A 144,179-nucleotide genomic window follows, 5' to 3' on the forward strand; every position below is an offset into this window, starting at 1 on the left:
ATGACACTGACACTCGGGGTACAGGATAATGACGCTGACACTCGGGGGTACAGGATAATGATGCTGATACTCTGGGTACATAATAATGACACTAATGGTACAGGGTGACACATATGCTTCGGGTTCAATTTATTGTCACTGATACTTGGGGTACAGGATAATTACAGATGGTACAGGATGACACTGATACTTGGGGTACGCGTTAATGACATTGGGGGCACTGACATTAAACACCCCGCTCCTCGCCTGGTGCATCTCGCGTGTCAGTGACTATCACTCCTCCACAATCCATAGATCAGCATTCCCGCTTACTCATGTTTGTACTTTGTATTACCGTCGTATTACGTAGACCGAGCAGATTAGGGTGTTTGTCTTGGGGGTGGTGGAACGGAAAATTAAAGCCTCTCTCCAGGGGACTCAGAAAGGTTCTGCCAAGAAACAATGAGGTGTTGAAAAAGAACAGGAAAATATCCCATTAATTGAGCGATTTGATGGCTGTGTACTCCGTATCGACAGCTTCACATCACTTCCTGAATTCCTCGCCCGAGTTTCCTTCTGTGACTCAGTGATTCTCTTTTCCTTCTTGTCATTTTTTTCTTTTATTTATTGAATCGCCAGAATAAATAGAGGAAGCTTGTCTGTGGCATCCATTCTATATTTATGGGTAACATTTCTCAGCACAGCCAATGATGGAGGCAACAGAAACTGGACCCCCAAATTCTATATCTGGGGGGCAGATAACTTCCTACTCCAGCATCAGTGTGATCCATGGACATTGTCCAAACGAGCAGTTATTGGGGCTGGTACTGGCATGTAGAATGGGCACAGAGGGGCTAAGGTCTCCATATGGCACCGTGCTCCCTAACCTAGCAGACATTGATCCCGGGAAGTTTGAATGTATCCTCTACATTAGTAGTCTGCAACCTATTGGCCTTCTGCTGCTGTAAAACTACAAATCAAAGCTGGTCTCATGTGATAGTGCCATCTGTGCTGTGTATAACTGCGGACCCAACTAATCTCTCATGGATGGAAGACCTGGGTAATCATGTCCGGTTATAGGAATATACCGTACTCACATTCTTTATTCCGGACTGCCCTCCTCCTTGCTGCTAGTTTGATCTTGATGATTGACATGTTAATATGAAGACATGGCTGGCACAAACTGAGCACTCTCAAACGTTTCTCCTTGTGGTAACTGATAATCCAGGCCTGGCATGTCAGTGTAAGGAGATTTATATGTCATGCATGCTCATCTGGGAAATTAATGCATGGCATATAAGTCTCCTCACTCTGACATATCAGGCCTGGATTATCAGTTACCACAAGGAGAAACGTTACCCCTTAGATTTCAGTCTTAATTCTCTCACCTAGCCAAACCAGATCTCATACTTTGTAGTGATGAGAGGCAATACCCCTAAAAAATGTGTCTGCAAACAGATTCTGGTTTGGCTTTTATCCTGTCATATGGCAAGGCTTGATAAAGGGTTCATATTGACTTTCAGGCAGACCCGCCTACCCTCGTCTTACCGGGCAGACCCGCCTACCCTCGTCTTACCGGGCAGACCCGCCTACCCTCGTCTTACCGGGCAGACTCGGCGACCCTCGTGGTGAATCAAATCTAAAGGACTGACTAACCTATTCCACAGGTTTAAAGAGCCCAAAAAATAGAAGACAAGGCATGGTGATGAGGATTTTACTGGTTATCTATAAAAGATAAATATAATTACAAAGATGTAACAGATAATATATATATATATACACATCATGTACAATGCAGGAAAATCCTTCATATCACGGCTCAGTAATACTGCACATTAAGCGCCCTTTGTGGGGCATGGGGTTGGCGGGCAGATGGAGGTCAGCTACTTTATTTTCTGTCCGTAATAGGTTTGAGGCCTCCTTCACACCAGTTTTCTTGGCTTGCTAATCCACATAAAAAAAAAAATTGTCTGCTTTTATGGTGTTTTATTACGTTTATAAAAACGAAGCCAATTAAAAATATTTTTTGGCACATGGACTTTTTCTACATGTGTTTTTTCATATTAATGTCAGAATTACAAAAGAAGAAAAACAGCCTGAGACCTTCTTTATGCCCGCAAAAAATATACTGTAAGCTTTTTCTCTAGCTTCTTTTTTGTTTCACAAATATTTTCACGTGTTGCTTTTTGATGTATTTTATGCAAAAATACCAGAAGAAAAATGTTATATCCAAAAATAGATATTTTTTTTTTTTTTTTTTTTATCTAAAAGGTTAGTTCACAGTAGATATATTATACAAAAGGTAGGTAAAAAGCCACATATAATCCCAGCTCAACTATCACCATTATGTTATACGTGAAATCATTGCTTTACGCCATGCCCCAAACTCCAGTCACATCCAGAGCTAAATTCACAATTGTGCAACATAGCCCTAGTCTAAATTTCCGCACTGCGCTCCGATGCTTTACATTATTTTAGTTATAACATGTCTGAATCAGCAGGGGACAATGGTAAGATTTGAGTAAACCTACAATATTGTGAATGCTGCTCTGGAGTATGAAAGGTGATAGACTTTTGTAACAATACTGAGGTTTAATGCAGAATTAACTGATGCTTGAAAGTGGACTCTGGTAGATAAAATCCCACCATGACCAATCACATATTTTCAGCTACCTGGTAGGTTGAGATTACATTTTGTGGTCATAGTTAGAGATTCTTCCGAACTACCATCTACGACCACGGTAACGGTGTCAGTTACCAATGAAATATTTTCCTGTCCTGAAATACTTTGGCTGCCTTTACCCAGGATGCTCTTAAGTTGGACCCAGAAAAATGGCTGTCGGTTTTCCTCCAAGGGCCATTCAAGATAAGTTTTAGTGCTAAGCATTTTTCTCAGCCTGCAGAACCTTTTTGGTAGGTCCTCCATACTGACGTTTTCTTTGACTACGAGTATGACATCTTCAAAGGCATGGCCAATGGCCCTCTGGTGAGCAAAGTAGAGTTCGTAGTTGCACCATTCACTATTGACGAAGTTATGAGACAAGACAAAGATGATCTTGCGGCTGTTCTCAATGTTTTCGATGATGTTGTCAATGATCCATCTCCCAGGAAGAAAGTCTCGTTCGTGAATGCAAACTCTGTATGGAGGGTTGGAGTTCTCTAGACGAGGCAGTAATACTCCTCTTACCCAATCTGCATCCGAGTAGCTATATGATATGAAGGCATGATAGGCGTATTCTCTCGTCTCCTCATCTTTCTTGGACCGGTATTTGGACTGAATTACTTGCCACGTCGCTTTCAAATACCAGGGGACATCAAACCTATAGCAAAGCAACATGCAGATGATGACAATGAAAGCCGTCACCGAGACAGAGGCGGCCACTACCAAACGGACATCACACTCTAGTTTCCCTGGACTGAAGAATTCAATCCTGGTATCTACAAGGTTTAGAGGATGATAGCAGTAGTAGTTTTCTGGCCAGTCAAGGAGAGTCAAAGACCCCTCATTCAGAGTCTCTGTGATGAAAGCATGAAGAACACATGTACAATGATAAGGATTGTTCCCAGCAGTTAAAGTTCTCAATTGGTTCAAGTTTTCAAAAGATCCTTGATCGATGACTCCAAAAGAGTTCCCTTCAAGTGACAGGACCTGGAGATTAGGGCTTTGCCAGCCTGTTGGTATAAACTTGATTTTATTATTTCGTAGAATAAGCTCTGTTAGGTTGATAGCTTGGAGAAAATAATTCATATCCAGACGATCCAGTTGGGAATTTGACATGTCGAGATATTCTAGAGTTATAGGTAGGCATTGAAACACATCCACTGTGAGTAGATTGTTTATTAGGATTAGGGTTTTGATGTTGTTTTGCCATACACAAGACTCATTGAGGCTCCCAATGAAATTATTCGCCATATCCACCTTGGTGAGCTGTGGCCAGTTGGCAGTCAACCGCGAAATGGTCTTCAGACTGTGTATTTGATTATTACTAATGTTGAATGTGTGAATTTTCGGTAGTATATTTAGTGCACACAATGAGTTGAACAGGTAGCTGGCGAATAACCGGTTTCCTGATATATTTAGAATCTTGACATTAGCCATTTCACCCCAAGCGTCACAGGGAACAAAGTTGAAGTTGACATTGATGATGCTCAGGTGATTGACTTGGCTGAACCAAGTGAAGGTCCAGTCAAATCTCAGGATGTCAGGGTTAGTGACATCCTGTATGATCAAATTCTGCAGAGTTAAGTTATTAATCGCCACATCCGACTTATTGGCGTTCAAGGAACGTGCAAAGTCTATAGAGAGCAGTAGAAGGTTTTCGATGTTAGAAATCTGAACGTTCTGCAGGACCTGGCGGAGAAGATTCTCGTTAAATTTTCCTCTATAGAAGACCAGATCTCTTACACCAATGGCAGGCAAGAAGGAAAATATATCCAAGGCACCTTCATAATAAGAAAACTCGAATAAGTTTCGAAACCGAAGAGTGGTCAACTTTTTTTGTGCCAAGTCCATTAAAATATAGGGTAGCAAAGAGGAATTACCATCCAGGGCAATGTCCAGCCACAAGACTTCAGTGTTCAGTTCCAAGAAAGCCCCCGGCTCGTAATTTTCCAAACTTGATTTGGTTTTCAAAGAAAACTTCTGGAGACTGATATTCTGGAGGACTCGGAAGTCATCTCTTAGAATGCTAGAAACCAAAGGACCACCAATAGATAATTCTTGTAAATTCACCAATGTGGTAAACTCTTCACTCAGTGTTGAGAACCTGTAGAAGTTATTGGACACATCAAGGATCTGCAGTCCGTTCAGAGACTCCAAGGATGAGGCTGGGATCTCCATGAGGGAGTTATTGAACAGACTCAGGTTCCTTAGAAGGAAGTTGACTTCGAATGACCCATTTTCTATTCTGGAAATATTATTGAAGCTAAGGTTTAACGTATGCAAGTATGGGTAACGCGACAAGCTGCCCGGGACCAGGTGAGTGAGTATATTATAGGAAAAGTCCAGATATTCCAGTTCCTCCGACAAGTCCTGAGGGATATAGTCCAGCTTTTCTCCTTTGCAGTTGACATGTTTCCCACTCAGAGAGATTTCACATATCGACTCACACAGCTCAATGGCTCCAAAGAGGAAGAGAAGCACCAGCAATTGACCATTTTGGAGAAACATAACTAAATCCTCCACATCTTCTCTCTCTAAAAGAAAAATGACAAATATTAGTATTGATTTATTAATGACAAAGTTCCACCTCAGTCAGCTGTATATCTAATCCTAGCATGTGTAATACTGTATACCAAGCCCTGTTTCTAATTCTATTTATGCATTTTACTGTCTTCTAAGTTGGGTATCTAGTCATATCCATGTGTGATACTGTATGATGAGCTACTGCACCTAATCCTATAATGCGTGATTCTGTATGTTAAGTTGCTGCACCTAATACTAACGTGTTACCGTTTTCTGAGCCATAAATCTAATCCTATCGTGTGATTCTGGTTGCTGAGCTACTGTACCAATTTTGTCCTTTGTGACACCACCTATTACCTGTGTGATACCACCTACTGGGTATATAAATGTGTTTTTATTGAAGAAAATGGCATTTAATACTATCTGACCTCCTAAGGGTCAAACATGTGGTTCCTTCTTGCCCTTGACATATGCCTTCAAGGGAAAATCGGGAGACCTCCATACAACCGTCCAATCTGGTGCAGGACCGTGCGAAAGTTGTCAGTACTTTGACAGCTCAGTCGTCCAGTCTGGTGCAAGGGCGTGCCGAGCTGTCAGTGTGTTGATTGACAGCTCACCTGTCCAATCTGAGACTGGGAGGCAATGGCTGTCTCCAGGTGTTCTTTATCCCAGGTGATTGCCAGGATACTAACCTGGGCTCTTTCTCCCAGACGTATATTCAGCTATTGAGTGGTTTGTCTGTCTGTGTCTTGCTTCCTGTTTGTTGATCTTTCGTTGCCTGACCTTGAACCTCGTTCTGACCATCCGTCTGTTTATCCCCTTCTGCTCTAATCTGTTTATCCTCTTCTGCTCTAATCTGTTTATGACGTACCTTCATGGCTTTTGATCTTGGACTCCTGACTAAGGCTAGTTTCACACTAGCATATGGTCGACATGCAGAGGGCTGCGGGCTTCCTCCGTGAAGCTCCTCCCCCTGCCGCGCCTCTTCCGTTCAGCCCCGCCTATGTAGGCATGCGTACCCTATCTTTAGCATTAGGTACGCAGGCCATGCCAATGAATGCTGATTCCGCTGCATGCGTCTTTTTGACGGAGCGGCGACCTGCGCCAAATGCAACGTGTTGCATTTTGGTGCGGTCGCCGCACCGTCAAAAAGACGCATGCGGCGGCATCCGCATTCATCGGCACGGCCTGCGTACCTAATGCTAAAGATAGGGTACGCAGGCCGCATGCCGACAGAGGTGGAGCTGAAAGGAGGAAGCGTGGCAGTGGCGGAGCTTCACGGAGGAAGCCTGCAGCCGTCCGCAGCTCCTCCATACGCTAGTTTGAAACTAGCCTAACACGTCTAACAGTTTGTTCGTGAGAGGTCACTCAGGGTCACAGCATTTATGCAATTATTTGTTTATGTTCAAGCTCGCCAACTATCCTGGAAATGGGGAGACTTTGGTGGACAGGTCTCAACCTTCTGGAAACCTCTCAGATGAGTTGCGTTTGGACTCTCTCCAATAGTGGTATGCAGATTTCTCCAGTATGACTATATGTTATGTAATTAGCACCCTCTCCCAACCTGCAGCCATAACAATGGCCACCTCCAGTTAGCACCTCTTTGTCACATACTAATGCAGCTTCCCTTTCCACTCTTCTACTCTCTGCAAATACTTTCATGCCTCCTTGAGTTTTTTGGCCCAGAGTCTTGGATTGCAGACAACAGACATCTCCACTCCTCTCAGCAGAGATGGGGGTGGGGTATGCCGCTAATCCACCTGTAATCACTGATTGTTTTCCAGGATGTCAGACTCTTGCCATGGAAAAAAATCTAAATGTTCAGTGGTGGATATAGGGAGGGATCAGCGGATGTGTACAAAGATTTGCCTCCTCTCTATAGTCTGTAATGAACCTTTCTGCTGAGGGGTGGCTGCTGCAGAGAGGAATCCAAAATGTGTGGTGGTCCTCAGGACAGCAATGTCACTATATGATGCATGCTGCACTTGAAGCTTGACAGTCTGACACGTCCACCTCTTCCAGAAATGTCAGAAAATGGGGAGATCTCCTGTAGAAAACACTGGCTGCCCTGCAGTCATTAGGGGCCTGCTGACTACTTCAGTCACGGGTGATCTTTTGATTGCACCTTGATGAGCATCGGCCACAAGGCTAATCTGCGGTCGTTGACGGGAACTCTGTGAACCACCTCTTACCTGATGGCATTCTTGGCTCTGAGTTTACCATTGTGGCATGACGTACATGTGACAATCACACCAAGAAAAATTACAGACGCTCGCAAGTTTATCAGACAACAGCCACAAATTAGTGATCTGGGAACTGGACTGAAGATCTTCTTAACCAATTCTAGTCCCGGCGATTCTGCTGGGCCATACTTGTCTTGGGCTGTAATGGGAGGCCCTCCGGCCAGAACTACGTATGTGGGCTCCTTGCCAGCTGCTAGTTGAGGACAAGTCTAGAGCTCCCTGATATCCCTAAAAGGCCTTTTTTGAAAGATAATTGGCAATATTGGCTGATGGAAACATGCTGTTGATCACCCAACACTTAAGCAAAACGCTCATGCAAAATGTGATCAGATAGTTTATCTCATAATGAAAATCGGCATTGTCTGCAGCATGAGATGTGCTGCCGATAACACGATGCTGTGTGACCATTGCTCTTCCTATACATTTTATTGGCCATGTAAATAAGCAGCTAAATGGACACTTAGTCCTAGAGATCAGTCAGTCAGACATGCTCTACACACTCATCGCAGCATTTACCTCAAAGAATTCATTATTGTGGGCTCCGCAGACGTCAGGGGAGGACATGGAATCGCGTTGTAAAGTTCGGAGCCTTTATCTTCATCCGGAACTTGGATGGTTACTGAGAAGGATGGAAAATATCAGTCAGATTCCAGGTTATCAGCCGTTTTAGAACCTCTAGACGTGGTCTTAACAAGTGTGACCCTTAGCAACCCATCAAATTACCACCATCATGAGATGTCAGTTTTGCCACCAGTTGGTGACATGATCAGTCATGTTGAGGTCTCGGTAATATTGAATGGAAGTGAGAAAAATCTGAAGTTCTCAGCACCCGATACATGAAACCCAAGACTTTTGTACTATGAGGCCATGACGCAGCTGCGTTTCCAGGGAGAATTAATTTAGAGGAATTCTACATAATGACTAGAAAGCAGCAAGTGACACGGCCCCTGGAGACTGTGAGCCAAAACTTGAAATGCCTGTTTGTCAGGCAGAAATGAGGTAGAAGTTGTCACCTCCTCCATAACACTAACCGTGAAGTGACCACACACAGGCACTATGCATACAGGATCCCTCGCCTGCCGAGGGTCCTGAATACTGAAATCTCCATGGTGACGTAGAGTATAGCCCACCATTATGAAGGAACAGTTACAACCATGTTCTCACTCTGAGAAGGTGCCAAGTTTACAGTCGGCCACATCTGGGATCACTTGGATGCTTTCCCAGCATAATGTGGAAATGGGTGTCACATCGAATGACACTTTGCGCTGGCGCGTCCCACTAAACACAAGACAATCGTTCACACAAAGCGAAGCGGCAGAAATAAGTCTTCACGCCCAGCAATTACCTCCATGCGCGCATTACTAGGACGGCGGATGGCGATAAGCTCTGGGGTGGAATTTAATTAATATCAATGTGTCAAGGGGACAGGTTCTACGGGAGCAAAAGGAAGAACCGCAAACAGAGAGCGGAGGGGAGCCGCCATTGTTACGCATTGCCTGGCAGTCCTAACTATTGGGAGATAAGGGGCGCAGGCGACAACACAGTCACATTATAATCGCAGGTCAGATCCAGCAAATGTGATGGGAAAATGACTAATGCGCCATCATTTATATCCAATTCACATGACTGGCGGGCTAAGGTGATGGACGGTGGAAGGGAAAAGTGCTAACAATGCTGGAATATGGGAGCTCTGATCCTGGCAGGCACTGCAGAATTCAGTCCTCAGGAGCTGTCGCTCAAGAAGGACTAAGAAAGACACAAAACAGCTATATGACGTAGTATTACGAGACAGCTAACAACTTCCATGACCAAGAGTCAGAAACACCATCTACAGGAACCCGAGGCATAAAAGAAAGTGATGAGGACAGATCGCACTAGTTATACTGATATCATGTGCGGGAGTTTAGAATCACATCATGCCCAGTTTATTCTAAGCCGATCATCGCTACAACTCCCAGCATGTGTAGAGCTGTGAAGACAACTTACAGAACAGAGAAGTGTAGACAATTCGGAGCACTCACCCCCACAGCGGAGGACCCTCAGCAAGGACTGGAGGCCTCTCCTCAGCACACATCCTCCCTGCTCTCCAGCCCTGGTGATCGACGGAGGCCCCTGAGCAGGAGGTGTGTCACTACTCCCATCATCCCAGCCCAGAAGAGTAACTCTTTCCTAGCCGTGCTCGTGTATCCTGTGTGATACTGTCTGCTGAGCCGTGTATCTAATCCTATCCTGTGTGATACTGTCTGCTGAGCCATGTGTCTAATCCTATCCTGTGTGATACTGTCTGCTGAGCTGTGTATCTAATCCTATCCTGTGTGATACTGACTGCTGAGCTGTGTATCTAATCCTATCCTGTGTGATACTGTCTGCTGAACCATGTATGTAATCCTATCCTGTGTGATACTGACTGCTGAGCCATGTATCTAATCCTCTCCTGTGTAATACTGTCTGCTGAGCTGTGTATCTAATCCTATCCTGTGTGATACTGACTGCTGAGCTGTGTATCTAATCCTCTCATGTGTGATACTGTCTGCTGAGCTGTGTATCTAATCCTATCCTGTGTGATACTGTCTGCTGAGCTGTGTATCTAATCCTATCCTGTGTGATACTGTCTGCTGAGCTGTGTATCTAATCCTATCCTGTGTGATACTGTCTGCTGAGCCATGTATCTAATCCTATCCTGTGTGATACTGACTGCTGAGCAGTGTATCTAATCCTCTCCTGTGTGATGCTGTCTGCTGAGCCATGTATCTAATCCTCTCATGTGTGATACTGTCTGCTGAGCTGTGTATCTAATCCTATCCTGTGTGATACTGTCTGCTGAGCTGTGTATCTAATCCTCTCCTGTGTGATGCTGTCTGCTGAGCCATGTATCTAATCCTATCCTGTGTGATACTGACTGCTGAGCTGTGTATCTAATCCTCTCATGTGTGATACTGTCTGCTGAGCCATGTATCTAATCCTCTCCTGTGTGATACTGACTGCTGAGCTGTGTATCTAATCCTCTCATGTGTGATACTGTCTGCTGAGCCATGTATCTAATCCTCTCCTGTGTGATACTGACTGCTGAGCTGTGTATCTAATCCTCTCATGTGTGATACTGTCTGCTGAGCCATGTATCTAATCCTATCCTGTGTGATACTGACTGCTGAGCTGTGTATCTAATCCTCTCATGTGTGATACTGTCTGCTGAGCCATGTATCTAATCCTCTCCTGTGTGATACTGACTGCTGAGCTGTGTATCTAATCCTCTCATGTGTGATACTGTCTGCTGAGCTGTGTATCTAATCCTATCCTGTGTGATACTGTCTGCTGAGCCGTGTATCTAATCCTGTGTTGTGTGATACTGTCTGCTGAGCTGTGTACATGGCCAGCGTTAGGGGCAGGCAGACCAGGCATCTGCCTAGGGCCCCCGCTCCTTCAGGGGCCCCCAGCCAGTGGCGTATCGCTAATAGCGGCACATCAAGCGGTCGCTATGGGGCTCGTGAGTGAGAGGGGCCGCCCCCCCCCCATTCAACATCATAGACACCAATACAGTTAAAAGAATGCGGTGATGGAGAAGAGAGAGTCAGATGACGCTCCCCCTCCCATGATTCCCCCTCTGCTTCTGACTCAGCGGGCGCGTGATGACGTCACTTCATCGTGCGCCACGCTGTGCCAGCAGGGGAGCTGCAGAAGTCAGAGCAGCGGGGCAACGGAGAGAGGTAAGTATTGTGTGTGTCTGTATTAATGTGTGTTTGTGTGTGTAATAATGCTGGACTGTGTGTCTGTGGGTCGCCCTCACACCCAGGGCTGTGGGGTACTCGGTACCGGGCCCGATGGTCCTCAATGGGAGATGTCACGGCAGCTGGGACCCGGCCCGTGGCCCTGGGCGCCCATTGTAAATTGAGTTGTTTCAGTGTGCGTATGGTGATGAAAGTTTATAAGTGATTCATGACGCCACCTGTGGTGTTCGGCGATGAAGATGTAAGCCAACGCTGCAGACAGATCCTCTGGGACACATGGTGTGGGTGCAGCAGTGATGTTATAGCCCTCCACAGGCAGGGCTGTAGTCCCAGGGCAGAGTAGGTGAAGTGACACGTACTGTAGATGGTGTAGTGTCAGGCGCGAGGGATGTAGCAGTGCTGGACGGGCTGGCGCAGGAATGAGTGGAGGACACCAGGGCATTTAGTTCCAAAGCTTTACTCACAGTCTGCTGTACAAACAGGTGCCTGCTTCCGTGCCGTGTCCTCCAGGTCAGGGGCTCAGTCAACCTCCAGGCCAGATGGAATACTCCTTTCCAACAGTCCGCCAACATGTGCCTTTTCGGAATGTCTCCTTTTATAGTGCCTTTGAGAGAAGTACTCCTAGTACTGAGTTATACTGGAGTTCCTCCTGTCCGATGTTCTTATGAACTCTACTTGTACGGCAGACAGCTGTAGCCTGCTTCAGGGACTCCTTGCTACTAAGTCCCGGCTCACTATCCAGTTGCTGTTGTGCCCCTAAGTCTTGTGTGGGAATAAAGTGGTGACAACTTCTATTCCTCCGGTGTCTGCTGCAGGACCATTAGTATCCATACAACCTCAGGGACCGGGCCCCGGCCTTGCGCTTAGAACTTCTAGGAAGGGTTCTCCTCTAACCCACGTCCTCTGTTCCCTTTTACTCCTCACGTTCCATACTAATCCTTTCTTTCTATGGAGAATCAGGCTTTCAGGCTACGTTGCTCTCTCTCCCTTTCCCGTGCCAGCAGACCCAGGTCACTGGGATCTGCTGCAGCACTTCCATCCATCTATCCCTCTCTACGGGGATCTTCTTCTCTCCAGCTCTCTAACCAACTGCCTCACTCAACTCACTGTTGTCCTAAACTCTTCCCGCTCTTTGTAATGTCATCTAACTCCACCCACCTCCCAGCACGTTTCCTGTTCCAAGCAGGGAGCCACCAATGGGTGCTTTGCTATACTCCAAGCAGGGAGCCGCCGAAGGTGCTTTGCTACACTACTTTGTGGTGTGGTGTGGGGTGCAGGTGTTGGAGCGTGGTTGGGAGTCTCCACCTTACCTGGATGGTGGGATACCACACCTCAGGAGGAGGTGCAGTACCTCTGTGGCGACTGAGCCTCAGGGGCGCCACATCTGCATTAGGCCACGGCCGCACTGTCAGTATTTCACATCAGTAGTTGTAAGCCAAAACCCGCAGTGGGTGAAACATGCAGAATTGGTGACTTGTTTCTATTATACCTTGTCCTCTGATTGTTCCTTACCCGGTTTTGGCTTACAAATGCTGAGAAAAAATACCAAATACTGATAGTGTGGCCGTAGCCTTATACTGTGTGTGTGTCTGCATTAAACCCTGAGGAGGCTGCGTTATACTATGTGCATGTGGGGCTGCAGTATACTGTGAGTGTCTGCATTATAATTTGTGTGTGTGTCTACATTATACCATGAGGGGGCTGAATTATACTGTGTGTGTGGGGGGGGGCTGCATTTTACTCTGAGGGGGCTGCAGTATACTCTGAGGGGGCTGCATTATAATTTGTGTGTGTGTCTACATTATACCATGAGGGGGCTGCATTATACTGTGTGTGTGTGTGGGTGGCTGCATTTTACTCTGAGGGGGCTGCATTATAATTTGTGTGTGTGTCTACATTATACCATGAGAGGGCTGCATTATACTGTGTGTGTGTGTGTGGGGCTGCAGTATACTCTGAGGGGGCTGCATTATACTGTGAGTGTCTGCATTATACCCTAAGGGGGCTGCATTATAATTTGTGTGTGTGTCTACATTATACCATGAGGGGGCTGCATTATACTGTGTGTGTGTGGGGGGCTGCAGTATACTCTGTAAAGGCCCATGGGGAGTGTATTATACTCACAACCTACCAATACATGGAGGGGGCAGTTGCCTGGTATATTAACCCCTTTCTGCCATTAGACATACTATCCCGTCCATATGCCCTGGGACTTAATTCCCAAGGACGGGATAGTACGTCTAATGCGATCAGCGGCGCCCACGTGGTGAGCGCCGCTGATCGCGGCCGGGTGTCAGCTGATTATCACAGCTGACACCCGGCACAATGTGTCAGGGGCGGTCACGGACCGCCCCCGACACGTTAACCCCTTGTACACCGCGATCAAACACGATCGCAGTGTACCGGGAGTTAAAGGGAAGCTTCGGTAGGGAGGGGGCTCCCTCCGTGCTTCCCTGAGCCCCCCACGGCAGCGCAATGTGCAGCGCTGCTGCGGGGGACTCTTTCCCTACAGGCCCCCGGATCCAAGATGGCGACGGGGGCCTGTAGGGAGCTGACTTCCTCACTGCCTGCAAAGCGCAGGCATGAGGAAGTCTGCAGAACTGCCTGTGACAGATTGCTGATCTGTCACAGTGATCTGTGATGTGACAGATCAGCGATCTGTCACAGGACAGTGATGTCCCACCTGGGACTATGTAGTAAAGTAAAAAAAAAAAAGCTAAATAAATTAGTAAAAAAAAAAAAAAAAAAAAAATATAATATATTCCCCAATAAATTCCTTTTTTGACAATAAAAAAAAAAAAAACAAAAATAAAAGTACACATATTTGGTATCGCCGCGTCCGTAGCGACCCGCCCTATAAAACTGTCCCATTAGTTAACCCCTTTAGCGAACCCCTTAAAAAATAAAAAACGAAGCAAAAAATAATGATTTATTATCATACCACCGAACAAAAAGTGCAATAATGCGCGATCAAAAAGACGCATATAAATATCCATGGTACCACTGAAAACGTCATCTTGTCCCGCAAAAAACGAGCCGCCATACAGCATCATCCGCAAAAAAATAAAAAAGTTATAGCTCGCAGAATAAAGCGATGCAAAAATAATTATATTTTATATAAAATTGTTTTCATTGCAAAAAAAAATGACAAAACATAAAAAAACGACCTAAATGAGGTATCGCTGTAACCGTACTGACGCGAAGAATAAAAGCGCTTTATCAATTTTACCGCACGCGGAACGGTGTAAACGCACCCCCCCAAAAGAAATTCATGAAACGCTGGTTTTTGTTCATTCTGCGTCCCAAAAATCGGAATAAAAAGCGATCAAATAATGTCACGTGCCCAAAAATAGTACCGATAAAAACGTCAACTCGTCCCGCAAAGAATAAGACCTCACATGACTCGGTGGGTCAAAATACGGAAAAATTATAGCTCTCAATATGTGGTGATGCAAAAACTATTTTTACAATAAAAAGCGTCTTTTAGCGTGCGACAGCTGCCAAACATAAAAACCCACCATAAATAGTAAATCAAACCTCCCGTTATCAGCCCCTTAGTTAGGGAAAAATAATAAAATTTAAAAAAAAGTATTTATTTCCATTTTCCCATTAGGGTTAGGGTTAGGGTTAGGGCTAGGGCTCAGATTAGGGTTACGGGTGTGTTGGGGTTAGGGTTGGAGTTATAATTGGGGGGTTTCCACTGTTTGGGCACATCAGGTGCTCTCCAAATGCAACATGGTGTCTGATCTCAATTCCAGCCAATTCTGCGTTGAAAAAGTCAAATGGTGCTCATTCCCTTCCAAGCTCTGCCATGCGCCCAAACAGTGTTTTACAAAAATTGGGGGCAAAAATATCATTTATGTGGAAAAAAATGATTTTTTTATTTTCACGCCCAGGCGTTATAAACTTCTGTGAAGCATTTGGGGGTTCAAAGTGCTCACCACACATCTAGATAAGTTCCGTGGGGGGTCTAGTTTCCAAAATAGGGTCACTTGTGGGGAGTTTCAATAGTTTAGGTACATCAGGGGCTCTCCAAACGCACATGACACCCGCAGACCAATCCATCAAAGTCTGCATTCCAAAACGTCACTACTTCCCTTCCGAGCCCCGACGTGTGCCCATACAGTAGTTTTCTCCCACATACGAGGTATCAGCGTACTCAGGACAAATTGGACAACAACTTTTGGGGTCCAATTTCTCCTTGTACCCTTGGGAAAATGAAAAAAATTGGTGACTAAAAGATCATGTTTGTGGAAAAAATACAATTTTTGTATTTTCACACACGGGCGTTATAAACTTCTGTGAAGCACTGGGGGGTTCAAAGTGCTCACCACACATCTAGATAAGTTCCTTGGGGGGTCTAGTTTCCAAAATGGTGTAATTTATGGGGGATTCTACTGTTTTGGTACATCAGGGGCTTTCCAAACGCGACATGGTGTCTGATCTCAATTCCAGCCAAAAACGTCAAATAGCGCTGCTTCCCTTCCGAGCTCTGCCATGCGCTCAAATAGTGGTTTACCCCCACATGTGGGGTATCACGCACTCAGGACAAATTGCACAATAACTTTTAGGGACCTATTACCCTTGGAAAAATAAAAATTGGGGGTGAAAAGATCATTTTTGTGGAAAAAATATGATTTTTTATTTGTACCGCTGTACGTTATAAACTTCTGTGAAGCCCTTGTGGGTTCAAAGTTCTCACCACATATCTAGATAAGTTCCTTGGGGGGGGGTCTAGTTTCCAAAATGGGGTCACTTGGGGGGGGTTTCCACTGTTTAGGTACATCAGGGGCTCTCCAAACACGACATGGCGTCCGATCTGAATTCCAGCCAATTTTGCATTGAAAAAGTCAAATGGCGCTCTTTCCCTGCTGAGGTCTGCCATGCGCCGAAACAGTCATTCCCCCCCACATATCAGGTATCGGCGTACTCAGGACAAATTGCACAATAACTTTTGCAGTCCAATTTCTCCTGTTACCCTTGGTAAATTAAAAAAAATTGAACCTTAAGTATTTTTTTAGTGAAAAAAAGTTAAATGTTCATTTTTTTTTTTTTAAATATTCAAAAAATTCCTGTGACGCACCTAAAGGGTTAATAAACTTCTTGAATGTGGTTTTGAGCACCTTAAGGGGTGCAGTTTTTAGAATGGTGTCACTTTTGGGTATTTTCTATCATATAGACCCCTCAAAGTGGCTTCAAATGTGATGTGGTCCGTAAAAATAAAATGGTGTTGCAAAAATGAGAAATCACTGGTCAACTTTTAACCCTTATAACTTCCTAACAAAAAAAAATTTTGGTTTCAAAATTGTGCTGATGTAAAGTAAACATGTGGGAAATGTTACTTATTCAGTTTTTTGTGTGCTATATCTCTGTGATTTAAGGGCATAAAAATTCAAAGTTGGAAAATTACAAAATTTTCAAAATTTTTGCCAAATTTCCGTTTTTTTCACAAATAAACGCAAGTTATTTGAATGAAATTTTACCACTAACATGAAGTACAATATGTCACGAGAAAACAATGTCAGAATCACCGGGATCCATGGAAGCGTTTCAGAGTTATTACCTCATAAAGGGACAGTGGTCAGAATTGTAAAAATTGGCCTGGTCATTAACGTGCAAACCACCCTTGGGGCTTAAGGGGTTAATGCACAATAAAAAAAAAACTTGTATGCGGCGTTGTTCACACTGTGGCCATGCACAGCATCCAAGTCAGCCTAGTAGTGACACCCTTCTATTAGCACAGGCTGGCTGCCCAGCGCCATTAAAATGCATGCCATGGGGACAGACACCGCAATTTACAAGACAAAATGGGCCCAACTGCACCCTGAATAAAAAGTGCAAAAAACACATTAAAAAATGTGGAGTATTAGCTGATATTTTGGCCAAAATACGTGAGCCCGTAACCTGCGCCAAAGATCTCCACGTTTACGGGTACCTAACACTAATACAGCACAAAAATAGAAAACAGCAAAAGAGCAAAAAGGTTTACCTGTCCAGGCCTCCAGACAAATGCACTATCAGGATGCAGTGGACCCATATAATTAAGATGGCAACACAGGTGCAAGAATACCGATGAAACAACCGCTCGCAGCCTACCAATATATGGAGGGGGCGGTTGCCTGGTATGTTAATGCACAGCAAAACACTTGTATGCGGCGCTGTTCACACTATGGCCATGCACAGCATCCAGGCCAGCCTAGTAGTGACACCCTTCTATTAGCACAGGCGGGCTGGCCCAGCGCTATCAAAATGCATGCCGTGGGGACAGACACCGCAGTTTACAAGACCAAATGGGCCCAACTGCACCCTGAATAAAAAGTGCAAAAAACATTAAATTCCATGTAAATACAACCAAAATGTTTCTGTGTGCTGGTGCAAAATGTTAGCATTTGGAGCCCCACTTTAAACTTTTGCCCAGGGCCCCACTATGTCTAAAACTGGCCCTGTCGGTGCATCTAATTCCATCCTGTGTGATACTGTGCTGACAATGAACAGAAACTTTCTTGATTATATGCCCAGGCTGTAGTTCGCTGCTGTGCATTACCTGTAGCTCACAGAAGGGGGCACAGGATAGACAAATGTAGATGGTGGTCTGGCTCTCATCCTCATTGTGACACACAAAAGTAACATTGTGGTTAGGGCAGCATGGTGACTCATTGATAGCACTGCAGTATTCATTGAGCAGCACAGTGACTAAGTGGTTATCACTGTAGTATTCATAGAGGAGCACGGTGGCTCAGTGGTTAGCAACGCAGTAATCATAGAGCAGCATGGAGGCTCAGTGGGTAGCATCATAGTATTCATAGAGCTGCATGGAGGCTCAGTGGGTAGCATTGTAGTATTCATATAACAACACCCAGTGGTTAGCACTGCCTTATTCATTGAGCAGCACTGGCTCAGTGGTTAGCACTGTAATCATAGAGCAGCGCTGGCTCAGTGGTTAGCACTGTAGTCATAGAGCAGCACGGAGGCTCAGTGGTTATCACTGTAGTATTCATAGAGGAGCACAGTGGCTCAGTGGTTAGCACTGCAGTATTCATAGAGCAGCACAGTGGCTCAGTGATTATCGCTGCAGTAGTCACACAACAGCACGTTGGCTCAAAGGTTAACACTGCAGTGTGTTTATTCTCAGCTCCAGCCCGATAAGTGATCTTGTACAGATACTTCGCTATAAGGGCCACCCATCACTGCTCCAAGGCCCCCAATTTTGCATTTTCTAAGTGGGCTAGGGGATTATTATCAGTGCCCAGCAGGACTTCGGGCCCTTGACAAGAATTCGGCGAACTTCTCAATCATCGCCGAAACCAACGCCAGCATTTCCAACTTGAAGGAGCTGTAATTGTCTGGGTCCTGTTCCGAGTCATGCAGAGACCAGCTCGCATAGGCAATCACTCATTCCTTCCCTTCCTGCATTTGCGATAGCACGGCCCCCCAGGCCATGTAGACTTCCATCGGTGTGAAGGATGAAGAGCTGTGAGAAATCTGCATAGGCGAGTATTGGGGCCTCAGTCAAAGTCAAAGCCATCTTTAAAGGGAATCTGTCACCCTTTTTTTCGGCTTGCACCTGCCGGCATAGACATCGGGGGCTTATCTACAGCAGTCTGTAATGCTGTAGATAAGCCTCCGATGTAACCTGAAAGAGAAGAAAAACATGTTATATTATACTCACCGGGGTGGGCGGTCCAGTCTGGTGGGCGTTGCGGTCCGGTCCGACGCCTCCCTTCTTCATGCGATGACATCCTCTTCTCCCGTACTGCAATGGCTGCGGCGCAGGTGTCAGGAGAGGTCCGGCGCCTGCGCACTGCAGAATTCTACTCTGCCCTCAACAGGGCAGAGCAGTGCGCTTGCGTCGCAGCCATTACAGGACGGGAGAAGAGGACGTCATCGCATGAAGAAGGGAGGCAACGGACCGGACCGCAACGCCCACCGGACCGCCCACCCCAGTGAGTATAATATAACGTGTTTTTCTTCTCTTTCAGGTTACATCGGAGGCTTATCTACAGCATTACGGACTGCTGTAGATAAGCCCCCGATGTCTATGCCGGCAGGTGCAAGCCGAAAAAAAGGGTGACAGATTCCCTTTAAGGCTCTGAAGGCTTCTTCCTGGCTACTTCCCCATTTGATAGTCTGATTCATTGAACTAGACGGCACTCCCTTCCGCCAGCAGAAGGTGAAATTCTTCACAAACATTCGGTAGTACCCAGTAAGCCTCAGAAAACATCTTTGACTGTCTTCAGGGTGGGGCAATCCTGTAAGTACTGCCGCTATCTTCTCACGTGCAGGTCTCACTCCTTCAGCAGATACAATGTGCGCCAGGTACTCAGTTTGTTTGCGGAAAAGGTGACACTTTTGGGGCTTCACTTTCAGGCCATGTTTCTGCAGTCGACTCAACACTTGCTTCATCCACCTGAGATGTTCTTCAAAGGTGGATGCATAGACAATTATATTGTCCAGATAGATGAGTGGTGCTTCGAAATTCAGATCCCCCAGGCACAGTGGCGGATCTTAATAGGGGCGGATGGGGCGGTCGCCCCGGGCCCAAGGTTTTTTGGGGGCCCAGGGGCAGGGGCGGGCTGGGCCGGGTGTCAGAGAGGCAAATTCCCCCCGGGCCGCTCCCCCAGCACCTGTACAGTGCCGGCCGTGCCCTGTGCTGTGACGCCGCCGGCAGCAGACAGCCGCCCGCGTCACATTCTATGAGGCCGGGGCCGGGAGCTGTGCACGGCCGTCACCTTGACGGCTGCTCAGCTCCGGCTCCCTCCGGCTGTACTTCCGGGTCAGATGTCAGGCGTGCGCGATGACGTCATCGTGCACGCGCCGACATGTCCCGGAGGATGCTGAAAGCAGAGGCGCTGCTGGGGAGCGAGCCGGCTGTGAGGTAAGTATGGGGAACTTTTTTTATTTTTTTTTTATTTATAAAATGAATTAAATGGGGGAGGGGGTGAGTGGGGGCTGTACACAATGAAGGGGGGGGTGACTGGGGCCTGTATATGATGACGGGGGGTGACTGGGGGCTGTATATGATGAAGGGGGGTGAGTGGGGCTACACAGGATGAAGGGGGTTGAGTGGGGTTGTACAGGATGAAGGGGGGTGACTGGGGTTGTACAGGATGAAGGGGGGATGAGTGGGGGCTTCACAGGATGAAGGGGGATGAGTGGGGGCTTCACATGATGAAGGGGGGTGAGTGGGGCTACACAGGATGAAGGGGGTTGAGTGGGGTTGTACAGGATGAAGGGGGGTGACTGGGGTTGTACAGGATGAAGGGGGTGACTGGGGTTGTACAGGATGAAGGGGGGATGAGTGGGGGCTTCACAGGATGAAGGGGGGATGAGTGGGGGCTTCACATGATGAAGGGGGTGAGTGGGGCTACACAGGATGAAGGGGGTTGAGTGGGGTTGTACAGGATGAAGGGGGGTGACTGGGGTTATACAGGATGAAGGGGGTGACTGGGGTTGTACAGGATGAAGGGGGGATGAGTGGGGGCTTCACAGGATGAAGGGGGGATGAGTGGGGGGCTTCACATGATGAAGGGCGGTGAGTGGGGCTGCACATGATGAAGGGGGGTGAGTGGGGCTGCATATGATGAAGGGGGGGTGAGTGGGGCTGAACATGATGAAGTGGGGGATAAGGGGGACTGCACATGATGAATTAAGGGGTAAGTGGGACTGCACATGATGAATTAAGGGGTAAGTGGGACTGCACATGATGAATTGGGGGTAAGGGGGACTGCACATGATAAATTGGGGTAAGGGGGACTGCATATGATGAATTGGGGGTAAGGGGGACTGCACATGATGTGGGGGTAAAATTAACTGCACATGATGATGGGGAGTGGGGCTGCACATGAAGTTGGGGGGGAAGGGGACTGCACATGATGAAATGGAAGGGGGGATAAGGGGCTGCAAATGATGAAGCGGCACTGCAGATGAAGTGAGTGGGTGATAGGGGACTGCAATGGATGAAGTAAGGGGACTTCAAATTAAAGTGGGGACATTAAAGTGGATCCCCTGTGGCCAGGATCACGTTGGGCGATTTTGTGCGTATTGGCCGTAGGCCTACAGCTTATGTGCAACGTCTTTTTAGGCCATGTCCACACGTGGTGGAATGGTGGCGGGTTTTCCGTATGGACCCGCAGCAAACCAAGTGCTGCGGTCCGTACGGCTGTCAATTCCCGCACGGGGACCGCAGCGCTCAGGTGGGAAGGGGGGTACAGGGGCCCAGGTTTTATAAACAGCCCCGGGCCCATAGTCCACTTAATCCGCCACTGCCCAGGCATCTTTCCATCAATCGCTGAAACGTCCCGTTAGTCAGGCCGAAGGGCATCCGAATAAATTCAAACAATCCCATAGTCAGTATGAACGCTCTCTTTGGCCGATCGTGTTCAGTCATGGGCACGTGCCAATACCCGCTGGCCAGATCCAGGGACGAAAAATGCTTTGCCTTTCCTAAATCAGACAGTGACTCCTCGATTTTGGGCAATGGATAGGAGTCCCGCACCGTACAAGCATTCAGTCGTCTATAATCGGCACAAAAGCACAGGGTTCTGTCCTTTTTCCGGACTAAAACATAGGGAGCCGCCCACGGGCTTTGACTCTCCTGTATTACTCCATTCTGCAGCAATTAGGCCAGCATTTCTTTTATTTCCATGTACATTTGAGGAGGTATCTGGCAATATCTCTCCCGGACAGGGGCAGCACTTTCTGTCGGAATTTCGTGGTTTACAGCCGTGGTGCACTCAAAGTCATCTTCATGGCGAGCGAAGACCTCCTGGTAGTGCTCCAGTACAGCTTCCATCTGTTGCACCTGATCCCGGGAGAGCCCCATCAGTTCGGCCTGCATCTGATCCAAAATTCAATGACCCTCCTTCGTGTCTCCAGGCGAATGATCCAGTGTCATTGTGACGGCTAGGGTCCAAGGGTCCCCCTGCATGGCTGCCAACTGTACGGCCTCTGGTTGCACCAGCTCTTCCGGCATTCCCAGTACATGAGCCACTTCACTCCTAGGAGAGAGGGTGAAGTCCTTTTCCTCCAGGTTGCAGCACCGCACCACCACGTTACCATCATGGACGGTGGCTAATGTCCGAGCAATGAGGAGTCCTGAGAGTATCAGATCCAATAAGGTTGGCTCTATCTGTACCCTAACCCCTTCGAGAGGTGTAAGGTATAAGCTCATACTGGCAACGTGAGAACAATCTCATGAGGTGGTAGAATGAGTTTAGCAGCTGCAGGGACTATTACTTTTCCCAGAACGTTCCCTTTGCTTGACATTTCGTGGACCTGGGCAATCCATATCAATTGTTGAAACACCTTCCTCTGGGGGGGGTTTGTGGGCTCCATCAGTCCAGAAAAGCATCTTGCAGCTCGCTGATCTCGAGAGCTCTGAGTTCTTTCAGCACATTCATCCCTAGAGTCACCGCAGGACCGTTGCCAGTATCTCTGGCGACCAACAAGATTCCTTTCCGGCTCACATCTTTACTGCACACCTTAATCTGCATCCAGGCCACCCCTGCGACTGGGATGGGCAACTGATTGGCGGCCGTCAGCTTGTTTACTGGGCCCCATTCCAGCCGCGTCATCTCAGGGACATGACGTCTAAAATACGTTTCTGGCATGGTAGTCACCTGCAATCCGGTATCGACTAGGCAGCAAACGGCTCGCCCATTCATCTCAGCCCATACGAGGGGACTCATAGAAATTAAACTTTTGCGACTGCCTACTCTCCTCCTTAATCTCTCAGGCTCCAGGTGGCGTCCCCCAGCCACAGAGCCCACTAGTTTAACAGCTGCCGAGTCAGGGGCCGGTCCCATCTTGCACACCCTCGGGCATGGTGTCCGGCTACCCTGCACTTGAAACAAGTCGGATTCCTCTCTGAGTGGGGTTGACCCATTTCCTGGCGATATTCAACCAGCAAGCCGGGCTTGGGGTCACTCCTGTCTCTAGGCCCATTTGGAGCTGCAGTGGGCGCTCTTCTGAGGCTGGACCATTCTTCTCGCATGTCCCGTATTTCCTTCCGGATATCTAGGGCCCACTCTAATTCAGCCACGGGCGAAGCGGGTACCTCACTGGTCCGGACCATCCCTGCCAAGGCTGCTGTCCCGTGCTCCTGCTCTCTTATGCTCGCTTCGGCCCCAACTTCTAAGAAAGTCATACACGGCCTAGCACGCAAGCGCTCCTGCCAAGCTTGTTTAATGTTTAAGTGACATGTCTCTGAGGAACGCCACAAACTGGTCCCTCAATATCACGTCAGGGGGCTCCACTCCTATTACCTTCACATCATCCCGTCCGGCGATTTGCGCGTGTACCTCCTGTAGCACATTAATGTATTGCATCACTGACTCCCCCTCCCTTTGGACATGGCTGAACAAGCGCATCTGCAATTCTCCAACATTGGTGGGATCTCCATGGATCTCTTCCAGGATCTGTAACACTTTAGTCAGAGTGTCCCATTCATGAGGGGGCGAAACATTACAGAACATCTAGCCTCACTGTCCAGGGTCATTAGAGCAATCTCTGCCTGCATAACAGGGGTCACAGGATGCATCCTTAACATGCCTTTAACCTGCCCAGTCCAGTCCCACAGCATGATATTACTCCCCGTAAATTTAGGGAGATTGCTGAGCATGGCCCCCAGCGGCAAGTTGGGCTTTGGGGCACCCATGACAGGTTGGTCTGCTGCCTCTGCGCTCGTAGACTGCATCCTGCCGACTACGCCAAATGTAAGCAGGTGAGGGTGTGGCGCCCCTGAGGGTTCAGTCGCCACAGAGGTACTGCACCTCCTTCTGAGGTGTGATACCCCACCATTCAGGTAAGGTGGAGACACCTGACCATACTCCAACACCTGCATCCCACACAACATAGTAATGTAGCAAAGCACCTTTGGTGGCTCCCTGCTTGGAACACAAAGAGTGCTGGGAAGTGGGTGGAGCTTAGTCACACAAGAGAGGGGAGATTATTAGCACTAGGTCAGTCTGACTAGGTCAGTCTGTGAGAGAAGATCCCCTGAGAGGGATGGATTGAAGGAAGTGCTGCAGCAGACCTCAGTGACCTGGGTCTGCTGGCACAGGAAAGAGATATTGAGAAAGCCTAATTCTCCATAAGAAAGATTGATTTGTACGGAACATGAGGAGAAGAAGAGAATTAAGGACTAGGGTTAGAGCAGAGCCCTTCCTCAAGTTCTAAGCGCATGGCTGGGGTCTGGTCCCCGAGGTTGTATGGATACTAATGGTCCTGCGACAGACACCGGAGGAATAGAAGTTGTCACCACTTTATTCCCACACAAGACTTGGGGGCACAACAGCAACGTGAGAGAGCCGGGACTTAGTAGCAAAGAGTCTCTGAAGCAGGCTACAGCTGTCTGCCGTACAAGTAGAGTTCTAAGAACATCTGAAAGGAGGAACTCCAGTGTAATTTAGTATTGTGAGTACTTCAAAAAGGCGCTAGAAGGGAGACGTTCAAAAAAGGCACATGTTGGCGGAGTGTTGGAACGGAGTACTTCATCTTGCCTGGAGGTTGGCTGAGCCCCTGACCTGGAGGACACGGCACGGATGCAGGCACCTGTATGCACAGCAGACTGTGAGTAAAGCTTTGGAACTACATGCCCTGGTGTCCTCCGCTTATTCCTGCGCCAACCCACTCAGCACTGCTACATCTCTGTGCTGAACACTGCACCATTACGCTCTCCTCACTAGCTCTCCATCTACACTGCCCTGGGACTACAGCCCTGCCTGTGGAGGGCTACACCATCATTGCTGCACCACACCATCTGTCCCAGAGGATGTCTGCAGCGTCGGCTTAACATCTTCATTGCCGAACACCACAGGTGGCGTCACGAATCATTATGAACTTTAATCATCATCCACACGTGCACACTATTCCCCTTTTACAATGGACGCCCAGGGCCACGGACCGGGTCACAGCCACTGTGACATCTCCCATTGAAATCAACGGGCCCGGCTCCGAGTACCCCGCTGCCCTGGGAAGGCTACCCACGGGGATGAAGTAACGCAGGGATTGCAGAACAATGCTGTATAACAATGTTATTCAATTCTTCAACAAAGAGGATTACAATGGTCTCCTCGCAGGGAGTTAGTACACATTAAACAATAAACAATGGAAGAAAAAAGGGTTAACGCGACAGTTTGTTACTTAAACGGCACTTATCATAGTCTTCTCTGGTTCTCATCCATATATTGTCCGATGGCAGCTGGAGTACCGACAACGGTCAGTGTGGTGTCCTCACATGAAATCCAACAAATCACGGTCCACCTTCTGGCAGCAACTGGCGGTCACCGGTTTTGCCCTAGTCCATAAATCTGTGCAAAAGAAGTGGGGAGTGCTGCAGGAGTCTCTGTCCAACACGTGTGCTGCTGGGCGTCTATCAGCAATAGGGAACGCACCTCAAGGTCCTGCACCTGGTACCCGCTCCTCCGCGCGAGCACTGCACTCTGCTTAGCCGGGCGCGCGGCGCTCTGCACACTCACTGACTTACTGGAGCGTTCGCGTAAGCTCTGCCAGGGTATGACTCCGCGCTGTCTCTCACGCTGTGGAGCGTGCCGCACACCCGCTTCCACTCTCGCTGGCGGTGGGAAAACTCTGTCTCTTTCCCGCGCTTCCTGCTCACTGCCCAGGCCTAGCCACGCCCCCTCGCTCCGGGTCATGGGACCTGTCCGGTTACCCATTCTTCCCCCTCTGCAACACAGGACACAGCCTCGACAGTTACGGACCCGGCCTGATGCAGGCACCCGAGGCCCGGTCTTCCTCCTTACATACTGATAGGGAATCTAGATTATGAGCCCCAATGGAGACAGCAATGCTGATTATGTATGTGGAATTAATGGCGCTATATAAGTGAGTAAAATAAATAAAATGAGCCCCACACCCACTACAGAGTGTGGACACAGGGTATGTCTGTGACCCCAGCATCAGATACCACGCATTATTCTATTACAAGCCGGTAACTGGCTTATAGGTCTCACTTTGGTTTCTCGCCCACCTATATTCTCTTGGAGCTTTATAGTGCACAGGGTGGGATGGCGCCTCCATTTTTGTGGCCGCCATTTTGCATGTCCGACAGACTAGATACAAATGTAAAGGGTTGATAGGATCAAGCTCTAATTCACTCACATGTGTAGTTAGGAGTTTCTGCATTTTTCCTTGGTGCTTTTCAGATGTGAATCCTGTATACATTCTCCATACAGTATGGATAATCTGGAGCTCAGGAATGTGCGGAGGAGACGCTGCCGTAGCTGAGGTCCCCGATCCTGTAATTCCCCAGTTACAGATGTTGACTTTTTTTCCTGGACCCACACATAGATTTACTGCTGCATGTTTCTGACAATCGGAGGGTTATCAGACTCCTGAATGGCGATGTGCAGCTCTGCAGCATACAACGAGTGACCCTTCTGAAGGTGAAAGCGCAATATAATCCCTAGTGTCCACTTAGTGATCTTACATTTTTAAGTATGCGGCATGGTGGCTCAGTGGTTAGCAATGCAGCACTGGAGTCCTGAGTTCAAATCCCACCAAGGACAACACCTGCAAGGAGTTTGTACTGTATGTTCTCCCATGTTTGCGTGGGTTTCCTCCGGGTACTCCGGTTTCCTCCCACATTCCAAAGACATACTGATAGGGAATTTAGATTGTGAGCCCCACCGGGGACAGTGATGATAATGTCTGTAAAGCGCTGTGGAATTAATCGCGCTATATAAATGAGTAAAATAAATAAATATTCCTGGGTGTCTAGATGGTAAGGAGGAACAGTAGGGCTATATTTTCTTACAGTATTATTATTGTAAATTCAAAAATTGCAATTGTTGGGTTCTGTCCTGTGGCATTTTGTCCCACCACTTTTAGTTACACACCTACCTGTATTTTGCTGTTGGTCTTTCCCTTCCTTTTTGGAGTTTTTTTTGCCCTTTATTTTTATTTCTAATTTTTATTTGTGATTTTATCATTTTGAGTTGGATTCGCTCCCTATCTAATGGTGATAAACCGCATTAGATCCTGTTGAATTATTGATTTTGACGTGTCTAACGCTTATTATTGGACATATAGAAATGATAGTATTATTATTGCAGTATTATTCCCACCTCTATATGGCGGTATCACTATTACGCCAGGATTACACTTGCGAGAAACTCGCACGAGTTTCGCACCTCAATATCCGGCACTGCCGTCTGCACTCGGAGCGCTCAACTGCATAGAAATACATGCAGCCGCACATTCCGGTCCGAGTGCCGGCGGCAGTGCCGGATATTGAGGTGCGAAACTCGTGCAAGTTTCTCACAAGTGTGATCCCTGCCTTATTCTTACTATTTGGCAGATTGTGTGGATGTAAGTATCTGTTGTCTGATACAGGAGAAGAACTTCATACAGTGTTTTGGGAAATCAGCGCCAACCATTATATCAGCATATATAATTAATAATAGCTAAAAAGCACTTAAAAGGATGCAGAGAGTGCTGGGAGGGGGGAATATTTCATGACTCATTCTAGGAAGTCATGTCCGTGTCCGAAACTGACTGAATCTGGAGCAGAGCAGATAGAAAATGCGGGGACGATCGTATATCGCTGTAATATGTCACCTGCATGACTGCGAAGAATCCTGGAGGGACAAAAAGTATCTCTACAATCTGATGTAACAAAACCATGGACAATAAGAATGTAATAATACAATGTAAAATACCCTCATTTAGATAGTTATATTTACTTTACACAAATGATCTTGGCGTAACGATATATAATATATGACTTAATGCAGCATGGAATTAGGTAATGAAAAGGTGTAACAATCTAAGTCACAATCTGATATAATCTGATGTAGCAGAAGAATAAAATAAAACATGCAACCGTATTAAATCAAGATATAAAACATCTTTATTACAGTAACAGCCCTACTTTGATCAAGAGCTGTCAGAGGAACAAGAGATGTGATTGCTAACATTAGATGAATAATGGAAAAGGACAAAGAATAAAACAAGAGATCTACAATTAGGTCCATATCTATTTGGACAGAGACAACATTTTTCTAATTTTGGTTCTAGACATTACCACAATGAATTTTAAACAAAACAATTCAGATGCAGTTGAAGTTCAGACTTTCAGCTTTCGTTTGAGGGTATCCACATTAAAATTGGATGAAGGGTTTAGGAGTTTCAGCTTCTTAACATGTGCCACCCTGTTTTTAAAGGGACCAAAAGTAATTGGACAGATTAAATAATTGTAAATAAAATGTTCATTTCTAGTACTTGGTTGAAAACCCTTTGTTGGCAATGACTGCCTGAAGTCTTGAACTCATGGACATCACCAGACGCTGTGTTTCCTCCTTTTTGATGCTCTGCCAGGCCTTCACTGCGGTGGTTTTCAGTTGCTGTTTGTTTGTGCGCCTTTCTGTCTGAAGTTTAGGCGTTAACAAGTGAAATGCATGCTCAATTGGGTTGAGATCAGGTGACTGACTTGGCCATTCAAGAATATTCTACTTCTTTGCTTTAATAAACTTCTGGGTTGCTTTGGCTTTATGTTTTGGGTCATTGTCCATCTCTAGTATGAAACGACGACCAATCAGTTTGGCTGCATTTGGCTGGATCTGAGCACACAGTATGGCTCTGAATACCTCAGAATTCATTCAGCTGCTTCTGTCCTGTGTCACATCATCAATAAACACTAGTGACCCAGTGCCACTGGCAGCCATGCATGCCCAAGCCATCACACTGCCTCCACCGTGTTTTACAGATGAAGTGGTATGCTTTGGATCATGAGCTGGACCACGTCTTCACCATACTTACCTCTTTCCATCATTCTGGTAGAGGTTGATCTTGGTTTCATCTGTCCAAAGAATGTTCTTACAGAACTGTGCTGGCTTTTTTTGATGTTTTTTAGCAAAGTCCAGTCTAGCCTTTTGATTCTTGATGCTTATGAGTGGCTTGCACCATGCAGTGAACCCGCTGTATTTACTTTCATGCAGTGTTCTCTTTATGGTAGATTTGGATATTGATACGCCTATCTCTTGGAGAGTGTTGTTCACTTGGTTGGCTGTTGTGAAGGGGTTTCTCTTCACCATGGAGATTATTCTGCGATCATCCACCACTGTTGTCTTCCGTCGGTGCCCAGGGTCTTTCTGCATTGTTGAGTTCACCAGTGCTTTCTTTCTTTCTCAGGATGTACCAAACTGTAGATTTTGTCACTCCTAATGTTGTAGCAATTTCTCAGATGGGTTTTTTCTGTTTTTGCAGCTTAAGGATGGCTTCTTTCACCTGCATGGAGAGCTCCTTTGACTGCATGTTTCCTTCACAGCAAAACCTTCCAAATGCAAGCACCACACCTCAAATCAACTCCAGGCCTTTTATCTGCTTAATTGAGAATGACGTAACGAAGGGATTGCCCACACCTGTCCATGAAATAGCCTTGGAGTCAATTGTCCAATTACTTTTGGTCCCTTTAAAAACAGGGTGACACATGTTAAGGTGCTGCAACTCCTAAACCCTTCATCCAATTTTAATGTGGATACCCTCAAATGAAAGCTGAAAGTCTGAACTTCAGCTGCATCTGAATTGTTTGGTTTAAAATTCATTGTGGTAATGTCTAGAACCAAAATTAGAAAAATGTTGTCTCTCTCCAAATATATATGGTCCTAACTGTATCTTTTATTCATCGATTACAGCGAAGCCTTCGACTTTGTTGCTCACCAGACACTTTGGTATACCATGAGTTGTCTGGGTGTGAAGGACCATCTGATTAGTCTCATTAGGAACGTGTCCATCGACCAAAAGGAACAGTCCGAATCATAGGCATAGCCAGGGGTTCATCTCTGTGGGGATAAAACATCGGAGTGGGCCCCTAACTGATAACCCTGATTACAACTATGGAGGCACACTGATATTATCCCCATATAGTGACATATAATGATAAATACCAGTCCTACAGAACATATAGAGATTACTGCACAGTTATAGATGGTGACTTACAGCTGACGATCTTTCTGGTGGAGTCATTCATTTTGCCTATCTTTTCCATCTGGCCCAGACCGACATGACGACTTCTCCAGCTTCTCCAAACAATAATGCTTCTCAAGTGGCCACTTAACATTTAATAATGTCCACTGAGTTCCCCAATGTACAGCTCCTCTATATACAGTATGGTGGGCCCAGAAGTCTTTTATACAGAGTATGATGTCTCCACAGCTTCACTCAGGAGCATACATAGAAATCATGGATCCCATAGCAAAAGTTCCAATTGCCCCAAGACCCCCACCATAAAAAAAAAAAATAGAAATAAAATTGTCATGGTCACAGAAGAGCATATCTCATAACTTCCAGCCTTTACATAGTGATTTACCTCCTGCTGAAGTCATAGATTCCTCTTTCATTGCCTCCATTTAGCATGATGCGAACAAAAATGCCCTTCAAACACAGTATGATACTCCTAAGGTGAAGTCTTCCACATTATCCTCTACAGTACATGCAAGTATAATGACCCTACTGTACCTAACCTCAAGTCACAAGGCAAAGTATGGTGCCCCAAACACAGTATGATCCCCCAAGTGTGACCCCCACAAAGTCCTCCATGCAGTGTAATGGGCCTAAATACAGTAGAATAGCCTCACACTGTATAATGCCCACTCTAGCCCTCCAAATAGTATAATGGCCCCCACACAGTGTGATGGACCACACTCAAACCTTCATACTGTATAATTGCATACATTATAATATTTGGAGGGCTATGTGGTTGGCCATTATCATGGCTCCACATAACCCTCCACATAGTATAATGTGCCCCCAAAATCCCCACTGCTCCCTCAAAACACAGTATAATGACCCCCATAGAAGCTCTGACACTATATAATGGCCCCCACAGAAGCACCCACACTGTATAATAACCCCCATAGTAGTTGGCAGACTAGCTCTGAAACTGTATAATGACCCCCGCATTAGCTCCTTAACTGTATAATGACCCCCACAGTAGGCCACAAACTGTATAATGGCTTCCACGCTGTATAATAGCCACCACATTAGCCTCCAAACTGAATAATGCATTAAAGAGAACCTGTCATCGAGGTTATACATATTAAACTTATGTCAATTCCGCAGCGGCGGTGGTTGCACAGATTGATCTCTCTATGGCCTTCAATAAAATGGTGCTGGAAATGGCACATACACAGACTGATCTTCTGGCAGTTTTCTGGAAAATGGCACCAGTGGCAACAGAGGGACCATGGCAGAGCCAAAACCCTACCCACAGACCCGCTCCAATGCACGGAGACCAAAACTTCTAATGATGATTTTATAAAAACCAGGCTACGGATTTCATGACTGAAAGTATGTTAAATCAGTATACCAGCTCCATGATGACAATGCCTTTAGCATAATATGTATAACCCTGGTGACATGTTCTCTTTAACCCCCAAACTGTTTAATGGCCCCTGAATTAGCTTCTACGCTGTATAATGACCCCACTTTAACTCCTAAATTTTACACATTAGCGCCCAAACTGTATAATAAGCCCTACTTTAGCTCATATACTGTATAATGGGTGCCACATTAGCCCCCAAACTAAATAATAAGCCCCAACACTTTATAAGGACCCCCACAGTACTCCCTATAATGTATGAGAGCCCTCCACTGATTCAGGGTCTCCCATTGTTCATTCATGATCCCCCACAAGTTTTAATTAAAATTAAAAAACATCATATACTTACCTAATCCAGGATCCTGAGGACTCCACCGAAGAGGCTGCGGGCGAGCCAACACACTGACATAGCGCTGATGCATGCACAAGACGCCAGAGTCCCGGCACTGTGTGATGGCATCACTGAACCAGAACTTTGAAGTTCTGTGCGAGGGTTGGCGCTGGTCTGTAGACAGAAGGTTTAAAGTGACCTGTGGTCTACAGAACAGAGAGCGGTATAACGAGAACGTGTCTACTTGCTCTACCGCGGGGCTTAACTGTTTCGGCATTCTACGCATGCCTATACAAACGCACCCTCTGCCCCCCACCCCGGTAGCTACCATGGCATGGTTCAAAGTAGAGCGAGCCATCAGACAAGGCTGCATCCTGTCACCAATTCTCTTCAATTTATATCTTCTGTCTTGTCTCTTTATCGTCCAGGTTTCACATCCATGTGTCATTACAGAAAAGACCAAACTATGCACGAGCCATGTCTTCATAAGAATCAACACTTGAGAATGCGCAGGAGAAGGATGTTATCAATACCATGGATGGTAATAAGATCAAACAAATCAAGCCAGACATGTCCCTAGAAGCAAAGATTACCAAGCTACGACTTGCCTACTTTCGTAACTTCAGACGAAGAGTGCAACCCCTTGAGAAGGACATCATAGTTGGAGAATACAAGGAACAAGGCGAAAAAGATTAGCAACCCGATGGCTTGATTCTATGAAGATAATGGCGAAGAAAACCCTGAAGGACCTATCTAGGCTTGCAGAAGATCGATCATCCTACAGATCCTCCATGCCACAGGTGTGTCAGGTGTGAAAGACACTCAATCTGCATCCGGCTGTAGAATGTCTTTGCGTTTAGCTCATGCACCTTGATTTTTGCATCTCGATTATGAAGCGATATCCTTCTCCCGCTAGGACCAAATAGTTACTGCCACCTTCTGCTGCTAATCACACACCTGTGCTGATGGTTTTAATACATTCAATGGCTGCAGCATGGTTAGTTCATACTTGCCTCAGTCTTGTTGGAAGTTTTAGCAGTCGGTTAGTGTCTTTCCCTGAGGACCCTTGGAGGATTGCTGGCGTGACATCTCGATTGTCTATTCAAGTTAAGGTTAGGTTCATACTGCATTAGAGCAGTCCCTTCAATGCATATGTTAAAAGGACTGCGCCACCTCTACTCCTTATTTTTTATTGCGTTATGCGATCGCGCTAGCACAGATGCTCCATCTGCGTTAGCAGTGACGGACCTTCGAACGCTGCAGACCGCGTCCTAGGGTCCGTCACAGAATGAAGGCACATCGCTAGCGCATGTCGATTATGACATGCGTTAGTGATGCGCTACGTTATGGCAATCAATGGGTGTGTTAACTTATCCGTTACATAGCGTTAATGCCGCTATGTAACGGATGCGTTAAACGCAGTGCCATACCACAGTATGAACCAAAGCTTCGTGTTTTCCCCCATCCGTCTTTCCTCTGTTTTTAGTTTTAGTGGGGACTGACTAGTACTCACCCCATCCCCTTCCAATGTAGGACCTATCACTAGGGTCAGGCAGGGATTAGATTCCTGCTTGGAGATAGGTGCAGAACCTATATAGGGACGTTTAGGGCAGACAGGGTGATTTTAGATCTGCCTAGGGGTCTCCACTCCTCACTTCCCTAGTATTTGGGCTCCCCCTTCCCTCTTCCCGTTGTTGTGCTCTTACTTATATTTCACCTAGCCTGTCACTTCAAACATCAATATTATTCTTTGCAAGAAGATTCTTTAATAATTGTAAATTACAATTATTAAAGAATCTTCTTGCAAAGAATAATATTGAGTGTGGCTGTTTTAACTCTTATCTACTGCATTGGTTCAGCCTGCACCACGTTCTGACTGACGGCTGTGTGCACATCCTTCACCTATATTGAAACTTCATCCATCATGTTGCGAAGGCCTGAGATCGAGCAAAAAAAAAACATTAAATAATAGTAAATAATAAATATAGTAACAATATAATACAATACAACAGCATTACATAAAAAACTAGGGCAACACAAATTAACGTACAGACTATTTTGGATGACTTAATGTGAATACTTCATAGACGCTGCATGTGATCCATTTTATGAATCAAACTTTGCTAATGTTGGATGCGAATTCTCCGGCAGTTTTCCTGATCTTGACAATGCAAAACCTGTGTCCTTACAAATACGAGCTGTGAGATAATGAATATTGTAATTTACTACAATGAAAAAGACGTCACTGCCCCTGGAAACTGCCGCCTGAATAACAGCTTGCATATGAGGAAACTGGGCTATACCTACGTGCTATTGAGCCGCTTTATCTAAGCCTCTCGTGCGGTGCAGTCTGCTCATAGAAGAGCAGTGACATTTACTGGAGATATTTACATATCACCACGTACAAAACATCCCTCCAAGGCCGGCGCAGTGCGGAGAAACCAGTATGTCCACATCAACTTCATTCCTCATATCACATGCACCGACCACTGCAGAATGTAACCTTCAGAACAACCTTCATAGGGGTTTATCGCACGTTTCTGTCCTTATTTATGTTACCCATATGAATAAGTTGGGTATTGTACATCAGTGTCAGACTGGAGAACATTGGGCCCACCAGAGGATTTGATTCTGAGGGCCCACCTTTCTCCCCCATTCACGGTTTGCACTACGTACTCTCCTGAAGAAGAAGCGAGGGCCCACCAGAGGATTCTCCGATTCTCTGGTGGGCCAGTCCAACTCTACTTCAATAAACTCAATAACCACCACCAAAATTACCACTGGTAAATGAATACCCAAGTAAAGAAGAAGTACGTTTATGCTCAAATAGAATGTAATATTTTATTAATGTCAATATATCAAATATATTAAAATATATGTAACAATAAAAGTGCTAGGTATATAAAAGAGAGACCCTATTCCATAGTATACAATAAGATGTAAAAGTACAATTTTATGATCGCAAGAATGTAACCGGGAAAAAGGCAGAATAAATGAATATGCATGTGCTGTGCTGGCTGCTATATATGCGTGCCTTAATGGGTTAATCTAGAGCTGCCTGTTGCTTTACCAAAGCCAAGAATACATAAAAATAATCAATACAGAGCAGCAAAAAGTTGCTATGAAAATGTGCAAATATCAATGACCATTAAATGTCCCAGGGAAAGAGCAGGGTGGAGAAACATGTTATAATGGCGGCTGTACAGTGGGGGAAATAAGTATTTGATCCCTTGTTGATTTTGTAAGTTTGCCCACTGACAAAGACATGAACAGTCTATAATTTTAAGGGTAGGTTAATTTTAACATTGAGAGAGAGAATATCAAAAATAAAATCCAGAAAATCACATTGTATAAATTATATACATGTATTTGCATTTTGCAGTGAGAAATAAGTATTTGATCCCTCTGGCAAACAAGACTTATTACTTGGTGGCAAAACCCTTGTTGGCAAGCACAGCAGCCAGGTGTTTTTTTGTAGTTGATGATGAAGTTTGCGCACGTTAGGAGGAATTTTGGTCCACTCCTCTTTGAGGATCATCTCTAAATCATTAAGATTTTGAGACTGTTGCTTGGCAACTCGGAGCTTCAAATAATGATTTCTTTCACTGTACATGCATACTTCTATTGGTTTGTTTGAAAACCACCTGTTACTTTTTACTAGATGCCAGCTGACCGCATGATAGCATGCAGCACCGCTGCTACTGAAACGTGCACATGGCAGTATTTGGATAGTGGAGCATGTTCGATTTCTATTTACGTTCTAGGGCCAGAGGGACACCATAGTATCCAGTGATTCATATAAACAGGTCGAATATGCTCCATTATCCAAATAATGACATATGCACATTTTGTAGAATCATAGAATCGTAGAGTTGGAAGGGACCTCCTGGGCCATCTGGTCCAACCCCCTGCTCAAAGCAGGATTCGCTAAATCATCCCAGTCAGATGTCTGTCCAGCCTCTGTTTGAAGACTTCCATTGAAGGAGAACTCACCACTTCTCGTGGCAGCTTGTTCCACTCATTGATCTCTCTGTCAAAAAGTTTTTTCTAATATCTAATCTGTGTCTCCTCCCATTCAGTTTCATCCCATTGCTTCTAGTCTTTCCTTGTGCAAATGAGAATATAGATGATCCTTCTACAATGTGACAGCAATTGAGATATTTGTAGACAGCTATTAAGTCTCCTCTCAGTCTTCTCTTTTGCAAACTAAACAATCCCAAATCCTGCAACCATTCCTCATAGGACAGGGTTTGCAGACCAGTCACCATTCTGGTCGCTCTTCTCTGAACTTGCTCCAGTTTGTTGATGTCTTTTTTAAAATGTGGTGCCCAAAACTGGACACAATATTCCAGATGAGGTCTGACCAAAGAGGAGTAGAGGGCAATAATGACTTCATGTGATCTAGACTGTATGCTTCTGTTAATACATCCTAGAATTGCATTTGCCTTTTTTGCTGCTGCATCATACTGCTGACTCATGTTGAGTTTATGATCTATTAGTAAAGGTAAGTCTTTTTCATGTGTGCTGTTGCTTAGCCCTATTCCTCCCATTCTGTATATGCTTTGTACATAGGGGCATTATCATAGTAGTTATATTCTTGTACATAGGGGACAGTATTATAGTTATATTCTTGTACATAGGGGCAGTATTACAGTAGTTGTACTCTTGTACATGGGGCAGTATTATAGTAGTTATATTCTTGTACATAGGAGGCAGTATTACAGTAGTTATATTCTTGTACATAGGGGCAGTATTATAGTAGTTATATTCTTGTACATAGTGGCAGTATTATAGTAGTTATATTCTTGTACATAGGAGGCAGTATTACAGTAGTTATATTCTTGTACATAGGAGGCAGTATTACAGTAGTTATATTCTTGTACATAGGGGCACTATTATAGTAGTTACATTCTTGTACATAGGAGGCAGTATTACAGTAGTTATATTCTTGTACATAGGGGGCAGTATTACTGTAGTTATATTCTTGTACATAGGGGCACTATTATAGTAGTTATATTCTTGCACATAGGGGCAGTATTATAGTAGATATATTCTTGTACATAGGGAGGCAGTATTATAGTAGTTATATTCTTGTACATAGGGGCAATATTATAGAAGTTATATTCTTGTACATAGGGGCAGTATTACAGTAGTTGTATTCTTGTACACAGGGACAGCATTATAGTAGATATATTCTTGTACATAGGAGGCAGTATTATGGTAGTTATATTATTGTACATACATAGGGGCAGTATTACAGTAGTTGTATTCTTGTACATGGGGCAGCAATATAGTCGATATATTCTTGTACATAGGGGGCAGTATTATAGTAGTTATATTCTTGTACATGGTGCAGTATTATAGTAGTGATATTCTTGTACATAGGGGGCAGTATTATAGTAGTTATATTCTTGTAGATAGGGGCAGTATTATAGTAGCTATATTCCTGTACATAGGGGGCAGAATTATAGTAGTTATATTCTTGTACATAGGGGCAGTATTATAGTAGTTATATTCTTTTACATAGGGAGCAGTATTATAGTAGTTATATTCTTGTACTTAGGGGCAGTATTATTGTAGTTATATTCTTGTACATAGTAGAATGTATTATAGTAGTTATATTCTTGTACATAGGAGCAGTATTATAGTAGTTATATTCTTGTACATAGGAGCAGTATTATAGTAGTTATATTCTTGTACATAGGGGGCAGTATTATAGTTATTATATTCTTGCACATAGGGAGCAGTATTATTGTTATTATATTCTTGAACATGGGGCAGTATTATAGTAGTTATATTCTTGCACATGGGGTAGTATTATAGTAGTTATATTCTTGTGCATAGGGGTAGTATTATAGTAGGTATATTCTTGCACATAGGGGCAGTATTATAGTAGTTATATTCTTGTACATGGGGCAGTATTCTAGCAATTATATTCTTGTACATAGGGGCAGTATTATTGTTTGTTCTTCTACAGAAAATCAGCATTGTAGTGGGAGAATTTAAATTAATATTTTGAAGATTTTGTGATTACACAGAGCTGATTTACTTCCTTTGTGTATACTAGGACAACATCTGTGAGGAGTTTGTATGTTTCCCCCATGTTTGCGTGGGTTTCCTCCGAGTTCTCCGATTTCCTTCTACATTCCAAAGACATACTGATAGGGAATCTAGATTATGAGCCCTATTGGAGACAATGAAAATAATGTCTGTGAAGTGCTGTAGTTAATGGCGCTATATAAGTGAGTAAAGTAAATAAATGTGAAGTACACAGAGGAGTCTGCAGTATGATGAATTTTTTTGAGTTTGTAAATGGTGATTGGAGGAAATACAGGGATAAGTAACCATTATTCCCATATGTCCAATAATTGTTATTATTTAGTTTTCTTCACTACAATTCTTGTTTTCCTTTCTCATGCATCCCATCACTTACTATGCTCTTTTATTGATGCTTTTCTGTCTTGGGGTGCAATTGTGACTCCATACAGTTGTGGCCAAAAGTATTGACACCCCTGCAATTCTGTCAGATAATACTCAGTTTCTTCCTGAAATTGATTGCAAACACAAATTCTTTGGTATTATTATCTTCATCTAATTTGTCTTAAATGAAAAAACACAAAAGAGAATGAAGCAAAAAGCAAAACATTGATCATTTCACACAAAGCTCCAAAAATGGGCCAGACAAAAGTATTGGCACCCTCAGCCTAATACTTGGTTGCACAACCTTTAGCCAAAATAACTGCGACCAACCGCTTCCGGTAACCATCAATGAGTTTCTTACAATGCTCTGCTGGAATTTTAGACCATTCTTCTTTGGCAAACTGCTCCAGGTCCCTGATATTAGAAGGGTGCCTTCTCCAAACTGTCATTTTTAGATCTCTCCACAGGTGTTCTATGGGATTCAGGTCTGGACTCATTGCTGGCCACCTTAGAAGTCTCCAGTGCTTTCTCTCAAACCATTTTCTAGTGCTTTTTGAAGTGTGTTTTGGGTCATTGTCCTGCTGGAAGACCCATGATCTCTGAGGGAGACCCAGTTTTCTCACACTGGGCCCTACATTATGCTGCAAAATTTGTTGGTAGTCTTCGGACTTCATAATGCCATGCACACGGTCAAGAAGTCCAGTGCCAGAGGCAGCAAAGCAACCCCAAAACATCAGGGAACCTCCACCATGTTTGACTGTAGGGACCGTGTTCTTTTCTTTGAATGCCTCTTTTTTTCTCCTGTAAACTCTATGTTGATGCCTTTGCCCAAAAAGCTCTACTTTTGTCTCATCTGACCAGAGAACTTTCTTCCAAAACGTTTTAGGCTTTTTCAGGTAAGTTTTGGCAAACTCCAGCCTGGCTTTTTTATGTCTTGGGGTAAGAAGTGGGGTCTTCCTGGGTCTCCTACCATACAGTCCCTTTTCATTCAGACGCCGTCAGATAGTATGGGTTGACACTGTTGTACCCTCGGACTGCAGGGCAGCTTGAACTTGTTTGGATGTTAGTTGAGGTTCTTTATCCAACATCCGCACAATCTTGCGTTGAAATCTCTTGTCAATTTTTCTTTTCTGTCCACATCTAGGGAGGTTAGCCACAGTGCCATGGGCTTTAAACTTCTTGATGACACAGCACACGGTAGACACAGGAACATTCAGGTCTTTGGAGATGGACTTGTAGCCTTGAGATTGCTCATGCTTCATCACAATTTGGTTTCTCAAGTCCTCAGACAGTTCTTTGGACTTCTTTCTTTTCTCCATGCTCAATGTGGTACACACAAGGACACAGGACAGAGGTTGAGTCAACTTTAATCCATGTCAACTGGCTGCAAGTGTGATTTAGTTATTGCCACACCTGTTAGGTGCCACAGGTAAGTTACAGGTGCTGTTAATTACACAAATTAGAGAAGCATCACATGATTTTTCGAACAGTGCCAATACTTTTGTCCACCCTCTTTTTTATGTTTGGTGTGGAATTATATCCAATTTGGCTTTAGGACAATTCTTTTTGTGCTTTTTCATTTAAGACAAATTAAATGAAGATAATAATACCAAAGAATTTGTGTTTGCAATCATTTTCAGGAAGAAACTGAGTATTATCTGACAGAATTGCAGGGGTGTCAATACTTTTGGCCACAACTGTAACTCCGTAAAATCTAATTTTTTAATATCTATCACTTCACACCTCCCCGTTCAAGTTCTTTTTCTCTGTTTCGATAGGGCCTCTCCTCGGCTTCCCTGGGCCATGTTTTATTTAGAATACAACCCCATCCCTTTGGCATCCTTACACTTTCGGCCAGTCCAGACTTCTCCCATGACAGTGCCCAGCTTCCCCTCTGACTTATGGAAGTGCTTGATCAGGGGACCGCTGTGAATTCTACCGCGGTTCACCTAGCACGATTCCGGAAGTCTCCATTGTAGTATCCTAAGAATGGGGAGATATATCATGGCTGCTTACGTTTGCCTCCCAGCCTTTAGCACACCTCAGGAACGTTCCCTATTATATACCTTGGGCAGGTTACTGCTCTTTTTGCTGCTCATTGCATAGTATTTATTACTGGCTTTATGCTTTATATACCCACTGGCTTTTTATACATATTCGCTGTCTTTTCCCCTCCTTTTTTGGAAGCCCTTGCCCTGTGTTTTTATATTGATTATTTTTATATTGAATAACTAATAAAATGATATGATTTTATATCAATTCTTGTTGGAATCTCTTCCTATCTAACAGTTATCAGCCGTATAAGATCATGCTGCATTGGGGATAAGTAACCTGTCATATGAAGTTGTCTTTTCTCTCATAGACCATTAGGTGTCAGTGTTGTATAAGCGGCATCTGTAGAGCCCCAGAGCCCAACATTGCATCTAGTCTTCAAACTCTATACCTGTTTGTTTCATCACCTTGATCATTTTCTTCTATTGTTAGGTTTTTTTTTATTACTAAGGCCTCTTTCACACTTCAGTTTTTTGCATCAGTCAAGATCCGCCAAAAGGACGGATGGCGGATCCGTTACAGTACTGATGACAACGAATGGCACCTGTCCGTTTTTTTGACGGATCCGACAAATGAAGAATTTTAAAGGAATCGCATCCTGGAAAAGGAGAGAGAGAGAGAGAGAGAAAGAGAGAGAGAGAGCGAGAGAGAGATCTTGATTTTGAAATCTTTAAGGATGGTGACAGACAGGAACTTTTGGCGGATCCGCAAAAAAAACGGATGCAACGGACGGCAATCCGTCACAATCCGCCAATAATGGAAGTCAATGGGGAAAAAAACGGATCCGCAAAGGAAAATTGCGGATCCGTTTTTTTCAAAACCTGGCGGATTGTGACTGATTGTAAAAAACTGAAGTGTGAAAGAGGCCTTAATTGTTCTTTTTTCAATTAGAAATGGAATTAGAATTTATAAACAATTGAAAAATATTGAATGTAAAATAATAGAGTTATTACCACAATCATAATATTTTACAAAAAGCACAGTAAATGGATACTTATTGTTAATATGCAGACTAACCCTATCATAATGTTTCTTTCTTGTGCTTTCTTACCTTTTTTCAATTTTTATCAGCCCGTCTGTGCATCCAGCTTCACAATTTCCCAGCGTATCCAATTTAAACTGCTAACTATGACCTACAAAGCCATCCATAGCCTTTCTCCTCCGTATATTTCCCAACTAATCTCCCTCACGTAATCTCCGGTCCTCCCAAGACCTCCTTCTCTCCTCCACACTTATTCGCTCCTCACCCAACCGCCTCCAAGACTTCTCTCGAATATCCCCCCCATCCTCTGGAATTCTGTGCACCAACAAGTCCGACTACCAGCCACACTTGGATCCTTCAGACGGAACCTGAAAACCCATCTCTACAGGAAAGCCTACAGCCTGCAATGATCCCCACTGCCTCCTCACCACTACTGGAGCTACCGCCTCACCATCACTGGAGCTGCTGCAACCCCCCAACCTACTGTCTCCTTCCCCACCATCCTGTAGCATGTAAGCCCGCAGGGGCAGGGTCCTCTCCCCTCTGTATCAGTCTGTCATTGTAAGTTTACTGTAAGTGATACATGTAATTTGTATGTAAGCCCTTCTCATGTACAGCACCATGGAATCAATGGTGCTATATAAATAACTAAATAATAATAATTATAATAATTCTTATCTGCTGAAACTTCATGTCTGTGCAGCACTTGCTTCTCCTCAGTGCTGCAGGTCCCCCTCCGCCTGTTGTTCCTGGGTCCCTCCATTCTGAGTTAATATGAAGCTCCACTGCACTCTTTGCTAATTTACAGTATCCTTCTTGACCAATTTTATCTTATGCCATCTACATCAGTATAGCTACCCGTGTGGTTTTACATATTAGCTGGTCTATAGCAGAGATCAACACTCCTTCAATTCTCCACAACAGAGGATTTTCTTCTGCATATGCATGAACAGAGTGGCATTTGGAGCTTCACATCACTGATCTCTTAGCAAAAGGCCACAGCTCAACTCCTCTCAACAGCTTCAAACACAGTTCCAAACCAAAGGGCAGAACACTTTTTTGCCCTCTTTACACAGCCCCATTCTGAAATACATATCTCCTCTTAGTCACTGTATATACAGCCCCATCTTGCAATATATCACTACTTTCGGTTTGTGTGTGGTACTAATAAAGCTCTTTTTGTACAACACTTTTGTAGTCATTATTGTATTTATTTTTCTATTTGGGATGCTTGTTACCTGTAGTTCACCTTTCTTTGTTTTCTCCTAATCACCTATATTTGAAATATGACTATATGTCTCTGAAATGTAAAGTGCTGCGGAATATGTCGGCGCTATAGAAATAAAATTTATTATTATTATATGTCCTTTAGTTGCCAACGTTGACTGCTGGGATGTTCATACTCTCCTGGCTTACTTACCAGGTTGGTCTCCAGTTGACCGCTTAGTTTCTATTTTCATTAATAAGTGTTATATTTATGAACCTAACTGTTTGCATCCATATTGTCAGTATCCATTCAGCTGAAATGTGGAGTTTTTTTTTAATTCATACACTGGCAATTTTGCCCATATTCATTGATATAGTATTTAACTTTAATATATCTACTCATACATATATTTATATAATTATACTTTTTATATTTTCCAGCTAGCTGATGATGGTTACTATATATATATTTTTTACAAATGATTTGTCCCAGGCTATCAGGCTGTATGTCCATTGGGCCGTACATTCGTGTTGCACTTTATTCATTTCTTCATAGATCCTCATTGTTGCAGTCGTCCATTGTATCTCATACACACCTTTTTTGTTTACTAGTTTGGATCTCTTTTTATTCCATGACTTTTATTATATTTTATTTACTGTATCTTCTATTTGGCATTTTATTTCCTCACCTTCAGGAGAAAGCAGCAAGTCAGACACCTATGAATACGTTGAATATCCCATTATCAATTCTTCAGCTGCAGCTGAGGAACAGAAGCCATACTACTCTAACCAGAAAGACGTCAATGATCTGATCAGAGCCCTCACCAAGACCAACGCTGAGCTTCTGACATTAAGGCTAAGTGCACACGTAACGGAACTCTCGCAGAAATTACCGCGAGAATTCCGGAATTCCAGTCCGCGGGAAAATCGCATTTTAAATTCCCGCGATTTTCCCGCGGAAAAACTAGCATTTTGCACGCGTAATTAGCTTGCAGAATGCTAGCGTTTTCCAAGCGATCTGTAGCATCGCTTGGAGAACTGATTGACAGGTTGGTCACACTCGTCAAACACAGTGTTTGACAGTGTGACCAAGTTTTTACTACTGAGGCCGCCTATGCAGCATCAGTAGTAAAAGATAGAATGTAAAAAAAATAAAAAATAGTGTTATTCTTACCTTCCGACGTCCTGCGCAGCCGTTCCCAGTAATCCTTTGCGAAAATGCCCGCGATGACGTCAGTTCTCGCGGGATCGTGACGTCTCGCGGTAATTCGCGATGACGTCGCGCGAATGACCGCGAGACTTCGCGATCCCGCGAGAACGGACGTCATCGCGGGCATTCTCGCAAAGGATTACTGGGAACGAGAGCATGAAGAGAGGCGGGAAGGCTGCGTGGGACGCCGGAGGGTGAGAATAACAATATTTTTTATTTTTAAATTCTATTTTTTACAGGGATATGGTACCCAAAGCCCGGAGGACAGTCTCCTCTCCTCCGGACCGTGGGTACCATCCGCAAATGTTCTGCTTACTTTCCGCATGGTGTGCACAGCCACATGCGGGAAATAAGCGGAACAATGCATTCCTATGGGTGCGGGATCGCCGCGATTCCGCAAATTAATGAGCATGCTGCGGTTTTTACTGCGAAGCGATTCCGCCGCGGTAAAAACCGCAGCATTAGCACAGCATTGCGGAATCCCATAGGAATGCATGGGATGCTTATTTTTCGCGTTTTCGTGGCAAAATCGCGCGGTTAAAACCGCCGCGGAAACGCGAAAAAAACGCTACGTGTGAACTCAGCCAGGCTCAAGCATTGGAACTTATTAGATGAAAGTCTCCAAGTCACAGATCAGAGGAACCATCACCAAGATTTTTCCAGCTTCTTCATTCATCATGGTGGGCTGCGCTTCTGCAACAATGTGGCCGGTGTGAGGCTATAGGAATCACTGTATCTCACAGGAGAAGCTCCTTCCTGGCCACAACAGCTGCAATACTTTCTGTGCAGACTCTGGCTCAAGCAGCTGGGTCCTAGTGTCCTCATCACATCAATATTGACACTTCCTGGTCCTGCCTCACTGTGCCTGCAAACTTCATAGGTAAGTAGGGATGGAATTGATTAGATTCATTTAGTTTGGGCATGTCATGGTCACTGTGGGTTGAATGTGAGGGGATGGGGGTATTGTGGGGGCTAGGGCACTGGGGGGTGAATGTGAGGATGGGGGTATTATGGGGTAGAGGAGACAGGGCACTGAGGGTGAATGTGAGAGGATGGGGTATTATAGGGTAGAGGAGACAGGGCACTGAGGGTGAATGCGAGAGGATGGGGGTATTATGGGGTAGAGGAGACAGGGCACTGAGAGTGAATGTGAGGATGGGGGTATTATGGGGTAGAGGAGACAGGGCACTGAGGGTGAATGTGAGGATGGGGGTATTATGGGGTAGAGGAGACAGGGCACTGAGGGTGAATGTGAGAGGATGGGGGTATTATAGGGTAGAGGAGACAGGGCACTGAGGGTGAATGCGAGAGGATGGGGGTATTATGGGGTAGAGGAGACAGGGCACTGAGGGTGAATGTGAGGATGGGGGTATTATGGGGTAGAGGAGACAGGGCACTGAGGGTGAATGTGAGAGGATGGGGGTATTATGGGGTAGAGGAGACAGGGCACTGAGGGTGAATGCGAGAGGATGGGGGTGTTGTGGGGACAGGGCACTGGGGGGTTAATGTGAGAGGATGGGGGTATTACGGGGGAGAAGAGAAAGGGTCCTGGGAGTGAGTAAGAGGATGAGGGTATTATGGGGAGAGGAGACAGGGCAATGGGGTGAGTGAGAGGATGGGGTTGTTATAGGGGCTGAAGAGGGGGACAGGGCACTGGGGGGTTAATGTGAAAGAATGGGGTATTGTGGGGGCTAGGGCACTAGGGGTGAATGTAAGAGGATGGGGCTATTATGAGGGAGAGGAGACAGGGCTCTGGGGGTGAATGTGAGAGGATGGGGGTATTGTGGGGGACAGAGCACTGAGGGGTTAATGTGATAGGATGGGGGTATTATGGGGGCGAGGAGACAGGGTACTGGGGGTGAATGTGGGGATGGGGGTATTATGGGGGCTAAAGAGGGGGGCAGGGCAATGGGGGTGAATGTAAGAGGATGGGGCTATTATGGGGGAGAGGAGACAGGGCTCTGGGGGTGAATGTGAAAGGATGGGGGTATTGTGGGGGCTAGGGCACTGGGGGTTAATGTGAGAGGATGGGGTATTGTGGGGGCTAGGGCACTGGGGGTGAATGTAAGAGGATGGGGCTTTTATGGGGGAGAAGAGACAGGGCTCTGGGGGTGAATGTGAAAGGATGGGGGTATTGTCAGGGCTAGGGCACTGGGGGGGTTAATGTGAGAGGATGGGGTATTGTGGGGGTTAGGGCACTGGGGGGTTAATGTAAGAGGATGGGGGTATTGTGAGGACTAGGGCACTGGGGGGTTAATGTAAGAGGATGGTATTAAGGGGAGAGGAGAAAGTGTACTGGGGTGAGTGAGAGGAAGGGGGTATTATGGGGAGAAGAGACAGGGCAATGGGGGTGAGTGAGAGGATGGGGTTATTATAGGGGCTGAAGAGGGGGTCAGGACACTGGGGGGGTAATGTGAAAGAATGGGGTATTGTAGGGGCTAGGGCACTGGGGGTGAATGTAAGAGGATGGGGCTATTATGGGGGAGAGGAGACAGGCCTCTGGGGGTGAATGTGGAAGGATGGGGGTATTGTGGGGGCTAGGGCACGGGGGTTAATCTGAGAGGATGGGGTATTGTGGGGGCTAGGGCACTGGGGGGGTTAATGTGAGAGGATGGGGGAATTGTGGGGGCTAGGGCACTGGGGTGAATGTAAGAGGATGGGGCTATTATGGAGGAGAGGAGATAGGGCTCTGGAGGTGAATGTGAAAGGATGGGGGTATTGTGGGGGCTAGGGCACTGGGGGTTTAATGTAAGAGGATGGGGGTATTGGGGCTAGGGCACTGGGGGGTTAATGTAAGAGGATGGGGTATTGTGGGGGCTAGGGCACTGGGAGTTTAATGCAAGAGGATGGGGGTATTGGGGCTAGGGCACTGGGGGGTTAATGTAAGAGGATGGGGGTATTATGGGGAGAGGAGAAAGGGTACTGGGGGTGAGTGAGAGGATGGGGGTATTATGGGGAGAGGAGACAGGGCAATGGGGGTGAGTGAGAGGATGGGGTTATTATAGGGGCTGAAGAGGGGGCAGGGCACTGGGGGGGTTAATGTAAAAGAATGGGGTATTGTGGGGGCTAGGGCACTGGGGGGAATGTGAGAGGATGGCGGTATTATGGGGAGAGGAGACAGGGTGCTGGAGGGTGAATGTGAGAGGATGGGAGTATTGTGGATGTTTGGGGTGGTGGAGAGGGGATAGGGCACTGGGGGGTTAATGTGAGAGGATGGGTTATTGTGGGGGCTAGGGCACTGGGGGGTTAATGTGAGAGTATTGTGGGGGCTAGGGCACTGGAGGGTGATTGTGAGAGGATGGGAGTATTGTGGGTGTTGTGGTGGTGGAGAGATGATAGGGCACTGGGGGGTGAATGTGAGGGGGTGGGAGTTTTGTGGGGGGACAGGGCACTAGGGGGCTGATTATTATACTGTTTTGATATGAAATTTTATGAACTCCCATCACATGTAACAGTTGCTGTCTTGTCTTGGGGGGCTTGAGATGGGGAGGTAGGGGGCTTTTTATACTTGCGAGCTGGGTCCTTTATAAGTATTAGTATGACAAGCATAACCATACAAGTTACCGTATATACTCGTGTATAAGCCGACTGAAGTATATGCCGACCCCCCCCTAATTTTGCCACAAAAAACTGGGAAAACTTTTTGACTCGAGTATAAGCCGAGGGTGGGAAATGCAACATGCTCCATATTAATATATGCCCCCTATAATGCTGCACAAAGGTTAATGGTGGCCCATAACATGCTCCATATTAATATATGCCCTATAATAATGCTGCACAAAGGTTATTGGTGGCCCTTAACATGCTCCATATCTACTATATAACCGTCTAATTCTGTCTGTTTGTAACGGAAATCCCGCGTCGCTGATTGGTCGCAACCAATCAGCGACAGGCGCAGTCCGGCCGTGAATTGGTGCGGAATTCGAACGACGCATGCCACCGCTACCGTTGGGAGATCTGCGGCGCTAGCCACTGATCTCCCGACGGTTGCCGCGGGTCATCTCCTGCTGCACGGAGGTCAGCGGCGACGCAGCCGGGAGATGACCGGCGCAGCGCTCAATGTGCGGATTGTACCCAGGGTCCGGAGGAGAGGAGACTCTCCTCCAGGCCTTGGGTACCATAAACCTGTAAAAAATAGAATTAAAATAAAAATAGTAATATACTCACCTTCCGACAGCCCACGGCTCTTTCCATCCTCTCACCACGTGCCCGGCATCTTCCGGTCCCAGTAATGCTTTGCGCGAAAGACCACTGATGACGTCGCGCTCTCGCGAGAGTGACGTTATCTCCGGTCCTTCTCGCTAAGCATTACTGGGACCGGAAGATGCCAGGAGTGTGGAGAGGAGATCAGGGGCCATCAGAAGGTGAGAATAACCTTTTTCTTAAATTTTTTTTATTATTTTTTACATTCTGTCTTTTACTATTGATGCTGCATAGCCAGCATCAATAGTAAAAAGTTGATCACAATTGTCAAACACTATATTTGACGAGTGTGACCAACCTGTCAATCACATTCCAAGCGATGCTTCAAATCACTTGGAATGTGCTTGAATTCCGCACGCGAAAATCGCTTGAAAAACGCATATTTTCCATGGGAAAACACATGTGAATTCGCATGCGTTTTTCCCGCAGCGGGAGTTGCGGAAATGCTGAGGAAATTTCCGCAGCATTTCTGCAACATGGGTACGTAGCCTCAGTGTGATACGCAGCAGTGACCAGGCCCCCGCTGTGAGATCGCCGATCGTGGTGGATCGTCCTGGACCATCTTTTGAACGTCGGTCTCCCGCTGGCCATATTCTAGAATACTTGATGCGTTAGAATCGGGCCACCATCTAGTTAATAATATATATGCCCCATATAATAATGCTGCTACTGCTGCAATTAAAAAAAAAGAAAAAAAATGACATACTCACCGCTGGTTCTCTGCAGTGACAGCTCAAGCAGAGGGCGCGCACTAACCACGTCATCGCCCCCTCTGACCTGAACGTCACAGCCAGAGGACCCGGGAGACTGAGAGCAGCGATGGAACGGGGACAGGTGAATATGGCATAGCTGGCTCCCCCTCCCCCCCCTCAGTCCTACTCAACTCCCAGCGTCTGCATGTCAGGCTCTGCTACATCTCAGTCCCAGCGTCTGCATCTCCCTTCCTGTCTTCTTCCTGTGCTGATCACATGGTACCGCTCATTAAAGTAATTAATATGCAGCTCCACCTCTATCGGAGTGGAGACACATCCATATTCATTGCTTTAATGAGCGGTACCATGTGATCAGCACGGGAAGAAGACAGGAAGGGAGATACAGGCCCCCCCCCCCCCCCCCCCCCCGACTGAGATGTAGCAGAGCCGGATATGCAGACGCCAGGAGGATGAGTATCATGTCTCCTGCTCCACCTCCCTTGCCAGCTATCAGGTGTATAACTCGTGTATAAGCCGAGAGGGTCTTTTTCAGCCCAAAAAAGGGGCTGTAAAACTCGGCTTATACACGAGTATATACGGTAATAGAATTAATACATTAATAATGGGTTAATATGTAAGTATTAGTATAACCAGGATAAGTATAAGGCCAGTGTCACACTTGCGAGTGTGATGCGAGAAACTCGCGCATCAACACCCGGCACTGCTGCCTGCACTCAGACCGGCGTGTGTGGCTGCATAGAAATACATGCAACCGTACACTTCGTTTCCGAGTGCTGGCGGCAGTGCCAAGTGTTGAGGTGCGAGACTCGTGCGAGTTTCTCGCAAGTGTGACACCGGCCTTAGCATAAGGGTGCAGGCAGACAGCCATATAACTCATGCGACGATCGCACCGCAATCCTCGGACTGGCCGGTACCACTCCTGATATGAGTGTGACAGTGTGATGGATTACTATGCATACTGTATGTACGTGAGCTGCGGACCCATCATACTGTATATAAGAGAGCTGTGTGCCTACCATACTGTGTATAGTGGAGTTGTGGGATCATCATATTGTGTATAGGGGAGCTGTGGGATTATCATACTGTGTATAGGGGAGCTGTGGGCTCATCATATTGTGTATAGGGGAGCTGTGGGATAATCATATTGTGTATAGGGGAGTTGTGGGATCATCATATTGTGTATAGGGGAGCTGTGGGATCATCATACTGTGTATAGGGGAGCTGTGGGATTATCATACTGTGTATAGTGGAGCTGTGGGATTATCATACTGTGTATAGGGGAGCTCTGGGATCATCATACTGTGTATAGGGGAGATGTGGGATCATCATTCTGTGTATAGGGGAGCTGTGGGATCATCAAACTGTGTATAGGGGATCTGTGGGAACATCATACTGTGTATAGGGAAGCTGTGGGATTATCATCCTGTGTATAGAGGAGCTGTGGGATCATTATACTGTGTATAGGGGAGCTGTTGGATCATCATACCGTGTATAGCGGAGCTGGGGGACATCATACTGTGTATAGGGGAGCTGTGGGATCATCATACTGTGTATAGGGGAGCTGTTGGATCATCATACCGTGTATAGGGGAGCTGGGGGACATCATACTGTGTATAGGGGAGCTGTGGGATCATCATACTGTGTATAGGGGAGCTGTGGGATCATCATACCGTGTATAGGGGAGCTGGGGGACATCATACTGTGTATAGGGGAGCTGTGGGATCATCATACGGTGTATAGGGGAGCTGGGGGACATCATGCTGTGTATAGGGGAGCTGTTGGATCATCATACCGTGTATATTGGAGCTGGGGGACATCATACTGTGTATAGGGGAGCTCTGGGATCATCATACTGTGTATAGGGGAGGTGTGGGATCATCATACTCTGTATAGGGGAGCTGTGGGATCATCATACTGTGTATAGTGGAGCTGTGGGATCATCATACGGTGTATAGGGGAGCTGTGGGATCATCATACTGTGTATAGGGGAGCTGTTGGATCATCATACCGTGTATAGGGGAGCTGGGGGACATCATACTGTGTATAGGGGAGCTGTGGGATCATCATACGGTGTATAGGGGAGCTGGGGGACATCATACTGTGTATAGGGGAGCTGTTGGATCATCATACCGTGTATAGGGCAGCTGGGGGACATCATACTGTGTATAGGGGAGCTGTGGGATCATCATACTGTGTATAGGGGAGCTGTGGGATCATCATACTGTGTATAGGGGAGCTGTGGGATAATCATATTGTGTATAGGGGAGTTGTGGGATCATCATATTGTGTATAGGGGAGCTGTGGGATTATCATACTGTATATTGGGAGCTGTGGGATAATCATATTGTGTATAGGGGAGTTGTGGGATCATCATATTGTGTATAGGGGAGCTGTGGGATCATCATACTGTGTATAGGGGAGCTGTAGGATTATCATACTGTGTATAGTGGAGCTGTGGGATTATCATACTGTGTATAGGGGAGCTCTGGGATCATCATACTGTGTATAGGGGAGATGTGGGATCATCATTCTGTGTATAGGGGAGCTGTGGGATCATCAAACTGTGTATAGGGGATCTGTGGGAACATCATACTGTGTATAGGGAAGCTGTGGGATTATCATACTGTGTATAGAGGAGCTGTGGGATCATTATACTGTGTATAGGGGAGCTGTTGGATCATCATACCGTGTATAGCGGAGCTGGGGGACATCATACTGTGTATAGGGGAGCTGTGGGATCATCATACTGTGTATAGGGGAGCTGTTGGATCATCATACCGTGTATAGGGGAGCTGGGGGACATCATACTGTGTATAGGGGAGCTGTGGGATCATCATACTGTGTATAGGGGAGCTGTGGGATCATCATACCGTGTATAGGGGAGCTGGGGGACATCATACTGTGTATAGGGGAGCTGTGGGATCATCATACGGTGTATAGGGGAGCTGGGGGACATCATGCTGTGTATAGGGGAGCTGTTGGATCATCATACCGTGTATAGTGGAGCTGGGGGACATCATACTGTGTATAGGGGAGCTGTGGGATCATCATACTGTGTATAGGGGAGGTGTGGGATCATCATACTGTGTATAGGGGAGCTGTGGGATCATCATACTGTGTATAGTGGAGCTGTGGGATCATCATACGGTGTATAGGGGAGCTGTGGGATCATCATACTGTGTATAGGGGAGCTGTTGGATCATCATACCGTGTATAGGGGAGCTGGGGGACATCATACTGTGTATAGGGGAGCTGTGGGATCATCATACGGTGTATAGGGGAGCTGGGGGACATCATACTGTGTATAGGGGAGCTGTTGGATCATCATACCGTGTATAGGGCAGCTGGGGGACATCATACTGTGTATAGGGGAGCTGTTGGATCATCATACTGTGTATAGGGGAGCTGTGGGATCATCATACCGTGTATAGGGGAGCTGGGGGACATCATACTGTATATAGGGGAGCTGTGGGATCATCATACGGTGTATAGGGGAGCTGGGGGACATCATACTGTGTATAGGGGAGCTGTTGGATCATCATACCGTGTATAGTGGAGCTGGGGGACATCATACTGTGTATAGGGGAGCTGTGGGATCATCATACTGTGTATAGGGGAGGTGTGGGATCATCATACTGTGTATAGGGGAGCTGTGAGATCATCATACTGTGTATAGTGGAGCTGTGGGATCATCATACGGTGTATAGGGGAGCTGTGGGATCATCATACTGTGTATAGGGGAGCTGTTGGATCATCATACTGTGTATAGGGGAGCTGGGGGACATCATACTGTGTATAGGGGAGCTGTGGGATCATCATACGGTGTATAGGGGAGCTGGGGGACATCATACTGTGTATAGGGGAGCTGTTGGATCATCATACCGTGTATAGGGGAGCTGGGGGACATCATACTGTGTATAGGGGAGCTGTTGGATCATCATACCGTGTATAGGGGAGCTGGGGGACATCATACTGTGTATAGGGGAGCTGTGGGATCATCATACTGTGTATAGGGGAGCTGTGGGATCATCATACTGTGTATAGGGGAGGTGTGGGATCATCATACTGTGTATAGGGGAGCTGTGGGATCATCATACGGTGTATAGGGGAGCTGGGGGACATCATACTGTGTATAGGGGAGCTGTTGGATCATCATACCGTGTATAGGGGAGCTGGGGACATCATACTGTGTATAGGGGAGCTGTTGGATCATCATACCGTGTATAGGGGAGCTGGGGGACATCATACTGTGTATAGGGGAGCTGTGGGATCATCATACTGTGTATAGGGGAGCTGTGGGATCATCATACTGTGTATAGGGGAGGTGTGGGATCATCATACTGTGTATAGGGGAGCTGTGGGATCATCATACGGTGTATAGTGCAGCTGTGGGATCATCATACGGTGTATAGGGGAGCTGTGGGATCATCATACAGTGTATAGGGGAGCTGTTGGATTATCATACGTTGTATAGGGGAGCTATGGGATCATCATACTGTGTATAGGGGAGCTATGGGCCAAGCATACTGTATATAGGGGAGTTGTACATGGCGAACGTAAGGGACATAATTAAATGTTAAGTGGGCACTTAAACATTATTGTTATAGGAGCTCTCAGTATTGTGACCATCAAAGTTGCACATGGAGTATTATTACTTTCTAGGGACATTTGGAGGCACATGCAAAGGAAATTAATATTTTCTTGGAGGCAATTTTACCATCTAGAGAGCAGAAAGGAGGCATTATTATGATGTATGGGGCACAGTGGTGGCATTACTGTGTGGGGCAGTAAGAGGAGCTCTGCTTCTGTACCACACAGCAGGTGCAATAACAGGGACACATACGGCAGCAGCAGCTCATTATTGGGGTATCGGCAGGATGAGGAGTTTGTGCAGGTTGTGAATACATTTGCACATGGTAACACAAGAAGCAATGGGATGAAACTGAAAGGGAGAAGATGCACGTTAGATATTAGAAAAAAGCTTTTTGACAGTGAGTGTGATCAATGAGTGGAACAGGCTGCCACTAGAGGTGGTGAGTTCTCCGTCAATGGAATTGTTCACACAGAGGCTGGACAGACATCTGTCTGAGATGGTTTAGTGAATCCTGCTTTGCTGCATTGAGCAGGAGGTTGGACACGATGACCCTGGAGGTCCCTTCCAGCTCGAATACTCTAGGATTTCATGATTCTACGTGTGAACGGTGCTGGAAAAGTGAGAAGACAGAAGTGTCTTTGTTGTAATCTCTGCAGATGAGTCCTGGTTGGAGAAGTCTACATGTCGGTCTGGGCCAGATGGAAAAGACGGAAAAAGTGAATGACTCCACCAGAAATAACGTCATCTGTAAGTCACCATCTATAACTGTGCAGTAATCTCTACATGTCCTGCAGGACTGGTACCTACCACTATATGTCACCATAAGGCGGTAATATCAGTGCTGGTCTTTGTATAGACTTTTATTTTCAATAACAGTGCGGTCATCTCCTGAGGTTCCCCTATACCACCATAGTTGTAATCATGATTATGTCCTATTGTTAGGGGCTCACTCAGATGTTTCGCCCCCCCTGAGCTGACCCCTAGCTACGTCTCTGCGTAACCCCAAGGAGTTGCGCCTGTCCATAGATCGCTCTTGCAGGAGCATCAAAGCCGTGCTGCTTCTCAACGGGAACACATACCCATCGATTTCTGCCGCTCAATGCACCTGAAAGATGAATACACCAGGGTGAAGATGGTGCTAGGTGAACTTGAAGTATGATGAGTACGGCCGGGGAGTTATCCGAGATTTCAAAATGCTGTCATTCTTGATGGGCCTCCAGGGCAGTTCGACAAAGTATCCTTGTTTTCTTGGCCTTTGGGACAGCGGAGACACTCAGGTGCATTATCTCAGGCACTGACCACCATGGAGATGATATGCCAATATAGGGAGATACTGGGAGGCTCGGTGGCTCAGTGGATAGCACTGTACGATATATAGTGCAGAACGGTGGCTCAGTAGTTAGCATTGTATGATATATAGTGCAGCACGGTGGCTCAGTGGTTAGCAATGTAGTATATATAGAGCAACATGGTGGCTCAGTGGATAGCACTGTACGATATATAGTGCAGCACGGTGGCTCAGTAGTTAGCATTGTATGATATATAGAGCAGCACAGTGGCTCAGTGGTTAGCAATGTAGTATATATAGAGCAGCACAGTGGCTCAGTGGTTAGCAATGTACGATATATAGTGCAGCACGGTGGCTCAGTAGTTAGCATTGTATGATATATAGTGCAGCACGGTGGCTCAGTGGTTAGCAATGTAGTATATATAGAGCAACATGGTGGCTCAGTGGATAGCACTGTACAATATATAGTGCAGCACGGTGGCTCAGTAGTTAGCATTGTATGATATATAGAGCAGCACAGTGGCTCAGTGGTTAGCAATGTATGATATATAGAGCAGCACAGTGGCTCAGTGGTTAGCAATGTAGTATATATAGAGCAACATGGTGGCTCAGTGGTTAGCACTGTACAATATATAGTGCAGCACGGTGGCTCAGTAGTTAGCATTGTATGATATATAGAGCAGCACAGTGGCTCAGTGGTTAGTAATGTATGATATATAGAGCAGCACAGTGGCTCAGTGGTTAGCAATGTATGATATATAGAGCAGCACAGTGGCTCAGTGGTTAGCAATGTAGTATATATAGAGCAACATGGTGGCTCAGTGGTTAGCACTGTACAATATATAGTGCAGCACGGTGGCTCAGTAGTTAGCACTGTACTATAGAGAGCAGCACGGTGGCTCAGTGGTTAGCAATGTATGATATATAGAGCAGCACAGTGGCTCAGTGGTTAGCAATGTAGTATATATAGAGCAACATGGTGGCTCAGTGGTTAGCACTGTACAATATATAGTGCAGCACGGTGGCTCAGTAGTTAGCATTGTATGATATATAGAGCAGCACAGTGGCTCAGTGGTTAGCAATGTAGTATATATAGAGCAGCACAGTGGCTCAGTGGTTAGCAATGTACGATATATAGTGCAGCACGGTGGCTCAGTAGTTAGCATTGTATGATATATAGTGCAGCACGGTGGCTCAGTGGTTAGCAATGTAGTATATATAGAGCAGCATGGTGGCTCGGTGGTTAGCACTGTACTATGTAAAGAGCAGCACGGTAGTGCACTGCAGTGCTGGGTTCAAATCCCACCAAGGACATCTGCAAGGAGTTTGTATGTTCTCCCCGTGTTTGCGTGGGTTTCCTCCTACACTCCAAAGACATACTGATAGGGAATGTAGATTGTGCAGTGATGATAATGTCTGTAAAGCGCTGGGGAATTAATGGTGCTATATAAGTGAGTAAAATAAATAAATATTTCCCGTACAGCTTTCTGTCCTGTGATTGCACAAGTTCTGTCTCTGGGGGGTGCATTTTGTGGGGGCACTGATTGATGACATTAGTCCAAGCTCTCACACATGCGGACCCCCTGCAGGTCTCGCTGCTTTGGTCTTGTAAACATCACACCCCATGAGGTCGCCTGTGATTGGTGGCTGCTGCTGTCAGTCTCCCTGGCATTGCCCGCCCTCCTCTTATAAATCTGTAGTCTCTCGGTTCAGCTCCTCACACTTCTTTCTTCTTGTCTACTGCTTGAACCCGGATTACAAATGGTGGTACAGCAGCTCACCAGGATGACCGATTCCGGCCACCAGCAACACAAGGCGGAAGTCAACATCCTGGTCCTGGGAGCCGAAAACGTAGGAAAATCCGGTATGTGCATTCCATAAGAATTACTGTGCGGTCACTAGATGGCCAGCTCTTCTGCCAAGTCCTGTCTTACCTCCATCTTCTTATCTGCAGCTCTCACCGTTCGTTTCCTGACACGGAGGTTTATTGGAGAATACGTGGGAACAGGTGAGCGGAGATTATAATACAGGTGATAATGAGGATGATAATGTGCAATCTTATACTCACCCTCCATTATATATTACAGAGTCCATCTACACCCACAACGTCAGCCTGGACGGCAGAGACACCTCCTTCAGCATCTGGGACTCTGTCTGCCCCGAGGTAAGCACCTATTACACACCATACTGTAATAACGTTTCTTGGTCGGCAGATTATTACACTACTGACATCTCTGCAGAACATCACTCCTCCGCCTCCTGACAGATACACAGTGATATATCCTGCAGATTATTACACCACTGACCTCTCTGCAGAACATCACTCCTCCACCTCCTGACAGATACATAGTGATATATCCTGCAGATTATTACACTACTGACATCTCTGCAGAACATCGCTCCTCCACCTCCTGACAGATACATAGTGATATATCCTGCAGATTATTATACCAGACCTCTCTGCAGAACATCGCTCCTCCACCTCCTGACAGATACATAGTGATATACCCTGCAGATTATTACACCACTGACCTCTCTGCAGAACATCGCTCCTCCACCTCCTGACAGATACATAGTGATATATCCTGCAGATTATTATACCGCTGACCTCTCTGCAGAGCATCACTCCTCCACCTCCTGACACATACATAGTGATATATCCTGCAGATTATTATACCGCTGACCTCTCTGCAGAACATCGCTTTTCCACCTCCTGACACATACATAGTGATATATCCTGCAGATTATTACACCACTGACCTCTGCAGAACATCGCTCCTCCACCTCCTGACACATACATAGTGATATATCCTGCAGATTATTACACCACTGACCTCTCTGCAGAACATCGCTCCTCCACCTCCTGACAGATACATAGTGATATATCCTGCAGATTATTACACCACTGACCTCTCTGCAGAGCATCGCTCCTCCACCTCCTGACAGATAGTGATATATCCTGCAGATTATTACACCACTGACCTCTATGCAGAACATCGCTCCTGCACCTCCTGACAGATACATAGTGATATATCCTGCAGATTATCCGTTAGGAGGTGGAGGAGCCATGTTCTGGAGAGAGGTCAGTGGTGTAATAATCTGCAGGATATATCACTATTTATTACACCAGACCTCTCTACAGAACATCGCTCCTCCACCTCCTGACAGATACATAGTGATATACCCTGCAGATTATTACACCACTGACCTCTCTGCAGAACATCGCTCCTCCACCTCCTGACAGATACATAGTGATATATCCTGCAGATTATTATACCGCTGACCTCTCTGCAGAGCATCACTCCTCCACCTCCTGACACATACATAGTGATATATCCTGCAGATTATTATACCGCTGACCTCTCTGCAGAACATCGCTTTTCCACCTCCTGACACATACATAGTGATATATCCTGCAGATTATTACACCACTGACCTCTGCAGAACATCGCTCCTCCACCTCCTGACACATACATAGTGATATATCCTGCAGATTATTACACCACTGACCTCTCTGCAGAACATCGCTCCTCCACCTCCTGACAGATACATAGTGATATATCCTGCAGATTATTACACCACTGACCTCTCTGCAGAGCATCGCTCCTCCACCTCCTGACAGATAGTGATATATCCTGCAGATTATTACACCACTGACCTCTATGCAGAACATCGCTCCTGCACCTCCTGACAGATACATAGTGATATATCCTGCAGATTATCCGTTAGGAGGTGGAGGAGCCATGTTCTGGAGAGAGGTCAGTGGTGTAATAATCTGCAGGATATATCACTATTTATTACACCAGACCTCTCTACAGAACATCGCTCCTCCACCTCCTGACAGATACATAGTGATATAATCTGCAGATCATTACACCTCTGCAGAACATCGCTCTCACTGTGTTAGCATTGTATTGGCCATGACCCAGCTTTCCCGGTAGCAGATATCTGATCTCCTCCCCTCTCCCCGCAGAAGCCGAGCTTACAGAGCTGTGTCAGCGAGGAGCAGCTGCGCTGGGCGGATGGTTTCATCCTCGTCTACAGCATCTGTGACCGTGACAGCTTCAGTGTGGTGCGGCAGCAGCTCCAGCGAATCCGCCAGCTGAAGAAGCGGCACAGCTCCACGCCCGTCATCATTGTGGGCAACAAGCGGGACCTCCAGCACCGGCGTCAGATCTCCAGCGAGGAGGGTCGCCTTCTTGCCATTACTTCGGACTGTGACTTTTTTGAGATCTCGGCAGCGGAGACCTACCATGGCTCATTAGTGGTTTTCCACCAGCTGCTGGAGAGGGTGAGGGTGAGCCGCAGCTTGAGCAAGAAGAACGTGGGCATCAAGGGCATAGTGAGGAGCATGTCTGCTGTCTTCGGGAGAAGAAGGACCGAGTGAAGCAGGAAGACCCAACCTCATCTCTGCAGGACCATGGCGGACATAACCCTTTGGAGACAGACTATAACACCTTCTTCTCCACCATGACCGAATGTCAATGACTGATCCTTGGTAGCATCACTGTCCTCAAAGTAATCGCCTCCATGCCCAGGATGCCACTTTGGACTTTTGCAGTCAGACTTGGAGGAATGCTGACTATTATGCAAACTTTTGGAAGACTTTTCGCTGGCACATGGCACCACCACATACTGGAGCGTGCTGAGCTATGAGGGGTCAACTGTCCGACAATGCACTGGTGCTGGACTGCCAAGACCTAGCTCCTTAGGTGTGTTATTTGTACTATGTGGCAGAGTAGGGGCACACTATGGTGGAGTTCCACTAGGTTTTCTATAGCCTTTCTAGAACTGCAATTAATAATTTCAAAAGGTGTGGGGAGATATATACCATCTGATCTACAGGCTGCAGTACTGAACCTCCCCGAAATCAATTGCACAATGGACAATGAAACCTTTGCGTTTTGTAGCTGCTGGCTCAGACTGCAACTATAGGTGTGTATATGGATATAAATATGTTTATTATATATAAAAATAACCTATGGGGTTAGAAACGACGTTTACATGAAGATATTTATATTTTTACACTATCTCTGAAAATTGTAATTTTTTTTTCATTTTCTGAAAATAAAATATTGTTAAAATTGTTATATTTATAAAACATAAAATCAATGAAAGGTGAGTGCATAGTGCTTATGCTGCTCTGCTGTTAGCTCTCAGGCTGTGCACTTCACATAACTGTGTGGCAGGGTCCCCACCATGTTGCTTTTAAGTTGTGCTAACAACTCTCTATATATATGTTTGCGTGTGTGTGTGTGTAACGTGTATATACTGCATTGTAGTTATAAGTGAAGCATAAAGAACATAAGCAATCATCTGAACACAATATAGAACCAATCATCTAACATCAGTCCCAAGGGGTGAGGGCCACATTGTCAGGATCTCTAAAGGTCCAAAACAACCAATCAAAATTCACCTTCATTTTTTAAACTGCAGGTGAAAATGGATTGTAGACCACGGATGGTTACATAGGTTGAAAAAGACCTAGTTCCACTAAGTTCAACCTTTCTCCACCAATTGTACATGGGCAACACTGTGACATGCCCAGTGGACAATGAGAGTGAAGTTTGAAAGAGGGGGGCACAGAGGAGTCTGGAGAAGGAAGAGAGGTCTGGAGGAGGGTAGGGACAGAGACGTTTGGAAGAAGAGGCCACAAAGGAGTCTGGAATAGTGGGATACAGAGGAGAAGGACACAATAAAGTCTGGACAAGTGAGGACAGAATGGTCTGGAGGAGTGGGTGAATGAGAAGTTTGCCAAAAGTACCAATACCTGGTGTATAAACAACAGTATCACTGTGCTTGATTGGCCAGAAAACTCGTCTGAACTTAACCCAATATTCTCTATGGTGTATTGTCAAGAGGAAGATGAGAGACACCAGATCCTACAATGCAGACGAGCTGAAGGCAGCTATCAAAGCAACCTGGGCTTCCATAACACCTCAGCAGTGCCACAGGCTGATCGCCTCCATGCCACGCCGCATTGATGCAGTAATTGATGCAAAAGGAGCTCCAACAAAGTATTGAGTGCATTTACTGAACATACATTTCAGTAGACATATATTTCAGATTTTAAAATCATTTTTCAAGCTGGTGTGATAAAGTGTTCTAATTTACTGAGATAATGACTTTTGGGTTTTCATTGGCTGTAAGCCATAATCAACGTTAACAGAAATAAACACGTGAAATAGATCACTCTGTAATGACGCTATATAATATGAGTTTCACTTTTTGTATTGAAGAACTGAAATAAATTTACTTTTTGATGATATTCTAATTTTGTGAGAAGCACCTGTATATCAGGAAGTGGTCAGGAGAATGGCTGACAGCAGACAATTATCTACTAAAATTGTGATATTTAAAGTAGTAATTTTTAATCCAAAAATGATAGTGCATGTCAAAATCGTAGGAGTCGGCTGATCATTTGCCACTGTGCACAGTCCCACCTGACCTGGCCAACTAAAGTGTCATGTATATGTTCAGCTTATATCGTTGCTATTCTCTACCCCCAGTGTCGGGTCCCATTCTCTCCTGCTATCTCATTCCTCCCACACGTCCCCCCACAAAATGTCCCTATCAAATTATTAGTGTTAGGACAGGGTCAATGAACACAAAGATTTGACTTGTTAGTACTCTTTCTTAGGGGTCTTTCACACATCTTGATATTTCCAGAACTGGAAAAATCAGTACCAGAGATGTCCGTACATATACGTGTATTCAATACGTGTGGCAACCATGTGCCACATCAGTATCACACGGTACCGTTCGCACTCTTTCCCGGTGCTGGGTGCTGAAGACAGCTCTCATGATTCTCTGCTGTTTGCGCTGCAATCAGCACCAGCAGGGGAGAATGTTGAGCGTTGTATTCAAATGAAAACAGCAAGAGCAGGTGGCAGCTGATGGGAGTATTCATCAGCTGCCGCCTGCACTATAAATAATTTTGTTAAAAAAAAATGACGTGGGTTCCCCTGTATTATTGATAACCAGTCAAGCAGAACGCTCAGCTATTAGCTTCAGCAAGGCTGGTTATCAAAAATAGAAGAGTCCCCACCCCATATTTTTTATTATTTAAATAAATAATTTAAAAAAAGGCATGGGTTCCCCACATTTTTGACAACCAGCCAAGCTGAAGCAGACAGGCTGGTAAGGGGCCATGATATTAGCAGCACGCTGCCACCCCAGAAAAGGCACATATCTTAGATGTGCCAATTCTGGTGCTTTGTCCACCTCTTAACACTTGACAAGTGGTGGTGGCAAGTGGGGTTCATATTTCTGGGGTTGATGTCACCTTTGTATTGTCCGGTGACATAAAGCCCACAGCTTAGAAATGGAGAGATGTCTATAAGAACCTATCCATTACTAATCCTATAGTTATCTGGTAAATAAAGACACAGGCAGAATAAAGTCCTTTAATATATAAAGCTCAAGTGTGTGTATGTATGTATGTGTGTATGTCCTGGATAGGCATCCGCACCGTTGCAGCTACAGCCACAAAATTTGGCACAGTCACACGTCTGGACCCCGAGAGTGTCCTAGGCTATGTTGTGAGGTGAAATTTTAACTCCGTGCGTTCCAATTCACCAAACAATTTTGCCCCTATCTACATAATGGGGAAAAAGTGTGTGTGTGTCAAGCCCCGCCCCTCATTATGATGTCATAATGGTTGCCATGGCGACACTGATGTCATCATAGGTTGCAAGCCCCCGCCGCCCACTATGATGTCTATGGGATGGAGGATGTGTGATGGGTATAGGGGCACTGGACTATGGGATGGAGGATATGTATGACGGGTATATGGGCACGGGACTATGGGATGGAGGATGTGTGATGGGTATATGGGCACGGGAGGACTATGGGATGGCGGATATGTATGATGGGTATATGGGCACTGGACTATGGGATGGAGGATATGTATGATGGGTATATGGGCACGGGACTATGGGATGGAGGATATGTATGATGTGTATATGGGCATGGGACTATGAGATGAAGGATTGTGATGGGTATATGGGCACTCGACTATGGGATGGCGAATATGTATGATGGGTATATGGGCACGGGACTATGGGATGGAGAATATGTATGATGGGTATATGGGCACGGGACTATGGGATGGAGGATGTGTGATGGGTATATGGGCACTCGACTATGGGATGGAGGATATGTATGATGGGTATATGGGCACGGGCCTATGGGATGGAGGATGTGTGATGGGTATATAGGCACGGGCCTATGGGATGGAGGATATGTATGATGGGTATATGGGCACGGGCCTATGGGAAGGTGGATATGTATGATGGGTATATGGGCACTGGACTATGGGATGGAGGATAATTATAATTTGTTATAACTAACTACAGTTAGTTACTATGCCCGGGCAGCGCCGGGCTCTTCAGCTAGTTTACAATATAACTAAAGAATCAGTAATGGATAGGTGTCTTATTAACGCCTCTCCATTACTAATCCATGTGCTTGATGTCACCTGACAATACAAAGGTGACATCAACGCCACAAATATGAATTACACCCCAGAGTACTGAAGGAGATAGCAGAAGAAATTTTTGAACCCCTCTCCATAATCTTTGAAAATTCTTGGAGAACAGGAGAAGTGCCAGAAGACTGGAGAAGAGCAAATGTTGTTCCTATCTTCAAAAAGGGGAAGAAGGTGGACCCAGGCAACTATAGGCCGGTGAGTCTGACTTCTATACCAGGAAAGATCTTTGAACAAATTATTAAACAACATGTATGTCAATACCTGGATAAGAATGAAGTGATTAAACAGAGTCAGCATGGGTTTGTAACTAATAAGTCATGTCAGACTAATTTAATTTCCTTCTATGATGGTATTACTGATTGGGTGGATCAAGGAAATGCTGTAGATATAGTATATCTTGACTTCAGCAAAGCATTTGACAAAGTCTCTCATACAATCCTTATTGAAAAAATGACTAAGTATGGAATGGACAAGGCAACTGTTAGGTGGATTCATAACTGGCTTAGTGATCGGACCCAAAGAGTGGTCGTAAATGGCTGCACATCCAGTTGGAAGAATGTCTCAAGTGGGGTACCACAGGGCTCTGTCCTGGGCCCTGTATTGTTCAACATCTTTATCAACGATTTAGATGAAGGAATTGAGGGTAAACTGATTAAATTTGCTGATGACACAAAGCTAGGAGGGATAGCTAATACTAGAGAAGAGAGAGAGAGGATTCAAAAAGATTTAAATAAACTGGAGAAGTGGGCAGCAACTAACAGAATGGTTTTTAACAGGGAGAAATGCAAAGTACTACATCTGGGCAATAAAAATGAAAAAAGCATATATAGAATGGGAGGAATAGGGCTAAGTGACAGCACATGTGAAAAAGACTTGGGTATACTAATAGATCACAGACTGAATATGAGTCAACAGTGTGATGCAGCAGCAAAAAAGGCAAATGCAATTCTAGGATGTATTAACAGAAGCATACAGTCTAGATCACGTGAAGTAATTATTTCCCTCTACTCCTCTTTGGTCAGACCTCATCTGGAATATTGTGTCCAATTTTGGGCACCACATTTTAAAAAAGACATCAACAAACTGGAGCAAGTTCAGAAAAGAGCGACCAGAATGGTGACCGGTCTGCAAACCCTGTCTTATGAGGAAAGGTTGCAGGATTTGGGAATGTTTAGTTTGCAAAAGAGAAGACTGAGAGGAGACTTAATAGCTGTCTACAAATATCTAAAGGGCTGTCACATTGTAGAAGGATCAACTTTATTCTCATTTGCACAAGGAAAGACTAGAAGCAATGGGATGAAGCTGAATGGGAGGAGACACAGATTAGATATTAGAAAAAACTTTTTGACAGTTAGAGTGATCAATGAGTGGAACAGGCTGCCACGAGAAGTGGTGAGTTCTCCTTCAATGGAAGTCTTCAAACAGAGGCTGGACAGACATCTAACTGGGATGATTTAGCGAATCCTGCTTTGAGCAGGGGGTTGGACCAGATGGCCCAGGAGGTCCCTTCCAACTCTACGATTCTATGATTCTATGATTCTATGAACCCCACTTGCCAGAAGAGCCGGGCAATGTGCCAGAATTGGAACATCTAATAGATGCGCCTGTTCAGGGGCGGCTGCTATTTTTAGGCTGTTGGGGCCAATATCCATGGATCCTTACCAGCATGAGAATACCAGCCCCCTGCTGTCTGCTTTAGTTTGACTGGTTGTCAAAAATGAAGGGGACTTCACGCCGTTTTTTTTAAATTATTTCAATAATTAAATAATACGGCGTTGTGACCCCTCTGTTCTTGATAACCAGCCTTGTTAAAGCTGACAGCTGAGGGTTGCAGCCTGCAGCTGTTAGTTTTGCCTGGCTGGTTATCAAAAATACAGGGGAACCACACGTCATTCACTTTTTTATTATTTATTTATGAATACTCCTATCAGCTGCTGCCTGCTCTCGCTGTTAACAGTTGAATACAACTCTCAACATTGCCCCCTGCTAGCGTTGATCGCAGCGCAAGCAGAGGACAATGACGTGAGCTGTCTTCAGCACCCAGCACCGAGGAACAAAGCGCAAACAGTACCACTGCTTTCCAGGGGCCGGTACGTGTCACACGGATGTCATTTGTGTGTCATCAGTGTGCATGTGTACGGGACATTTTGCGGCCCGTACTGCTGCTAAAAAATGGATACGTCAGTTTGTTTTGCCCATGGATACACAGTCCATGGAAACACACTGATGAGTGCACAGACCCATTCACTTAAATGGGTCTACATGTGTAAGTTTCTCTGGTACATGTGAAAACTGTCACCACACGTACCGAACACATTGACGTCTGAAAGAGGCCTTAGTTAGAGAGGTACGGAAAAGCTGGATATGGACATATGTTGCATAGATCAGGACTATACATTGTTAGTTAAAGGGGAGCTCAACTTTTTAGTATCTTCTGACATATTTCTAACACGGATCTAAAATAGAGGGTCTAATGCAGATGTGGATAGAGGCTAATACCGGTAGTCACCAGCACTTCCAGACACAATACACCTAGCACTCCTGGATCTTGGAGGGCTACAAGGGGCTGTCCAGACTGTGGCATCTCCGGCCTTGCGCTCCAGCCCTCGCCCCTCTTATATCAGAGAAGCCAGGATTGTCATTGCTGAAGACTCGAAAGCCAGACGCACAAATTGGGGAGTGCATTGAGTGTCTCCTGTTTGGAGCTTGTACCAAGGAGGACTCCACCTTCTGCTTTGGATCGTCCTTGGAGATATTCTGCACTACCAGTGACTCCGTGATGGCATCGTAGGATTTCTTTAGCTGCAAGAGAACATGGTGGTTATTGGACATTCATAAGACAGGTGACCAGTAATATGGCTTACACTAAGGTTCTACAGCTTTCGCTTCATATCACAAGAAGCTACTTCCTATTAACTCTTATGGGGCTAATCATCCAGTCTCCTTATAACACCTTCTTCTGTGAGAACATTAATAGTACACATCAGCTGGTACCATAGCTCATATTTACTAACTATCCCAGAATATGAACGCAACTACTGGAAAAAAAAGGAAGACCTCCTGAAGAAGTTAGTGAAACTCTTAGGCCCTGATGAAGCCTCTCAAAACCTCCTGGAAAGCAAAACTGAGGACAGTGTATGGTGCAGGGATAAAAGGAAAACATTGCCGGAATCAGGAGAAGAGTGGTATTTACATCAGGAAAGAAAACAAATTACACATTTATGGCAAGTGCCATGTCCCCTTTAAGAAGCCAGCATGAGTTGAAAAAAAACAAAAAAACAGAGGAAATCTTTCCGTTTTCCGAGCAGGAGTTGAGGTGCAATATCTGCAGCAAGGAGCGGTAATGGAAGATCTCGGAGAAAATGGCCATCCCCTCTTCAGGGTCTCTTAAGGCAAGATACATTTGGTATGAAGTGTGCTCCGCAGCATCCTGGGAGAACATTAAGGTGACATTAGAACGCTCTTGACCTGTCTCAGATATCACTCACTGCCCTGACAGGACACTGCCGGCAGCAGCGACAATTATCTGCCAGTTCTTGGAAAAGACAAAGAAATTTACAGTACTGGACATGGCACACTGTGAAATGTGGAGTGAAGGCGACCTGAAAATAAGGCTCTCCACCGTCAACCACTCCGCAAAACATCTTCTTCCTGTTACCAGCCATGATGGCACATGGGCTGTCATGTGGCCATAACGAGATAAAATAATACAAAACACAGACAGGTCTGACAGAAAGGATGAAAACTTCCATACATAACAAATTAAGTACCACTCTGAGGCGCCATAGCATGAAAACATGAAAACTGCTCTAGATAATCAGAAAAATGGAGGCACAGCGCAGAGGGCAACTTTACCTGTTTGTAATGGTAGCACCAGAGCACAAAACGTTACCCTGTATACAGCGGGCCGGTAGAGGAGACATGTATAGACGTGGCGTTATGTGATCTGCCTCGTCGGACAGACTGTGGGGAGACACTACAGGCCGCTCACTCTGCGCCACACATTATCCTGTAAGTGGGTCAGGACGAGGAGCTCAACAATGGAAGGAGGCAGAAATCCAGCAGCACATGGCTGACACGCATGCAGTGCCATACAGCGCCGGCAGTCCACGTTTATGCCCCACAGTCAACTGAGGGAGTAATTATACACAGCACTGGGCCCTTCGTGAGAAGGAGAAAACTGAGGAGAATAAGCAGACATTACTGGGAAAGCCGGGTGACAATAAACAAGGGCAACACACAGCCATTCAGGAGTCTGGAAGAGAAGAGAAAAAAAGATGTAATGGCCGCCATAATAACGACATAGAATGCAGCCTATCCATGACTATAGATTAGCAGTGAAATCAATGAGAATATCGCCTATCCGTCACTAGAGACCAGTGGTGACATAACTGAGAATGCCGCCTATCCATCACTAGAGATCAGCGGTGACATCACTGAGAATGCCACCTATCCATCACTAGAGATCAGAGGTGACATCACTGAGAATGCCACCTATCCATCACTAGAGATCAGCGGTGACATCACTGAGAATGCCGCCTATCCATCACTAGAGATCAGCGGTGACATCGCTGAGAATGCCACCTATCCATCACTAGAGATCAGAGGTGACATCACTGAGAATGCCACCTATCCATCACTAGAGATCAGCGGTGACATCACTGAGAATGCCGCCTATCCATCACTAGAGATCAGCAGTGACATCACTGAGAATGCCGCCTATCCATCACTAGAGATCAGTGGTGACATCACTGAGAATGCCACCTATCCATCACTAGAGATCAGCGGTGACATCACTGAGAATGCCACCTATCCATCACTAGAGATCAGCGGTGACATCACTGAGAATGCCGCCTATCTATCACTAGAGATCAGTGGTGACATCACTGAGAATGCCTCCTATCCATCACTAGAGATCAGCAGTGACATCACTGAGAATGCCACCTATCCATCACTAGAGATCAGAGGTGACATCACTGAGAATGCCACCTATCCATCACTAGAGATCAGAGGTGGCATCACTGAGAATGCCGCCTATCCATCACTAGAGATCAGTGGTGACATCACTGAGAATGCCACCTATCCATCACTAGAGATCAGCGGTGACATCACTGAGAATGCCACCTATCCATCACTAGAGATCAGCAGTGACATCACTGAGAATGCCGCCTATCCATCACTAGAGATCAGTGGTGACATAACTGAGAATGCCTCCTATCCATCACTAGAGATCAGCAGTGACATCACTGAGAATACCTCCTATCCATCACTAGAGATCAGAGGTGACATCACTGACAATGCCTCCTATCCATCACTAGAGATCAGCGATGACATCACTGAGAATGCCGCCTATCCATCACTAGAGATCAGCGGTGACATCACTGAGAATGCCACCTATCCATCACTAGAGATCAGCGATGACATCACTGAGAATTCCACTTATCCATCACTAGAGATCAGCAGTGACATCACTGAGAATGCCGCCTATCCATCACTAGAGATCAGCGGTGACATCACTGAGAATGCCTCCTATCCATCACTAGAGATCAGCGGTGACATCACTGAGAATGCCCCCTATCCATCACTAGAGATCAGCAGTGACATCACTGAGAATGCCTCCTATCCATCACTAGAGATCAGGGGTGACATCACTGAGAAAGCCTCCTATCCATCACTAGAGATCAGCGGTGACATCACTGAAAAAGCCGCCTATCCATCACTAGAGATCAGCAGTGACATCACTGAGAATGCCACCTATCCATCACTAGAGATCAGAGGTGACATCACTGAGAATGCCGCCTATCCATCAACAGAGATCAGCAGTGACATCACTGAGAATGCCTCCTATCCATCACTAGAGATCAACGGTGACATCACTGAGAATGCCTCCTATCCATCACTAGAGATCAGCGGTGACATCACTGAGAATGCCACCTATCCATCACTAGAGATCAGGGGTGACATCACTGAGAATGCCTCCTATCCATCACTAGAGATCAGCGGTGACATCACTGAAAATGCCGCCTATCCATCACTAGAGATGAGCAGTGACATCACTGAGATTGCCACCTATCCATCACTAGAGATGAGAGGTGACATCACTGAGAATGCCGCCTATTCATCAATAGAGATCAGCAGTGACATCACTGAGAATGCCTCCTATCCACCACTAGAGATCAGCGGTGACATCACTGAGAATGCCTCCTATCCATCACTAGAGATCAGCAGCGACATCACTGAGAATACCTCCTATCCATCACTAGAGATCAGCAGTGACATCACTGAGAATACCTCCTATCCATCACTAGAGATCAGCAGTGAAATCACTGAGAATATCGCCTATCCATCACTAGAGACCAGTGGTGGCATCACTGAGAATGCCTCCTATCCATCACTAGAGATCAGTGGTGACATCATTGAGAATGCCCCCTATCCATCACTAGAGATCAGGGGTGACATCACTGAGAATGCCCCCTATCCATCACTAGAGATCGGTGGTGACATCACTGAGAATGCCTCCAATCCATCACTAGAGATCAGGGGTGACATCATTGAGAATGCCTTCTATCCATCACTAGAGATCAGGGGTGACATCACTGAGAATGCCACCTATCCATCACTAGAGATCAGCGGTGACATCATTGAGAATGCCTCCTATCCATCACTAGAGATCAGGGGTGACATCACTGAGAATGCCTCCTATCCATCACTAGAGATCAGGGGTGACATCACCGAGAATACCGCCTATCCATCACTAGAGATCAGGGGTGACATCACTGAGAATGCCTCCTATCCATCACTAGAGATCAGGGGTGACATCACTGAGAATACTGCCTATCCATCACTAGAGATCGGTGGAGACATCACTGAGAATGCCACCTATCCATCACTAGAGATCAGGGGTGACATCACTGAGAATGCCTCCTATCCATCACTAGAGATCAGGGGTGACATCATTGAGAATGCCTCCTATCCATCATTAGAGATCGGTGGAGACATCACTGAGAATGCCACCTATCCATCACTAGAGATCAGGGGTGACATCACTGAGAATGCCTCCTATCCATCACTAGAGATCAGCAGTGACATCATTGAGAATGCCTCCTATCCATCAGTAGAGATCGGTGGAGACATCACTGAGAATGCCACCTATCAATCACTAGAGATCAGCGGTGACATCATTGAGAATGCCTCCTATCCATCACTAGAGATCAGGGGTGACATCACTGAGAATGCCTCCTATCCATCACTAGAGATCAGGGGTGACATCACTGAGATTGCCTCCTATCCATCACTAGAGATCGGTGGAGACATCACTGAGAATGCCCCCTATCCATCACTAGAGATCAGGGGTGACATCACTGAGAATGCCTCCTATGCATCACTAGAGATCAGCGGTGACATCACTGAGAATGCCTCCTATCCATCACTAGAGATCAGGGGTGACATCACTGAGAATGCCCCCTATCCATCACTAGAGATCGGTGGTGACATCACTGAGAATGCCTCCAATCCATCACTAGAGATCAGGGGTGACATCATTGAGAATGCCTTCTATTCATCACTAGAGATCAAGGGTGACATCACTGAGAATGCCACCTATCCATCACTAGCGATCAGCGGTGACATCATTGAGAATGCCTCCTATCCATCACTAGAGATCAGGGGTGACATCACTGAGAATACCGCCTATCCATCACTAGAGATCGGTGGAGACATCACTGAGAATGCCACCTATCCATCACTAGAGATCAGGGGTGACATCACTGAGAATGCCTCCTATCCATCACTAGAGATCAGGGGTGACATCACTGAGAATGCCTCCTATCCATCACTAGAGATCAGGGGTGACATCACTGAGAATGCCTCCTATCCATCACTAGAGATCAGGGGTGACATCACTGAGAATACCGCCTATCCATCACTAGAGATCGGTGGAGACATCACTGAGAATGCCGCCTATCCATCACTAGAGATCAGCAGTGACATCACTGATAATGCCTCCTATCCATCACTAGAGATCAGCGGTGACATCACTGAGAATGCCTCCTATCCATCACTAGAGATAAGGGGTGACATCACTGAGAATGCCTCCTATCCATCACTAGAGATCAGGGGTGACATCACTGAGAATGCCTCCTATCCATCACTAGAGATCGGTGGAGGCATCACTGAGAATGCCACCTATCCATCACTAGAGATCAGGGGTGACTTCATTGAGAATGCCTCCGATCCATCACTAGAGATCAGGGGTGACATCACTGAGAATACCGCCTATCCATCACTAGAGATCGGTGGAGACATCACTGAGAATGCCGCCTATCCATCACTAGAGATCAGCAGTGACATCACTGATAATGCCTCCTATCCATCACTAGAGATCAGCAGTGACATCACTGAGAATGCATCCAATCCATCACTAGAGATCAGGGGTGACATCATTGAGAATGCCTTCTATTCATCACTAGAGATCAAGGGTGACATCACTGAGAATGCATCCAATCCATCACTAGAGATCAGGGGTGACATCATTGAGAATGCCTTCTATTCATCACTAGAGATCAAGGGTGACATCACTGAGAATGCCACCTATCCATCACTAGAGATCGGTGGAGACATCACTGAGAATGCCACCTATCCATCACTAGAGATAAGGGGTGACATCACTGAGAATGCCTCCTATCCATCACTAGAGATCAGGGGTGACATCACTGAGAATGCCTCCTATCCATCACTAGAGATCGGTGGAGGCATCACTGAGAATGCCACCTATCCATCACTAGAGATCAGGGGTGACATCACTGAGAATGCCTCCTATCCATCACTAGAGATTAGCGGTGACTTCATTGAGAATGCCTCCGATCCATCACTAGAGATCAGGGGTGATATCACTGAGAATGCCTCTTATCCATCACTAGAGATCAGCGGTGACTTCACTGAGAATGCCTCCGATCCATCACTAGAGACCAGTGGTGACATCACTGAGAATGCCACCTATTCATCACTAGAGATCAGCAGTGACATCACTGAGAATGCCTCCTATCCATCACTAGAGATCAGCAGTGACATCACTGAGAATGCCTCCTATTCATCACTAAAGGTCGGTGGTGACATCACTGAGAATGCCTCCTATCCATCACTAGAGATCAGCGGTGACATCATTGAGAATGACTCCTATCCATCACTAGAGATCATAGGTGAAATCACTGAGAATGCCTCCTATCCATCAATAGAGATCAGAGGTGACATCATTGAGAATGCCGCCTATCCATCACTAGAGATCAGCAGTGACATCACTGAGAATGCCACCTATCCACTAGAGATCAGCGGTGACAACACTGAGAATGCCTCCTATCCATCACTAGAGATCGGCTGTGACAATACGGAGAATGCCGCCTATTCATCACTAGAGATCGGTGGTGACATCACTTAGAATGCCTCCTATCCATCACTAGAGATCAGCAGTGACATCACTGAGAATGCAACCTATCCATCACTAGATATCAGAGGTGACATCACTGAGAATGCCACCTATCCATCACTAGAGATCAGCGGTGACATCACTGAGAATGCCTCCTATCCATCACTAGAGATCAGCGGTGACATCATTGAGAATGACTCCTATCCATCACTAGAGATCGGTGGAGGCATCACTGAGAATGCCACCTATCCATCACTAGAGATCAGGGGTGACATCATTGAGAATGCCTTCTATTCATCACTAGAGATCAAGGGTGACATCACTGAGAATGCCACCTATCCATCACTAGAGATCGGTGGAGACATCACTGAGAATGCCACCTATCCATCACTAGAGATAAGGGGTGACATCACTGAGAATGCCTCCTATCCATCACTAGAGATCAGGGGTGACATCACTGAGAATGCCTCCATCACTAGAGATCGGTGGAGGCATCACTGAGAATGCCACCTATCCATCACTAGAGATCAGGGGTGACATCACTGAGAATGCCTCCTATCCATCACTAGAGATTAGCGGTGACTTCATTGAGAATGCCTCCGATCCATCACTAGAGATCAGGGGTGACATCACTGAGAATGCCTCCTATCCATCACTAGAGATCGGTGGAGGCATCACTGAGAATGCCACCTATCCATCACTAGAGATCAGGGGTGACTTCATTGAGAATGCCTCCGATCCATCACTAGAGATCAGGGGTGACATCACTGAGAATGCCTCCTATCCATCACTAGAGATCACCGGTGACATCACTGAGAATGCATCCAATCCATCACTAGAGATCAGGGGTGACATCATTGAGAATGCCTTCTATTCATCACTAGAGATCAAGGGTGACATCACTGAGAATGCATCCAATCCATCACTAGAGACCAGTGGTGACATCACTGAGAATGCCACCTATCCATCACTAGAGATCAGCAGTGACATCACTGAGAATGCATCCAATCCATCACTAGAGATCAGGGGTGACATCATTGAGAATGCCTTCTATTCATCACTAGAGATCAAGGGTGACATCACTGAGAATGCATCCAATCCATCACTAGAGATCAGGGGTGACATCATTGAGAATGCCTTCTATTCATCACTAGAGATCAAGGGTGACATCACTGAGAATGCCACCTATCCATCACTAGAGATCGGTGGAGACATCACTGAGAATGCCACCTATCCATCACTAGAGATAAGGGGTGACATCACTGAGAATGCCTCCTATCCATCACTAGAGATCAGGGGTGACATCACTGAGAATGCCTCCTATCCATCACTAGAGATCGGTGGAGGCATCACTGAGAATGCCACCTATCCATCACTAGAGATCAGGGGTGACATTACTGAGAATGCCTCCTATCCATCACTAGAGATTAGCGGTGACTTCATTGAGAATGCCTCCGATCCATCACTAGAGATCAGGGGTGATATCACTGAGAATGCCTCTTATCCATCACTAGAGATCAGCGGTGACTTCACTGAGAATGCCTCCGATCCATCACTAGAGACCAGTGGTGACATCACTGAGAATGCCACCTATCCATCACTAGAGATCAGCAGTGACATCACTGAGAATGCCTCCTATCCATCACTAGAGATCAGCAGTGACATCACTGAGAATGCCTCCTATTCATCACTAAAGGTCGGTGGTGACATCACAGAGAATGCCTCCTATCCATCACTAGAGATCAGCGGTGACATCATTGAGAATGACTCCTATCCATCACTAGAGATCATAGGTGAAATCACTGAGAATGCCTCCTATCCATCACTAGAGATCAGAGGTGACATCATTGAGAATGCCGCCTATCCATCACTAGAGATCAGCAGTGACATCACTGAGAATGCCACCTATCCACTAGAGATCAGCGGTGACAACACTGAGAATGCCTCCTATCCATCACTAGAGATCGGCTGTGACAATACGGAGAATGCCGCCTATTCATCACTAGAGATCGGTGGTGACATCACTTAGAATGCCTCCTATCCATCACTAGAGATCAGCAGTGACATCACTGAGAATGCAACCTATCCATCACTAGATATCAGAGGTGACATCACTGAGAATGCCACCTATCCATCACTAGAGATCAGCGGTGACATCACTGAGAATGCCTCCTATCCATCACTAGAGATCAGCGGTGACATCATTGAGAATGACTCCTATCCATCACTAGAGATCATAGGTGAAATCACTGAGAATGCCACCTATCCATCACTAGAGATCAGAGGTGACATCACTGAGAATGCCTCCTATCCATCAATAGAGATCAGAGGTGACATCACTGAGAATGCCTCCTATCCATCACTAGAGATCAGCAGTGACATCACTGAGAATGCTTCCTATCCATCACTAGAGATCAGCGGTGACATCATTGAGAATGCCTCCTATCCATCACTAGAGATCAGGGATAACATCACTGAGAATGCCTCCTATCCATCACTAGAGATCAGGGGTGACATCACTGAGAATACCGCCTATCCATCAATAGAGATCGGTGAAGACATCACTGAGAATGCCACCTATCCATCACTAGAGATAAGGGGTGACATCACTGAGAATGCCTCCTATCCATCACTAGAGATCAGGGGTGACATCACTGAGAATACCGCCTATCCATCACTAGAGATCGGTGGAGACATCACTGAGAATGCCACCTATCCATCACTAGAGATAAGGGGTGACATCACTGAGAATGCCTCCTATCCATCACTAGAGATCAGGGGTGACATCACTGAGAATGCCTCCTATCCATCACTAGAGATCGGTGGAGGCATCACTGAGAATGCCACCTATCCATCACTAGAGATCAGGGGTGACATCACTGAGAATGCCTCCAATCCATCACTAGAGATCAGGGGTGACATCATTGAGAATGCCTTCTATCCATCACTAGAGATCAGGGGTGACATCACTGAGAATGCCACCTATCCATCACTAGAGATCAGCGGTGACATCATTGAGAATGCCTCCTATCCATCACTAGAGATCAGTGGTGACATCACTGAGAATGCCTCCTATCCATCACTAGAGATCAGGGGTGACATCACCGAGAATACCGCCTATCCATCACTAGAGATCGGTGGAGACATCACTGAGAATGCCACCTATCCATCACTAGAGATCAGGGGTGACATCACTGAGAATGCCTCCTATCCATCACTAGAGATCAGGGGTGACATCATTGAGAATGCCTCCTATCCATCACTAGAGATCAGAGGTGACATGACTGAGAATGCCTCCTATCCATCACTAGAGATCAGCAGTGACATCACTGAGAATGCCACCTATCCATCACTAGAGATCAGAGGTGACATCATTGAGAATGCCTCCTATCCATCACTAGAGATCAGAGGTGACATGACTGAGAATGCCTCCTATCCATCACTAGAGATCAGCAGTGACATCACTGAGAATGCCTCCTATCCATCGCTAGAGATCAGCAGTGACATCACTGAGAATGCCTCCTATCCATCACTAGAGATCAGCAGTGACATCACTGAGAATGCCTCCTATCCATCACTAGAGATCAGCAGTGACATCACTGAGAATGCCGCCTATCCATCACTAGAGATCGGCAGTGACATCACTGAGAATGCCTCCTATCCATCACTAGAGATCGGCAGTGACATCACTGAGAATGCCTCCTATCCATCACTAGAGATCAGCGGTGACATCACTGAGAATGCCTCCTATCCATCACTAGAGATCAGTGGTGACATCACTGAGAATGCCTCCTATCCATCACTAGAGATCAGCGGTGACATCACTGAGAATGCCTCCTATCCATCACTAGAGATCAGTGGTGACATCACTGAGAATGCCTCCTATCCATCACTAGAGATCAGCAGTGACATCACTGAGAATGCCTCCTATCCATCACTAGAGATCAGTGGTGACATCACTGAGAATGCCTCCTATCCATCACTAGAGATCAGCAGTGACATCACTGAGAATGCCTCCTATCCATCACTAGAGATCAGTGGTGACATCACTGAGAATGCCACCTATCCATCACTAGAGATCAGAGGTGACATCACTGAGAATGCCTCCTATCCATCACTAGAGATCAGAGGTGACATCACTGAGAATGCCTCCTATCCATCACTAGAGATCAGCGGTGACATCACTGAGAATGCCACCTATCCATCACTAGAGATCAGCAGTGACATCACTGAGAATGCCTCCTATCCATCACTAGAGATCAGAGGTGACATCACTGAGAATGCCTCCTATCCATCACTAGAGATCAGCGGTGACATCACTGAGAATGCTGCCTATCCATCACTAGAGATCAGGGGTGACATCACTGAGAATGCCTCCTATCCATCACTAGAGATCAGCGGTGACATCACTGAGAATGCCACCTATCCATCACTAGAGATCAGCGGTGACATCACTGAGAATGCTTCCTATCCATCACTAGAGATCAGGGGTGACATCACTGAGAATGCCTCCTATCCATCACTAGAGATCAGCGGTGACATCACTGAGAATGCTTCCTATCCATCACTAGAGATCAGGGGTGACATCACTGAGAATGCCTCCTATCCATCACTAGAGATCAGCGGTGACATCACTGAGAATGCCACCTATCCATCACTAGAGATCAGCAGTGACATCACTGAGAATGCCTCCTATCCATCACTAGAGATCAGAGGTGACATCACTGAGAATGCCTCCTATCCATCACTAGAGATCAGCGGTGACATCACTGAGAATGCTGCCTATCCATCACTAGAGATCAGAGGTGACATCACTGAGAATGCCTCCTATCCATCACTAGAGATCAGCGGTGACATCACTGAGAATGCCTCCTATCCATCACTAGAGATAAGGGGTGACATCACTGAGAATGCCTCCTATCCATCACTAGAGATCAGGGGTGACATCACTGAGAATGCCTCCTATCCATCACTAGAGATCGGTGGAGGCATCACTGAGAATGCCTCCTATCCATCACTAGAGATAAGGGGTGACATCACTGAGAATGCCTCCTATCCATCACTAGAGATCAGGGGTGACATCACTGAGAATGCCTCCTATCCATCACTAGAGATCGGTGGAGGCATCACTGAGAATGCCACCTATCCATCACTAGAGATCAGGGGTGACTTCATTGAGAATGCCTCCGATCCATCACTAGAGATCAGGGGTGATATCACTGAGAATACCGCCTATCCATCACTAGAGATCGGTGGAGACATCACTGAGGATGCCGCCTATCCATCACTAGAGATCAGCAGTGACATCACTGATAATGCCTCCTATCCATCACTAGAGATCAGCAGTGACATCACTGAGAATGCATCCAATCCATCACTAGAGATCAGGGGTGACATCATTGAGAATGCCTTCTATTCATCACTAGAGATCAAGGGTGACATCACTGAGAATGCATCCAATCCATCACTAGAGATCAGGGGTGACATCATTGAGAATGCCTTCTATTCATCACTAGAGATCAAGGGTGACATCACTGAGAATGCCACCTATCCATCACTAGAGATCGGTGGAGACATCACTGAGAATGCCACCTATCCATCACTAGAGATAAGGGGTGACATCACTGAGAATGCCTCCTATCCATCACTAGAGATCAGGGGTGACATCACTGAGAATGCCTCCTATCCATCACTAGAGATCGGTGGAGGCATCACTGAGAATGCCACCTATCCATCACTAGAGATCAGGGGTGACATCACTGAGAATGCCTCCTATCCATCACTAGAGATTAGCGGTGACTTCATTGAGAATGCCTCCGATCCATCACTAGAGATCAGGGGTGATATCACTGAGAATGCCTCTTATCCATCACTAGAGATCAGCGGTGACTTCACTGAGAATGCCTCCGATCCATCACTAGAGACCAGTGGTGACATCACTGAGAATGCCACCTATTCATCACTAGAGATCAGCAGTGACATCACTGAGAATGCCTCCTATCCATCACTAGAGATCAGCAGTGACATCACTGAGAATGCCTCCTATTCATCACTAAAGGTCGGTGGTGACATCACTGAGAATGCCTCCTATCCATCACTAGAGATCAGCGGTGACATCATTGAGAATGACTCCTATCCATCACTAGAGATCATAGGTGAAATCACTGAGAATGCCTCCTATCCATCAATAGAGATCAGAGGTGACATCATTGAGAATGCCGCCTATCCATCACTAGAGATCAGCAGTGACATCACTGAGAATGCCACCTATCCACTAGAGATCAGCGGTGACAACACTGAGAATGCCTCCTATCCATCACTAGAGATCGGCTGTGACAATACGGAGAATGCCGCCTATTCATCACTAGAGATCGGTGGTGACATCACTTAGAATGCCTCCTATCCATCACTAGAGATCAGCAGTGACATCACTGAGAATGCAACCTATCCATCACTAGATATCAGAGGTGACATCACTGAGAATGCCACCTATCCATCACTAGAGATCAGCGGTGACATCACTGAGAATGCCTCCTATCCATCACTAGAGATCAGCGGTGACATCATTGAGAATGACTCCTATCCATCACTAGAGATCGGTGGAGGCATCACTGAGAATGCCACCTATCCATCACTAGAGATCAGGGGTGACATCATTGAGAATGCCTTCTATTCATCACTAGAGATCAAGGGTGACATCACTGAGAATGCCACCTATCCATCACTAGAGATCGGTGGAGACATCACTGAGAATGCCACCTATCCATCACTAGAGATAAGGGGTGACATCACTGAGAATGCCTCCTATCCATCACTAGAGATCAGGGGTGACATCACTGAGAATGCCTCCTATCCATCACTAGAGATCGGTGGAGGCATCACTGAGAATGCCACCTATCCATCACTAGAGATCAGGGGTGACATCACTGAGAATGCCTCCTATCCATCACTAGAGATTAGCGGTGACTTCATTGAGAATGCCTCCGATCCATCACTAGAGATCAGGGGTGACATCACTGAGAATGCCTCCTATCCATCACTAGAGATCGGTGGAGGCATCACTGAGAATGCCACCTATCCATCACTAGAGATCAGGGGTGACTTCATTGAGAATGCCTCCGATCCATCACTAGAGATCAGGGGTGACATCACTGAGAATGCCTCCTATCCATCACTAGAGATCACCGGTGACATCACTGAGAATGCATCCAATCCATCACTAGAGATCAGGGGTGACATCATTGAGAATGCCTTCTATTCATCACTAGAGATCAAGGGTGACATCACTGAGAATGCATCCAATCCATCACTAGAGACCAGTGGTGACATCACTGAGAATGCCACCTATCCATCACTAGAGATCAGCAGTGACATCACTGAGAATGCATCCAATCCATCACTAGAGATCAGGGGTGACATCATTGAGAATGCCTTCTATTCATCACTAGAGATCAAGGGTGACATCACTGAGAATGCATCCAATCCATCACTAGAGATCAGGGGTGACATCATTGAGAATGCCTTCTATTCATCACTAGAGATCAAGGGTGACATCACTGAGAATGCCACCTATCCATCACTAGAGATCGGTGGAGACATCACTGAGAATGCCACCTATCCATCACTAGAGATAAGGGGTGACATCACTGAGAATGCCTCCTATCCATCACTAGAGATCAGGGGTGACATCACTGAGAATGCCTCCTATCCATCACTAGAGATCGGTGGAGGCATCACTGAGAATGCCACCTATCCATCACTAGAGATCAGGGGTGACATCACTGAGAATGCCTCCTATCCATCACTAGAGATTAGCGGTGACTTCATTGAGAATGCCTCCGATCCATCACTAGAGATCAGGGGTGATATCACTGAGAATGCCTCTTATCCATCACTAGAGATCAGCGGTGACTTCACTGAGAATGCCTCCGATCCATCACTAGAGACCAGTGGTGACATCACTGAGAATGCCACCTATCCATCACTAGAGATCAGCAGTGACATCACTGAGAATGCCTCCTATCCATCACTAGAGATCAGCAGTGACATCACTGAGAATGCCTCCTATTCATCACTAAAGGTCGGTGGTGACATCACTGAGAATGCCTCCTATCCATCACTAGAGATCAGCGGTGACATCATTGAGAATGACTCCTATCCATCACTAGAGATCATAGGTGAAATCACTGAGAATGCCTCCTATCCATCACTAGAGATCAGAGGTGACATCATTGAGAATGCCGCCTATCCATCACTAGAGATCAGCAGTGACATCACTGAGAATGCCACCTATCCACTAGAGATCAGCGGTGACAACACTGAGAATGCCTCCTATCCATCACTAGAGATCGGCTGTGACAATACGGAGAATGCCGCCTATTCATCACTAGAGATCGGTGGTGACATCACTTAGAATGCCTCCTATCCATCACTAGAGATCAGCAGTGACATCACTGAGAATGCAACCTATCCATCACTAGATATCAGAGGTGACATCACTGAGAATGCCACCTATCCATCACTAGAGATCAGCGGTGACATCACTGAGAATGCCTCCTATCCATCACTAGAGATCAGCGGTGACATCATTGAGAATGACTCCTATCCATCACTAGAGATCATAGGTGAAATCACTGAGAATGCCACCTATCCATCACTAGAGATCAGAGGTGACATCACTGAGAATGCCTCCTATCCATCAATAGAGATCAGAGGTGACATCACTGAGAATGCCTCCTATCCATCACTAGAGATCAGCAGTGACATCACTGAGAATGCCTCCTATCCATCACTAGAGATCAGCGGTGACATCATTGAGAATGCCTCCTATCCATCACTAGAGATCAGGGATAACATCACTGAGAATGCCTCCTATCCATCACTAGAGATCAGGGGTGACATCACTGAGAATACCGCCTATCCATCAATAGAGATCGGTGAAGACATCACTGAGAATGCCACCTATCCATCACTAGAGATAAGGGGTGACATCACTGAGAATGCCTCCTATCCATCACTAGAGATCAGGGGTGACATCACTGAGATTACCGCCTATCCATCACTAGAGATCGGTGGAGACATCACTGAGAATGCCACCTATCCATCACTAGAGATAAGGGGTGACATCACTGAGAATGCCTCCTATCCATCACTAGAGATCAGGGGTGACATCACTGAGAATGCCTCCTATCCATCACTAGAGATCGGTGGAGGCATCACTGAGAATGCCACCTATCCATCACTAGAGATCAGGGGTGACATCACTGAGAATGCCTCCAATCCATCACTAGAGATCAGGGGTGACATCATTGAGAATGCCTTCTATCCATCACTAGAGATCAGGGGTGACATCACTGAGAATGCCACCTATCCATCACTAGAGATCAGCGGTGACATCATTGAGAATGCCTCCTATCCATCACTAGAGATCAGTGGTGACATCACTGAGAATGCCTCCTATCCATCACTAGAGATCAGGGGTGACATCACCGAGAATACCGCCTATCCATCACTAGAGATCGGTGGAGACATCACTGAGAATGCCACCTATCCATCACTAGAGATCAGGGGTGACATCACTGAGAATGCCTCCTATCCATCACTAGAGATCAGGGGTGACATCATTGAGAATGCCTCCTATCCATCACTAGAGATCAGAGGTGACATGACTGAGAATGCCTCCTATCCATCACTAGAGATCAGCAGTGACATCACTGAGAATGCCACCTATCCATCACTAGAGATCAGAGGTGACATCATTGAGAATGCCTCCTATCCATCACTAGAGATCAGAGGTGACATGACTGAGAATGCCTCCTATCCATCACTAGAGATCAGCAGTGACATCACTGAGAATGCCTCCTATCCATCGCTAGAGATCAGCAGTGACATCACTGAGAATGCCTCCTATCCATCACTAGAGATCAGCAGTGACATCACTGAGAATGCCTCCTATCCATCACTAGAGATCAGCAGTGACATCACTGAGAATGCCGCCTATCCATCACTAGAGATCGGCAGTGACATCACTGAGAATGCCTCCTATCCATCACTAGAGATCGGCAGTGACATCACTGAGAATGCCTCCTATCCATCACTAGAGATCAGCGGTGACATCACTGAGAATGCCTCCTATCCATCACTAGAGATCAGTGGTGACATCACTGAGAATGCCTCCTATCCATCACTAGAGATCAGCGGTGACATCACTGAGAATGCCTCCTATCCATCACTAGAGATCAGTGGTGACATCACTGAGAATGCCTCCTATCCATCACTAGAGATCAGCAGTGACATCACTGAGAATGCCTCCTATCCATCACTAGAGATCAGTGGTGACATCACTGAGAATGCCTCCTATCCATCACTAGAGATCAGCAGTGACATCACTGAGAATGCCTCCTATCCATCACTAGAGATCAGTGGTGACATCACTGAGAATGCCTCCTATCCATCACTAGAGATCAGCGGTGACATCACTGAGAATGCCTCCTATCCATCACTAGAGATCAGAGGTGACATCACTGAGAATGCCTCCTATCCATCACTAGAGATCAGAGGTGACATCACTGAGAATGCCTCCTATCCATCACTAGAGATCAGAGGTGACATCACTGAGAATGCCTCCTATCCATCACTAGAGATCAGAGGTGACATCACTGAGAATGCCTCCTATCCATCACTAGAGATCAGAGGTGACATCACTGAGAATGCCTCCTATCCATCACTAGAGATCAGCGGTGACATCACTGAGAATGCCACCTATCCATCACTAGAGATCAGCGGTGACATCACTGAGAATGCCTCCTATCCATCACTAGAGATCAGAGGTGACATCACTGAGAATGCCTCCTATCCATCACTAGAGATCAGAGGTGACATCACTGAGAATGCCTCCTATCCATCACTAGAGATCAGAGGTGACATCACTGAGAATGCCTCCTATCCATCACTAGAGATCAGAGGTGACATCACTGAGAATGCCTCCTATCCATCACTAGAGATCAGAGGTGACATCACTGAGAATGCCACCTATCCATCACTAGAGATCAGAGGTGACATCACTGAGAATGCCTCCTATCCATCACTAGAGATCAGAGGTGACATCACTGAGAATGCCTCCTATCCATCACTAGAGATCAGCGGTGACATCACTGAGAATGCCACCTATCCATCACTAGAGATCAGCAGTGACATCACTGAGAATGCCTCCTATCCATCACTAGAGATCAGAGGTGACATCACTGAGAATGCCTCCTATCCATCACTAGAGATCAGCGGTGACATCACTGAGAATGCTGCCTATCCATCACTAGAGATCAGGGGTGACATCACTGAGAATGCCTCCTATCCATCACTAGAGATCAGCGGTGACATCACTGAGAATGCCACCTATCCATCACTAGAGATCAGCGGTGACATCACTGAGAATGCTTCCTTTCCATCACTAGAGATCAGGGGTGACATCACTGAGAATGCCTCCTATCCATCACTAGAGATCAGCGGTGACATCACTGAGAATGCTTCCTATCCATCACTAGAGATCAGTGGTGACATCACTGAGAATGCCTCCTATCCATCACTAGAGATCAGCGGTGACATCACTGAGAATGCCTCCTATCCATCACTAGAGATCAGCGGTGACATCACTGAGAATGCCACCTATCCATCACTAGAGATCAGCGGTGACATCACTGAGAATGCCACCTATCCATCACTAGAGATCAGCAGTGACATCACTGAGAATGCCTCCTATCCATCACTAGAGATCAGAGGTGACATCACTGAGAATGCCTCCTATCCATCACTAGAGATCAGCGGTGACATCACTGAGAATGCCACCTATCCATCACTAGAGATCAGCAGTGACATCACTGAGAATGCCTCCTATCCATCACTAGAGATCAGAGGTGACATCACTGAGAATGCCTCCTATCCATCACTAGAGATCAGCAGTGACATCACTGAGAATGCCTCCTATCCATCACTAGAGATCAGCAGTGACATCACTGATAATGCCTCCTATCCATCACTAGAGATCAGCGGTGACATCACTGAGAATGCCTCCTATCCATCACTAGAGATCAGCAGTGACATCACTGAGAATGCCTCCTATCCATCACTAGAGATCAGGGGTGACATCACTGAGAATGCCTCCTATCCATCACTAGAGATCAGCGACTGAGAATGCCTCCTATCCATCACTAGAGATCAGCAGTGACATCACTGAGAATGCCTCCTATCCATCACTAGAGATCAGGGGTGACATCACTGAGAATGCCTCCTATCCATCACTAGAGATCAGCAGTGACATCACTGAGAATGCCTCCTATCCATCACTAGAGATCAGAGGTGACATCACTGAGAATGCCTCCTATCCATCACTAGAGATCGGCGGTGCCATCACTGAGAATGCCTCCTATCCATCACTAGAGATCAGAGGTGACATCACTGAGAATGCCTCCTATCCATCACTAGAGATCAGCAGTGACATCACTGAGAATGCCTCCTATCCATCTCTAGAGATCAGCAGTGACATCACTGAGAATGCCTCCTATCCATCACTAGAGATCAGGGGTGACATTACTGAGAATGCCTCCTATCCATCACTAGAGATCAGAGGTGACATCACTGAGAATGCCACCTATACATCACTAGAGATCAGTGGTGACATCACTGAGAATGCCTCCTATCCATCACTAGAGATCGGCGGTGCCATCACTGAGAATGCCTCCTATCCATCACTAGAGATCAGAGGTGACATCACTGAGAATGCCTCCTATCCATCACTAGAGATCGGCGGTGCCATCACTGAGAATGCCTCCTATCCATCACTAGAGATCAGAGGTGACATCACTGAGAATGCCTCCTATCCATCACTAGAGATCAGCAGTGACATCACTGAGAATGCCTCCTATCCATCTCTAGAGATCAGCAGTGACATCACTGAGAATGCCTCCTATCCATCACTAGAGATCAGGGGTGACATTACTGAGAATGCCTCCTATCCATCACTAGAGATCAGAGGTGACATCACTGAGAATGCCACCTATACATCACTAGAGATCAGTGGTGACATCACTGAGAATGCCTCCTATCCATCACTAGAGATCGGCGGTGCCATCACTGAGAATGCCTCCTATCCATCACTAGAGATCAGAGGTGACATCACTGAGAATGCCTACTATCCATCACTACAGATCAGTGGTGACTTCAATGTACCGCACCTCCCTTCTCCCTCCAGCAATGAGCTTTGTAGTTTTCCGTACAAACTTTTGGTGAATATTTAACCAGACAAGAATTCGCTGTGTGTATCATTGACCTGCCCTCCTGCCACCTTCCTCCATGGGAGGTAATTTGGTCACAGAGGATGAGTTTGAAACTTAGGGTGCGGAGCATTATTTGTATGTTAGGGTGCAGAGAGCAGGTGATGAGACTATAAATTAGTGACCCCTTCCTCCCTGGTTCTGCTGCCAGTCCTAGCTGTGAGACACATGTGCAGTGCGAGAGCTCCTGATCAGCCTTGGGTGGGCTCTCACATGCCTCCGTTTAGTGAAAAGAGCTCAGCTCTGCTGCAATGACAGCTCAGATTTGGTTGCTTAGGGCTCATACTCGGACGAGTCTCGCACGTCAATACCCGGCACTAGGATTGCAGCGTTCAGCTGCATAGAAATACATGCAGCTAAAGGGTATGTGCACACGTTGCGGATTCATCTGCGGATATTTACGCTCGGAATCTGCAGAATCCACAGGTCAAAATACTAGCGGTTTTACCTGCGGATTCCTATAATCAAATAGGTGTAAAAACGCTGTGGAATCTGCACAAAGAATTGGCATGCTGCGGAAAATAAACTGCTGTGTTTCCGCACGGAATTTTCCGCAGTATGTGCACAGCTGTTTTTGCTTTCCATAGGATAACATAGTACTGTACATCCCAGGGAAAACTGCTGCGGATCCGCAGGGCTAAATCCGCGACGTGTGCACATACCCAAACGCTCCGATCCGAATGCCGGTGGCAGTGCTGGGTATTGGCATGCGAGACTCGTCCGAGTTTCTTGCATGTGAGTATGAGGCCTTATGAGGGTTCGAGTCATCAGATAATGATTGGATGATGGGAACATGTTTCATACAATGTGTCAGGCTCTCATCCTCGAGCTTCACAATCACAATTACCAGAGACTTGTAAGACACTAGATGGTGGTCCGATTCTAACACATCGGGTATTCTAGAATTATAGAATTTGTATGTACAATCAGTAGATTTGGGTTCCAGTACCATCTCTATGCTGATGACACCCAATTATACGCTTCTTCTCCTGACATCACGCCAGCCTTTCTAGAAAACACCAGCGATTGTCTAAACGCTGTGTCTAATATCATGTCCTCACTATATCTGAAACTGAACCTGTCAAAGACTGAACTCCTGGTGTTTCCTCCCGCTACTAATGTACCTATACCCGACATTGCTATTTCTGTGGGTGGTTCCACTATTACTCCCCAGCAACATGCCCGCTGTCTTGGGGTCATACTTGATTCCGAGCTTTCCTTTGCCCCCCACATTCGATCACTGGCTCGCTCTTGTCATCTGCACCTCAAAAACTTTTCTAGAATTCGACCTTTTCTCACTTTTGACTCTGCAAAAACTCTTACTGTTTCTCTTATTCATTCTCGTCTCGACTATTGTAACTCTCTTCTAATCGGTCTCCCTCTTACCAATCTCTCCCCTCTCCAATCTGTCTTGAATGCTGCAGCAGGATCATATTCCTCACCAATCGTTACACCGATGCCTCTACCTTGTGCCAGTCATTACACTGGCTACCCATCCACTCCAGAATCCAGTACAAACTTATTACCCTCACCCACAAAGCCCTCCATGGCTCAGCACCACCCTACATCTCCTCCCTTGTTTCAGTATACCACCCTACCCGCGCCCTCCGTTCTGCTGATGACCTGAGGTTAGTATCCTCAATAGTCAGAACCTCCCACTCCCGTCTCCAAGACTTTACACGTGCCGCGCCAATTCTTTGGAATGCACTTCCCAGGTCAATACGATTAGTCCCCAATCCCCACAATTTTAAGCGTGCCCTGAAAACACATTTATTCAGACTGGCCTACCGCCTCAACACATTAACCTAATCCATCCCTGTGTGGCGCAGCCAAAAGTTTTACCATAACCAGATTTCCCGCATCATGTTCCCACATGCTTTATGCATCCATTAGCCCTCTGCATCCGTACTGTTACACACTTAACATTATGGCTGGTCCATACAATCAGGGCAACTGTTACCTCCCACCTTTCGTGTCTCCCTCTTTCCTCATAGACTGTAAGCTTGCGAGCAGGGCCCTCACTCCTCTTGGTATTTGTTATAATCTACTGTATGTGATTATTGTTATGCTGTAATGTCTATTGTCTGTACAAATCCCCTCTGAAATGTAAAGTGCTGTGGAATATGTCGGCGCTATAAAAATAAAATTTATTATTATTATTATTATGTATGTAGCTAATTTATGAAGTTTTAATAATAATGCAATAATGCACCCCCCAATCCTGATATGCATGGTACCCCTCCCCCCAATCCTGATATGCATGGTCGCCTCACCCCCCATCCCTGATATGCATGGTCCCCTCACCCCCCCAATCCTGATATGCATGGTACCCTCACCCCCCTATCCTGGTATGCATGGTCCCCTCACCCCCCATCCCTGATATGTATGGTCCTCTCACCCCCCAATCCTGATATGCATGGTCCTCTCACCCCCCAATCCTGATATGCATGGTCCCCTAACCCCCCAATCCTGATATGCATGGTCCCCTCACCCCCCCTATCCTGGTATGCATGGTCCCCTCACCCCCCATCCCTGATATGCATGGTCCCTTCACTCCCCAATCCTGATATGCATGGTCCCCTCACACCCCAATCCTGATATTCATGGTACCCTTCCCCCCCTATCCTGGTATGCATGGTCCCTTCAGCCCCCATCCCTGATATGCATGGGCCTCTCACCCCCCAATCCTGATATGCATGGTACCCCTCCCCCCTATCCTGATATGCATGGTCCCTTCACCCCCCATCCCCGATATGCACGGTCCCCTCACCCCCCAATCCTGATATGCATGGTCCCCTCACCCCCCCAATCCTGATATGCATGGTCCTCTCACCCCCCAATCCTGGTATGCATGGTCCCCTCACCACCCCTATCCTGGTAAGCATGGTCCCCCTCACCCCCCAATCCTGATATGCATGGTCCCCTCACCCCCCCCTATCCTGGTAAGCATGGTCCCCTCACCCCCCAGTCCTGGTAAGCATGGTACTCCTCGCCCCCCCAATCCTGATATGCATGGTCCCCTCACCCCCCAATCCTGATATGCATGGTCCCCTCACCTCCCCTATCCTAGTAAACATGGTCCCCTCCCTCCCCAATCCTGAAATGAATGGTACCCCTCCCCCCTATCCTGGTACGCATGGTCCCCTCACCCCCCAATCTTGATATGCATGGTCCCCTCACCCCCCAATCCTGATATGCATGGTACCCCCCCTATCCTGGTACGCATGGTCCCCTCACCCCCCCAAAATCCTGGTAAGCATGGTCCCCTCACCCTCCAATCCTGGTATGCATGGTCCCCTCACCTCCCTTTCCTGGTAAACATGGTCCCTTCACCCCCCTTTCCTGGTATGCATGGTCCTCTCACCCCCCAATCCTGATATGCATGGTCCCCTCACCCACCAATCCTGATATGCATGGTCCTCTCACCCCCCCTATCCTGGTACGCATGGTCCCCTCACCCCCCCCAATCCTGGTACGCATGGTCCCCTCACCCCCCCAATCCTGGTAAGCATTGCCCCCCTCACCCCCCAATCCTGATATGCATGGTCCCCTCACACCCCCTATCCTGGAAAGTATGGTCTCCTCACCCCCCAATCCTGGTAAGCATGATCCCCTCACCCCCCAATCCTGGTATGCATGGTACCCCTCACTCCCCAATCCTGATATGCATGGTCCCCTCACCCCCCAATCCTGATATGCATGGTCCCCTCACCCCCCCCCCCCTATCCTGGTAAGCATGGTCCCCTCACTCCCCAATCCTGATATGAATGGTACCCCTCCCCCCTATCCTGGTACGCATGGTCCCCTCACCCCCCAATCCTGGTATGCATGGTACCCCTCACCCCCCAATCCTGATATACATGGTCCCCTCACCACCCCAATCCTGATATGCATGGTCCTCTCACCCCCCAATCCTGATATGCATGGTCCTCTCACCCCCCAATCCTGATATTCATGGTCCCCTCACCCCCCAATCCTGATATGCATGGTACCCTCACCCCCCTATCCTGGTATGCATGGTCCCCTCACCCCCCATCCCTGATATGCATGGTCCTCTCACCCCCCAATCCTGATATGCATGGTCCTGTCACCCCCCAATCCTGATATGCATGGTTCCCTCACCCCCCAATCCTGATACGCATGGTCCCCTCAACCCCCTATCCTGGTATGCATGGTCCCCTCACCCCCATCCCTGATATGCATGGTCCCCTCACCCCCAATCCTGATATGCATGGTCCCCTCAACCCCCAATCCTGATATGCATGGTACCCTTCCTCCCCTATCCTGGTATGCATGGTCCCCTCAGCCCCCATCCCTGATATGCATGGGCCTCTTACCCCCAATCCTGATATGCATGGTCCTCTCACCCCCCAATCCTGATATGCATGGTACCCCTTCCCCCCTATCCTGGTATGCATGGTCCCCTCACCCCCCATCCCTGATATGCACGGTCCCCTCACCCCCCAATCCTGATATGCATGGTCCCCTCACCCCCCAATCCTGATATGCATGGTCCTCTCACCCCCCAATCCTGGTATGCATGGTCCCCTCATCACCCCTATCCTGGTAAGCATGGTTCCCTCACCCCCCAATCCTGATATGCATGGTACCCCTCCCCCCTTATCCTGGTACGCATGGTCCCCTCACCCCCCCCAATCCTGGTAAGCATGGTCCCCCTCACCCCCCAATCCTGATATGCATGGTCCCCTCACCCCCCCTATCCTGGTAAGCATGGTCCCCTCACCCCTCAATCCTGGTAAGCATGGTACCCCTCACCCCCCAATCCTGATATGCATGGTCCCCTCACCCCCCAATCCTGATATGCATGGTCCCCTCACCCCCCCTATCCTAGTAAACATGGTCCCCTCCCTCCCCAATCCTGAAATGAATGGTACCCCTCACCCCTATCCTGGTACGCATGGTCCCCTCACCCCCCAATCTTGATATGCATGGTCCCCTCACCCCCCAATCCTGATATGCATGGTACCCTCCCCCTATCCTGGTACGCATGGTCCCCTCACCCCCCAAAATCCTGGTAAGCATGGTCCTCTCACCCTCCAATCCTGGTATGCATGGTCCCCTCACCTCCCTTTCCTGGTAAACATGGTCCCCTCACCCCCCTTTCCTGGTATGCATGGTCCTCTCACCCCCCAATCCTGATATGCATGGTCCCCTCACCCACCAATCCTGATATGCATGGTCCTCTCACCCCCCCAATCCTGATATGTATGGTACCCTTCCTCCCCTATCCTGGTATGCATGGTCCCCTCAGCCCCCATCCCTGATATGCATGGGCCTCTTACCCCCCCAATCCTGAGATGCATGGTCCTCTCACCCCCCAATCCTGATATGCATGGTACCCCTTCCCCCCTATCCTGGTATGCATGGTCCCCTCACCCCCCATCCCTCATCCCTGATATGCACGGTCCCCTCACCCCCCAATACTGATATGCATGGTCCCCTCACCCCCCAATTCTGATATGCATGGTCCTCTCACCCCCCAATCCTGGTATGCATGGTCCCCTCACCACCCTTATCCTGGTAAGCATGGTCCCCTCACGCCCCAATCCTGATATGCATGGTACCCTCCCCCCTTATCCTGGTACGCATGGTCCCCTCACCCCCCAATCCTGATATGCATGGTACCCCTCCCCCCTATCCTGGTATGCATGGTCCCCTCACCCTCCAATCCTGGTATGCATGGTCCCCTCACCTCCCTTTCCTGGTAAACATGGTCCCCTCACCCCCCTTTCCTGGTATACGTGGTCCTCTCACCCCCCAATCCTGATATGCATGGTCCCCTCACCCCCCCAATCCTGATATGCATGGTCCTCTCACCCCCCCTATCCTGGTAAGCATGGTCCCCTCACCCCCCAATCCTGATATGCATGGTACCCCTCCCCCCTTGTCCTGGTACGCATGGTCCCCTCACCCCCCCCAATCCTGGTAAGCATGGTCCCCCTCACCCCCCAATCCTGATATGCATGGTCCCCTCACCCCCCCTATCCTGGTAAGCATGGTCCCCTCACCCCTCAATCCTGGTAAGCATGGTACCCCTCACCCCCCAATCCTGATATGCATGGTCCCCTCACCCCCCAATCCTGATATGCATGGTCCTCTCACCCCCCAATCCTGATATGCATGGTACCCCTTCCCCCCTATCCTGGTATGCATGGTCCCCTCACCCCCCATCCCTGATATGCACGGTCCCCTCACCCCCCAATCCTGATATGCATGGTCCCCTCACCCCCCAATCCTGATATGCATGGTCCTCTCACCCCCCAATCCTGGTATGCATGGTCCCCTCATCACCCCTATCCTGGTAAGCATGGTTCCCTCACCCCCCAATCCTGATATGCATGGTACCCCTCCCCCCTTATCCTGGTACGCATGGTCCCCTCACCCCCCCCAATCCTGGTAAGCATGGTCCCCCTCACCCCCCAATCCTGATATGCATGGTCCCCTCACCCCCCCTATCCTGGTAAGCATGGTCCCCTCACCCCTCAATCCTGGTAAGCATGGTACCCCTCACCCCCCAATCCTGATATGCATGGTCCCCTCACCCCCCAATCCTGATATGCATGGTCCCCTCACCCCCCCTATCCTAGTAAACATGGTCCCCTCCCTCCCCAATCCTGAAATGAATGGTACCCCTCACCCCTATCCTGGTACGCATGGTCCCCTCACCCCCCAATCTTGATATGCATGGTCCCCTCACCCCCCAATCCTGATATGCATGGTACCCTCCCCCTATCCTGGTACGCATGGTCCCCTCACCCCCCAAAATCCTGGTAAGCATGGTCCTCTCACCCTCCAATCCTGGTATGCATGGTCCCCTCACCTCCCTTTCCTGGTAAACATGGTCCCCTCACCCCCCTTTCCTGGTATGCATGGTCCTCTCACCCCCCAATCCTGATATGCATGGTCCCCTCACCCACCAATCCTGATATGCATGGTCCTCTCACCCCCCCAATCCTGATATGTATGGTACCCTTCCTCCCCTATCCTGGTATGCATGGTCCCCTCAGCCCCCATCCCTGATATGCATGGGCCTCTTACCCCCCCAATCCTGAGATGCATGGTCCTCTCACCCCCCAATCCTGATATGCATGGTACCCCTTCCCCCCTATCCTGGTATGCATGGTCCCCTCACCCCCCATCCCTCATCCCTGATATGCACGGTCCCCTCACCCCCCAATACTGATATGCATGGTCCCCTCACCCCCCAATTCTGATATGCATGGTCCTCTCACCCCCCAATCCTGGTATGCATGGTCCCCTCACCACCCTTATCCTGGTAAGCATGGTCCCCTCACGCCCCAATCCTGATATGCATGGTACCCTCCCCCCTTATCCTGGTACGCATGGTCCCCTCACCCCCCAATCCTGATATGCATGGTACCCCTCCCCCCTATCCTGGTATGCATGGTCCCCTCACCCTCCAATCCTGGTATGCATGGTCCCCTCACCTCCCTTTCCTGGTAAACATGGTCCCCTCACCCCCCTTTCCTGGTATACGTGGTCCTCTCACCCCCCAATCCTGATATGCATGGTCCCCTCACCCCCCCAATCCTGATATGCATGGTCCTCTCACCCCCCCTATCCTGGTAAGCATGGTCCCCTCACCCCCAATCCTGATATGCATGGTACCCCTCCCCCCTTATCCTGGTACGCATGGTCCCCTCACCCCCCCAATCCTGGTAAGCATGGTCCCCCTCACCCCCCAATCCTGATATGCATGGTCCCCTCACTCCCCCCTATCCTGGTAAGCATGGTCCCCTCACCACCCAAACCTGATATGCATGGTACCCCTCACCCCCCAATCCTGATATGCATGGTACCCCTCACCCCCCCCATCCTGGTAAGCATGGTCCCCTCACTCCCCAATCCTGATATGAATGGTACCCCTACCCCCTATCCTGGTACGCATGGTCCCCTCACCCCCCAATCCTGATATGCATGGTACCCCTCCCCCCTATCCTGGTACGCATGGTCCCCTCACCCCCCTTTCCTGGTATGCATGGTCCCCTCACCCCCAATCCTGGTATGCATGGTCCCCTCACCCCCCAATCCTGGTATGCATGGTCCCCTCACCCCCCAATCCTGGTATGCATGGTATCTCTCACCCCCCAAACCTGATATGCATGGTACCCCTCACCCCCCAATCCTGATATGCATGGTACCCCTCACCCCCCCCCCCTATCCTGGTAAGCATGGTCCCCTCACTCCCCAATCCTGATATGAATGGTACCCCTCCCCCCTATCCTGGTACGCATGGTCCCCTCACCCCCCAATCCTGATATGCATGGTACCCCTCCCCCCTATCCTGGTACGCATGGTCCCCTCACCCCCCAATCCTGGCATGCATGGTCCCCTCACCCCCTATCCTGGTATGCATGGTCTCTGTTAAAATAAAAAATAGTTATATACTCACCTTCCGACGGCCCGCGATCTCGACGCGCCCGGCCTCGCGGTCCCAGTAATGCTTTGCGCAAAACACCGCTGATGACGTCGCGCTCTTGTGAGAGTGACGTCATCTCCGGTCTATGGCGCAAGGCATTACTGGGAACGCGAGGCCGGGGGCGTCGAGATCGCGGGCCGTCGGAAGGTGAGTATATAACTATTTTTTATTTTAATTCTCTTTTTTTTACAGAGCTCTGCGCCCGATTGAGCGCTTGCCGCTGATTGTCGCGGCCACCAATCAGTAGCAGGCGCAGCTTACCGTTACAAACAGCTGCGCCTGTCGCTGATTGGTCGCGGCCTCCGTGGGATTTCGGTTACAGACAGACAGATAGACATGATAAGACGATTACATATATAGATATAGAGAGACTCATGATGTGTCCACTATTTACTATCATATTCATCACATACGTTCACATATGGTCAGTGATCTCGGGAGATCGCTGATGATCAAGATCATCTATCAGACTAGTAGATCAGCACGAATTATGCCAGATATCGTAAGGAAACTAGAGATCATCCGACTACTGGACCACCAGGGATCATATTGCAGATTATAGGGAAATGGAATATCAATGTACGGGACCACCAGGGATCATAATGCGGACGGTAAGTAAATTGGAGATCATCAGCATACCGAATCAGCATGGACCATACCAGAGACAAAAAGGAAACTGGAGATCATTAGACCACTGGTCCACCAGGGATCATACCACACATTAGATCTTACAGCCACTACCACCATGATATCTCATAAAGAGAGACCATTATACTATAAGACCACCAGACAATATACCACGGTTTTTCAGGAAATTGGAGTTCATCAGGAGCACCAGACCACCAGGGACCAGGCTAGGGAACATAAATAAAGCCATGATTGTCCCTGCAGTAAGATGTAAGACAGATATTTTGGGTGTCACATTGGGCACAGAATAGCAGGACAGCAGCGCACAGAGGGAGTGTTATGTCCTCACATGGGAAAGTGGTAACGCTATACTCCGCTGACCGCATTCACCTCACCCAATCCATGGTAATGACCCACAGACGAGTCCTCATCGTACCTGACCCTGCAGCTCTCACCTGGAAATGTAATCATGTCACATCAATGTCTGGAATCTCAAGAATGTCACATAATGGCGGCCACAACCCGGGGGACCGAGGAGAACTTCACCCGTGTGATAGCACGGCATAGGAACATCCTCCGCACAGACTGGGTCCGTAGAATAACACTGCATCTCAAGATTCAGAAAAAGGTACCCTGAGTGTCCGTATCATTATCCTATACCCCGAGTGTCAGTGTCATTATCCTGTACCCCGAGTGTCAGTGTCATTATCCTGTACCCCGAGTCAGTGTCATTATCCTGTACCCCGAGTGTCAGTGTCATTATCCTGTACCCCGAGTGTCCGTATAATTATCTTGTACCCCGAGTGTCAGTGTCATTATCCTGTACCCCGAGTGTCATTATCCTGCACCCCAAGTGTCAGTGCCATTATCCTGTACCCAGAGTGTCATTGTCATTATCCTGTACTCAGAGTGTCCATACCATTATCCTGTACCCCGAGTGTCAGCGTCGTTATCCTGTACCCTGAGTATCAGTGTCATCCTGTACCCCGAGTGTCAGTGTCATTATCCTGTACCCCGAGTGTCAGCATCGTTATCCTGTACCCTGAGTATCAGTGTCATCCTGTACTCCGAGTGTCAGTGTCATTATCCTGTACCCCAAGTGTCAGCGTCGTTATCCTGTACCCTGAGTATCAGTGTCATCCTGTACCCCGAGTGTCATTATCCTGTACCTGGAGTGTCCGTATCATTATCCTGTACACCCAGTGTCAGTGTCATTATCCTGTACCCCGAATATCAGGGTCTTTTTCCTGTACCCCGAGTGTCCGTATTATTATCCTGTACCTGAAGTGTCAGTGTCATTATCCTGAACCCCGAGTGTCAGGGTCATTATCCTGTACCCCGAGTGTCATTATCGTGTACCCCAAGTGTCAGTGCCATTATCCTGTATCCCGAGTGTCATCGTCATTATCCTATACCTCTAGTGTCATTATGCTGTACTCCGAGCGTCCGTATCATTATCCTTTACCCCAAGTGTCAGCGTCGTTATCCTGTACCCCAAGTGTCATTATCCTGTACCTCGAGTGTCAGTGTCATTATCCTGTACACCCAGTGTCAGTGTCATTATCCTGTACCCCGAGTGTCAGTGTCATTATCCTGTACCCCGAGGGTCATTATCCTGTACCCCGAGTGTCATTATCCTGTACCCCGAGTGTCATTATCCTGTACCCCGAGTGTCCGTATCATTATCCTGTACCCCAAGTGTCAGTGTCATTATCCTGTACCCCGAGTGTCCGTATCATTATCCTGTACCCCGAGTGTCAGTGTCATTATCCTGTACCTCAAGTGTCAGTGTCATTATCCTGTACCCCGAGTGTCAGTGTCATTATCCTGTACTCCGAGTGTCCGTATCCTTTACCCCAAGTGGCAGCGTCGTTATCCTGTACCCCGAGTATCAGTGTCATCCTGTACCCCGAGTGTCATTATCCTGTACCTCGAGTGTCAGTGTCATCCTGTACACCCAGTATCAGTGTCATTTTCCTGTACCCCGGGTGTCCGTATCATTATCCTGTACCCCAAGTGTCAGTGACATTATCCCATACCCGAGTGTCAGGGTCATTATCCTGTACCCCGAGTGTCATTATCCTGTACCCCGAGTGTCAGTGTCATTATCCTGTACTCCGAGTGTCATTATCCTGTACCGCGAGTGTCAGTGTCATCCTGTACACCCAGTGTCAGTGTCATTATCCTGTACCCCGAGTATCAGTGTCATTTTCCTGTACCCCGAGTGTCCGTATCATTATCCTGTACCCCAAGTGTCAGTGACATTATCCTGTACCCCGAGTGTCAGGGTTATTATCCTGTACCCAGAGTGTCAGTGTCATTATCCTGTACCCTGAGTGTCAGTGTCATTATCCTGTACCCTGAGTGTCAGTGTCATTACCCTGTACCCTGAGTGTCAGTGTCATTATACTGTATCCTGTGTCAGCGTCATTATCCTGTAGCAGAGTGTCAGCGTCATTATTATGTACCCCCAGTGTCAGTGTCTCATTATTATTTATCCCGAGTGTCAGTGTCATTATCCTGTACCCTGAGTGTCAGTGTCATTATTATGTATCCTGAGTGTCAGTGTCATTATCCTGTACTCCGAGTGTCAGGGTCATTATCCTGTACCCCAGTGTCAGTGTCATTATCCTGTACTCCGAGTGTCAGCGTCATTATACTGTATCCCGTGTCAGCGTCATTATCCTGTAGCAGAGTGTCAGCGTCATTATTATGTACCCCCAGTGTCAGTGTCTCATTATTATGTATCCCGAGTGTCAGTGTCATTATCCTGTACCCTGAGTGTCAGTGTCATTATTATGTATCCTGAGTGTCAGTGTCATTATCCTGTACCCCGAGTGTCAGGGTCATTATCCTGTACCGCAGTGTCAGTGTCATTATCCTTTTCCCCCCCGAGTGTCAGTGTCATTATCCTGTACCCCGAGTGTCAGTGTCATTATCCTGTACCCCGAGTGTCAGTGTCATTATCCTGTACCCCGAGTGTCAGTGTCATTATCCTGTACCCCGAGTGTCATTATCCTGTACCCCGAGTGTCATTATCCTGTACCCCGAGTGTCATTATCCTGTACCCCGAGTGTCAGCGTCATTATCCTGTACCCCGAGTGTCATTATCCTGTACCCCGAGTGTCATTATCCTGTACCCCGAGTGTCAGTGTCATTATCCTGTACCCCGAGTGTCAGTGTCATTATCCTTTACCCCGAGTGTCAGTGTCATTATCCTGTACCCCGAGTGTCATTATCCTGTACCCCGAGTGTCATTATCCTGTACCCCGAGTGTCATTATGCTGTACCCCAAGTGTCATTATCCTGTACCCCGAGTGTCAGTGTCATTATCCTGTACCCTGAGTGTCAGTGTCATTATCCTGTATCCCGAGTGTCAGTGTCATTATCCTGTACCCCGAGTGTCAGTGTCATTATCCTGTACCCCGAGTGTCAGTGTCATTATCCTGTACCCCGAGTGTCAGTGTCATTATCCTGTACCCCCAGTGTCATTTTCCTGTACCCTGAGTATCAGTGTCATTATAATGTACCCCGAGCGTCAGTGTCATTATTATGTACTCCAAGTGTCAGTGTCATTATCCTGTACCCCGAGTGTCAGTGTCATTATCCTGTACCCCCAGTGTCGGTATCATTATCCTGTACCCCGAGTGTCCGTGTCATTATCCTGTACCCCGAGTGTCAGTGTCATTATTATGTACTCCAAGTGTCAGTGTCATTATCCTGTACCCCGAGTGTCATTATCCTGTACCCCGAGTGTCAGTGTCATTATCCTGTACCCCCAGTGTCGGTGTCATTTTCCTGTACCCTGAGTATCAGTGTCATTATAATGTACCCCGAGCGTCAGTGTCATTATTATGTACTCCAAGTGTCAGCATCATTATCCCATACCCCAGTGTCAGTGTCATTATCCTGTACCCCGAGTGTCAGTGTCATTATCCTGTACCCCCAGTGTCGGTGTCATTTTCCTGTACCCTGAGTATCAGTGTCATTATTATGTACTCCAAGTGTCAGTGTCATTATCCTGTACCCCGAGTGTCATTATCCTGTACCCCGAGTGTCATTATCCTGTACCCCGAGTGTCAGTGTCATTATCCTGTACCCCCAGTGTCGGTGTCATTTTCCTGTACCCTGAGTATCAGTGTCATTATAATGTACCCCGAGCGTCAGTGTCATTATTATGTACTCCAAGTGTCAGCATCATTATCCCATACCCCAGTGTCAGTGTCATTATCCTGTACCCCGAGTGTCAGTGTCATTATCCTGTACCCCCAGTGTCGGTGTCATTTTCCTGTACCCTGAGTATCAGTGTCATTATTATGTACTCCAAGTGTCAGCATCATTATCCCGTACCCCAGTGTCAGTGTCATTGTCTTGTACCCCTTGTTTCCATCTCCCTATACTGACCCCCATATATGTTGGGGTACACAGGTGAAGGGTATAAAGCAGTATACAGTAGTTATGTAATGACAGTTAACCCTTCCGGCACCGCAGGGTGAGTGTCTCTGAGGCAGACAATGGTGCTGTGTTGGCATCACGTGCGGATCCTCACGCTCCATTGTGCGTCCCTGTGGGAGGACGGTGAGGCAGTGCAGATACGTGTGACTGCCATTGTTGGGCTATTTCAAGAGGCTGCTGAACACGAGGAGATGGCGCAGTCATCTCACAGGCTGCGGCGTGCATACATTGCGGGTACCTCGCCTCGGTGTGGGAGGACCGTGAGCTCTGTTGTCCCTGCCGCCACTGACGTCCATCCTGGGGTAATAGAATTAGAGCTTCTGTACATTATTAGCTAATTACATCGCAGCTCCGATAATTCAATCCTGTGGTAACAGGAAATCCCGAGCCGGCGGCCATGTGTGATGAGCGGGGACGCGGTCACGTACTGTGGGGGCCTCACGGCAAGCAGAGGGACAGGAGCAGCACAGGTGACCACTTCATCCATTTACAGGAGGAGTAACAGAGGAGAAAACAATGACATATACTAATATATCACTGACATATAGCATTAATACCACGGTTAGGCTGGTTTCACACTTGCGTTTTTTTGCGCTGGACTTTAGCGCTAAAAAACGCATGCTTTTTTTTCCCTATATTTTGCATGGGATGCGCTTATGTGCGCATACACATGCGTTTGTATGTGTTTTTCCGCGCATGCGTTTCTTTGCGGTATGCGCTCGGGCGCACAAAATGCATCCTGCTGCATTTTTTGGGCGTCCGACTTGCCTAAAAAAAACGCATGCGCGCGCAATGCGTTTTTTTTACAGCAAGACACCCATTATAAGTTTATGGGTGCACATATGTGCGCATTGGCATGCTTATGTATGCGTTTTTTTGCGCATGCGTGTTTTTTTTTACCATTAGTTAGACAATGGAATTTAGGGGTTTGGGTTAGAGTTAGGGTTAGTTAAGGGGGTTTAGGGTTAGGGTTAGGGTTTGGGTTTGGGTTAGGGTTAGTAGGGTTTGGTTAGGGTTAGTATGGTTTGGTTAAGGGTTAGGGTTAGGGTCAGGGTTAGGGTTAGTAAAGTCATGGTTTGGGTTAGTGTGAGGGGCCACCTAATGTTGGAAAAAACCGCAAACGCGGTAAAAATGCACTAAAAACGCATACAAACGCATAAAAACGCTGCGTTTTTTTCATGCATGCTCAAAAAAATGCTTGAAAAAAAAGCAGCATTTGTATGCGTTTTTTTGCTGGAAAAACGCGCTGCAAAAAAAAGCAAGTGTGAAAGTAGCTTTACTGACGGAGGGTCCAGCCTGCGGGCCACAGCGTGCTCTGCAATCAGGGAGAGACAAATCTAATTACTGGGAAAGATCGAGGCCAAAGAGGAATCATTACCAGAGGCCCACACACCCTGAGACGCAGCATTACAACCCCCATCATGTCTCTAAGGAGGGGTGATACTTCCCATGATGCAAATTCATATTTTCAGGGTTTTTTGAACCTTGGGATAGTGGCTCTGAGGCGCAGGATCCTCAGGCGGATGACGATCTGTGCCCTTACACAGGACTGCAGGGAATTGCAGGCATTATTCCCAGGCCTGGCTAACCGATCCCCAGGGATTATAATCAACGGCCTGCACAGGAGGCGGCACTGCCGACTGCACATACCACTCTGCTGAGATACCATGCATCCGAGCCAACATCACCGTATGAAAAAGGATTGTGTCAGACATCATAGGATTAAATACACAGCTTAGCAGGCAGAATCATAAAGGATTAGATACATGACGGTATCACATAAGATTAGATGCATGACTCAGCAGGCAATTTCATGTAGGACTAGACTGCGGAGACCCGTTTTGGCGTAGGCGGTGCATTCCCCCCTCCCACTAGACCCTCCAATAAAACGAAAACAACAGCTACCAGAGGTCAGCCGAGGAGAAAGAGGAAACACTGACCCCTGGTACCTGGATTTAACCCTTGTGGCTGTGGCTGGCCGCCCCTTCCTCTTTTCCCCATTGGTCATTCGGGGGCAGGGCCGCCATCAGGGCATTACTGCCCTGACTGGTTTATGGGGCCCGGTGGGCAGAGGGGGCCCACATCAGGCCCGGTCTCATTTGCTCACCGGGCTCCTACTGGCAGGCTAAATCGGGCCCTTAGCGGCTCTGCGCTGCGGCAGCTGAACGCTATTGACATGCGGGCCCGTCGGCCCGCACGTCAATAGTTAACAGCCGCCAGCCAATCGGAGACTGGCAGCTGACGTCAGCCGCAGCGCGCCCTTCGCCGGCGTCTGACGTCACTGTCAGTCGCCAGCGAGTGCGCGCTTCAGCAGCGTGGACTGGAGGGAGCGCCAGCGTCGACGCTGGAGCGCGGCCAGGTAAGGAAGAACTTTTTTTTTTAATTGAAAGCGGCGATCTGGGGGGCCCGGGGCAGATTGCAGACATAATGGGGGCAGAATGCTGGACATAATTGGGGCAGAATGCTGGACATGATGGGGCAGATTGCTGGACATGATGGGGCAGAATGCTGGACATGATGGGGCAGAATGCTGGACATGATGGGGCAGAATGCTGGACATGATGGGGCAGATTGCTGGACATGATGGGGGCAAATTGCTGGAAATGATGGGGCAGATTGCTGGACATGATGGGGCAGAATGCTGGACATGATGGGGCAGATTGCTGGACATGATGGTGCAGATTGCAGACATAATGGGGGCAGAAAGCTGGATATGATGGGGCAGATTGCTGGATATGATGGGGCAGATTGCTGGACATGATGGGGCAGATTGCTGGACATGATGGGGCAGATTGCTGGACATGATGGGGCAGATTGCTGGACATGATGGGGCAGATTGCTGGACATGATGGGGCAGATTGCAGACATAATGAGGGCAGAATGCTGGACATGATGGTGCAGATTGCAGACATAATGGGGGCAGAATCCTGGACATGATGGGGCAGATTGCTGGACATGATGGGGCAGATTGCTGGACATGATGGGGCAGATTGTTGGACATGATGGGGGCAGATTGTTGGACATGATGGGGGCAGATTGCTGGTCATGATGGGGCAGATTGCTGGACATGATGGGGGCAGATTGCTGGACATGATGGGGCAGATTGCTGGACATGATGGGGGCAGAATGCAGACATGGGGGCAGAATGCAGGACATGATGGGGGCAGAATGTGACAGTGAGACACAGGAGGGGGCAGAATGGACACGGGGCAGAATGTGACAGTGAGACACAAGAGATGGCAGAATGTGAGGCACTGGGGCAGAATGTGACAGTAAGACACAGGAGGGGGCAGAATGTGGCAGTAAGACACACTGCAGTGATGTCTTTATTTTATTTTTTGAGTATACTGTTTTAAATGGGGGGGATGATCCTGTTACTGTGTAGAGTGACACTATGTCGCCTTTTTTTCTTCATGTGATGTAATGTAGAAGTTGGGAAAAAAATAAGTAATGTGTTCTGCAAGCAGAGCTCTAGATAACTGTGTTATTTCCTGCAGAGACGAGTCCAGGCTGGAAGACGTGATGGCGGTCTGTGCTGGATGAAAGATGAAAAGTAAAGATGAAGGACTTCACCTAGAGACATCACTGGTGAGTTAGTGTGTTACCTATACACTGACACTATATACTGTATACTATATACAGAGGTCCTGTGTATAATATCACCAGTGATCACTGTATTACCTGTACATTATATACAGAGCTCCTGTGTAATGTCACCGTGATCACTGTATTACCTGTACATAGACACTGCATACTAAGTACAGATCTTCTGTGTATAATGGCACTTATGGTGATGGTATTGTGTTTTTTTATTACTGTTCAGCATTGTAGTATTCAGTCACTATGTGGTGGTAATATGTGGTCTGGACATGGTGTTGTGGTATTTGTCCCTTGTATGTGCTATTATTTGGTCACTTTGTGGTGGTAATATGTGGTCTGGACATGGTGCGGTGGTATTTGTTCCTTGTATGTGATATTATTCGGTCACTATGGTAGTAATATGTGGTCTGGTCATGGTGTGGCGGTATTTGTTCCTTGTATGTGGTATTATAGGTCACTATGTGGTGGTAATATGTGGTCTGGACATGGTGCGATGGTATTTGTCCCTTGTATGTGATATTATTGGTCATTTTAAAAACTGAAAAATAAATGAAAATATACTCTACCTAAATTGTATTGCATATTTTAACAAATATTTAATAGGTTGCAGTAGAGTAGGGCTCGGCCAAAAGTGTCTACAGTGTTGTGATGGCGGCTTAAAAAATCTTTTGGCCAAAACAAAAGCTGCCGGCTATATGTGTGATCTGGTGATGGGAACTGTTAATGTGTGATTGGTGAGAAGTGGAATTTTTCCAAGAGAGCAGTGGGACTGTGGGCAGTTTGAGGAGTGGAGTTGGGGCTGGAGTGGAGCCTGGGCGGAGTCTAAAGGGGGCCCCGAAAATTTTGCCAGTATGGGGCCCTGAAATTCCTAGTGGCAGTCCTGTTCGGGGGTCCCAGTAGGGCATCACCTGGAGGGAATAGTGGGAGGGGAGGAATTCTAGCACCGTAATCTGACCCTCTAGCTAAATCTATGGGGGCTGCGCAGTCAGAGGCAAGTTCCTTAGTCAGTGCCGTGCCTGCCAGACTGTGGAGTATCGTACTGTGTGTGGAGGGAATTGTGTGGTAATGTACTGTGTAGGGGGGACTGTGGAGTACAGTAGCGCATGGGGGGGCTGTCAGATACCATATTGTGTGTGTGTGCATGTGTTGGGGACTGTATGGTAAAAGTACTTTGTGTGGGGGGACAGTGTGGTACCATGCTGTGTGTGGGGGACAGTCTTGTGTGGGGACGGTAATGTGTGTGAAGGGGATAGTACTGTGTGTGGGTTACTGTGTATGGTGGGACTTTGGGGTACAGTACTGTGTGTGGAAGACCGTGAGGTATCCTTACTGTGTGTGGGGAGACTGGGGTACCGTACTGTGTGTGTGTGGGGTACTGTACTGTGTGGGGGGATGACTGTGGGGTACCGTACTGTGTGGGGGGGACTGTGGGGTACCGTACTGTGTGTGTGGGGGGACTATGTGGTACAGTACTGAGTGTGGGGGGCACTGTGGGATTCCATACTGTGTGTGTGAGGGAACTGTGGGGTACAGTACTGTGTGTGTGAGAGGACTGTGAGGTACCGTAATTTGTGTGTGTGTGGGGGGGGGCTGTGGGGTACCGTACTGTGTGTGGGGTGGACTATGGCATAACATACTGTGTGGGGGGAACTGTGGAGTACCATACTGCATGTGGGGTGGACTATGGGGTACCGTACTGTGTGGGGGGTAATGTGGGGTACCATACTGTGCGGGGGGGGACTGTGGGGTAGAGTACTGTGGGGGGGGGGGGCTGCGGAGTACAGTACTGTGTGTGGGATGGACTATGGAATACCGTACTGTGTGTTGGGGGGATTATGGGGTACAGTAGTGTGTTTGTGGGGTAATGTACTGTGTGGGAACACTAGTGGGCCTCACTAGGAGCATGTTCCTGTGTGGGCACAGGACTATTTTCAGCTACTGTCATAGTATGGGTGATATGTCGAGGTGTACAGCACACGTGGGCAGTATGATGTATGCAGACAGCGCCTCCTGGTGGTTAGATGAGATGTATGACATCCATATTAGTCTGACACTGCACTCCTCCCATTAACCTGCAGGTGTTCTCAACCAGTTCTACTTGCCCATTCAAATTGTAGGCTTGCAGCCCAGGAGAGACATGTTTGTCTATTATTGTAGGCTTTTTAGCCCGAAAGTGGCACGTACAGTAGAATATGGAAGGGTTATGATAGGACGCATCAGAGAAGTGTCACCTTGCTGTGGTTGATGGGCACACATGAATTGTCCAATTTATGTGCCAAGAACCTTTGCTTTTTTTGTAGGTACATCTTACTGAGTAACAATACAGCTTGGAGTTAATCTTCCCAGTGTTTCTGTATGTTTTGGCCTTCACAGATGGCCGCTGGTTTTTTTGTGCAGTTATTGCAGCTTGCACCTATGCACACTAAGGAGGTACTGGTCAGGTTTTTCAGTATATACTGTATACACTACATATATACGTGCCATCCTCTCGTCTGAGGTGCTCACAATCTCCCCTGACATCAGTACTCTGCACACGCGGTATCAGGCGCTGGAGCCACTGGTTTCTCCACAGGACTCTCAGGCGGTCACATTATCTGGGCGGTGGGGACGTGGCGGGAGGACGGATCGATGCCTCCATCACTCCAGGCTAAATATATTCTCTGAATTCAGTTTAATGTGACAGAAATACATGTGTCTGAGTATGGAGGATGCAGGGGAGATAATGTGTCCTCATTGTATTCACTACGTGACCTCAGTGGGCGCCAACCCTACATGGATGATCCGGCCTGTCTGATCGCTGTATAACCACAAGTCCCAGCATAACCTTACCATAAGACCAGAGCTCTATGTATAGACCTTACCTGTGCTAGGACACCAGCAAGCAAGTGGAGGCCGACATGGAAGAATGAGAAGACCTGAGCCAGGGAGGAGCACAGTCTACTGACACAGCGTGTAAGAACAACACCTCCCAGCATCCAGAGACGAGACACCGAGCCAGACTCCGACTCCTCATTTGCCTCCTCAATACCGCCGCTCCGGAGTCCTGCAACAATATTAATGCTGACAATCAGCCCTGTTTGAAAGGTTGCCCCCTAGTGATGATATCACTGATATAATTTGATAATAACTGGGGTACATGAGCAAATTATATGATAAGCCAGTGATCTGACATCCATGACTTGTCAGTAACTCTGCAACTACAGGTCCCAGCATAGACATATCCTTCTCACAAGAGAATGCATCATGTCCTATAGTGACAGCCTGTACATGTGAGGAGTGAGAATTTATTGCCAACTGCTGGGCATGACCAGGTACTGCACCCATCGACAGCAGCTCTGCCGACAGTGTCACACAGGATAGGAGTAAGGAGACTTATTGGCCATGCATTGCTCCTCTGGGAAATTATATATACAAATTGTCTCTTTAGAGAAGTAGAGAACTCTAGTGCATCTTATTGGGGTAGGAATCCTAAAAGTCAACGACCCTTTAACAAGCACAAAGAGTGATGTTAGCACTTACATCTCGTCAGTGGCCTCTCATCCTTTTGATTTGCACTGCTGAGGGGTAAACACCCAGAAACAAGTGTCAACATATACAGATGTATTTTACCCTGTTCATCTCCTTTCTCGTCTTGTTTCGGGAGGTACAGATCCACCAATTCTTCTGCATGGTTCACAACCAGTTCAGCTCCCAATCTCACCACATCCCGGGCACCGAGGGCCCCCAGAGAGAGCACACCTAAAGAAGTGACTTCATAGACTTCTCTGACCATAGTCTGGGTCCTGTTTATCATGTCCTGTGCCTGGCCCATCGCTCGCGTCCTCACCGCGCTCACACCCATCGCCAGCTTGATGTTGATATCTGCCGCCACCTATAATATGACACTAGTGGATTACTAATGAGAGCGTTGGAGGATAAATGATCACAATATCCAATGGACATGTGTACAGGACAGGACGACGTTGACTTCACATATATATTATTTACAGGGGGCGCTGCTGAGACACAGCATCCATAGTGAGATCAGCAACATCAGGAGGCAGAATCTAGAGTCATCTCACATAGAAAGCAGAGAACATGATTGTACATGAGACTAGAGAAAAATGGCATATCACCTCATCCGCTGGTTGGTCAAGCACAGGGAGACGATCTTCCAGCTCATCAACGACACGTAACGCAGCGCCAATCATCACCACAACTAGTTAGGAAAATAAACATATATATACAGTTATATCACTGCTCTACTGTATGTCCTGTGATCTGGGTGTAGTACTGATCACTATAGTGACCTCTCCCCAGTGATGTATATACAGTGATAGCACCGCTCTATGTCCTGGTGGTCTGGGTGTAGTACTGATCACTATACTGACCTCTCCCCAGTGATGTATATACAGTGATATCACCGCTCTATGTCCTGGTGATCTGGGTGTAGTACTGATCACTATAGTGACCTCTCCCCAGTGATGTATATACAGTGAGAGCACCGCTCTATGTCCTGGTGGTCTGGGTGTAGTACTGATCACTATAGTGACCTCTCCCCAGTGATGTATATACAGTGATATCACCGCTCTATGTCCTGGTGATCTGGGTGTAGTACTGATCACTATAGTGACCTCTCACCAGTGATGTATATACAGTGATATCACCGCTCTATGTCCTGGTGATCTGGGTGTAGTACTGATCACTATAGTGACCTCTCCCCAGTGATGTATATACAGTGATATCACCGCTCTATGTCCTGGTGGTCTGGGTGTAGTACTGATCACTATAGTGACCTCTCCCCAGTGATGTACACTGCTCAAAAAATAAAGGGAACACTCAAATAACACATCCTAGATCTAAATGAATGAAATATTCTCATTGAATACATTGTTCTGTACAAAGTTGAATGTGCTGTCAACATAATCACACAAAAATCATCAATGGAAATCAAATTTTTGAACCAATGGAGGCCTGGATTTGGAGAGACCCCCAAAATGAAAGTGGAAACAAGTCAAAATGATGCTCAGTATTGTGTGTGGCCTCCACGTGCCTGTATGACCATCCTACAACGCAAGTGTCATGATCCAGGTTGGATTATGACAGATAAATGCACTAGTAACCTTTTTTTTCCCTTCAAGCCTTTGGCTTTAAGGTAGTTTTGCCCCCGGTGGCCATTAGGGTCATTGCACCGTGGTGATTTCAGTTCTAGTTTTGCCCCCCCGGTGGCCGGTAGGGTCATTGCACTCTGGTTTCTTTAGTTTAGTGCACGTGATTATCACTAACAGGTGTGATTGCTCTGGTTTAACTATATAGGTGTGTCTTGTTCTCTCACTCACTGTTGGTGATATTGCTCATTTCCAACCAAGACTGGTGAAGGAAGGAACTACAGAGAGCAGCTCAGGGTAGCTCTGGTGTAAAGTCTGGTGAAGGAATGAATTACAGAGAGGTGTTCCTTGCAGCTCTGACAAAGCTTGGAGAAGTAGCAGCTATTCTGGAGGAAAGCTGCATTCTAGTGGTGGACTCTGCTGTTGGGAGCAATAGCAACAGAGCAAAGCTAAGTGGTGTTTCCCTGTTTGTATTTTTCCCTGGTGTGTATTAGTACAGCGGTGGGGCCAGTGCCTGCACCACCCAGCTCCCTAGCAAGGGATAGGTGTAGGGTGTGCTATGGTGACAGGTTCCGGCTCGGCGACAGGTAAGGAGCCTGTATAGGGAACGTTAGGAATGTGAGGGACACTAACTCAGGGGAGTGCAGGAGATCTCCACATCCCCGTTCCCTATCGCAGGGCCCACCATTGTAATTGTTTCCCCTTCCCCCATGTCTTGTTGTTTTAGTTACCGGCCTGCAGGTCGTGTCACACAGGACAGTTACACGTGCCGTGTCTTGTTGTTTTAGTTACCGACCTGCGGGTCGTGTCACACAAGACGGGTCCACGTGACAGCATGGGTCTGCTCCTGATGAGGTTGCGGATCTTCTCCTGAGGGATCTCCTCCCAGACTTGGACTAAAGCATCCGTCTACTCCTGGACTGTCTGTGGTGCAACGTGACGTTGGTGGATGGAGCGAGACATGCTGTCCCATATGTGCTCAATCAGATTCAGGTCTGGGGAATGGGCAGGCCCAGTCCATAGCTTCAATGCCTTCATCTTGCAGGAACTGCTGACACACTCCAGCCACATGAGGTCTGGCATTGTCCTGCATTAGGAGGAACTCAGGGCCAACCCCACCAGCATAAGGTCTCATAAGGGGTCTGAGGATCTCATCTCGGTACTTAATGGCAGTCAGGCTACCTCTGGCAAGCACATGGAGGGCTGTGCGGCCCTCCAAAGAAATGCCACCCCACACCATTACTGACCCACTGCCAAACCGGTCATGCTGAAGGATGTTGCAGGCAGCAGATCGGCGTCTCCAGACTCTGTCACGTCTGTCACATGTGCTGAGTGTGAACCTGCTGCCACAGTCTGTGGATGTAATTTTTTTGGCATGTGCCCTTATGTATGATGACCCTGACTGAGTCTCCTTGGCAGAGTCCAGGTTGCGTTGCTTCCAGCAGGGGAATTAGTCAGTGGAGATGTATAGCTTCGAATTCCAAAGATGGGCAACTGATACTAAATGGAATGACCCAACTCTCAGAAGCCAAATTCTTCAGGGCCTTACTGAAAGGTTGAAGGATGCTTTTTCTTTAGTCCTGAGTCCTTGTCCTTGGAAGCCACAATGTCGTTGGCTATTTGTGTTGATAGACACCTTTGGGATCGGTGGGTAAGACCACCTTCTCCTGAGCCTCTTTTTTGGGGTATTGCCCCTTTCACAGGGGAAGCGGTCTGGTGGTGAACCAGTTCTGGGAAGGTGGAGGAACCCATGTAGTTATGGGGTGCCTCTGCATTGTACATTTCCCCGGAAATTCGCAAAAAGAAGAGAGTGGGCTTTTGTGTGGAAAAAAGGGACCTTTTATCGGTGCCTGTCCTTTAGTGCCTAAATAAAGGGAGACTCGTTTAACCCTTGGTAGTCTGGAGTTGAATAAGCAAGGGGTGCATTTATCGTCAACTTGCAGTTCCCAGTTTGTTCTGACAGCAGAGGCGGTGCTAGAGAGCAAAACCAAGATTTATGTGTTTGTTGATAGTGGAGCTGGAGTCAGCATGATTGATGCTGAGTTTGCAAGAACTCATGGCCTGGTCTTCGAAATCGACTCAGCTTCACTTGCACAAAAAGCTCTGACTCAGATTGTATATAATGTAAGACTGAGGATGGGGTCGATTTATTGTGACATAATTCCTTGCTATGTCCTGGATGGTCTCCCTCCATTTGTATTGGGTCTTCCCTCATTGGTAAAACAGGTGGATTGGCAGGCCAAGGAGATCGTTGAGTGGGGGAATTACTGCCAGGAGAACTGTTTAAATATTTCCCTTTCTTCAATCTCTACAGAAACCTTACATGCATTTTTGTTGGGTTTTGAGGACGTTTTTCTGAGAGGGGGTGTCAGGATTTGCCTCCTCACCATACATATGGCTGTCCTAATAATTTGTCCCCCAGAGTTAAACTGCCTAAGTCCAAACTGTATAATCTTTTCAGTCCTGAGAGACTAACCATGAAGGATTTCATTGCGGAAAGTCTGGAGAAGGGACACATCAGACCCTCATCTTCGCTAGTGGCGGCAGGGTTCTTCTTCATGAAGAAAAAAGATGGTGGTCTCCATTCCCTGTTTAGATTTCTGGGAATTAAATCAAATTACCATCCGAGATCCATACCCTCTTCCTCTGATTCCGGATCTGTTCAGACAGATTGTGGGAGCTAAGATTTTCTCCAAGTTGGATATAAGGGGAGCCTACAACCTGATTAGAATCAGAGAAGGGGATGAATGGAAGACAGCGTTCAATACCCCTGAGGGTTATATTTCGAGTCTGGTCATGCCTTTCGGTCTGATCAATGCACCTGCGGTATTCCAGCATTTCATTAATGATATTTTCCATCATTTGGTAGGCAGGCTTGTGATGATCTATTCTGGACGATATTTTGGTTTACCCACCTGATTTTGAGACACATCGGGGGCATGTTAAACAGGTGTTTTAGATATTTAGGGATAACAAACTATATGACAAACTAGAGAAATGTATTTTTGCCATCGAGCAGGTGCAGTTTTTGGGGTACCTGTTGTCATCTTCAGGTTTTTGTATGGATCCGGAGAAGGTCCGTGCTGTCCTTGATTTGGACTGTCCCGAGAACCTGAAGTCTCTACAACGTTTTTTGAGCTTTACTAATTTTTACTAGAATTCATCCAAAATTATGGATGAATTTGTGAAACCCCTTACTGACATGACAAGGAAGGGGTCTGATTCTTCTAAATGGTTGGATGCAGCCCTGCAGGCATTTTCCTCGCTTAAGAACTGTTTTGCCACAGCCCCGATGTTTCCCAACCCTTTGTTGTGGAGGCTGATGCATCAGAGGTGGGGGCTGTGTTGTCTCAAGTAGAGTTGAGCGACTTTGGTCAGATCGGGTTTCATGAAACAAAATTTGTTTCAGATGAAACTGGTCCGACAAGGGCAAAAAAAGTCGGAGTTTCGTCCGAAACCTGACCCCAATGCAAGTCAATGGGGAATAGAAGTCGGCATTGAGTGGATGAATGTCATCCGCTCAATGCCGACTTTTATTTCCCATTGACTTGCATTGGGGTCGGGTTTCGGACGAAACTCCGACTTTTTTTGCCCTAGTCGGACCAGTTTCATCTGAAACAAATTTTGTTTCATGAAACCCGATCCGACCAAAGTCGCTCAACTCAAGTTTCAAGGTCCGTCCCCAGGTAAATGGCGTCCATGTGCTTTCTTTTCTAAGAAATTGTCCTTGGCTGACAGAAATTATGACATGCGCAGTAGGGAACTTTTGGCGATTAAATTAGCATTTGAAGAATGGTGACATTGGTTGGAGGGGGCTGTCCATCCTATTACTGCTATTCCTGACCATAAGAACCTCTCATATCGTCAATCGGCTAGACTTCTCAACCCCAGACAAGCTAGATGGTCCTTGTTTTTTTACTAGGTTCAATTTTGTTTTCACTTTCCGTCCAGGGGTCAAAAATGTCAAGGATGATACTTTGTCCCTCCCAGAGCTTCCCTGATGGTGGTGACCATGAGAATACTGCCCCGATTTTGCAGAAGGGGGTAGTAATTTCGGCATTGTACCCTGAGCTGGAGGGTGACATGTTGGAGGCCCAGGGGGACGCCCCAACCGCCTGCCCTCCAGGAAGGTTATTCATACCATCTAATCTGCGCCACAAAGTAATGAAAGAACATCACAACTCTGTGCTTGCTGGTGTAGTGCGAATATAAAAATAGCTATTTTGAGTCCATATATTGAAATATATAGAATGAATTCTACACTGTGTGCAGAATTATTAGGCAAATGAATATTCTGATCACATCATCATTTTTATACATGTTGTCCTACTGCAAGCTGTATAATCTTGAAAGCCAACTGCCAATTATGTAAATCAGGTGATTTGCATCTCTGTAATGAGGAGAGGTGTGGTCTAATGACATCAACACCCTATATAAGGTGTGCTTAATTATTAGGCAACTTCCTTTCCTTTGGCAAAATGGGTCAGAAGAAAGATTTGACGGACTTTGAAAAGTCAAAAATTGTGAGATGTCTTGCAAAGGGATGCAGCAGTCTTGAAATTGCCAAACTTTTGAAGCGTGATCACCGAACAATCAAGCTTTTCATGGCAAATAGCCAACAGGGTCGCAAGAAGCGTGTTGATAAAAAAAGGCGCAAAATAACTGCCCATGAATTGAGGAAAATCAAGCGTCAAGCTGCCAAGATGCCATTTGCCACCAGTTTTGCCATATTTCAGAGCTGCAACGTTGCTGGAGTATCAAAAAGCTCAAGGTGTGCCATACTCAGGGACATGGCCAAGGTAAGAAAGGCTGAAAAACGACCACCTTTCAACAAGAAACATAAGATAAAACGTCAAGACTGGGCCAAGAAATTTCTTAAGGGCTCATACCCACTTGCGAGAGACTCGCACGATTCTCTTGCGAGTCTCTCGCATGAAAACCTGGCACTGCTGCCGGTACTGGGACCGGAGCATGTGGCTACATGTATTTTTATGCAGCCGCACACTCCGGACTGAGTGCAGGCGGCAATGCCGGGTTTTCATGGGAAAGACTCGCACGAGAATCATGCGAGACTCTCGCAAGTGAGTATGAGCCCTAAGACTGATTTTTCTAAGGTTTTATGGACTGATGAAATGAGAGTGAGTCTTGATGGGTCAGATACATGGGCCCGAGGCTGGATCAGTAAAGGGCAGAGAGCTCCACTCCGACTCAGATGCCAGCAAGGTGGAGGTGGGGTACTGGTATGGGCTGGTATCATCAAAGATGAACTTGTGGGACCTTTTTGGGTTGAGGATGGAGTGAAGCTCAACTCCCAGACCTACTGGCAGTTTCTGGAAGACACCTTCTTCAAGCAGTGGTACAGGAAGAAGTCGGTATTATTCAAGAAAAACATGATTTTCATGCAGGACAATGTTCTATCACATGCATCCAAATACTCCACAGCGTGGCTGGCCAGTAAAGGTCTAAAAGAAGAAAAAATAATGACATGGCCCCCTTGTTCACCTGATCTGAACCCCATAGAGAACCTGTGGTCCCTCATAAAATGTGAGATCTACAGGGAGGGAAAACAGTGCACCTCTCCGAACAGTGTCAGGGAGGCTGTGGTGGCTGCTGCACGCAATGTTGATCGTAAACAGATCAAGCAACTGACAGACTCTATGGATGGAAGGCTTTTGAGTGTCATCGTAAAGAATGGTGGCTATATTGGTCACTGATTTTTTTTGTTTGTTTTTGAATGTCAGAAATGTTTATTTCTAAATTTTTGTGTTGTTATATTGGTTTACCTGGTGAAAATAAACAAGTGAGATGGGTATATATTTGGGTTTTTTTAAGTTGCCTAATAAATCTGCACAGTAATAGTTACCTGAAAAAACAGATATCCTCCTAAGATAGCCAAATCTAAAAAAAACCCACTCCAACTTCCAAAAATATTAAGCTTTGATATCTATGAGTCTTTTGGGTTGATTGAGAACATAGTTGTTGTTCAATAATAAAAAGAATCCTCTCAAATACAACCTGCCTAATAATTCTACACACGGTGTATATATTACATAGCTGTATTTCTGATCAAACATTAACAGTTACAGACAGATAATGATGTAATCTCTGCCTGTGGTGAGTTTATCAGACCATTAGATTGCTGCATTTCTGATGTGATGTTCCCGCAGTGACACAATGTTGAGTATACTAAGGGTACCGTTACACTTACCGATGCACCAGTGTTATGATTGAGTCATCGTAGGAGGCAAAAACAGAAATGCTAGCTAAGTCCAGAAAACCAGAGAAGTTGGCAGCTATCGGATTGCAGACCCCTGAACCTATCAACACAACTAGCAGTAGCCGTGGGGGGTTCCTACGATGCCCTAGACCCCTCGATCACAGACGGAGAATTAAATAGGCCTAAAGAAAGAAAGGGGAAATCTAAACTGCCCCAGAGCAGACCCCAAAGCAATAGGCAGCCCCCAACATATAATGACGGTGAAGCAAGATGAAAATACTAACACAGACAGAAAGATAGACTGAGCAAAGACGGGGCCCAAGCTAACTAGACAGAAAAGGACAGGAAGGCTGCTGTCTGCAATCCGTGAAAAACCCTATGAAAATAAGAGCTAACAGACTGACAGTGAAAAAGGCCCTGAAGACGCAAGGCTTCAAAAAAGCTATGTCAGTACTCAGGAATATTCTGAAGACAGAGCTACAGGCAAAAGGAGATTCAGCTCACCCCAGCAGGGAATGGCAGAATACAGAAAAGCAAGGAAAACAAAAAACAAAACAAAAATGCTAACAGGCAAAACAGAAAACTTAGCTTTAAAGGAGCAGGAATCAGACTGGTGTCCTAGAAGTCCACAGAGAAATCACCCGCAGGGCAGAAGGGCGTCGGCAGCCTTATATCCAGTCCGTGACTCCACTCAGCCAGTCATCCTCATTAGGCTCAGGTGCCTGATAATCAGGCTCATTACCTTCCTTTACCAGAATAGGGAGTTCACCAGACCTCAGTGACGAAGGGGAAAATGAACTCACAACACACCAGCGATCCCGACAACTATATGGATCCCTGGTGCATCGCTAAGTGGTCGCTAGTGAGCTGCCACACAGGCAGATCTCACCAGCGACATCGCAGGGGTCGGGGGTCGCTACTTACCTGTCAGACGCAGCGATCCTGACGTCCTCCCGCCCGCCTCCACGCCTCGCTCGTCAGCGCCACAGGAAGCCCAGCAGGAAGTGGCCGACGAGGAATGGTCCAGAGAGTTCTCGCGCGACCAGCAATAACCAGCGGCGGAGCCGGTCGGAGGTAAGTATCACATGCAGCAATATCGCTATGTGTAACGGGGGCTTTAAAGACAATGCTTGTTGAAACAGTATGTTTAATCTTGATTACTGGAAAGAATTAACTTTTTTGTACGCTGTTGACTTACTTGAATTTTAAGAGCAGTGAATGATGTGAGTATACTGACAAGGCATCACCTGATATTTGTGTCATATGGGGGTTAAAATTGGCCAGGCATATAGACAATTGCACATTATTGTACATAAAGCTATAGAAATATGGCTGGGGAAGCCTAATGTAGAACCAGGAATATAGGTGGCGATCTGAAACCCATTATAGTGTATTCAATCTTAAATATCTCTTTAACTGTAGTCTGAAATGTATATATATATTGTGCTAGGGCTCTGATCATAGCATGTTGTTGGAAACTTTGTTCTGGTGTATGATTTACTCTTATCATATGTAAATATCAGGGCAGGAGTAAATAGTCCGAAGAGGCAAGTCTTGTTTGATGTTATTTATTCATGATAGGTGGCCACTGTCATGCGATTGGAACATCAGACAACTAACTTGTGTATTTTCATGTTTACACAATATTATATTGTGTAAACCTTCTTTGTTTAAAGCATATAAAAGCCAGGGAGGCAGTCAGAAGAGGCAGGAGCTTTGTTGACCTGTGTAAGAGGACGCTCTTCACAGTGTAGATCCTAGGAATCATTCTCTGTCTTCGCTGACAGCTCCTCCAGCTGAAGTATTTCCGGACAGATGATGTAAATGCCCCTAGTGAAGATTCTTTTCTCTTCTTTCTGATGTGAGTATATGTACCAAAACCTTTGTAGCTTGAATATATAAGTATATGCAATATCCTACTATTTTCTATTTCCCGTAATTGCTATATCATTGTCATACATTCCATTAATTTGGTGTTTTATCATTTAAATTAATCATTGTATAATAAAATTGTGTTGTCTCCAAGTGGTGCCTTCTTTAAAGCCGTATCCAAACCTTATTGCTAAACAGTTGGCAATACATAAATTGGCATAGTCGGCAGGATACGCAGAAGGCATAGAATTGAATTTTTTTGTTAAAGTTCCAATAATCCGGAATTTAAACTACAAATTCCGATAAAATTGTGTGATATTGCGTACAAAATGTCTCTCTTTAAGAAAAAAGAGGTTGTAAATGTTTCTGTTGAAATACCATGGTGGGAGCAGGCTCCTTACCATATTTTGGCCAATGAATGGTCGCAATGTGTAGGATTAAGTGAATCATGGGATAAATGTTTAAAAGAGGCTGAACCTGCCGATGTGGTGACATGTCTGCAGAGAGTGAGAGTAGAAAAAAACAAAGAGCTGGGTGATGTAAGCAGGAGAGGATGGATCTTGTTACATGCTTATAGGAGGCAGCATGAGGAACGGCTTAAATTGCTGCAAAGAATGCAAAAATATGCAGGATTGAGAGTCCTCAGTAGTTGATACCTAGTTAGCCATTAAAAGGTATCAACTACTGAGGACTCTCAATCCTGCATATTTTTCTATCTACTGGCTAACACGGTACAAAGATATACATCTTTCCTGTGCAAAGAATGCAAGCGTTAGAACAGCAAGTGTGTGAGATGCAGAGTGCTGTGACAATGGTGCACTGTCAGAATAAGCTACTAATGGATAAATGTGATGGGTACCAGAATGTTGCAGAGAGGGCAGCTGTACATGTAGCCCAGTACAAATATAAAAAGGGACGTGGTAAAGTGAATAAGAAAAAGGTGGCTTTGGCCATAGCGAAGGCTGGGGTTCAGTGGGATCCCAACCAATGGGATGGTGATGTGTGGGATTCCACTGACTCTGACTCTGATCAGGATGGGTACTGATCCTACTGCTTACTCAGTGAAGGCACATCCTATACATCGCAGGCGGGTCGTAGAGACCCCTGCAGGTAGACAGCAGAGAGATGTGATGGAGGATTTTAGTCAACAAGAACTCAATGATCTTCATGATCGTTTTTCCCAAAAATCGAATGAATCCTTGATTACCTGGGCAGTTAGGTTATGGGAGACAGGAGCCCATGGTGTGCGACTGGACATGGTAGATGGTCCAAAGTTCGTGCAGCTGAGTCATGAACCTGTAGTGAAGGAAGCGTTCTGCACACTGCAGATTCGGCAGCCACATGTAGTCTGCAGTATGCTGGATGTAGTGGCCATGGCATTACAGCATAAATATCCATCTGAAGCAGACTGGCCCCCTAATGAGAAGCCATGGTTTACTTTAAAAGATTGTTGTCAGATGTTAAAGGAAGAGGTTATGAAAAATGCCATTTCTGCAGACACATATGACACTTACATGGATGTCCTTGTCAGTGCGTCCATCAGGAATCGCATAATCAGGGCTGCTCCCCCAGCTTATAAACATGTAATGATGACCCTGATGGTGAATCAGACTGGGAAAACTATCTCTAACACCTTAGAGGCAATCCGACAGTTAGGAGATTTGGGAGATTGGGGTCCCAAGCACAGTGGTAACTATACATCTGGGGAGCAGCGTAGAGAGTCCAGAGGCGATGGTAATGGCCACCGCACCTCATGCAAGGATATGTTTATTGCCTTGCTGAAAGATGGGATTCCTAGAGAGAAAATTGATGGCATTTGTACAGATGAAATGTGGAAATTATACCAAAAGCGAGGGCTTCATAAGAAATCAGAAAGTTCCCAAAATAAAAAGGTGACAGTGAAAGATTCTGAATCTCCACAGCGTGGGCGTAGTTGGACACGAGGGGGGAGAGGCCCACTCCCTCTTCGTCGCCAGTGAAACCCACAACGCCAGGGTTTGAGGATCTTTGCAATCTTTTTCCTGAGGTAAAGGCAGCATTACTGCAGACACTTAAAACACGGCAAACAGAGTTAACTTCTCCTTCCCCAGTGGTTTCTCAGACAAAAGGGAGATACGAGTGATTGACTCTCTGGCCGAGCACTCCATCTGGATAAGCGCCCTCACGTAAATTTGACCATTAATTGGAAAAATAAAAATAGGCAGTGTGTAAAAGCCTTAGTGGATACGGGGGCGGAGGCCAGTCTAATTTATGGTAATCCATAACAATTCAAAGGAAGATAGGTGATAATCACAGGATTAGGGGCAAACAAATAGAAGCTTTTGTGGACCTGTGTAAGGGGACGCTCTTCGCAGTGTAGATCCTAGGAAGCATTCTCTGTCTTCGCTGACCGCTTCCCCAGCTGAAGTATTTCCGGACAAATGACGTAAATGCCCCTAGTGAAGACTCTTTCTTTTCTTTTTTCTGATGTGAGTATATGTGCCAAAACCTTTGTAGCTTGAATATATATAAGCATATGCAATATCATACTATTTTCTATTTCCCGTAATTGCTATATCATTGTCATATATTCCATTAATTTGGTGTTTTTATCATTTAAATTAATCATTGTATAATAAAATTGTGTCATATCCAAGTGGTGCCTTCTTTAAAGCCATATCCGAACCTTATTGCTAAACAGTTGGCAATCCAGGTGGTAAGGCACTGCGGACCTCCTTTCTCGTCGTTTTTGGTGGCAGGGGTTGCATCAAGATGTGGTTGAACATGTATCTGTCACATGGCAGTAGTGGGAAAACGGGACGAGGAACCTGGGCCCCTGTACTGCACCTCAGGGTAAGGGGGTGCCCTGACTTTCCTTAACTTGGGGGTACAAGTCACCGACCTGTCCCTATCTCCTGTTTAGTCCTGAGCTAAACCCCCGACCCCCTCCCCAGGGGGTGAGACAGGTAAAAAGTGAACTGCACCAAAAAACAAAGGAAAGATAAGACAGACACCTCAGGGTTAAATAAACTAAAAATCAAAACTTAGCTTTCCATGCTGCCAATGCTCCGAGCAGCAGAGTAAGGCACCAGATCAGCATTCAGCTGAAGCACCACTGCTCCTGATAAGCTGAACCACCACTGCACTAGGTAGCTCCAGTCTTCACCACGGTTGGTATCAAAAGGAAGTGTATTACCAACAGTCAGCTGGTGTACCAGGTGACCTTATATAGGAAGGAGGGAGTGGTCACCACCAGCAATAACAGACTCACAAAACATGTAGTAACACCAGCGGCCACCAGGGGCAAAAACAGACATTAACCCCCGATGGCCAGAAAGGAAAAAAGTTTATATCAGAGCAGCCCAAACTGACAGATCCAAAAATGGATCGTGACAGTATCTGCTTGCAGTATCTGCGCGTGTTCTAAGGTATCGCATACCCATCTGTCTGGTACTCTTTTCCCACTACCTATTCCTATCAGGCCATGGACACACTTATCCATGGATTTTATTACTGACCTACCCGTATCTGCAGGCAAAACTGTGGTTTTGGTGGTAGTACAGTAGCTAGGTTTAGTAAAATGGTCCATTTCGTCGCATTACTGGCACTTCCGAATGCCAAGACTCTTGCTCAGGTGTTTATAAATGAGATTGTGCACGGTGGCTCAGTGGTTAGCACTGAAGCCTTGCAGCGCTGGGGTCCTAGGTTCAAATCCCAAGGACAACATCTGCAAGGAGTTTGTATGTTCTCCCTGTGTTTGCATGGGTTTCCTTCCACATTCCAAAGACATCCTGCTAGGGAATTTAGACTGTGAGCCCCATCGGAGACAGCAATGATAATGTGTGTAAAGCGCTGCGGAATATGTTAGCGCTATATAAAAATAAAGATTATTATTGTGAAGCTTCCGATCTGGTGTCAGATTCGGTGATCCAGTTTGTTTCCAAGTTCTGGAGGGCTTCTGTTCTCTACTGGGGGTGCTGCTGTCCTTTTCCTCTGCCTTCCATCCCCAGTCGAATTGACAGACCAAGCTCGTTAACCAGAATTTGGAGACCTCAGGTGCTTTGTATCCGAAAACTAGTAGGATTAGGCATCTTACTTACCGCTGGCTGCTATTAAAGATTATCGTCAGGAGGAGGACTTTTAGTGGGGGGAGGGGCTTCGGGAGTTCCAGAGGAGGAACGTTTTGTTTTGTCGCACTCCTCAGTGTAGCAGGGAGTTCAGAGTAATTTGAAGATAATGGGAGACAGGTACAAACGTATGGCTGAGATGAAACTTTTGCCAGGTCCGGACCTGAATGTGAATGACTCTGTGTGGTTGTCTACCAGGAATAACAAATTGAGGGTTCCTTCCTGGAAGTTGGGTCCTAGCTTTATTGGCCCCTATAAAATAATCGTCGTCATTAACCCAGCAGCGTTTCGTCTTGAGCTACTCCAGGCCCTTAAGATCCACAATTTCTCTCACAGGTCTCTGCTCAAGACATATGGGGAACCTCTTGAGCCCTCTAGAATTTCAGATATTGAGGATTGTAGGTTCTCACCTCCAACGTTGTTCCCTACAATACCTGGTACACTGGAAGGGTTATGGTCCAGAAGAGAGGATGTGGGTTTCAGCATCAGAGTTGAATGCCCCCAGGCTGGTTCGTTCATTCTACACTTCTTATCCTGAGAAACCTGGTCCTGAATGTCCAGAGGCTACTCGTAGAAGGGGGGTGCTGTCACGGATGTGTCAAATGCTAGACAGTCGCTCTACATCTGGCTGCAGAAGGTGTCACGTGGACCCGTCCTGTGTGACACGACCAGCAGGCCGGTAACTAAAACAACAAGAGACGCAGCACGTGATACTGTCCTGTGTGACACGGCCCGCAGGCCGGTAACGAAAACAACAAGACACGGGGAAAGGAGAAACAGTTACAACGGTGGGCCCTGCGATAGGGAAAGGGGACATGGAGACCTCCTGCACTCCCCTGAGTCAGTGTCCCTAACGCTCCTAACGTTCCCTATGCCGGTTCCGCACCGGGCGCCGATCAGGAACCTGTCGCCCTAGCACACCCTACACCTATCCCTTGCTAGGGAGCTGGGTGGCGCAGGAACTGGCCCCACCGCTGTACTAATACACACTAAGGAAAAACACAAACAGGGAGACACCACTTAGCTTTACTCTGTTGCAATTGCTCCTGGCAACAGAGTCCACCACCGGAATGCAGCTCTCCTCCTGAATCGCTGCCACCAAGCTCTGTCAGAGCTACAAGGAAATCCCCTATGACTCCTTCCACACCAGGGATAAGACAGTGCTGCAAGGAATGCTCTCCAGCTCCTTCCTCCACCAAGGATGGTTGAAATGAACACTATCACCAACCCTGATTGCAACACCTGTGACTCTTTTATAGCAGAGCCACACCTGCATTATAATCATGTGCACTTAACTAAAGAAACAAGAGTGCACTGACGCTCACCACCACTGGGGGCAAACTTAGAACAAAAGACACCACAGTGCAATAATCCTAATGGCCACCAGGGGCAAAAACCAAACTCAAGCCCAGCTTAAGAAAAAAAGCTTACCTGTGCTATTTATCAGTCCTGATCCAGCATGGATCATGACAGAAGGTCTCTGTGTTTGGCATTGCAGATGCCTTCTTAATCCTTCTGACTTTTGGACCCAGTGGCAACCTCCCTTGGGCTCTAATTGATACACATGGACCGGGGTGTTTATAGACTCCCATACTGCTTCAGGGAGCCGCCGGTAATATTCACAATTTCCCTTGTGAAGACTTATAGCAGTTGGCTTACATCCTCTCTGAAAGACGTTTGATGTTACCTCTCTGAGTCTCCTCAACATAAGTTGCTTCTCCATTGAGGTCTCCTTTCTTCTCTTTAGTATACAGTGGGGACTAACCAGTACTCATCCCACACCCCTTCCCTATTCAGGGCCTAGATCTAGGCCCTTCCCACACAGTGCTTAGTTTCCTGCTCGGCGATTGGTGGGGAACCTATACAGTATAGGGAAGGCAGGGTGCTATTAGATCTGCCTAGGGGTCTCCACTCCTCCTTCCCTAGCGTTTGTGCTTCCTTCCTCTCTTCCCCTCATTTTGCACTTAGTCTTCCCACACTGTGCATGACATATGGTGATATCACTGCTCAATATCCGGGTCATCTGAGTGTAGTACTGACCACTATAGTGAACTTTCTGAGCCAACATGTCCTGTGCTGTATTCCCCCAGCACTGGTCAGCAGTCATGTAATAAGGGGCATTGGTCTCTGGGGTCACAGATGATTATCTCTGTCTTGAAGACATCAGTGATCACTTACAGTCCGTGTATTTTTGTCTGTGCCCCGCTTCACGTGCTATGCCAGAATACAAGCCTAGTTAGATGCCAGCAGTTACTAATTTGCGTGCTAACGTGGCCGTGCCAGAATTCACCCTGACACAGTTGTCATGTGCCGTCAGGCACGGCGAGCCCCTGGCATCAGATGAGAGAGTTACCGAGGGTTGGGGTGTAGCCGGAGGTTCTGCTCTGATGGCCAATTATGAAAGGGTAGGATAACATGCGGCCCCCTGATATTGCCATAATAATAATAATAATAATAAATTTTATTTTTATAGCGCCGACATATTCCGCAGCACTTTACATTTTAGAGGGGATTTGTACAGACAATAGACATTACAGCATAACAATAATCACATACAGTAGATTATAACAAATACCAAGAGGAATGAGGGCCCTGCTCGCAAGCTTACAGTCTATGAGGAAAGAGGGAGACACGAAAGGTGGGTGGTAACAGTTACCCTGATTGTATGGACCAGTCATAATGTTAAGTGTGTAACAGTACAGACACAGAGGGCTAATGGAGGCATAAAGCATGTGGGAACATGATGAGGGGAACCTGGTTATGGTAAAACTTTTGGCTCTGCCACACAGGGATAGATTAGGTTAATGTGTTGGGGTGGTAGGCCAGTCTGAATAAATGCGTTTTCAGGACACGCTTAAAATTGTGGGGATTGGGGACTAATCGTATTGACCTGGGAAGTGCATTCCAAAGAATTGGCGCGGCACGTGTAAAGTCTTGGAGACGGGAGTGGGAGGTTCTGACTATTGAGGATGCTAATCTCAGGTCATCAGCAGAATGGAGGGCGCGGGTAGGGTGGTATACTGAAACAAGGGAGGAGATGTAGGGTGGTGCAGAGCCATGGAGGGCTTTGTGAGTGAGGGTAATAAGTTTATACTGAATTCTGGAGTGGATGGGTAGCCAGTGTAATGACTGGCACAAGGTAGAGGCATCGGTGTAACGATTGGTGAGGAATATGATCCTGGCTGCAGCATTCAAGACAGATTGGAGGGGGGAGACCGATTAGAAGAGAGTTACAATAGTCGAGACGAGAATGAATAAGAGAAACAGTAAGAGTTTTTGCAGAGTCAAAGGTAAGAAAAGGTCGAATTCTAGAAATGTTTTTGAGGTGCAGATGACAAGAGCGAGCCAGTGATCGAATGTGGGGGGCAAAGGAAAGCTCGGAATCAAGTATGACCCCAAGACAGCGGGCCTGTTGCTGGGGAGTAATAGTGGAACCACACACAGAAATGGCAATGTCGGGTATAGGTACATTAGTAGAGGGAGGAAACACCAGGAGTTCAGTCTTTGACAGGTTCAGTTTCAGATATAGTGAGGACATGATATTAGACACAGCGTTTAGACAATCGCCGGTGTTTTCTAGAAAGGCTGGCGTGATGTCAGGAGAAGAAGCGTATAATTGGGTGTCATCAGCATAGAGATGGTACTGGAAATCAAATCTACTGATTGTTTGACCAATAGGGGCAGTGTACAAGGATCACGATCACCATCACCATCTATACCACGTGCCACTGCTTGATTCATCCTCGTTCCTCCTGCCAGGCACATTCACTCAATTCCTACTCCCCTTTTATAAAATAGGGTCAGCGATTCGGCGCCGGTCTGACCACTTCATTAAGTGACTGTCCCGCAGGTCTGCCTTGTGTGGGGCTTTATTACCAGGATTCAGAATGTGCCCACTGCTGAACAATCACATCCCCAAGACCACCATATAAACTATACAGTAATAACATGGACTTGACAATCGGGCAGTGCCCATAGGTAAAACCAACTGGGCCACATCATAGAGAATACAGTACCATCAGACTTACGTTGAGGTTCCACAAGCTTTAAAACTGGATAGACCCCGAGAGCGGCCGCTCCACCCACTGCTCGCACCCCTCTCTCCGAAACATCGCAGACGTACTCCACCAGTGGGTGCACAGACTTCACATCCTGGTACGCAAATGACAGGATCTGAGAGGCCGATTGGACGAGGGGCAAGCGGGCAAGCCGCAGGACCACACTGATCTAGATAACAACACATGTATGTAAGAGAGAGATAAATAGGAGATAGACAGACAGATACACATGCTGCTTACATTCTGGTTTTCCCCTCTTTCAGCCATTTCCTTTATAAATTTTATAAACTGCAGAAAAGAAAACAATATCTCAGAATTATTAAAAAAATTAATACTGTTCTTACCAAAGGGTGAAGGACACAAAACAATGTTCTGCAGATCTGTAGAGAGATCAGTGGCATAATACTCTGCAGGATACATCACTGTATATTTTGGGGTAGAGGAAGGATGTTCTGCAGATCTGTAGGGAGGTTTTATCTGTATCTAGAAAAGTAGAACAATAACTTGGCCGCTACTCAAAGTGCAAATGGAGTAACTCCAAATCTTCACTGGCCAAGGTCTGAAGACTAGTAAAAGAAAGCTCCTGGTGTAGAGGTGAGTAACCTGTGTATAGAAGAGCACCCAGTGTAGAGGACAGTATCCAGTGTAAAGAAGAGCATCCAGTGTAGAGTACAACACTCTCGTGTAGAGGACTGTATCCAATGTAGAGCAGAGAACATGTTGTAGAGGACAGTATCCAGTGTAGAGGAGAGCACCTGGTGTAGAGGATAGTACAAAGTGTAAAGGAAAGCACCCAGTGTTGTGCACTCAGTGCACCCAATGTGGAGGTGAGCACCTGCTGTAGTGGAGAGCATCTAATGTAATGGAGGGCCCAATGTGGAGGAAAGCAACCAATGTAAAGGTGAGGATCCGCTGTGGAGGAGATCGTCCAGTGTGGAGAACAGCGTTCGGTGTGGAGGACAGCGCCCGGTGTAGAAGACTGTATCCAATGTAGAGCAGAGAACACGTTGTAGAGGACAGCACCCAGTGTAGAGGAGGTCACTCCATGTAGAGGAGAGCATCCGGTATACAGAACAGTACTCAGTGTAGAGGACAGTACCAGTGTAGAGGAGAGCACAGAGTGTACAGGAGAGCACCAGATGTAATAGAAAGGCTCTGGTGTGGAGCAGAGTACCTGATGTAAAGGCGATCACCCAGTGTAGATGACAGCACCTCGTCTAGAGGAAAGTACAGTGTAGAGGAGAGAACCCGGTGTAGAGGAGATCACTCCATGTAGAAGAGAACACATGATGTAGAAAAGGTCACTCCCATGTAGATGAGAGCGCTTGGTGTAGAGAAGGTCACATCATGTAGAGAGCGCCCGATGTAGGGGAGGTCACACCATGTATAGCAGAGCACCTCGTGTAGAGGAGGTCATATCATGTAGAAGAGAGCACCTGGTGTAGAGGAGGTCACTCTCATATAGAGGAGAGCACCCTGTGTAGAGATCATGCCAAGTACGGGAAAGTACTCGGTGTAGAGGGGATCACTCCATGTAGAGGAGAGCACACAGTGTAGAGTAGAGCACCTGGTAACAAAACAGTACTCAGTGTTGTAGAAAGTACCCAGTGTAGAGAACAGTACAAAGTGTAGAGGAGTGTACCCGATGTAATGGAAAGGACCTGGTGTGGAGCATCTACCTAGTGTAGATGACAGAACCTCGTGTAGAGGAGAGCGCCCGATGTAGAGGAGATCACTCCATGTAGAGATGACCCAGTGTAGAGGAGATCACTCCTTGTAGAGGACATCACCTGGTGTAGAGTAAGCTACTCCCATGTAAGGGAGATCACTCCATGTAGAGGACATCACCCGGTATAGACGACAGTACCCAGTCTAGATGAGATCACTCCATGTCGAGGACAGTACCCAGTGTAGAGATCACTCCATGTAGAGGAGAGTACCCGGTGTAGAGGAGATCACTCCATGTAGAAGACAGTACCCGGTGTAGAGGAAATCACTCCATGTAGAGGACAGTGCCAGGTGTAGAGGAGAGCACTCCATGTAGAACACAGTACCCAGTGTAGAGGCGATAACCCGGTGTATAGTTCAGCACCCGGTGTAGAGGAGATCATCCTGTGTAGAGGATAGTACCCAGTGTAGAAGAGATTACTCCATGTAGAGGACAGTACCTGTTGTAGAGGAGATCAAATGGTATAGAGGACAGTACCCAGTGTAGAGGAGATTACTCCATGTAGAGGACAGTACCTGGTGTAGAGGAGATCACCTGGTGTAGAGGAAATCACCCCATGTAGAGAACAGTACCTGGTGTAGAGGAGATCGCCTCTACTGTCCTCTACATCAGACCTGGGCAAAGTGCAGCCCACGGGCCAGATCCGGCCCTCTGGCTGTCTCAGTCCAGGGTGTACGCCCGCTCGCTGTCTCCATAGGCGCTGACTGCATTGGTGGAGGAGGGGACACTTTCTCCACCAATCAACTTATGAAACAGCTGATGCGAAGACGTTCTTTCGTCGCGTTAGCTGTATACTGAGGAGTCAGCGCCACGGAGGCAGGATGGGAAGCAGAGCGCCGGGGAACGGGACCGAGGTACTATATGTGGTGTTTAGTGGTGAGCGAGTATACTCGTTGCTCGGGTGTCCTCCAAGTATTTTGGCGTGCTCGGAGATTTAGTTTTCGTCGTCTCAGCTGCATGATTTGTGGCTGCTAGACAGCCTGAATAGATGTGGGGATTCCCTAACAAACAGGCATTCCTCACATGTATTCAGCCTGTCCAGCAGCCGCAAATCATGCATCTGCGTCGACAGAAACTAAATCTCCAAGCACGCCAAAATACTCGGAGGTCACCCGAGCAACGAGTATACTCGCTCATCACTAGTGGTGTTGTTTTTTTTTCCATAAGTATGGGATGTTTGGGTGGTCATGGTGCTGCATATGGGGGTGATATGCTGCACATGGGGAGGCTACAGGGGCGTCATGCTGCACACAATGAGGTTATAGGGGCGTCATGCTGCACATGGGAAGGCTATGAGGGAGTCATGCTGCACATGGGGAGGCTATGAGGGCGTCATGCTGCACATGGGGAGGCTATGAGGGCATCATCCTGCACATGAAAACGCTATGGGGGGCGTCATGTTGCACAAAGGGATGCTATGGGGGAATCTTGCTGCGCATGGGGATGCTATGGGGGCATCATGCTGCACATGGGAAGCATATGGGGGCGTCATGCTGCACATGGGGAGGCTATGGGGGCTTCATGCTGCACATGGGGAGGCTATGGGGGCCTCATGTAGTGCATATAGGGAGGCTGTGTGGGGCTCATGCAGTGTGTATATAGGGAGGCTATGTGGGGCTCATGCAGTGTATAAGGGGAGGCTGTGTGGGGCTCATGCTATATATGGGGAGGCTGTGTGGGGCTCATGCAGTGTATATGGGGAGGCTGTGTGGGGCTCATGCAGTGTATATAGGGAGGCTGTGTGGAGCTCATGCAGTATATAGGGAGGTTGTGTGAGGCTCATGCTGTGTATAGGGAGGCTGTGTGGGGCTCATGCTGCATATGGGGGAGGCTGTTTAGAGCTCATGCTGCATATGGGGAGGCTGTGTGGGGCTCATGCTGCATATGGGGGAGGCTGTGTGGGGCTCATGCCACATATGGAGGAAGCTGCTTGGGGCTCATGCCGCATAAGGGGAAGGCTGTGTGGGGCTCTTACAGCATATAAGGGGCTGTTGGGGGGCTCATACGATATACTGAAGGGGCTGTACTCAGGTTCAAACGGTATATAGAGGGATGTCGGCATACTTAATTCTGCTCAATATTAAGTGATACAATTAATACGAATATAATTATCAATAATAAAAAGTAGAATTAGTTTCGGCCTAGAAGTTTGGCCCTCCACAAGTCACAGTCTGTCATGTCGCCCTTCGGGAAAATGAATTGCCCACCCCTGCTCTACATGGAGTGATCTCCTCTACACTGGGTACTGTCCTCTACATGGAGTGATCTCCTCTACATCAGGTGCTGTCCTCTACATGGAATGATCTCCTCTACATCAGGTGCTGTCCTCTACATGGAATGATCTCCTCTACATCAGGTGCTGTCCTCTACATGGAATGATCTCCTCTACATCAGGTGCTGTCCTCTACATGGAATGATCTCCTCTACATCAGGTGCTGTCCTCTACATGGAATGATCTCCTCTACATCAGGTGCTGTCCTCTACATGGAATGATCTCCTCTACATCAGGTGCTGTCTTGTACATGGAGTGATCACTCCATAGAGAGGACAGTACCAGGTGTAGAGGAGATCACTCCATGTTGTGGACAGTAGCTTGTGTAGAGGACAGCACCCAGTGTAAGTACCTTGTGTAGAGCAGGGTTCCCCAACTCCAGTCCTCAAGGCCCACCAACAGGTCATGTTTTCAGGATTTCCCTAGTATTGCCCAGGTGATAATTGCATAACCTGTACAATACTAAGGAAATCCTGAAAACATGACCTGTTGGTGGGCCTTGAGGACTGGAGTTGGGGAACCCTGGTGTAGAAGACTCCAAGTAAGTACTCAGTGTAGAGCACCCATTGTCTGGGTAGGATTAGTATCCAATTTCTGGGATCCGGTGGGGGAAGTAACCAGGAGATAGAAGAGCGATGTGCTGCAATTATCAGTGGTGTAATGATCTGCAGGACATTTCGGGGTGTATATAGGTGGGGTACTTGCCTTCCTCTGCTCTCCTCTGTCTGTCCGGCTGGTCACATACGATGCAGGGTGTGTTGTGATTCTCGGCTCTGGCTTTTCCCGTCAATAATTCTGTATCTAAAGAACCAAAGTGTGACCAAGGGAAAAGCCTGATGGTGTTATATAAATGGGAAAACACCGCCCGTCACTAATCTGTACTGTCCGCACTAGGGGTGAGGCTGACAACCTCTCACACAGTATACAGGCTGGTTGTCAGCAGTAATAAGGTCCTGTGTTGTAGGACTGCGGAGGCCACTGACGCGTGGACACTTTTATGAAAGGTGAATCTTTAATCTGAGGCTTTGAATTATTTACACAATTACAATCATACATTATATACAGGTTGTGTTACTACAGGAGACTTATGGCCAGCATAGGGTTAATACAGTCACGGGAGAGAGGGCAGAGAGCGCCGACACCCACCGCAACCAGAAAATAGTGGGTTGTCAGCAGGGAGGGCAGATGAAGATGCTGTGAGGGGTTCTCGCGCTCCTACAGAAATCACACGCAGAATTACACAGTGATCACAATCCATTATCAGACAGTTCGGCCCCAGAGATACAAGTGCCCCCCACCACAGGGCAATGAGGAGTCTGCGCAAGTCACGCAGACTTCTCAGGTAGGTGGTGAGAGATGGAGGTTTGGGTGACTAGATGGTCAGTCTTACTAGGTGACTAGTCAGGGATACGGCCAGTCAGGGGGTTGGTAACTAGTCAGGGAGGTGGTCAGTCGGGCAGATGCTGTCTAGTCAGGGAGGCGGTCAGTAAGGGGGTTGGTAATTAGTCAGGGAGGCGGTCAGTCAGGCAGCTGGAGATTAGTCAGGGAGGCAGTAAGGCAGGCAGATGGTGACTAGTTAGGGAGGCAGTCAGGCAGGTCATGACTAGTTAGGGAGGCGGTCAGTCAAGGGTTGGTAACTAGTCAGGGAGGCGGTCAGTCAGGCGGATGGAGATTAGTCAGGGAGGCAGTCAGGCAGATGGTGACTAGTTAGGGAGGCAGTCAGTCAGGCTGATGGTGACTAGTTAGGGAGGCAGTCAGGCTGATGGTGACTAGTTAGGGAGGCAGTCAGTCAGGCAGATGGTGACTAGTTAGGGAGGCAGTCAGTCAGGCTGATGGTGACTAGTTAGGGAGGCAGTCAGTCAGGCAGATGGTGACTAGTTAGGGAGGCAGTCAGTCAGGCAGATGGTGACTAGTTAGGGAGGCAGTCAGTCAGGCAGATGGTGACTAGTTAGGGAGGCAGTCAGTCAGGCAGATGGTGATTAGTCAAGGAGATGGCCAGTCAGGGGGTTGGTAACTAGTCAGGGAGGCGGTCAGTCAGGCGGATGGAGATTAGTCAGGGAGGCAGTCAGGCAGATGGTGACTAGTTAGGGAGGCAGTCAGTCAGGCTGATGGTGACTAGTTAGGGAGGCAGTCAGGCTGATGGTGACTAGTTAGGGAGGCAGTCAGGCTGATGGTGACTAGTTAGGGAGGCAGTCAGTCAGGCTGATGGTGACTAGTTAGGGAGGCAGTCAGTCAGGCAGATGGTGACTAGTTAGGGAGGCAGTCAGTCAGGCAGATGGTGACTAGTTAGGGAGGCAGTCAGTCAGGCAGATGGTGACTAGTTAGGGAGGCAGTCAGTCAGGCAGATGGTGACTAGTTAGGGAGGCAGTCAGTCAGGCAGATGGTGACTAGTTAGGGAGGCGGTCAGTCAGGAAGATGGTGATTAGTCAGGGAGATGGCCAGTCAGGGGGCTGGTAACTAGTCAGGGAAGCGGTCAGTCAGGCAGATGGAGACTAGTCAGGGAGGTGGTCAGTCAGGCAGATGGTGATAAGTCAGGGAGGCAGTGAGTCGGGCGAATGGTGTCTAGTAAAAGAGTTGGACAGACAGGAGAGGGTGGCTAGATATGGAAGCAGCTGTTTGATGGCGGCTAGTCAGGGGGGGGTGACAAGCTTGTGTCCAGAGTCAGGGCTTCAACTTCAGCCAGGGGTGCAGGATGGTGAGGATGCCCAGTATGGAGGAGGTCAGGCCGCACAGGCCCACCACACCCGGGTTGGTCTTGTACAGTCCCAGTTTGTCCAGTGGGATGAAGAGATCGCAGGCGTTCTTCACCAGGTCCAGCAGGAGCGGGGTGTTACCGCGCAGGACGTGCACCAGAAGACGTAGCTGGAGTGCCAGGATATGGTGAGGAGGGCGATCACCCCGGGTCACTGCGCCATTCTCCGTCTTGGAGGAGCGTTTTGCGCCAGTCTCCGCTTCCATCAATAATTTTATCTCATAGAGATCGCGGCTCAGATTCATGATGAGAGAGAAAAGGTAATATCTGAGAAGGAGAATTTAGAGTGACCCACGGCTCCACTCACAGCCAGAGCTTTATGTACAATATGAGCAGTGAATGCAGCTCTGGAAGAAACGAAAGAAAGTGACTGATGAAACTTGTGAATGCAGCTCTGGAAGTGTGTAAGACAGTGAAAGCACATATAAAGGCGACTCATTACAAATGCAGCTCTACATGTGCCTTGAATATAGGAAATGTGGATGCAGCTCTGGAGGTGAGTGGAGTACTGTGCTGCTGTATCAGGCCCATGCAGGAGTGCCCACCTGAAGGAGCGTTGGCTCCACTTCTCTTGGTCCATGTTCTTGGATAGTCCGGTCTTCCCCAACCACAGGATGTTATCACAGGCAAAGTACATGGCTCTGTTCAGGTGGCTGACAGTGATGCAGAGCCGCAGTACCACGTCAGACAGGTGGATGGCGCGCTTCGCTGACTCCAGGGCGTCTACAGAGTTCCCGAGTCTGAACACTGCAGATAGAGGAGTGTGTCTGTAATATGGGGGGCCGAACGGCAGCAGGTGTTGGATACAGAGGGGAGGCGATGGTACTCACACTTCCGGCCAAGGCTCAGGTGCGCCTCCAGCTGTTTGATGGTGGTAATGACATCTGTACCGGCCCCATTCTTCTGAAGTGTGTATCCCAATAACGTGCAGGCATACTGGGCCGCTCTGTAAGACACAGGGGTGTGAGGGTGAGAGGGGCAACACTTAGAGGATGTTACCCGGAGGACTGACCGTGTCACTACATCCAGAGCCGACAGCCAGGATGGCCGCCATCCGGACAGCAGGAACAAATGTCACCCTCATAACAGACAGAAATCCCCCTCTAAGTAACTATACATCCCAGAATGCCCAGCTCAGCTCACTAGGAGACTGCTGGTACTCACTAGAGGCTGCACGGTCGCCAATGATCTCACACCAACATGGACTCTGCACATAGATCTGTGCCACGGTGAAATAGCCAAACATTGCGACATCACGAAGCACCGCAGAGAAAGGAGCCGGTGTACTGACCAGGGAGAACCGCACCCCGCATCTTACCCCATCCTGTGTGATACTGTCTGCTGAGCCGTGTTTCTAATCCTATCCTGTGTGATACTGACTGCTGAGCCGTGTATCTAATCCTATCCTGTGTGATACTGTCTGCTGAGCTGTGTATCTAATCCTATCCTGTGTGATACTGTCTGCAGAGCCGTGTATCTAATCCTATTCTGTGTGATACTGTCTGCTGAGCCGTGTTTCTAATCCTATCCTGTGTGATACTGTCTGCTGAGCCGTGTATCTAATCCTATCCTGTGTGATACTGTCTGCTGAGCAGTGTATCTAATCCTATCCTGTGTGATACTGACTGCTGAGCTGTGTATTTAATCCTATCCTGTGTGATACTGACTGCTGAGCCGTGTTTCTAATCCTATCCTGTGTGATACTGTCTGCTGAGCCGTGTATCTAATCCTATCCTGTGTGATACTGTCTGCAGAGCCGTGTATCTAATCCTATCCTGTGTGATACTGTCTGCTGAGCCGTGTTTCTAATCCTATCCTGTGTGATACTGTCTGCAGAGCAGTGTATCTAATCCTATTCTGTGTGATACTGTCTGCTGAGCCGTGTTTCTAATCCTATCCTGTGTGATACTGTCTGCTGAGCCGTGTATCTAATCCTATCCTGTGTGATACTGTCTGCTGAGCCGTGTTTCTAATCCTATCCTGTGTGATACTGTCTGCAGAGCCGTGTATCTAATCCTATCCTGTGTGATACTGTCTGCTGAGCCGTGTTTCTAATCCTATCCTGTGTGATACTGTCTGCAGAGCCGTGTATCTAATCCTATTCTGTGTGATACTGTCTGCTGAGCCGTGTTTCTAATCCTATCCTGTGTGATACTGACTGCTGAGCCGTGTATCTAATCCTATCCTTTGTGATACTGTCTGCAGAGCCGTGTATCTAATCCTATCCTGTGTGATACTGTCTGCTGAGCCGTGTTTCTAATCCTATCCTGTGTGATACTGACTGCTGAGCCGTGTATCTAATCCTATCCTGTGTGATACTGTCTGCTGAGCCGTGTTTCTAATCCTATCCTGTGTGATACTGACTGCTGAGCCGTGTATCTAATCCTCTCCTGTGTGATACTGTCTGCTGAGCCGTGTTTCTAATCCTATCCTGTGTGATACTGACTGCTGAGCCGTGTATCTAATCCTATCCTGTGTGATACTGTCTGCAGAGCCGTGTATCTAATCCTATCCTGTGTGATACTGTCTGCTGAGCCGTGTTTCTAATCCTATCCTGTGTGATACTGACTGCTGAGCCGTGTATCTAATCCTATCCTGTGTGATACTGTCTGCTGAGCCGTGTTTCTAATCCTATCCTGTGTGATACTGACTGCTGAGCCGTGTATCTAATCCTCTCCTGTGTGATACTGTCTGCTGAGCCGTGTATCTAATCCTATCCTGTGTGATACTGACTGCTGAGCCGTGTTTCTAATCCTATCCTGTGTGATACTGACTGCTGAGCCGTGTATCTAATCCTCTCTTGTGTGATACTGACTGCTGAGCTGTATATCTAATCCTGTCCTGTGTGATACTGACTGCTGAGCCGTGTATCTAATCCTATCCTGTGTGATACTGTCTGCTGAGCCGTGTATCTAATCCTATCCTGTGTGATACTGACTGCTGAGCCGTGTATCTAATCCTCTCCTGTGTGATACTGACTGCTGAGTCGTGTATCTAATCCTATCCTGTGTGATACTGTCTGCTGAGCTGTATATCTAATCCTGTCCTGTGTGATACTGACTGCAGAGCCGTGTATCTAATCCTATCCTGTGTGATACTGTCTGCTGAGCCGTGTTTCTAATCCTATCCTGTGTGATACTGACTGCTGAGCCGTGTATCTAATCCTCTCCTGTGTGATACTGTCTGCTGAGCTGTGTATCTAATCCTATCCTGTGTGATACTGACTGCTGAGCCATGTATCTAATCCTCTCCTGTGTGATACTGACTGCTGAGCCGTGTATCTAATCCTATCCTGTGTGATACTGTCTGCTGAGCCGTGTTTCTAATCCTATCCTGTGTGATACTGACTGCTGAGCCATGTATCTAATCCTCTCCTGTGTGATACTGACTGCTGAGCCGTGTATCTAATCCTATCCTGTGTGATACTGTCTGCTGAGCCGTGTTTCTAATCCTCTCCTGTGTGATACTGTCTGCTGAGCCGTGTATCTAATCCTATCCTGTGTGATACTGACTGCTGAGCCGTGTTTCTAATCCTATCCTGTGTGATACTGACTGCTGAGCCGTGTATCTAATCCTCTCTTGTGTGATACTGACTGCTGAGCTGTGTATCTAATCCTATCCTGTGTGATACTGTCTGCTGAGCCATGAATCTAATCCTATCCTGTGTGATACTGACTGCTGAGCCGTGTATCTAATCCTATCCTGTGTGATACTGACTGCTGAGCCGTGTATCTAATCCTCTCCTGTGTGATACTGTCTGCTGAGCCGTGTATCTAATCCTATCCTGTGTGATACTGACTGCTGAGCCGTGTTTCTAATCCTATCCTGTGTGATACTGACTGCTGAGCCGTGTATCTAATCCTCTCTTGTGTGATACTGACTGCTGAGCTGTATATCTAATCCTGTCCTGTGTGATACTGACTGCTGAGCCGTGTATCTAATCCTATCCTGTGTGATACTGTCTGCTGAGCCGTGTTTCTAATCCTATCCTGTGTGATACTGACTGCTGAGCCGTGTATCTAATCCTATCCTGTGTGATACTGTCTGCTGAGCCGTGTTTCTAATCCTATCCTGTGTGATACTGTCTGCTGAGCCGTGTTTCTAATCCTATCCTGTGTGATACTGACTGCTGAGCCGTGTATCTAATCCTATCCTGTGTGATACTGTCTGCAGAGCCGTGTATCTAATCCTATCCTGTGTGATACTGTCTGCTGAGCCGTGTTTCTAATCCTATCCTGTGTGATACTGACTGCTGAGCCGTGTATCTAATCCTCTCCTGTGTGATACTGTCTGCTGAGCTGTGTATCTAATCCTATCCTGTGTGATACTGACTGCTGAGCCATGTATCTAATCCTCTCCTGTGTGATACTGACTGCTGAGCCGTGTATCTAATCCTATCCTGTGTGATACTGTCTGCTGAGCCGTGTTTCTAATCCTATCCTGTGTGATACTGACTGCTGAGCCATGTATCTAATCCTCTCCTGTGTGATACTGACTGCTGAGCCGTGTATCTAATCCTATCCTGTGTGATACTGTCTGCTGAGCCGTGTTTCTAATCCTCTCCTGTGTGATACTGTCTGCTGAGCCGTGTATCTAATCCTATCCTGTGTGATACTGACTGCTGAGCCGTGTTTCTAATCCTATCCTGTGTGATACTGACTGCTGAGCCGTGTATCTAATCCTCTCTTGTGTGATACTGACTGCTGAGCTGTGTATCTAATCCTATCCTGTGTGATACTGTCTGCTGAGCCATGAATCTAATCCTATCCTGTGTGATACTGACTGCTGAGCTGTGTATCTAATCCTATCCTGTGTGATACTGACTGCTGAGCCGTGTATCTAATCCTATCCTGTGTGATACTGACTGCTGAGCCGTGTATCTAATCCTCTCCTGTGTGATACTGACTGCTGAGTCGTGTATCTAATCCTATCCTGTGTGATACTGTCTGCTGAGCTGTATATCTAATCCTGTCCTGTGTGATACTGACTGCAGAGCCGTGTATCTAATCCTATCCTGTGTGATACTGTCTGCTGAGCCGTGTTTCTAATCCTATCCTGTGTGATACTGACTGCTGAGCCGTGTATCTAATCCTCTCCTGTGTGATACTGTCTGCTGAGCTGTGTATCTAATCCTATCCTGTGTGATACTGACTGCTGAGCCATGTATCTAATCCTCTCCTGTGTGATACTGACTGCTGAGCCGTGTATCTAATCCTATCCTGTGTGATACTGTCTGCTGAGCCGTGTTTCTAATCCTATCCTGTGTGATACTGACTGCTGAGCCATGTATCTAATCCTCTCCTGTGTGATACTGACTGCTGAGCCGTGTATCTAATCCTATCCTGTGTGATACTGTCTGCTGAGCCGTGTTTCTAATCCTCTCCTGTGTGATACTGTCTGCTGAGCCGTGTATCTAATCCTATCCTGTGTGATACTGACTGCTGAGCCGTGTTTCTAATCCTATCCTGTGTGATACTGACTGCTGAGCCGTGTATCTAATCCTCTCTTGTGTGATACTGACTGCTGAGCTGTGTATCTAATCCTATCCTGTGTGATACTGTCTGCTGAGCCATGAATCTAATCCTATCCTGTGTGATACTGACTGCTGAGCTGTGTATCTAATCCTATCCTGTGTGATACTGACTGCTGAGCCGTGTATCTAATCCTATCCTGTGTGATACTGACTGCTGAGCCGTGTATCTAATCCTCTCCTGTGTGATACTGACTGCTGAGTCGTGTATCTAATCCTATCCTGTGTGATACTGTCTGCTGAGCCGTGTTTCTAATCCTATCCTGTGTGATACTGACTGCTGAGCCGTGTATCTAATCCTCTCTTGTGTGATACTGACTGCTGAGCTGTGTATCTAATCCTATCCTGTGTGATACTGTCTGCTGAGCTGTATATCTAATCCTGTCCTGTGTGATACTGACTGCTGAGCTGTGTATCTAATCCTATCCTGTGTGATACTGACTGCTGAGCCGTGTATCTAATCCTATCCTGTGTGATACTGACTGCTGAGCTGTGTATCTAATCCTATCCTGTGTGATACTGACTGCTGAGCCGTGTTTCTAATCCTATCCTGTGTGATACTGTCTGCTGAGCCGTGTATCTAATCCTATCCTGTGTGATACTGTCTGCTGAGCCGTGTATCTAATCCTCTCCTGTGTGATACTGTCTGCTGAGCCGAGCATCTAATCCTCTCCTGTGTGATACTGACTGCTGAGCCGTGTATCTAATCCTATCCTGTGTGATACTGACTGCTGAGCTGTGTATCTAATCCTATCCTGTGTGATACTGACTGCTGAGCCGTGTATCTAATCCTATCCTGTGTGATACTGTCTGCTGAGCTGTATATCTAATCCTCTCCTGTGTGATACTGTCTGCTGAGCCGAGTATCTAATCCTCTCCTGTGTGATACTGTCTGCTGAGCCGAGTATCTAATCCTCTCCTGTGTGATACTGACTGCTGAGCCGTGTATCTAATCCTATCCTGTGTGATACTGTCTGCTGAGCCGAGTATCTAATCCTATCCTGTGTGATACTGAATGCTGAGTTGTGGATCTAATCCTATCCTGTGTGATACTGTCTGCTGAGCTGTGTATCTAATCCTATCCTGTGTAATACTGTCTGCTGAGCTGTGTATCTAATCCTATCCTGTGTGATACTGTCTGCTGAGCCGAGTATCTAATCCTATCCTGTGTGATACTGAATGCTGAGTTGTGGATCTAATCCTATCCTGTGTGATACTGTCTGCTGAGCTGTGTATCTAATCCTATCCTGTGTGATACTGTCTGCTGAGCTGTGTATCTAATCCTATCCTGTGTGATACTGACTGCTGAGCTGTGTATCTAATCCTATCCTGTGTGATACTGTCTGCTGAACTGTGTATCTAATCCTATCCTGTGTGATACAGTCTGCTGAGCTGTGTATCTAATCCTATCCTGTGTGATACTGACTGCTGAGCCGTATATCTAATCCTATCCTATTGATACTGTATGCTGAGCAGTGTATCTAATCTTATCCTGTGTGATACTGACTTTTGAGCTGTGTATCTAATCCTGTCCTGTGTGATACTGTCTGCTGAGCCATATATCTAATCCTATCCTGTGTGATAGTCTGCTGAGCCGTGTATTTAATCCTATCCTGTGTGATACTGACTGCTGAGCTGTGTATCTAATCCAATCCTGTGTGATACCGTCTGCTGAACCATGTATGTAATCCTATCCTATGTGATACTGTCTGCTGAGCCGTGTATCTAATCCTATCCTGTGTGATACTGTCTGCTGAGCTGTGTATCTAATCCTATCCTGTGTGATACTGACTGCTGAGCTGTGTATCTAATCCTATCCTGTGATACTGTCTGCTGTATCCAATCCCCTCCTGTGTGCTACTGTCTGCTGTATCCAATCCCCTCCTGTGTGCTACCATCTGCTGTATCTAATCCTCTCCTGTGTGCTACTGTCTGCTGTATCCAATCCCCTCCTGTGTGATACTGTCTGCTGTATCCAATCCCCTCCTGTGTGATACTGCCTGCTGTATCCAATCCTCTCCTGTGTGATACTGTCTGCTGTATCCAATCCTCTCCTGTGTGACTGTCTGCTGTATCTAATCCTCTCCTGTGTGATATTACCTGCTGTATCCAATCCTCTCCTGTGTGATATTGTCTGCTGTATCTAATCCTATCCTGTGTGATACTGACTGCTGAGCCATGTGTCTAATCCTCTCCTGTGTGATACTGACTGCTGAGCTGTGTATCTAATCCTATCCTGTGTGATACTGACTGCTGAGCTGTGTATCTAATCCTATCCTGTGTGATACTGACTGCTGAGCTGTGTATCTAATCCTATCCTGTGTGATACTGACTGCTGAGCCATGTATCTAATCCTATCCTGTGTGATACTGTCTGCTGAGCCGTGTATCTAATCTTATGTGTGATACTGACTGCTGAGCTGTGTATATAATCCTATCCTGTGTGATACTGATTGCTGAGCTGTGTATCTAATCCCATCCTGTGTGATACTGACTGCTGAGCCGTGTATCTAATCCTATCCTGTGTGATACTGTGTACTGAGCCATGTATCTAATCCTATCCTGTGTGATACTGTCTGTTGAGCTGTGTATCTAATCCTATCCTGTGTGATACTGACTGCTGAGCTGTGTATCTAATCCTATCCTGTGTGATACTGACTGCTGAGCTGTGTATCTAATCCTATCCTGTGTGATACTGACTGCTGAGCCATGTATCTAATCCTATCCTGTGTGATACTGACTGCTAAGCCGTGTATCTAATCCTATCCTGTGTGATACTGACTGCTGAGCCGTGTATCTAATCCTATCCTGTGTGATACTGACTGCTGAGCCGTGTATCTAATCCTATCCTGTGTGATACTGACTGCTGAGCTGTGTATCTAATCTTATCCTGTGTGATACTGACTGCTGAGCTGTGTATCTAATCCTATCCTGTGTGATACTGACTGCTGAGCCGTGTATCTAATCCTATCCTGTGTGATACTGACTGCTGAGCCATGTATCTAATCCTATCCTGTGTGATACTGACTGCTAAGCCGTGTATCTAATCCTATCCTGTGTGATACTGACTGCTGAGCCGTGTATCTAATCCTATCCTGTGTGATACTGACTGCTGAGCTGTGTATCTAATCCTATCCTGTGTGATACTGACTGCAGAGCCATGTATCTAATCCTATCCTGTGTGATACTGACTGCTGAGCTGTGTATCTAATCCTATCGTGTGTGATACTGTCTGCTGAGCCGTGTATCTAATCCTCTCCTGTGTGATACTGTCTGCTGTATCTAATCCCCTCCTGTGTGTTACTGTCTGCTGTATCTAATCCTCTCCTGTGTGATACTTCCCGCTATATCTAATCCTCACCTGTGTGATACTGTCTGCTGTATCTAATCTCTGTGTGATACTGCCTGCTATATCTAATCCTCTCCTGTGTGATACTGTCTGCTATATCTAATCCTCTCCTGTGTGATACTGTCTGCTGTATCTAATCCTCTCCTGTGTGATACTGTCTGCTGTATCTAATCCCCTCCTGTGTGTTACTGTCTGCTGTATCTATTCCTCTCCTGTGTGATACTTCCCGCTATATCTAATCCTCTCCTGTGTGATACTGTCTGCTGTATCTAATCTTTGTGTGATACTGCCTGCTATATCTAATCCTCTCATGTGTGATACTGCCTGCTATATCTAATCCTCTCCTGTGTGATACTGTCTGCTGTATCTAATCCTCTCCTGTGTGATACTGTCTGCTGTATCTAATCCTTTCCTGTGTGATAGTGTCTGCTGTATCTAATCCTCTCCTGTGTGAGTGTCTGCTGTATCTAATCCTCTCTTGTGTGCTTGTTTGCTGTATCTAATCCTCTCCTGTGTGATACTGTCTGCTGAGCTGTGTATCTAATCCTATCCTGTGTGATACTGACTGCTGAGCCGTGTATCTAATCCTCTCCTGTGTGATACTGACTGCAGAGCCGTGTATCTAATCCTCTCCTGTGTGATACTGTCTGCTGTATCTAATCCCCTCCTGTGTGTTACTGTCTGCTGTATCTAATCCTCTCCTGTGTGATACTTCCCGCTATATCTAATCCTCTCCTGTGTGATACTGTCTGCTGTATCTAATCCTCTCCTGTGTGATACTGTCTGCTATATCTAATCCTCTGTGTGATACTGTCTGCTATATCTAATCCTCTCCTGTGTGATACTGTCTGCTGTATCTAATCCCCTCCTGTGTGTTACTGTCTGCTGTATCTAATCCTCTCCTGTGTGATACTTCCCGCTATATCTAATCCTCTCCTGTGTGATACTGTCTGCTGTATCTAATCTTTGTGTGATACTGCCTGCTATATCTAATCCTCTCATGTGTGATACTGCCTGCTATATCTAATCCTCTCCTGTGTGATACTGTCTGCTGTATCTAATCCTCTCCTGTGTGATACTGTCTGCTGTATCTAATCCTCTCCTGTGTGATACTGTCTGCTGTATCTAATCCTCTCCTGTGTGATACTGTCTGCTGTATCTAATCCTCTCCTGTGTGATACTGTCTGCTGTATCTAATCCTCTCCTGTGTGATACTGTCTGCTGTATCTAATCCTCTCCTGTGTGATAGTGTCTGCTGTATCTAATCCTCTCCTGTGTGATAGTGTCTGCTGTATCTAATCCTCTCTTGTGTGCTTCTGTTTGCTGTATCTAATCCTCTCCTGTGTGATACTGTCTGCTGTATCTAATCCTCTCCTGTGTGATACTGTCTGCTGTATCTAATCCTCTCCTGTGTGATACTGTCTGCTGTATCTAATCCTCTCCTGTGTGATACTGTCTGCTGTATCTAATCCTCTCCTGTGTGATACTGTCTGCTGTATCTAATCCTCTCCTGTGTGATACTGTCTGCTGTATCTAATCCCCTCCTGTGTGATACTGTCTGCTGTATCTAATCCTCTCCTGTGTGATACTGTCTGCTGTATCTAATCCTCTCCTGTGTGATACTGTCTGCTGTATCTAATCCTCTCCTGTGTGATACTGTCTGCTGTATCTAATCCTCTCCTGTGTGATACTGTCTGCTGTATCTAATCCTCTCCTGTGTGTTAGTCTGCTGCATCTAATCCTCTCCAGTGTGCTCCTGTCCTGTGTGGTATCGCCTGCTGCGCTGTATCTAATCTTTTGCTGGACCTTGGATATGGTCATCTCTGATATGGCATGCTTGTATTTGTGGCTCTATCTAGCTGCAGGGCGTGCTGAGCGATGTAGTCCCCGCCGGTATCAGTGGCCGGGAGGTCACCTGAGGAGCCGCTCCTTGGCCTGACTCTGGCTGCTGAACCGGACCCAGGAGTCCATGTGTGTTCGCGGTGCTGCACTATCAGAGTGTAAAGATCACAAGAGCGCACGGCCACGTCCGGGTGCAGGACGGGGCGCAGCTAGAGCCAAACTTCTTGAAAGCGCGAAGCTAGCAACCTACAATTATTGTACAGACTATGCTGGGCGTCACTATGACAACCTCGACACTCCTCCGCCTGCTATCAGGCCTGTGATTGGTTTTTCCCGGTCCTGTTACCTTTTTTGTATTATCCCTATGGCATGGATGAGAAAGCGTCTGATTGGCTAATATCACTCAGCCCCGCCTATCCTATTGCACGATCTAACTCCGCCTCTTTAGTTTTGCCGTCTATGAGTGGCTGTCGGTGATAATAGCTGATTGGTATTATTATCATCCTGACCCGTTAGTTCTAGCTCAGGCCGCACCTACTTTAGTCAAAGCTGGAAGGTGATTGGATAGTAGCGCTTAGCCCCTCCTCCTTACATGTGTGAGTGACAGTTAATTCTATGTGTCCCGCCCCTTCTGCGAGTCGCAGCTGCTGATTGGTTGTCAATGTGAGTGACAGCTCCGTCTCCTTAATCCCGTTATTCGCCCATGGAGTCTCTCCGTTCTCAGCGGTTACAGCCGGGGGTCGGTCCCGGGGTGTCCACCGGCTCCCTACGCTCCCTGCGACCTGGAGTTACTGGGGGCTCGTACCCCACCTCACAGGCCTCAGCTCCTCCGCCCCCGCTCGGCCTTGGGATCCCGGGTAGTGCGGGGAGCCCCGCGGTGCTGAGGGAGGCGGTGGAGGCTGTGGTGCGGAGCTTCGCCAAACACACCCAGGGCTACGGGCGAGGTGAGAGGCTCCTGGGTCTGTGGGGGGCTCTCCTGTGTATGGGAGGGCTCGGAGAGTGGTCCCAAACACCAGGGTAGTGCCCTGCCTGTGATTCACGGCGCAGAGGGGTCATGGAGGGCTCCAGAATGCTGGGAGAGGGGGGCAGGGGGCTCCAGAATGGGGTGAGAGGGGAGGCAGGGGGGCTCCAGAATGGGGTGAGAGGGGAGGCAGGGGGGCTCCAGAATGGGGTGAGAGGGGAGGCAGGGGGGCTCCAGATTGTGGGGAGAGGCAGGAGGGTTCCTCAATGGAGGGGGACGGGGAGACAGGAGGGCTCCTGAATGGAGGGGGACGGGGAGACAGGAGGGCTCCTGTATGGTGGGAGATGCAGGAGAGCTCCTGAATGGAGGGGGACGGGGAGACAGGAGGGCTCCTGTATGGTGGGAGATGCAGGAGAGCTCCTGAATGGAGGGGGACGGGGAGACAGGAGGGCTCCTGTATGGTGGGAGATGCAGGAGAGCTCCTGAATGGAGGGGGACGGGGAGACAGGAGGGCTCCTGTATGGTGGGAGATGCAGGAGAGCTCCTGAATGGAGGGGGATGGGGAGACAGGATGGCTCCTGTATGGGGGGAGAGGCAGGAGCGCTCCTGAATGGAGGGGGATGGGGAGACAGGATGGCTCCTGTATGGGGGGAGAGGCAGGAGAGCTCCTGAATGGAGGGGGATGGGGAGACAGGATGGCTCCTGTATGGGGGGAGAGGCAGGAGAGCTCCTGAATGGAGGGGGATGGGGAGACAGGACGGCTCCTGTATGGGGGGAGAGGCAGGAGAGCTCCTGAATGGAGGGGGATGGGGAGACAGGACGGCTCCTGTATGGGGGGAGAGGCAGGAGAGCTCCTGAATGGAGGGGGATGGGGAGACAGGACGGCTCCTGTATGGTGGGAGATGCAGGAGAGCTCCTGAATGGAGGGGGATGGGGAGACAGGAGGGCTCCTGAATGGAGGGGGATGGGGAGACAGGATGGCTCCTGTATGGGGGGAGAGGCAGGAGCGCTCCTGAATGGAGGGGGATGGGGAGACAGGATGGCTCCTGTATGGGGGGAGAGGCAGGAGAGCTCCTGAATGGAGGGGGATGGGGAGACAGGATGGCTCCTGTATGGGGGGAGAGGCAGGAGAGCTCCTGAATGGAGGGGGATGGGGAGACAGGACGGCTCCTGTATGGTGGGAGATGCAGGAGAGCTCCTGAATGGAGGGGGATGGGGAGACAGGACGGCTCCTGTATGGTGGGAGATGCAGGAGAGCTCCTGAATGGAGGGGGATGGGGAGACAGGACGGCTCCTGTATGGGGGGAGAGGCAGGAGAGCTCCTGAATGGAGGGGGATGGGGAGACAGGACGGCTCCTGTATGGGGGGAGAGGCAGGAGAGCTCCTGAATGGAGGGGGATGGGGAGACAGGACGGCTCCTGTATGGGGGGAGAGGCAGGAGAGCTCCTGAATGGAGGGGGATGGGGAGACAGGACGGCTCCTGTATGGGGGGAGAGGCAGGAGAGCTCCTGAATGGAGGGGGATGGGGAGACAGGACGGCTCCTGTATGGGGGGAG

The 144,179-nt window shown here is 47.2% G+C and overlaps 5 protein-coding genes across 6 annotated transcripts in view; 2 read left to right on the top strand and 3 right to left on the bottom strand.

The window, feature by feature from the left end:
* Positions 1–1,679: 1,679 nt before the first annotated feature.
* On the bottom strand, positions 1,680–17,257 carry LOC141082864 (toll-like receptor 2). 2 transcript variants are annotated; one of them, XM_073566880.1, is made up of 3 exons: positions 17,122–17,257; positions 7,924–8,026; positions 1,680–5,175 (listed from the first exon to the last, which is right to left on the bottom strand). In XM_073566880.1, exon 3 carries the CDS (start codon positions 5,147–5,149, stop codon positions 2,645–2,647), a length of 2,505 nt encoding a protein of 834 aa, XP_073422981.1. In that variant the 5' UTR covers positions 5,150–5,175; positions 7,924–8,026; positions 17,122–17,257; the 3' UTR covers positions 1,680–2,644. The 2 variants fall into 2 exon arrangements, with proteins under 2 accessions (XP_073422981.1, XP_073422980.1); XM_073566879.1 differs by lacking the exon at positions 17,122–17,257 and adding an exon at positions 9,429–9,556.
* A 38,854-nt stretch (positions 17,258–56,111) lies between these two features.
* On the top strand, positions 56,112–59,559 carry LOC141082865 (ras-related and estrogen-regulated growth inhibitor-like protein). Its single transcript, XM_073566881.1, has 4 exons — positions 56,112–56,333; positions 56,424–56,477; positions 56,557–56,633; positions 58,443–59,559. Exons 1-4 carry the CDS (start codon positions 56,231–56,233, stop codon positions 58,854–58,856), a joined length of 648 nt encoding a protein of 215 aa, XP_073422982.1. The 5' UTR covers positions 56,112–56,230; the 3' UTR covers positions 58,857–59,559.
* Positions 59,560–64,130: 4,571 nt separating this feature from the next.
* LOC141082697 (uncharacterized) lies at positions 64,131–107,041 on the bottom strand. The gene is made up of 4 exons (XM_073566635.1): positions 106,965–107,041; positions 106,459–106,720; positions 105,711–105,892; positions 64,131–65,762 (listed from the first exon to the last, which is right to left on the bottom strand). Exons 1-4 carry the CDS (start codon positions 107,037–107,039, stop codon positions 65,517–65,519), a joined length of 765 nt encoding a protein of 254 aa, XP_073422736.1. The 5' UTR covers positions 107,040–107,041; the 3' UTR covers positions 64,131–65,516.
* Positions 107,042–129,183: 22,142 nt separating this feature from the next.
* PEX11B (peroxisomal biogenesis factor 11 beta) lies at positions 129,184–141,894 on the bottom strand. The gene is made up of 4 exons (XM_073566882.1): positions 141,736–141,894; positions 131,773–131,888; positions 131,488–131,689; positions 129,184–131,209 (listed from the first exon to the last, which is right to left on the bottom strand). Exons 1-4 carry the CDS (start codon positions 141,789–141,791, stop codon positions 130,852–130,854), a joined length of 732 nt encoding a protein of 243 aa, XP_073422983.1. The 5' UTR covers positions 141,792–141,894; the 3' UTR covers positions 129,184–130,851.
* A 433-nt stretch (positions 141,895–142,327) lies between these two features.
* The window catches only part of LIX1L (limb and CNS expressed 1 like), a 9,407-nt gene continuing 7,555 nt past the window's right edge, over positions 142,328–144,179 (top strand). Inside the window, exon 1 of the mRNA XM_073566883.1 lies at positions 142,328–142,606. Coding sequence (XP_073422984.1) covers positions 142,366–142,606 — 241 coding nt within the window. The 5' untranslated portion in view covers positions 142,328–142,365. The remainder of the gene's footprint in view (positions 142,607–144,179) is intronic.

Source organism: Dendrobates tinctorius, unplaced genomic scaffold (genome assembly GCF_039654945.1).
Source record: "Dendrobates tinctorius isolate UK_male_01 unplaced genomic scaffold, ASM3965494v1 ptg000019l, whole genome shotgun sequence".
Classification (NCBI taxonomy): Eukaryota; Metazoa; Chordata; class Amphibia; order Anura; family Dendrobatidae; genus Dendrobates; species Dendrobates tinctorius.

What these genes read in the sequence shown, in the direction of transcription:
- LOC141082864 (XM_073566880.1), bottom strand. Translation starts at nt 5,149, where the DNA reads ATGTTTCTCCAAAATGGTCAATTGCTGGTGCTTCTCTTCCTCTTTGGA.
- PEX11B (XM_073566882.1), bottom strand. Translation starts at nt 141,791, where the DNA reads ATGGACTCCTGGGTCCGGTTCAGCAGCCAGAGTCAGGCCAAGGAGCGG. An exon ending in GCCAAGGAGCGGCTCCTCAG is followed by an intron (nt 131,889 to 141,735) that starts GTGACCTCCCGG and finishes TGTGTCTTACAG; the next exon opens with AGCGGCCCAGTATGCCTGCA. An exon ending in TGGAGCCAACGCTCCTTCAG is followed by an intron (nt 131,210 to 131,487) that starts GTGGGCACTCCT and finishes TCTCCTTCTCAG; the next exon opens with ATATTACCTTTTCTCTCTCA.
- LOC141082865 (XM_073566881.1), top strand. Translation starts at nt 56,231, where the DNA reads ATGGTGGTACAGCAGCTCACCAGGATGACCGATTCCGGCCACCAGCAA. An exon ending in TGGAGAATACGTGGGAACAG is followed by an intron (nt 56,478 to 56,556) that starts GTGAGCGGAGAT and finishes TATATATTACAG; the next exon opens with AGTCCATCTACACCCACAAC. An exon ending in GGGACTCTGTCTGCCCCGAG is followed by an intron (nt 56,634 to 58,442) that starts GTAAGCACCTAT and finishes CTCTCCCCGCAG; the next exon opens with AAGCCGAGCTTACAGAGCTG.
- LOC141082697 (XM_073566635.1), bottom strand. Translation starts at nt 107,039, where the DNA reads ATGATTGGCGCTGCGTTACGTGTCGTTGATGAGCTGGAAGATCGTCTC. An exon ending in TTGACCAACCAGCGGATGAG is followed by an intron (nt 106,721 to 106,964) that starts GTGATATGCCAT and finishes GTCATATTATAG; the next exon opens with GTGGCGGCAGATATCAACAT. An exon ending in TTGCTGGTGTCCTAGCACAG is followed by an intron (nt 65,763 to 105,710) that starts GTAAGGTCTATA and finishes GTTCTCTTGCAG; the next exon opens with CTAAAGAAATCCTACGATGC.